This window comes from Carassius carassius, chromosome 16 (assembly GCF_963082965.1).
Source record: "Carassius carassius chromosome 16, fCarCar2.1, whole genome shotgun sequence".
In the NCBI taxonomy this organism is placed as follows: Eukaryota; Metazoa; Chordata; class Actinopteri; order Cypriniformes; family Cyprinidae; genus Carassius; species Carassius carassius.
In genome coordinates this window covers 15,168,001-15,312,179 of record NC_081770.1, presented here as the reverse complement: position 1 = coordinate 15,312,179, position 144,179 = coordinate 15,168,001, and the positions used below count along the sequence as shown (strand labels likewise).

At 36.6% G+C, this 144,179-nt stretch overlaps 5 protein-coding genes and 1 long non-coding RNA gene across 6 annotated transcripts in view; 2 read left to right on the top strand and 4 right to left on the bottom strand.

Moving 5' to 3' along the window:
• LOC132159685 (uncharacterized) overlaps positions 1-2,020 on the bottom strand; it is a 2,327-nt gene extending 307 nt beyond the window's left edge. The window contains exons 1-5 of the mRNA XM_059569262.1: positions 1,550-2,020; positions 1,139-1,471; positions 812-970; positions 543-637; positions 1-278 (exon numbers count right to left, since the gene is read on the bottom strand). The exon at positions 1-278 is cut by the window's left edge and continues 307 nt beyond it. Of these exons, the coding sequence (XP_059425245.1) occupies positions 150-278; positions 543-637; positions 812-970; positions 1,139-1,471; positions 1,550-1,577 (744 nt within the window). The 5' untranslated portion in view covers positions 1,578-2,020 and the 3' untranslated portion in view covers positions 1-149. The remainder of the gene's footprint in view (positions 279-542; positions 638-811; positions 971-1,138; positions 1,472-1,549) is intronic.
• Positions 2,021-10,478: 8,458 nt separating this feature from the next.
• Positions 10,479-11,470, bottom strand: LOC132159687 (uncharacterized). Its single transcript, XR_009437895.1, has 4 exons — positions 11,403-11,470; positions 11,091-11,213; positions 10,879-10,973; positions 10,479-10,788 (listed from the first exon to the last, which is right to left on the bottom strand). It is a non-coding gene; the product is annotated as an uncharacterized LOC132159687 (long non-coding RNA).
• Positions 11,471-26,329: 14,859 nt separating this feature from the next.
• On the bottom strand, positions 26,330-41,631 carry LOC132159096 (uncharacterized). Its single transcript, XM_059568679.1, has 5 exons — positions 41,588-41,631; positions 41,174-41,509; positions 27,245-27,364; positions 26,929-26,990; positions 26,330-26,745 (listed from the first exon to the last, which is right to left on the bottom strand). Exons 1-5 carry the CDS (start codon positions 41,613-41,615, stop codon positions 26,668-26,670), a joined length of 624 nt encoding a protein of 207 aa, XP_059424662.1. The 5' UTR covers positions 41,616-41,631; the 3' UTR covers positions 26,330-26,667.
• Positions 41,632-50,095: 8,464 nt separating this feature from the next.
• Positions 50,096-54,651, bottom strand: LOC132159098 (uncharacterized). Its single transcript, XM_059568680.1, has 5 exons — positions 54,496-54,651; positions 54,082-54,417; positions 50,898-51,017; positions 50,576-50,637; positions 50,096-50,386 (listed from the first exon to the last, which is right to left on the bottom strand). Exons 1-5 carry the CDS (start codon positions 54,521-54,523, stop codon positions 50,309-50,311), a joined length of 624 nt encoding a protein of 207 aa, XP_059424663.1. The 5' UTR covers positions 54,524-54,651; the 3' UTR covers positions 50,096-50,308.
• A 3,526-nt stretch (positions 54,652-58,177) lies between these two features.
• On the top strand, positions 58,178-61,526 carry LOC132159095 (vesicle transport protein USE1). Its single transcript, XM_059568678.1, has 8 exons — positions 58,178-58,309; positions 58,600-58,649; positions 58,866-58,944; positions 59,038-59,190; positions 59,389-59,404; positions 59,747-59,777; positions 59,864-60,026; positions 61,021-61,526. Exons 1-8 carry the CDS (start codon positions 58,208-58,210, stop codon positions 61,201-61,203), a joined length of 777 nt encoding a protein of 258 aa, XP_059424661.1. The 5' UTR covers positions 58,178-58,207; the 3' UTR covers positions 61,204-61,526.
• A 6,583-nt stretch (positions 61,527-68,109) lies between these two features.
• On the top strand, positions 68,110-143,613 carry LOC132159683 (insulin receptor-like). Its single transcript, XM_059569259.1, has 21 exons — positions 68,110-68,870; positions 96,219-96,767; positions 127,273-127,594; positions 131,703-131,842; positions 133,506-133,650; positions 133,723-133,931; positions 134,013-134,139; positions 134,651-134,901; positions 136,946-137,113; positions 137,199-137,397; positions 138,431-138,708; positions 138,790-138,938; positions 139,255-139,411; positions 139,486-139,579; positions 139,660-139,727; positions 139,945-140,174; positions 140,253-140,363; positions 140,623-140,782; positions 140,866-140,995; positions 141,339-141,473; positions 141,961-143,613. The coding sequence occupies exons 1-21, from the start codon at positions 68,792-68,794 to the stop codon at positions 142,313-142,315; spliced, it is 4,056 nt and encodes a 1,351-aa protein (XP_059425242.1). The 5' UTR covers positions 68,110-68,791; the 3' UTR covers positions 142,316-143,613.
• The last annotated feature ends 566 nt before the right edge of the window (positions 143,614-144,179 follow it).

Here is a 144,179-nt window from a genome sequence, read left to right as displayed (position 1 = left end):
CACATCCAAATTATGCATTTTATAAATAAGCAAATAACATGGTTTCATTCAAACAGTGACAGAAATACATTTACCTTTATAAAACTCAATCATACTGAAAATGATACACCCACAGAAGGTGTCAGACCTCATTATCAACTTTGCATGTTTCACGATGTGATGATTTCTGCATGTGTTGATCCAGAACGTGGCTTTGGGTTCTGAAGAAGTGCATAAGTGCCGTTTATCTGAATGGGATTTTCTCTTCGGGAACATGTGGGTAACTTGATTTCAGAATACTACGAGAACAATAACAATGAAATTAGCCACTTTATAAACCTCTTCGTCACACAAGTGAACACATTTGGATGATTTTGTAAAACATTTGTAAATTTGTAGAACATCTAGTAGAGTTATGTTAGCTAACTGTATGTGTTTCACAGTTGCTTTAGATGTTAACATTTCACACCTAATGAGTTTACTAGAGAAATAATAGAATAACCCGAGGAAACATGTTGTATTATGAACTTAATTGGCAATTGAATATTAAATAAAAGTCTTACCTGTGCATTGTTTAAGTCCTCGATCTGCTCTGGTTGCACATTCTGGGCTTGTTGTTGACTTTTTCTAGGCTTCTTAAGTTTGAGCATTAACAAACCTAAAGTAAAGCGCATTATATTTTATTTAAGCTATATTGCCATTAAACAATAGTATGTTTCAAAGAAACTTTTCATAAAGGAATGCACTAAACCTAATTTACCGGGCAAATGAATTTGAACATGCTATCATGTTTTTTTGTACTTTCAAAGTGATTATATCTCAGAAACCTCACCTATTGTTGCAATGATCAGCACAAAATTCAGCAGGATGGATGTAACAGACAAAATCATGTGCATCTCCAATGTTTCCTCACATGGCTGTTTCTGATATTTCTCTTCTGGTTCATTTTGATCTTGGGCAGATTCAGTTTGATTTTGATCTTGGGCAGATTCTGTTTAAGCAGAAGAACTCTCATCAGTTTTATGTTTTATGCCAAATATGATTAAACGCCTCTGATAGACTTCAGTGTATATAATAAATCATTTTAAGATAATTTATAGTTATAAATATACTCATACTTTATTTGTGTCAATTGTAAATGTGATTTAGAAATACTTACCATTGATGTAAAGTCTGGTGCCATTGCTGATCTGTAGTTTTGGTGTAGCAGGTTTTGCACAATAATATATTCCTAATTCATGAATAGTTATATTAATAATAAATAAACGGCTTTGAGTTAGTGATGAATATTTGTCTTTCAGTCTTTGGTCTTGTACATAAGATGATGCATATTCTGATGTGAAAGTTCGCAGTATCAGCAGCGGAGAGTCTGTCAGTTTCTGGAAAACCCAATAAATGTCTGTTACATCAATCTCACAGTCTAAAGTCACGTTTTCCCCTAAATTCACAAGTTTATCAGTTAAACTCGCTGTAGTTTGACACACCAGCAGACCTGGGAAGATAAAACACATGGTAAAACACACAACTCTCAACCTTGAAGATCACACAGAAGTTAAACTCAGTAACTTACAGAAGAGTAAAAGTTGCACCGTCCTCATTCTGTCTTTGTTTTGCTCATATGCGGTAAGATGGTAAACTTAACTACGAGTCAGAGAGGAAGTGCTACCACAGTCAGAAAAAAATGAGAAGGAAACCATCATACACCCTTGAAAAGAGGATGTAGACGCTGAACTTGAACTGACCAGATTGTTTACTGATATTAAAGCATTTGAGAAGGTCAGAGTGCATGAGATAAAGTGTTTGTTTTGGTTGAGTCATTTCAGCTGGCTATAGGTTTTATTTGTGATTTATGAAATTGCTATACTGGTACCTAAAATAAATTTAATTTTGAAGCTGATTTTTTTTTTCTGACCAAACTCATCAGCCATATGTCTGGGTGTTTTCTGACAGCACCAGCATGTGGTTTTTCTGACCTATTTTCACATTAGCAAGTGTGAGATTATATGCATCTACATGTATGTTCTGTACAAGTATAACATAGTCTTTGTAGCCACCATCACTTTTTCATCCTCTGAAACATTTATACTGAAAACAACCCAGATAGCAGAGAACCTTTTAGCAAAGTTATTTTACAGTTTTGAAGCATTCTTTCAGTAACAGTGTTCATTCATAGTTGTCTCAGTGAGAGGTCCATCTATGTTTTTTTTTTTAATTAAATTTCCAAAATGTTTGCAAAATCAAAAAATGAATTAATCCCTTAACATTGGTATAACCAATAATAATAATAATTATTATTTTTTAATTGTTTTACACTGGATATTTTGAATGTTCAGAGAACATGAAAGGGTTAGTTCACCCAAAAATGAAAATCCTGTTATTAATTATTCACCCTGGAGTCGTTCAAAACCTGTAAGACCTTTGTTCATCTTCAGTTGTTTACATGTAGCAGAAGTGTGCGCATGTGTCGTAATATCTCTAAAATGTTATTTTTGTTTTCTTTGCCAACAAAAAGTATTCTCCGTAGCTTCGTAAAATTACGGTTGAACTACTGATGTCACATGGACTATTTTACTGATGTCCTTACTATGTTTCTGGACCTTGATCGTGGTAGTACCCTTGCTGTCTATGGAGGGTCAGAGAGCTCTCAGATTTCATCAAAAATATCTTGATTTGTGTTCCGAAGATGAAAAAAGGTCTTACAGCTTTGGAACGACATGAGGCTGAGTAATTAATGAGGGAATTTACATTTTTTTGGCTGAAATATCCCTTTAAGAAATAAAGATTTCATAACGGTTGCAAAACATTGTGATATGTGATGGAGGATTGATTTCTCAGAATCCTATTCTTCTTGGACCTGTGATTCTTTTGACTGAACGAATCGTACAAAATGTTGGTAAAATGTAGGCCTAATTACAAAAATTAAATTATTGAAGATTTCTGTTATTAAGTTTGCAGGTTAAGCCTTCTGGACTTATAAGATGATCAAATATTTTAAGTAAACAGTTGACATCACGTCAATTTAGGCTACATTTAATTTCTAAAAACCATATCTTTACCAGATTTGACCAAACAAATAATACCAATGTATATATTGGCACAGAAATTGACAAAATAATAGCCTTGAAAGGACTCAGGAGCGAACTAGTGTAATTCGAAATAAAACTTGGTGTATTACATCTCAAAAACATGAGATGGTTTTTATCACGTTTGTAAAAAATATAATATAGTCTAAACTATGTTATTGATAAACCTCTGATTTGCCTCATCAAACTGTGCTACTGAAATCAGCTGATAGAGGGCGCTGTCACAATTTAAAGGCACTTTTCGATGCTGAACATTCAGAGATAAAACATTGCTCTGTTTGTATAACATATAAAGAAGATATCCGAGTCGATACAATTCACGGTTAAAGGAGTACAAACGCATCTCATCATGTCTAAACTGAAGCAGAAGACAGGTGCGTCTGTGAGTCTACAATTAAGAAAATAACTGTGCCTGTGTATAATAAATCATTTATTTCTTCTGTGGAATACAAGAACACATTGTGAGCAGAATGATAGTCTCAGTCAGCATCAGGTTTTACTGTAAATGAATCATGACGGAGACTGTCAGACAACATCGTGCTTAACTTTCCTTTTAATTGTGTTTAATGGAAGAAAGTCAAATGGGGTTGTATCAACACAAGGGTGAATGAATGATGACAATTATTTATTTTGGGGTGAAATAATCTTTTAATGTATACTCATTTATCGAGTATTACAATAATAATGATTAATATTATTCACACTACTAAAACAACTTTTTTTAACATTTAATTATTAAGAATTTAATTTTCAAGACAAGAACAAAGACAAGCCAAGCTGGAAAAAGCTTGAGAATTTTACATACAGATCTACAAACACATCAAGTTGCAACAAACAAGCAAAATTAAGCTAAATATATTTTTATTCGACTGTATAATTTACACTTCATTGTGTTTTTGTTGGTTTTTTTGTTTAGGGATTTTTGAAAAAGAATCAAAGTCGGGCAGGACAGACAAAACTCCACTGAAGCAAACTACAGAATGGTAAAGATAACAACACATCTGTGTATATATATATATATATATATATATATATATATATATATATATATATAATGTTAAGACCGCTTATATTATACTTGTAGAACTATTATTACCAAAATACATGACAATATTCTGCATGAAGTACAAAACTACTTATTCTTAGTTCTGCCTGATTGTGATCTCGAGCAGCTTCTGTTAAGAACCGAAAATACAAAGGTTTTGTGTTTTTAAATTTCAGACATACATAAATATTGCATAGAGCTCTGATAGAAATAAAGGATAAATACAAATATAATGCATTATAACTGCTTTAGGTCATTCATAGATATAAAAACAGATCAAACTGATTTGCCAAGATGATTATATACACACTTATCAATGATGTAAAGTCTGGTGCCATCGCTGAGCTGTAGAAGTGAGCCTGTTTTTACACAATAATATATTCCTAAAAGCATCCACAGTTATGTTATTAATAAATAAATGACTCCAAGTTAGCAATGAATAGTTGTCTTTTAATCTATCATCATAAAAAAAGATGCTGTAGAACATGAAAGTTTGCAGTATCAGCAGCGGAGTGTCTGTCCGTTTCTGGAAAACCAATAAATGTCTCTCACACCAATCTGACAGTTTAAAAACACGTTTGCCCCTAAATTCACCGGTTTATCAGTTAAAGTCTCTGTAGTTTGACACACCAGCAGACCTGTGAGGAAACACAGATCATTCTGTAAAATTTAACAATGTTAACCGATTCAGCTCGTAAAACTATATCCAATCATGACAAAATCATTAAAGTCATAAAAACTGAGTAACTTAACAAAGACTAAACGCTGCTCTGTCTTCATTCTGTGCTTGTTTAAATGATGGGCAGTAAAAGTAAAACTGGTTGCACTTTATTTTACAGTACGTGTACTAACATGTACTTATAGTGTACTTACAGTGTATTTATTTAAGAAAGTTCTGGTAATACAAGGTAACTACATGGGGTAGGGTTAGGTTTAGGGGTAGGTTCAGGGTTAGTACATAGTTATTACATAGTTATTGTAATTACTATAATAAGTACATAGTATGTACATGAGGAACAGGACTGTAAAATAAAGTGCTACCGTAAAACTAATCTGAGCAGAAAGCAGAATAAAAAAGGAAACCAGCAAAAACACTTTATAGTGCAATGAGTGACTTTCACAAAAACTTGAACCAGACTAGAGTTCAAGACAACAAACCCACAGTTGTGAGAAAACAGACCATAGCAAGAGAATGAAGACTTTAAATACAAATAACCAAAAGACTCACTACAGCACACAGCATTACATACGTTTATATGCTGTCAAATACAGTAGCCCTATTTATTGACATTGAAATATGTTAATAAACCCTTAAAACATTAACTTACAATTTGGATATTAACATCACACATAAACAAATCTAGAGCAAACAAATAAGCATTTATATTTATCTTACAATATAAACAAGCAACCAGTCCAGTCATATATATTCTCTTCTAAAACAGTTAATTGAAAAAAATGTAAATAAAAAAAATACTATATTACTATACTATAATACTATAAAAGCCCAAAGTCAAAGAAGGAAGCTACTCAATATAAACATACAGAATTTAGATTTATGGATTTTATTTACGATACTTAATTATCAAAACAAAAGCAAATAAAGTTGTGGTGAAAACATTTCTAGTATTGTATTATACTAATTATTTAGCACAATATTCATACCACTATTATAAAATGTGACATAATCTTGATTATATTTGTCTAGGTTTTGTCTTTGGCTTTTGAAAAGGAACAAAAGTGTTGTTGTTCGGGTGAAACAGATGAAACTCCACTTCAGAAAACTACAAAACAAAAGAGAAATTAGTTTCTAATGTTCATGTAGAAAGATCAGATTCACTAAATTTTAGCTGTTGCCTGAGCATTTTGGAAACATGTTGTATTATGAACTTAAATGGCAATTAATTATTGAATATAAGTCTTACCTGTGCATTGTTTAAGTCCTCGATCTGCTCTGGTTGCACGTTCTGGGCTTGTTGTCGTCTTTTTCTAGGCTTAAGTTTGAGCATTAACAAACCTAAAGTATAACATTACATTTTAGTTAAGCTATATTGAGATCAACGTGATCATTAAACAATAGTATGTTTCAAAGAAACTTTTCATAAAGGATTGCACTAAACCTAATTTACCGGGCAAATGAATTTGAACATGCTATCATGTTTTTTTGTTTTTTTTCAAAGTGATTATATCTCAGAAACCTCACCAATTATTGCAATGATCAGCACAACATTCAGCAGGATGGATGTAACAGACAAAATCATGTGCATCTCCAATGTTTCCTCACATGGCTGTTTCTGATATTTCTCTTCTGGTTCATTTTGATCTTGGGCAGATTCTGTTTGATTTTGATCTTGGGCAGATTCTGTTTAAGCAGAAGAACTCTCATCAGTTTTATGTTTTATGCCAAATATGATTAAACGCCTCTGATAGACTTCAGTGTATATAATAAATCATTTTAAGATAATTTATAGTTATAAATATACTCATACTTTATTTGTGTCAATTGTAAATGTGATTTAGAAATACTTACCATTGATGTAAAGTCTGGTGCCATTGCTGATCTGTAGTTTTGGTGTAGCAGGTTTTGCACAATAATATATTCCTAATTCATGAATAGTTATATTAATAATATATAAACGGCTTTGAGTTAGTGATGAATATTTGTCTTTCAGTCTTTGGTCTTGTACATAAGATGATGCATATTCTGATGTGAAAGTTCGCAGTATCAGCAGCGGAGAGTCTGTCAGTTTCTGGAAAACCCAATAAATGTCTGTTACATCAATCTCACAGTCTAAAGTCACGTTTTCCCCTAAATTCACAAGTTTATCAGTTAAACTCGCTGTAGTTTGACACACCAGCAGACCTGCACAAAGACACAGATCATTCAGATTATTCTGTAGAACATTGTAAAAGATTCACCTTGTTAAAATATCCAATCATGACAAAGTCGATAAAATCATAAAAACTGAGTAACTTACAGAAGACTAAAAGTTGCTCTGTCTTCATTCTGTGCTTGTTCAAGTGAAATGCAGTAAAAGAGTTCAGACTAATCGGAGCAAAAATGCCTGAATAAAAAAACAGGAAAGCAGCAAACACACTTAATAGTGATGAAGTGAAACAGATGTAAAGACTTAGATATCAGAGGCCCATGCGCTGATGTCTACCACGATGTGTGACTTTACACGAACTTGACATATGAACCAGGCCAGAGTTGAAGCCAACTAACCCACAACTGTAGAAAAAACTGCAGCAATAAAGATACATTGAACAAACACAGAAACAGTAGACAGACTGCAGCACTTGGTATTACACAAGTCAAGTTTTATTAATCAAATGTGCAAAACAGCCTATTGATTGACAATGAAATAAATTATTTACATAGTTCATAAACATACACCACACACTGACACACAGATGTTTTTTCTTAGCTATCCAAATGGGGACATTGCATAGAATTGTATTGTTTTTATATACAGAACAGAAAACCTTCAATATTTTTGCAGTTCTTAAAATACTTAATTTAAACCATTTTTACAAATGATGAAAAACATACACAAAAAAACATATTAAACCCTGCGGCAATTTGACAATACATCGATGTGTAAAGACACAAAACGATTGGTCTGTGCAAGAAACTGAACAGTGTTTATTGCATTTTTTGCCTCTGATTCACGCGATGTCCGAAGTGTTAGAACTCTCCTAAGCACATTCTCCTGAGCTCATTCTCAAGCAGGTGTGTGAGGCATCTTCTTGCTTTATGCCGGATTGCAGACGTATAAATGCATTACCACCACCTATATTGATTGTAGATAGAGTGTCAATTGTCCACTTGAGAGATAGGTGGTGGTAATTCACTTATAAGTCTGAGATCCGCCATAAAGCCAGAAAAAGAAGACACCTCATGCCCCTGCTTGAGAACGCACTTAGGAGAGTTCTAACAATTTGGACACTGCGTGAATCAGAGGTTAAAAAAACTATATACATGCTGTTCAGTGGTCTGCTATGGTTTATTTTCATAATAGGTAAACACAGGTCACAAGTTAACACGGTCACATTTCCTTGATTCAGCAGCTGCACGATGTGCTGCCGAGAGTCCTGTCTTCAATCGAGAGATCTGGAGCTGATTGGTGTAGATCGGTAGCTCGGTGGTTAGTGACTCTCGTCTCGTGGCGCATAATATCTGAATCATGCAATGAGCAAGTCTGCGTTTATTAAAAACTTAATATCGCGTCAGTTTGTGCTTTCAGAATTGCCGATTTCGGACTTGCATCCTCGGTAGTTCAGACTTTGTGCATTCGACTCGGGAGTGTGATGTCTGCGAGGACGCAGGTCCGGTAATTCTGCAAACAGCAGCGTACTTGATAACTTCAGTCAGCTCGCCTTGACTACTGCAATTTTCCTCACTGTATATTTACAATAAAACAAAAAAAGATATGAAATACCACTGCCTCCTTTCATTTTTCATTTAAACATAATAATAGCAGCAGAAATGTACTTAGTTCAGGGAAATGTGTATATATACAGTCATTACAAATGAAACTAAATATTATATCAATTGCCTCTTTTATTACCGTCGACTTTGAGTGACGTCACTTCCCAATGCAAACACGCCCAATAAAATGGCCCCACCCCTGTCACTTGATTGACAGGTTTCAGTGTAGACGTTGAAAATTCAAACAGGCTCACATCTCGTAAGATATGGGAAACACAATTGCAAACGGACTTTGCATTTCCATTTTAAATTTGGCAGACACTGTGCGTTCGCTTAAACGAAAATGCAAACGGTAATACACGATTTGCATTTGCGTTTGGATTATGTCACATTTTATGCGTCCACAAATTGAAAACGCAATTGCAAATACAATTTGCAATTCCTTTTGAAAAAAGTCGGGAATATAATTCCATACTTTTTCGCCAACTGCTGGCGTATTTGTGTAATATGAAGAAATGGTCACTGAACGAATCAGTGAACGAATCATTTTGGTGAATGAACTGAAAATCAAATAATCTCTTGAAAGAATCAAAATTTCCACCACTAAATTCCATGCAACATAAATGGATTTTTAAAATTTTTGTTTTTTGTGACCCACCCCAACCCGCACCGCAAAAAAGTGCCAATTTCTTAACCCGCCCCAACCCGACCCGCAGGTTACCCGCGGGTTATGAGACGACCCGCGCATCACTATTGTATGTTACATATAATGATGTTCAATTAATGTTTATTGTATATTTCAATTTAATGAGTCTCACCATGATGGTGTTTAGTGTTTGTGTGAATGACACAGTGCACTTTCTATATCTTATTATATAAAGCTGCTTGTGATGGGCTTTGTTTAATCACGTGACTTTCTCATCACTATCTGCTTTTGGTGGTTACCAGTGTATTACAAAGGTACAAAACAGATTTCAGTACTTCAATAAGTTGGTGTATTAATATTATATCATTTAAATTAAAGTATTAAACTGTACGTTTAAGGTAAAACTGTTAAACCTAATCCAAAAATGGTGTTACCGTATGTTTTACGGTAAAAAAAAAGTTAAACCTAAAACGGTGTTACCATATTTTTTACGGTCTAATTCTAGCAACCACAGCTGCCAGTTTTTTACTGTATATTTTACGGATTATTTTTTGGCATGTTATTCTCAGTTCAGTCTGATTGTGATCTCGAGCAGCTTCTGTAAAGAACAGAAAATACAAAGGTTTTGTGTTTTGAAATTTCAAACGTGCATAAATCTTGCATAGACCTCTGATAGAAACTATATCCAATCATTAAAAAATCATTAAAGTCATAAAAACTGAGTAACTTACCAAAGATTAAAAGCTGCTCCATCTTCATTCTGTGCTTGTTTAAATGGGCAGTAAAAGAATTAAAACTAATCTGAGCAGAAAGCAGAATAAAAAAGGAAACCAGCAAAAACACTTTATAGTGCAATGAGTGACTTTCACAAAAACTTGAACCAGACTAGAGTTCAAGACAACAAACCCACAGTTGTGAGAAAACAGACCATAGCAAGAGAATGAAGACTTTAAATACAAATAACCAAAAGACTCACTACAGCACACAGCATTACATACGTTTATATGCTGTCAAATACAGTAGCCCTATTTATTGACATTGAAATATGTTAATAAACCCTTAAAACATTAACTTACAATTTGGATATTAACATCACACATAAACAAATCTAGAGCAAACAAATAAGCATTTATATTTATCTTACAATATAAACAAGCAACCAGTCCAGTCATATATATTCTCTTCTAAAACAGTTAATTGAAATTATAGTAGTTCATAATATTTATTTTTCTGTTTTACAGCTTTCAAAAACATAAAAAAATCTTAATTTAACATTATTATAAAAGCCCCAAGTCAAAGAATGAAGCCATTCAAAATAAACAAACAGAATTAAGATTTACAGATTTTATCTACAAGACTTAATTATCAAAACAAAAGCAAATAAATTCATGCTGAAAACATTTCAGATTTTGTATTACATGTGTGTTTAGGTAACAAATATCAGCTAACAATATTATACTAATTATTTAGCACAATATTCATACCACTATTAGACAATGTGACATAATCTTGATTATATTTGTCTAGGTTTTGTCTTTGGCTTTTGAAAAGGAACAAAAGTGTTGTTGTTCGGGTGAAACAGATGAAACTCCACTTCAGAAAACTACAAAACAAAAAAGAAATTAGTTTCTAATGTTCATGTAGAAAGATCAGATTCACTAAACACATTCAGATCTGAATAAGAGTGTCGCACCTCCTCATCATTTGTGCTGTAAAGCTGCTCCAGTTCTTCATCTTGATATTGTTGGTGTCTTTTCTTACACACTTGGAGTTTGACCTGGAATAGACCTTAAACAGCACCAACATTCATGATTAAACATTGTACAATTGATCACTAAACAAATGTAGAAAGACGCATTTAAAAGAAAGATATTATATTACACTTGTAGAGACCTGAAATCTTACCTATTATTGCCAAAAACATCACAATGATTGGTACGAAGCACAAAACTATGAGAGATTGCTGTGTATTCTGATATTGAGAGTTATTTTTCAGTTCTGTTTGATTGTGATCTCGAGCAGCTTCTTCTGAACAGAAAATACAAGAGTTTAATGTTAGAAATACCAAACATGCATATATGATTCCTAGACCTTTGATAGAAATAAAGGTTAAAATACGAATTGAACGCAATATGTAGATGGTAATTACTTTTAGATCATTATTATGTACAACAACAGATCAAACTGATTGATCAAGATCATTTTAAACACACTTACCATTGATGTAAAGTCTGGTGCCATTGCTGATCTGTAGAGTTGTTGTAACAGGTTTTGCACAATAATATTGTAATGATATAAACCTTCATATTCATCCGGAAGAAGGAGGCGGGAACCGGCGGACAATCAAAAACATTTTAATAACAAAATAAACACAAAACAGCGCACCAGCCCCTCACGGACGACTGGTGCGCATAAAATAAAAACCAAAACACAACTAAAATCCGAGGCCTGGTCCTCTCTCGTCCTTCACTGTCGTCGATCCAGTTTTATATCCTTCCATCTCCTCCATGGGCCTCGAGACCGGTGGGTCGAACAGGTGTAGTTCATCTCCAATCACTCCCCCGGCCTCGCTCCCATGTCCCTCGGCCCCGCCCCACTCGTCACAAATATATTCCTAATTCATGAATAGTTATATTAATAATAAATAAACGACTCTTAGTTAGTGATGAATATTTATCTTTCAGTTTTTGGTCTTGTACATAAGATGATGTAGATTCTGATGTGTAAGTTCGCAGTATCAGCAGCGGAGAGTCCAGTAAATGTCTGTTACATCAATCTCACAGTCTAAAGTCACATTTTCCCCTAAATTCACAAGTTTATCAGTTAAACTTGCTGTAGTTTGACACACCAGCAGACCTGGGAAGATAAAACATATGGTAAAACACATAACTCTATTCATGTGACCTATTCATGTGAAGATCACACAGAAGTTAAACTCAGTAACTTACAGAAGAGTAAAAGTTGCACCGTCCTCATTCTGTCTTTGTTTTGCTCATATGCGGTAAGATGGTAAACTTAACTACGAGTCGGAGAGGAAGTGCTACCACAGTCAGAAAAAAATGAGAAGGAAACCATCATACACCCTTGAAAAGAGGATGTAGACGCTGAACTTGAACTGACCAGATTGTTTACTGATATTAAAGCATTTGAGAAGGTCAGAGTGCATGAGATAAAGAGTTTTTTTTTTTTTTTTGGTTAAGTCATTTCAGCTGCCAATAAGTTTTATTTGAAAAAATAATTCAATTGCTATATTGGTACCTAAAAAAAAAATGTAATTTTGAAGCTGATTTTTTTTTTTTTAAACAAAACTTCTGACCAAACTCATCAGCCATACTGTATGTCTAGGTGTTTTCTGACAGCAACAGCATGTGGTTTTTCTGACCTATTTTCACATTAGCAAGTGTGAGATTATATGCATCTACATGTATATTCTGTACAAGTATAACATAGTCTTTGTAGCCACCATCACTTTTTCATCCTCTGGAAAATTTATACTGAAAACAACCCAGATAGCAGAGAACATTTTAGCAAAGTTATTTTACAGTTTTGAAGCATTCTTTCAGTAACAGTGTTCATTCATTGTCTCAGTGAGAGGTTCATTTATGTTTTTTTTTAAATAAATAAATGAACATATAACAACTTTGTTCAATTCTTCTCCTCCTCATGCAGTCTGCTGTGGCTAGCCTCCATTTTGGAGAGTATCATGATGCATGCACACACTTCTGCTTCATGTAAACACATGTGCGTGCTGACGCATGTCCGTGTTGACGTAAGCACACTCTAAGCCCAAATAAGTTGACTTTATTAGATTTTGCGAGGAAACCCATTGCACGAAACTTTTTTACACAAAAAAATGCTTTGATATGCATTAAAAGCTGGGCATGCATTAAACTTTAACCTTGGCTGAAGAATTGTGTGAACACACATTAACTGAGCACTAACAGCACTAATATGCAGTGACAGAACACACTTTAATGTCTTATACAGCAAAACACAAGTGGCTGCTCATGGAAGCTTCTCGCATTTCCTTACATTGTAAGCTGTTTTTTCAGTGTTTGCAACCTGATTTTGGTCCAATATGAGAAGTACCTGCTGATGAACTGGAACGTGTTCTTCATAGATTTAAGGTAGTTGAGATGCAGTGTGTATGCAAGTCCATACAGAATGCACATAGCTTTTGGCAAGGCGTCAGTATTGTCCATGATCTTCATTGAGGCAGGACTGAGATGGAGAAAACATGAGAGCCTTCATGCTCAATGAGGAGGATTCCAATGTCATCAGAGTCCTAACTACATAAGAACACAATCATGAAATTTCTCATTACATAACCATCAATAATGTTAAGCAATTGTTACGACTGCTGGAGTTCTGTCTTCACAATAATTATTTACATTTTGGTACATTGATGTTTCATTAAAAACAGTTCACACAAAAGTGAAAATCTGCTGTTAATTTACACATCCTCAGGCCATCCAAGTTGAAGCTGAGTTTTTCTTCAGTAGAACCTTAAAATATTATTAACTGAAACAGTGGTCTTTGGTGATTGATATAAAACCATCAATGGAAGCAATTTTTGATAGTTGAGTTTAGAAAGTTGAGTTTATATTCACACATTCGGACTTCCGTGTTCAATAACTTCCTAGTTGAACGTATAATAAAGTAATTTTTTGCTAATTCTATTCAGCGACATGATTCTCAACCTACTACATTTTTCACAAGTACTCAGAAAGCATGACAGCAAACAGAATGTTTATTTTGGGTTAACAGTTAAAAAATTTGTGGCAAAATGTTTTTCAAGATGGTTACTTAAACATTTCCACCTCACATATATATTCAATTTATACCATCACTGTGTTTTATGTTTTCTTCAATGACACATTATCCAATTCAAAACCTTTCCAAAGGAGGGTCACACAGCTCCAAAACAAGTTGCTAAATATTTATTTGACCCTACAGAACACTCTACAAGTCTGTAATGTACAGTTATTTGTTCTATATGTTCAATTTCTACCATTACTGTAGTCTATGGGGTTGTTCAATGGTACACCATCCAGTTCAATAACTTTTGAAAAGAGGGTCACACCGCTACAAAAACAAGTTGCCAAATATTTATTAGACCCTAAAGAACACAATACTAGTCTGTAATGTACAGTTATGTGCTCTATTTTTTTTTATCGAGATGCCTTCCAGTTTAATAGCTTGTGAAGAAAGACACTGACTTAACCATTACACAAGTTTTCAGTGTATATGCTCAACTACTTCTTCCAATCTGTTGCATTGGTTTCTTGATTGTCACATTATATAGTTCAATATGTGTAGATTAAACATACTAATTATTCTGGGACAAAATGTAAAATGTTTATATAAATTTAAAATAAATTACAACTCTTTAATGTATGAGTTTTTATTTTCCCTGCAAATTTTCAGTGCTATGTTTAGGTAAAGAGTTATATATATATATATATATTATTATTATTTTTTTTTTTCCTTATTCTTTATTAATAATTGACTTTATTAAAAAAAACTTTTTCCCCTTATTAAAAACAAAAAGTACATTTTTCAGCATTACTCAGTTTGAATCTTTTTTTTTTATTTTGTGTAATTGCAGTTGGATGTAATTTGACATTTGGAAGAAAAAATACATCACCCAATGTGTAAAGTGTCAGGACCATTATGACACCATAATTTGTACAGGTTTTATTTTATTTTGTCAAAAAATAAGCCAGATGAAAGAATATTATTATTAGTAAAGAGAAAGGAAGACCGATGAGCAATTGTCTCACATTAATACAAACACATTTGCTAAAAAATGTGCTAAAATTATTCTGTGGCCCAAATCAATCAGCTGCGTATCCACATTCTCATGGCCTGCTTAAAACAGTGCAAATAATAATAGTAAAAAAATTATGTGATTGAATAAATGTGAATGAATTTTTATCCCCAAGCTTCCATTTAAAAATAATTTTGGGTTGAAAAGGTTCTGAAGGTCTTTAGAAACAATTTCTTCAGAAAATTCAGGCCCATTTAAAGGTCTTTGTCTTGTTAAAATCCCTTTTGAAACTTATGTTCAATGAAACTTTAACATTAAGTGTCACTGAAGAAACCAAAACAAAATGTCACTAGAAATTTCTGAGTAAAAAATTATTTTATCCCTGCTAGGCTTATTTTTTTGTAGAATTATGTTCTACACCCTAAAGATATCAAGATGTTTGTGATAGCTGCTATCCCTAGAATGTACTAGAGTTCAAGTGCTTGAACCTAATTACATTTGATTATGCTAATTTTATGAAAAACTATCTGTACTGTTTATGCTGTCTGTCTGCATGGTGCTGCTTTTACAAAGTGTCTCTAAATGATCTGATAAAATACCATTTAGGAATTTTTAGTGTAGCAACTTTTTACGGTGGCCCAGTAGTACACACCACTAAGAAATCACCACAACACAACACACAGGACTAATTTTGTTGTGTTATGGCTTCTTTTCATTGTGTTGTGTTGTGGCATGAAAGCTGAATGTCCATGGTCACCAGGCCTTATAATGAAAGTAAAAGGGGGGTTTGGGTGAAAAGGTGAATCTTTTGGACCAATGAAAATACCCTCTCCTGGGTGATGGGATTACCTATTTTGGCCAAGCAGGATGCTAGGAGGCTAAAACAACTACCAGACATCCTGCTTGGCCAAAATATATGGTAGCACTGGACTATTTGGTATTAGTTTATTGGCATCCAATTAAATTGTAGCAAACCGTCCTCCACTATTGTAGTTAGAAATGGCTCATTTCATAAACTGGACCTATTGAAAAGTCTCCTTGTTTGCTGGTGCACTACACAAATACTGTATATTCACATTTCAGCAAAGCATGCAGATTCGCATCTAAAAACTTGCTTCCATGTCATGTTGGTCAAAAATGCCAATCAGCTATATCATCACATTATCAAGGCTTGCTTAAAAACTGTGAAAATGTTAGTCTTTCCATAACAAAAAGGATCTGATGTCAGATCTTTGTGCTGTGGTAGGCAGGCTATACTGAGTTTTAGGGCTGGGATAAACGATTATTTTTTAAACGATTAATCTAGCGATTATTCTTTTCGATGCATCGATTAATCTAACGATGAATTTTTCCAGACCGATTCGATTTCGATTATCTCCCCATTAATTGACTACTAACAATTTATACATGTTGATTTACATATCTGAATAAAAAAAAACATGAATTCCTTAACATTGCAATATATGTTTATTGCTCTTAAAATTACAAAATAAAAGACTGACTAAGAATGCATTACTTTGCACTTGTATAGAGATAGCATTCAATAAAACCTTGAAACCTTAAAAAACACATAGCTTACTGAAACAAGCTTACTGAACACATAGGGCCTAGCTTACTGAAAAAAGTTCTTCTTTCAGATGAAAATAACAACAACTTGATGTCTAGCATTCAATAAAAAAGTTCACCCAAAATACTTGTTTAGAGCAATTGAAAGAATACAGTAACCAATGTAAACTTGAGGGCTTTAAGCTAATACAGAGTGCTTTTCCAAAAAAAAAAAAAAAATGAACAGTGGGAGCCAGCAGCCTGTCATGGAGAAAAAAAAAATCTCCGAATGCTCCACGTGAAACTTTGGTGTTCCGCCCTTTTTCTATCGTGTCTAATGATTTTGGTTAATATGCACGAGGGATGGAAGGAGGGAGAGAGAGAGAGAGAGAGAGAGAGAGCAAGACAGCGCTTGTGTAGTTTGAAGACTGTGAGTGCGCGAGCGCGTGAAACGTTGGAGTTTAGACAGAGAGAGAGCAAGACAGCGCTCGTGTAGTTTGAAGACTGTGAGTGCGCGAGCGCGTGAAACGTTGGAGTTTTTCTATCGTGTTTAATGATTTTGATTAATATGCATGAGGGAGAGAGAGAGAGCAAGAAGCGCTCGTGTTGTTTGAAGACTGTGAGTGGGCGCGCGCAGCCGGGGCTCTCTCTCGTACGCGCCTTGTCAGGCGCAGCACAGTCATTCTATTCTAAACCACTCACCGATCAAATAAGGCTTTGACAAGCCGCCAAAAAAAGATCAATGCAGAAAAACCCCTGGATTGGTTGTATAACGTTGGCCAGAATGTTGATCCGGCCATCGCGTATATTCAGCGCACATAAGGTAAACGTTTTGCAAACGTTTTTTAGAGAAATAAAAACAGGTCGACGAATCGATGCGCATATTTTGCGTCGACGTATTTTTTGCGTCGACGTCATCGATGACCTCCACGCGTTGTCCCAGCCCTACTGAGTTTGTTTTAGAGCAGCTATAAAAAGCAAGGCAATTTATGCATTTTATCAAATTACAAAATCTCTAAAACAAATTTTTCAATAACTTGACAAATTCAGAACCATGGACAGTGACAATTCTGCAAGACTGTAAAATAAATTGACCATATAAAGCAATAACTCGTACAGTAATGAGTAGTAGTATGTTCTTTCAATTTAGCTAAACATTTTACAGTTTGTCCCAGAAGAATTAGTCTGTTTATTTTAGACCTACTGAACGGTGTAATGTGCAAATGATGGAAACCATTGTAACATATAGTTGTAATAGAACATATAAAGCAAATAACTGTCAACTGAAGAGTTGTAGTTCTTCAGGTTAAAACAAACATAATCCACCTTGCTTTGTAACAGTCCACAGAGCCTTTAAAAGCCATTGAACTGAATAATTTATAATTTAGGAAACCAATGCAACAGGTTATGAGTAGTTATTGACCATATAAAGCAAATGATTGCAAAATAAAAACTTAAAGTATGTTAATTAGGGCCAAATTAAGGTTTTCCACCATGTTCTAGAACAGTCCATCGAGCCTTTTGAACCCCATAGACTACAGTAATGGTAGAAATTGAACATATAGAACATATATTGTGTTCTTCAGGGTCAAATAAATATTTGGCAACTTGTTTTGTAGTGGTGTGACCCTCTTTTCAAAAGTTATTGAACTGGAAGGTGTACCATTGAAGAACCCCTTAGAATACAGTAATGGTATTGAACATATAGAACAAATAACTGTACATTACAGACTTGTAGAGTGTTCTTTAGGATCAAATAAATATTTGGCAACTTATTTTGTAGCGGTGTGACCCTCTTTTCAAAAGCAATTGAACTGGATAGTGTGCCATTAAAGAAACCAATACAACACATTATGAAGTAGTAGACAATGACCATATAAAGACAATTACTGCATAATACAGTGCCGCAACCAATTGTTAAATGACAGGTCCAGTTCAGTTAACCATTTGTATTTGTATAATTTACAATATCAATATGGTAGTAATTTGTACTGGCATTTAAACGTTAAACTTTACTTATATTTACTAGAGTTATAACAAATGTTTAGTAACGTAAATAAAAACCGTTAACGCTCCGACTCTGCTAACGTTCGACATTTTAGAATTTTTGAACAAGATAGCAAAGCTGCGCGCATAGGATTGTGGGTGATTTGAGAGCGCGAAGGATACACATATGCATCCTTTCCTGTGTATGGGATATTTTTCTAACGAAGGACTCAGTCCTTGGTAGAAATTCCGAGGATCCTCGACATTGGAACACGGGTTTATTTGTAGCAATAACCAAAAATACATTGTATGAGTCAAAATTATACATTTTTATTTTATACAAAAAATCAATAGTATTTTAAATAAAGATCATGTTCTATGAGTATTTTATGTAAATTTCCTACCGTAAATATATTGAAACTTAATTTTTGATTAGTTATATGCATTAAGAACTTTATTTGGACAACTTTAAAGGTGATTTTCTCAACAACAAAAAAATTGTACCCTCTGACTCAAGTTTTTCAAATAGTTTTATCTCGGCCAAATATTGTGCTAACAAACCATACATTAATGGAAAGCTTATTTATTCAGATTTTAAAATGATTTTATATTATATATTATTATCCTTATGACTGGTTTTGTGGTCCAGGGTCACATTTATACAAATATAACTGCGATCTAATGTCAAGAAAAATGTTTAGTAAGACAAGCAATGAATGTGTCTTTATAAACGTGAATAAGCAGCTAATGTATATTTTTTCTATCATTTATTTAGAAGTCTGACATGAACTTCAGTGAGTATGACAGAGGAATAACATCCATTAAGACCAGCAGCACTGACAGATCCTGAATATCTACAAGTTCAGCCAAACTCTATATAAAAACACTTCTTACTGAGAAATTGTGTTGATTTATCGTTGTTTGCTTCAAATGATCAGAACTGAGAGATGCTTGAACATATAATGAAATTATGATTCCCAAAGACTTTTAAAAAAATGATTTGCTCTTGTCTGTTCATAATAAAACATTTGCTGAAACGTTTGCTTTTAACTTTTTTTTATTGATTAAACTCTTGAGAGTTTACCTCAGTGAGGCTCATCAAATGGTGGTTCTTGTATCAGCAGATAGATGTTACCCTTCCCTCGTAAAGCTGATGTTTGTTAAACTTATATTGAGAAGACTTTACGGTGTCATTAAATCACGTATAACTTGGTTTAATGAAACCCTATCAAAACTAGTTTAGTAGATTTATACTGCAGGTATACTCATAAGTTTTCTTTAAGTGAACTTTACATCATACTTTAAGTATACTATGTCCCTTTATAGGTTTAAATGTATTTTGTTTTATGAATATCTGAACATACAAAACATCAAAAGAAAGAACAGGGTTTCTGCTTGTAAACAAAAACATTTTATTCTAGCTTCATGCATTATTTTTTTTAAACACTTTAATGTGTTTCATCAAAATGTAGATGGAGTCGATCAACACCCCAAAGATTGATTCTAATTATTACCTCTTCATCAGTCGACATTTTATTCCATAACGTTACAGTTTTGATGCTGTTTCATGTCAGATGATCGTGTTACATGTGTTAGTATAGTTTTTTTTTTTTTTTTGGAAATTCTGTGCAGAAGATGTGTACTAGCGCCCTCCAACGTATAATAATGAAAACACAGATTCTAGGAGTATAGCTCAAATATATTTAGAATTTTTGTCAGTATAAGTCAAGTATACTTAAATGTCATTTTAAGTATATTTATGAGGAGCACATAAAGCCCAAGTAGGCCTACATAAAAAGTAAACTAAAAGCATAATTTCCTATTTTTAGTTCAAAAGAAGTATACAAAAAGTATGACATTTGTTAAATGTCAGAGTCGAGGGAGGGAGAATTTTTATGAATTTTTTTAATCACTTTCATCAAAGTCAGAAGTATACATACACTTCCTTAGTATTTGGTAGAATTGCCCTGAAACGGTTTCACTTGGGCCAAACATTTTGGGTATCATTCCACAAGATTTCTACAATGGTTTTCTGGAATTTTGGCATACTCCTCTTGACAGAACTGATGTAACTGGGTCAGGTTTGTAGGCCTTCTTGCTCGCATCCACCTTTTCAGTGCTGCCCACAAATTTTCTTTGGGACTGAGATCAAGGCTTTGTGATGACCACTCCAATACCTTGGAGTACTCCACTTTGTAACTAATTTGGAGGTATGCTTGGGGTCATTGTCCATTTGGAAGACCCATTTGCGCCCAAGCTTTAACCTTCTGGCTGATGTCTTCAGATGTTACTTCAATATATCCACAAAACTTTCTTTTCTCATGATGCCATCTATTTTGTGAAGTGCACCAGCCCCTTCTGCAGCAAAGCAGCCCCACAACATTACACTACCACCCCCCATACTTCACAGTTGGGATGGTGTTCTGAGTCTTCAAAGTTTCGCCTTTTTCCTCCAAATATACCGTTTATCATTATGGCGGAACAGTTCAATTTTTGTTTCGTCAGACCACAGGACATTTCTCCAGAAATTAAGATTTTTGTCCCCATGTGCAGTTGCAAACTGTAGTCGGTCTTTTTAATGGTGGTTTTGAAGTAATGGTTTTCTCCTCCCAGAGTAACCTTTTAGCTCATGGTACAGGATTCCACATTTTTACCGTGGATAATGACAAGGTCTTACCAGCTTCAGCTAGCATCTTCACAAGGTCTTTTGCTGTTGTACCGGGGTTGATTCACACAGTTCGCACCAAAAAAACTTTCCTCTCTGGGACTCATAATCTGTTTCCTTCCTGAGCATGTTTGTACAATCCCATGTGTTTTATACTTGCGTCTAGGTTGAGCCACACTTGTGGAGGTCCACAGTTCTTTTCCTGATGTCTTGGCTGATTTATCTTAATTTTCCCATGATGTCAAAGAAAGAGGCTCTGTGTTTGAGGTGTGCCTTTATATGCATCCACAGGTGTGCCACCAACTAACTCAAATTGAATCAATTAACCTATCAGCAGGTTCTTAAGATCAGAATGGATTCATCTGGAGTTATCTTTTTGTTTAAAGACACATTAAACTTAGTGTATGTATACTTCTGACTTTGATGAAAGTAGTAAAAAATGCATAAAAGTTCTCCCTCGCTTTAACAATTGCAAAAATATGTTAATATTTATTGATCTAAAACAGAAAAAGTTTACTTTGATATAATGTATGACAGTAAAGAAATAAAAGTTATTGTGTTTTTTTTTCTAAAGTGTATGTAAATATCTGGTTTCAACTATATATTGTGCGCCCCTAATTTTAACTCTTTTAAGTGACGTGACATTCAGCCAAGTATGGTGACCCATACTCAGAATTTCGTGCTCTGCATTTAACCCATTCAAAGTGCACACACACAGAGCAGTGAACAGAGTATTGCCTGCCCAGGATTGGAACCCACAACCCTAGGGTTAGGAGTCAAACTCTCTAACCACTAGGCCACAACTTCCTCAAAAGACCTCCTTCGAGCCGGAGTTGAACCAGTGACCTGAGGATTGCCAACACTCCAACCTACAGTCCTCAGCTCTACCAGCTGAGCTATCGAAGGTGCAAGAAGTGCCTGGTTATTGTTTTACTGATTTTGAAGCTGCTCTTGCCAGTCGCAGGGCTTCAGTAACCGAGAGCAAGGCAGTCTCAGTTGATGGACTGCTTTTGAAGCCAGATTGGTTGCTGTCCAGGAGGTTGTTCTGTACAAGGAACATAGAGAGCTGGTTGAACACAGCTCGCTCAAGTGTCTTTGCAATGAATGGAAGAAGGGAGTTTTCCCTGTAGTTTTCTAAAAGCGCTGGATTTAGAGATGGTTTCTTAAGCAGTGGGCTACATGGGATCTGAGCCTGCTCAAATGCTGAGGGAAATGTTCCAGAGTGAAGAGAGGAGTTGTTAATGTGAGTAAGTGAAGGTATGACTGAAGAAGAGATCGCTTGAAGGAGGTGAGTGGGGATCGGATCAAGTGGACAAGTTGTAACAGTTCCAGAGTGTGTTCACTATTACTGGCTGTCTATAGCTGTTTTGTCCCAACATGGCCCGAAGGACTACAAGTTTTGGCTGAGTGAGTTTTTTCCGGTGAGGAGACTGTGGTCGCAACTTTTGTGCAATCTTTTGTTCATTATCTGGCTCAGCTCGGTGTTCATCTTCAGTTCTCTCTTCACAGCAGTTCAGTCAGTGTACTGTTTGAGTACACAAATTACTCCGGGATATTGGTTTGTTTTAACTCAGAGGGAGTGTCAGCCACAGTAAAATAAGTTAACAGCTTAAGTCATTTGTGGATTAATGCGTATTAGAGATGCGAACCATTTAAAACAATTCAGTTCGATTTGGTGAACTGGTTCAAGAAGATCCGGTTACATCGAATTATTCGTTCGCGAACCGTACTTTGTCCAAAACTTTGTTTTGAACTCTCTCAAAACAGACCCGGAAGAGAAGACAATGCTGAATAAAGTCATAGTTTTTGCTATTTTTGGACCAAAATGTATTTTCGATGCTTCCGCAAATTCTAACTGACCCTCTGATGTCACATGGACTACTTTGATGATGTTTTTCTTACCTTTCTGGACATGGACATTTGCAGTGTCCTATATTTGCAGTGCATTACAAATATAGGACATAAATAAACTTATCACTGTATCTAAACCAACAACATGTTTATTAGATCCTGTACCCACTAAATTACTGAAAGAGTTGTTACCTGTAGCCAAAGAACCGCTTGTCAATATCATTAACTTGTCGTTATCTTCAGGTCACATCCCAAAACCATTCAAGCTGGCGGTTATTAAGCCTCTTATTAAGAAACCAAAACTAGACCCTAGTGTACTGGCAAATTATAGGCCTATTTCAAATCTTCCTTTTATGTCTAAAATTTTAGAAAAAGTTGTGTCTGCTCAATTGAGCACCTTCCTGCACAAAAATGATCTGTATGAAGTTTTAGGCACCACCATAGCACAGAAACTGCACTTGTTAAAATTACAAATGATGTGCTTCTTGAGTCAGATTAAGGCTGCATCTCATTTCTAGTCTTACTTGATCTTAGTGCTGCATTCGACACCATAGATCATGACATACTCATAGATAGATTACAAAACTTTACAGGTATTCAAGGGCAGGCTCTAAGATGGTTTAGATCCTACCTGTCCAATCACTACCATTTTGTTTACTTAAATGGGGAGTCATCTCATTTATCATCAGTAAAATATGGAGTGCCACAAGGATCCGTCCTAGGTCCCCTTCTATTTTCAATATACATGTTGCCCCTTGGTAATATTATTAGAAAATACGGAATGAGCTTCCACTGTTATGCTGATGACACTCAGCTATATATCTCAACGAGACCAGATGAAACTTCTAAATTATCTAAGCTAACAGAGTGTGTTAAAAAATGTAAATGATTGGATGACAAATAATTTTCTCCAATTAAATTCGGATAAGACAGAGATATTAATTATTGGACCAAAAAACACTACACAGAATCTTGTAGATTACTATCTGCAGCTAGACGGATGTACTTTTACTTCCTCTACAGTCTAAAATCTGGGTGTTATATTAGACAGCAATTTGTCTTTTGAAAATCATATTTCCCATGTTACAAAAACTGAATTCTTCCATCTTAGAAACACTGCCAAGCTACGAAACATGTAATCTGTTTCTGATGCAGAAAAGCTCATGCATTCATGACCTCTAAACTGGACTATTGTAATGCACTTCTAGGTGGTTGTCCTGCTTCTTCAATAAACAAGCTACAGGTAGTCCAAAATGCAGCAGCTAGAGTCCTTACAAGGTCAAGAAAATATGATCATAGTACCCCAATTTTACTCTCTGCACTCTCTGCACTGGCTACCTATTAAGTTCCGTATCAGTTACAAATTATCATTACTTACCTATAAGGCCCTAAATGGTTTAGCTCCTGCGTACCTAACTAGCCTTCTACCACGCTACAACCCATCACGCACCCTAAGGTCACAAAACGCTGGACTTTTGGTAGTTCCTAGGATAGCAAAGTCCACTAAAGGAGGTAGAGCTTTCTCACATTTGGCTCCCAAACTCTGGAATAGCCTTCCTGATAATGTTCGGGGTTTAGACACACTCTCTCTGTTTAAATCTAGATTAAAAACACATCTCTTTCGCCAAGCATTCGAATAATGTATCTCTTAAATTGTGAGTGTAGTTGCATCTGATCAAATGTGCACTCTTATTCTTTAGCTTGGGTTAAACTAATTAATTTTACTTTGTTGGATCAGCAGCTATGCTAATGATGTCTCTATTTTGATTCTATGTTTTGGATTTACAAAAGCTCCAGTCTGGATCCAGAACACCTGAGAAGAGATGATGCTGACCCTCAGAGGACCCCAGATGATACTAACCCTGAATCAACAACAGAACAAAAAAATATTGCTACAAGTGTGACTGCATCATATAATAATTATTAATTATTAATAATATTAATAATGTTGATCATCTGGATGACTACGTCTTGTATAATTTTTTTCTGAAAAATCCTGTCAGATGCACATTAACTGACAGTCACCACTTATAAGCTACTACTAAATATTGTAGAAACATAATCTTCTGTAAAGTTGCTTTGTAACGATATGTATTGTAAAAGGCGCTATACAAATAAACTTGAATTGAATTGAATTGAATTGAATTGAATTGAATTGAAAAAAATGGACTGTAGACCGTACACACAGTTTCAATGGAGGGACTGAAACCTCTCGGACTAAATCTAAAATATCTTAAACTATGTTCCGAAGATAAATGGAGGTCTTACTGGTTTGGAACGACATGAGGGTGAGTTATTAATTACATAATTATGATTTTTCGATGAACTAACCCTTTAATCCCAGCATCAAATCTTCTTCGATTGGATTTCGTTGGTGGATTTAATTTTTTTTCCCAACGTGATTGTAAGATATTATTGCTTTATGATGTTGTGATATATTATTTTGATATATATTCATTCAGAGCTGGTGGTTGGCAATTATATTTGGATGTGACCCCCCTCCCTAATTTCTTTTTGTCTTTTGATGTTAGATGAGTTCTTACAAAGTAGTAGGATGATTGGACAGGATAAGTTTGGAAACGTCAGTTTCTGAGAGTGGAGAGGAGGAGATGAGAGAGTGTGCATTGGTCGTTGTGAAGTTATCCTCAGTGTGGAGAAATGGTCACTTATGGTTCTTGTCTTATTTGTGAAGAAAACTGCAAATTCGTCAGCTCTAAGAATCGATGGAGGAGGAGGTGGAGGTGGAGGTGGATTAAGAAGAGAAAAGAAAGTTTTGAAGAGTGTCCGAGCCTCACAACAGTTGTTAATTTTTTTGTGGTAGTATGTTGTTTTAGCAGTGAGGACATTTGCAGAGAAGAAAGAGAGGAGAGACTGATACACACTCAGGTCGGTAGAGTTTCTTGATTTATGTAATTTCCTCCCTGCAGCCCTGAGTTTAGAGCGATGTTCACGGAGAACTCAGACAGTCAGGGGGCAGACGGGGTGGTGCATGCTGGTCTAGAAGACAGTGGGCAAAAGTTGTCCAAGCAAGAGGTTAGAGTGGAGCAAAGAGTGTCCGTAGCACGATTCCTGTCCAGAGCTGAAACTGAGAGTGTGCAGGAAACGAGGATGAAACCACAGAAGATAAGCGAGATGGAGAGAGTGAACGTAGGTTCCATTTTTATTTAGATCAATTTGTTTCTTACTGAGAACAGATTTGGAGAAATGTAGCATTACATCACTTGTTCACCAATAGATCCATTGAAGTGAATGGGTGCTGTCAGAATGAGTCCAAACAGCTGATAAAATTATCATAATAATCCACAAGTAATCCACAACGCTCCAGTTCATCAGTTAATGTCTTGTGAAATGAACAGCTATGTGTTTGTTACATTCACATATTACATTCACTGTCACATGATCAATCAGGAGAGCGAATGTTACTGCATCCCAATACAATCAGATTTTAGCAACCCAGAAAGACATAAAAAAATAATAATAAAAAACATTACAAAGTATATTATTCAAAAGCAAACGCTATTATAAATTTTGATGGGCATTTTCATATTTAAGTCATGTTTTATTATGAACAGACAAGCGCAAATAATTTCATTGCATGTTCAAGCAGCGCATAATTCTGCTCATTTGAAGCAATCAGCAACAAATCACTGTTTCACACAGAACCTCTAGATATTTGGCAGCACCTCTAGATATACAGGATCTGTTTTTCCTCTGTTACTCTCACCAAACTTCATTGTAGTAATCTAAACAAATGACAAAAAAAAATCCAACATTAGATGTTTATTTCCATTTATCAAGCCAGCTCTCCATGTTTACATTAATCTTTTAATTATACATTTTTTGTTTAGTTTTTTGTTTAAAAAGTTAGCAAAATCAGTCATAATAACCAACTTTTTTTACATAAACAGCAATAAGAAACATCTTACCTGATTAAAATTGGCGTATTTAGGAATTTCCTTAGACAGTTTATGGTTCATCATTAATAAACCTAGAATAACATTTAACATTTATAGAATAAGTTAATCTATAAATTAAATACAAACAAAACTGTACTTAAATATTATATTTATGTATAATTAATTATTAATTTATATATAATTTATAATACAATTATTATAAATATGTTTTAATTATTTTATATCATCTATAATATCTATAATAAATGTAAAAAATGTTTTCAAAGCTTAGAGATCTTTTCATCACATGGTATAAATATATTATGGTCTTGACTTTTTTACTCACCTATCACTGCAGCAAACAGAGCAACAGTCAACAGACTTAAAATAATGAAGGGAATCTGAAGTGTTGTCTGATCTTTTGGTGGATTTTTTTGCTCTGGTTCATCGTGACTTCGGGGAGATTCTGTGTTTTTGAGAAAAATATCAAGTTTATCTTCTACAGCCAGGTAAAGTAACTTCTATAATGCTTCTGTAATTATTAGAAAAACATTCCGGTAACTTCTATAATGTTTGAATAATTGTAAGAAAAATTAAATAAATGCCATGCATTCATGACATTTAGATATTTATTTTGAATATATTTATTTCCAGTACTTACCAGTGGTGTGCAGTGTGGTATGACTGCTGTCATCTTGAGACACTTCTTTTAGAAAAGCAGAGTATTAATTTATTGTTTGGATAGTTAGTAAACTTTTAAAATAAAGGGTATTCATTATTTACATTTAGATTGGAAACAAATCTGCATAAATACAATTTCATAAATTACAAAAATAATAGACAAATATAGCTGTAATCAGCTATCAAGGGGTGAAGCACAAAAGAGGCAAAATGAGGAGCTAAGTATGGCATGGAGCATCAGACCAACTGCAACAATGAGTAATTAAAGCCATTTCAGATTGATCAAAAATGGCTTTAAAAAATCATAAATACAACCTCTAGTAATGTGATTTTAAGGGCTTATCACTTTTGACCAATAGGTGGCACTGTTTTCAAATCGATGTGGTATTTTCTGGGTGAGGTGACAATGGCACAAACACAGTTTGGTGTCAATATATCAAAGCTTTGCAGAGATGCAACTTCAGAGTCATTATGGCATCATGCGTCAACTTTGTTGTTTCATCTATTGACACAAAATCCACAACTAGTTGTCAGCATACTCAAATTTGACCCAGATTTGGTGACAATCAGACAAATGGTCTAGGAGGAGTTTAAAAAGTGTGTTTTAAAGAAAAATGTAAATGGCGAACAGGAAGTTCGGTCAAAGTCCCTTTAAGACAAGTCATGTCACTCGGACGGCCATCTTTGAAACGATGCAATTACTTTACTGATTAGTGACTGGCTCCTTCATTCAGAAGGCAGGGCTTCGTTAGAGCGGCCATATTAAGTGTTTTTATTTTGTCACCTCCTGGGTATTTTATTGGCTTTGGTACAGTCGACTATGGCATAAGTGGTATCTCTGTTCTTGGCATGACCCAAGGAATTTTTTGAGACCCATTTTAAGAAATTTCATTATTATTGGTTAAGCAATGGCTTATCACTTTTGACCACAGGTGTACTCGGTGTGTTTCCATCGCAGGAACCAGGAACTAAATAAAGTTCAGAAAGAAACCAGAAAGAAAGTCCCACCTGGGGAGGTAGTACTTTTTCAAAGTTTCAGAATTTTTGGGGCAGGACTTGGGTGCTAAACATGCTGATTGATTGTGTTCACTCAGTATTGTGATTTCAACCAAAATAATTAATTTAAATATTACTGCTATTGTGACATGAAATGTACTTTTAAAAGTATTTCAGGCGAGAATGTTGTTGTTTAAAACTCAAATCTGCTGTTTATTTATAAAGACAGCGCCTATTTAAAATTGTGTTTCGCCGATTTCGGAGACGGTGAGCTCCACGCGACCAGCGGGAGCTCAGTCCTCATGTATCCACCGACAGCAGCCTCACCTCGGCTGGACCTTCTGATGTGTGCCGCTGGCTCTGATGTCTCTTCAGTGGTTAAACATAAAATATAATTAGTTTTGGGTAAATCTAACAGGTAATCTTTGGTCTGTATTCAATTTATCTATATGTTAAAATGAAAATAATAAGAGGCAATTTATATAATATTTAGTTTTCATTGTAATATCTGTATATATACACATGTTACAGGTCCCGGGCAGTCAGGAAGACTGAAAGTGAAAGTGAAGTGACATTCAGCCAAGTATGGTGACCCATACTCAGAATTTGTGCTCTGCATTTAACCCATCCGAAATGCACACACACAGAGCAGTGAACACACACACACACACTGTGAGCACACACCCGGAGCAGTGGGCAGCCATTTATGCTGCAGCGCCCGGGGAGCAGTTGGGGGTTCGATGCCTTGCTCAAGGGCACCTAAGTCGTGGTATTGAGGGTGGAGAGAGAACTGTACATGCACTCCCCCCACCCACAATTCCTGCCAGCCCAGGACTCGAACTCACAACCTTTCGATTGGGAGTCCGACTCTCTAACCATTAGGCCACGACTTCCCACACTGTAAGCAGTAATCAACTTGACATTAAATGAGAGAGAGAGACAAGAATTAGGCTACGTTCACACTGCAGGGCTTAATGCTCAATTCCGATTTTTTTTTTAAAAATCGTTTTTTTGCAAGGCCGTTCACATTTCTAATTAAATGCGACCTTTTGTGATCTCCTGTGTGAACGTGAAATGACCCAGAAGTGACCCGCATGCGCAGAAGAGTACTCAACGATCAACGACGTCACTAGAGCACATTCACTAAAACCAGAATGAATACTATATATATATATATATATATATATATATATATATATATATATATATATATATATATATATATATATTAGGGGTGTGCACGGATAGTCAAAGCTAAAGTTAAACATGGATGTCAACAACAGTGTAGTCAACAGCGGAGCTCTTTTTGCAATATTAAAGTCATATTTATCAAAGGGAAGAGACATGTCTGCGGCGGCCCATAACAGTGCAGAAACGCGTTGGAGTTGGAGTATATTGGCTAGCAACAGGTGCGTGCTATCGTACGATAGCTAACTTGTCCGCATCGTCCGCCATGGTTGTTGTTTATCTTCTTGTTCCCGCCTACTTCAATGCAGAATTATGACGTTTGTAGCGTATCAATGACGTACGAGTTGGATACATGTGGCCTGGCCGTTCAGACGGAGGTCGCATTTCAAAAGATTGGATACATATCGGATTTAGGACCACATACCCAAGTGGCCTGGGTCACATTTGAAAAGATCGGATCTGTGTCGTTCAGACTGTAATGAAAAGATCAGATACAGGTCGCATAGGGGCAAAAAAATTGGGAATTGGGTCGTTTCAACCTGCAGTGTGAACGTAGCCTTAGTTGTTTCCTTAACGGGCCTCTTTGTTGTCTTTTAATACACATACACATTTGTATTTCAGAGTCAGTAAGACACTTTGAATCACAAAATGATTTATAAACATGTTGGCAGAGGTGGGTAGTAACGAGTTACATTTACTTCGTTACATTTACTTGAGTAATTTTTTGGGGTAACGAATACATTTCTGAGTATATTTAAAGATGGGTACTTTATACTCTTACTTGAGTAAATTTTTGGGGAAAAATCTGTACTTTTACTTCGTTACTGTGGGCAAACGATTGGATCAAACCAATTGGCAAACGAGTGAATTGGTTCATGAATCAGTTTGAATGAGTCGTTCAGTTCCCTGCCGCACGCGCTGAGCGTCTGAAGTGGTTCACTCGGAGTTGTAACGTTTAAGAACAGAAAGAGCGCTGAAAACGTGGCTGAAACTGCACTGAATTGAAATCTGCAAAGGCTATTATTTGCTAGCGATGGAGATCCTTATTAGATGAACACCTCGTGTGCCGTCTACTGTTTAACAGGTAATAACTTGGGCTACATTCGATTACAGTACACGATACCACTGTGACATTAGTTTGTTGTACGTGTGTGGCTTAGAGGGGAGTCAAGTTGAATGCAGCTTCCAAAAGACAAAAAATAGCCGATTAAGATTTTATTAATTTTAATACAATCACACTGGTGCAAGTACGTTCAGCGAGTCATATTATCAGCTGCTAAATTCAGATCTGTGTTCGCTTGCTGGCGCTGAGCCAGAGATAGATGCGTTTATACAGCGCTGCGCATTATAACAAATCACACATGATTCTTTTGAGCTTATTAAAGCATTGGCCAATCAGAGGCGTTCAGATGAGTCATCAAATGCCGGTGCTTCCTTCACTCGCTCGCTGACTGGATACCTCTTTCTGGTGAATTCTTTCGCAGGAACAACAAAGTGCAGATGTGTGTACGAATCTTTAATTAAGATATTGATTTCACAGTGTTAACAGTTTCAGTTATTTTAATGGGAGTTTCTGAGAGTGATTGAAATGTAGACTGTCAGTGAAAATGATCTTTAATAATGTAAATGTTATTTGCTCTCTTTCTGAACAATGAAAGATTAGTAGCAATATTTATATCACATTAACTTTCAATGTTAAATTCACATTTAATATAAAGTCAGTCGTATTAAAAATATGTTATGGCATGACACCTATATCTGTTACTTAAGTAAACAGACAGGGTTTTATAATAAATTACATAAATTGGAGTAAAGGCTGATGAAATATATACATTTATACACGCACACATACATTACATACATTTTATCTATATATCTAAATAAAAATAGGCTCAGTACAGTATATATGACCCAAAGTAACTAGTAACTAACTATTTGAGTAGATTTTTTATCCGATACTCTTTTACTCTTACTCAAGTAACTATTCAAGACTAGTACTTTTACTTTTACTTGAGTAAATATTTCTAGAAGTACTTTTACATTTACTTGAGTACAGTTTTTGGGTACTCTACCCACCTCTGCATGTTGGTAAAAAATAATACACACTGTATAGATCAAATAAACAATAAATAAATGATAACAACCTCAACCGAATGTACAGAAATGCCCTTATTCTTACAACTGGCTATATTCAGGTAAATTCAGGTAAGTATCTTAAGAAAACAACTCAAGTAAGTATTTCAGGTAAGTGATACTTGAGTAAACTTTTCTATGACATACTGTAAGTGTCTTAAAATTATTAATAAAATAAATAATAACAAATTGTTTGAACATTAAAACGTAAATTACAGTTTGGTATGACAATTAATTAATTTAACTAACCTTGACATTAAATGAAAGAGAGAGACAAGAATTAGTTGTTTCCTTAACAGTCCTCTTTGTTGTCTGAGGATGCGCTGCAATCGTCATGGTAACTCTACTCTCTCAACTGTCACCCAAAGTTCAGAAAATGCAGCTGAACTACACAGTGCAAACTCATCATATATTTAAGTAATCAAAAATAAAACTTATATATATACATACATGTAAATAAAAAGTAATGTGTAAAAATAAAAATGAAATATATATAAATAATTTAATTTGTGACCCAAACTATATGTAGGGTGGTCACACACATTTCCCTGAACTAAGTACATTTCTGCTGCTACCATTATGTTTAAATGAAAAACGAAAGGAGGCAGTGGTATTTTATATCCTTTTTCATTTTATTGTAAATATACAGTGAGGAAAAATGCAGTCCCCAAGGTGAGCTGACTGATGTTATCAAGTACGCTGCTGTTGCAGAATTATTAAACTCCCGAGTCGAATGCGCAAAGTCCGAACTACAGAGGATACAAGTCCAAAATGTGCGTACTTTGTATTGAGAAACGTGCGCAGACCTACGTCACCAGTCTATTTGCCTTATCTTCCCGTTACTTTAGACAGCAGTGGAAACGCAGAAAGCAACAGGTCTGGGGGAAAGTAGTTCCTGGGAAAAAAAGTTCCTGGTACAATTGTTCCGGGTAATTTCAGTGGAAACGCGGCATATGTCAAAGCTTTGCAGAGATACAGCCTCAGACACAGTTTGAACACAGGTGGTGCTGCCCCCAATCAAAATGGATAATGCCCAAAATGGCTGACATGGGAAAATTGGTTATGGTTCGACTCAGCATGCTCCACTGAATCTAAAGAGACCCGTTTAGATTTTTGGCCAAATCATTCAAACATTATAAGCAACAATAGCAATTTTTCATATCTTCTGGCCACTAGGTGGTGCTGCCCTGAAATTTAATCTCAGGTCATGGTTTACTAAGTTTGGTCTGAATACATTAAACCATTGAGATACAGCCTTATGCCTATTTTCACAACCACTACTAAAAATTTGGTCATGCGTATTTTGAAAATGGTTAGACAAATCAAATTAACCCCATAACTTTTTTTCAGCATCGTCTGAAGATGATCTGGTTCAATTTTCGTGAAAATCAAAGCAACAGCCTAGGAGGAGTTAGAAAAAGTAAGTTCCTCATCAAATTCAAAATGGCGGGAAAATAAAAGAGACTTATATCATATAGTGTAATCGAATCAGCTTGAGCTAAGGAATCATAGGAAAAGAAATATGAGAATAATGATAACGCCAGCAGATACAATAGGTGCCTATGCACCTTTGGTGCTTGGCCCCTAATATTTCATGATAATCCACTACGACTTCTACTAACAAAAATAACATAGAAATCAGATCTATTCATTCATTGATAACCAGGGGTGCATTTCTCGAACAGAACAGTAACTTATAGTTCAATGCGTTAAAGAAACAGGTTTTTGACTGTTTCACGAAAACTTAGGAATTCTGTCGCACATCTGACCTTTGTTAAAAACTAACGTTAATGTCGTCAAGCATGTGGTGGAGTGATAACTTCTGCTAATTATCCAGTAATCTCAGGTTTTTGTTTGTAAATAACGAACATGGAATCTGATGACTATTTTACTGTAGCTATTTTTGTTCTCAATTATTTTAGCGGTGTTCCCCGCTGAGCAAGTACGTACCTTAACATGCCACTTGAATGAAAGATATAGATTTTACTACATGTTAATCTGCTTAATTTGCTCAAGCACTTGATTTTATTCACGTCATACTGTCACGGTGTCTGGTCTGTGTTTCCCTGGGTGTCCACTAGTGGTCTCACTTCCCCATAGTCACCCCACCGCAGGTACTACATTTCCCACATAGCTTTGTCCCATCATCACGGTTAATTGCACACCTGTTATTGCACTCAGCTGTCTCCACTTCCTTCGTTATCCTGTCTATATAAACCGGTTGTTTCTGTTTGTGTCATGGAGTCCTTTTTTTCCGTCACCCAGTTTTCTTACGTTCCCTTGTGGTTTCTTGTTCTTGTTTCTTGTTTTATGTTTTTGTTTCTGGACTGTTTTTCATGGTTATGACCTCTTGCCTGTTTGGATTTGAATTTTGGATTTCCCATTAAACACATTGCTTTTGGATCTCTCGTCTCCTGTGTCCTATCGTTACAGAAGGACTCCATCCAGATCAGATCCAGCGATGTGGGATTTTGTTTCCGTTCCCCAGCCAGCATGGTGGAGCGGATGAGGAGACTCCTAAAATTAGTGGTGTGGCACAAGAGTTCTGGACCTTGGCGGTAGGATTGAGATATAATGATGCGGCCTTGAAAGACTTTTTCAAGGTCTGTCTGGACAACCCTGTGCCAGAGAGGGAAATGAATGAGCTGGAGGTCTTTGATTTTTGGGGGTTCATACTGTACCTGCAACATCATTCTCAGTGGAATACCCCAGCCACACCTGTCTCTCCAGGTGGGATGGCCGACTCTAGACTGGAGTCTACAGACAGGAGGACCGCCAGCCCAGCGCCACTGCACAATATGGCCACCAGTCCAGCGCCACTGCACAATATGGCTGCCAGTCCAGCGCCACTGCACAAGGTGGCCGTCAGCCCAGCGCCACTGCGCAAGATGACAGCCACAGGTGACCCTCCAGAGTCGAGTCAGGTTCCAGTTGACCCTCCAGAGTCGAGTCAGGTTCCAGTTGACCCTACAGATTAGGGTCAGGTCCCTGTTGACCCTCCAGAGTCGAGTCAGGTCAAGTCATCATTAACACTCCAGAGTCAGGTCAAGTCTCCATTAACACTCCAGAATCAGGTCAAGTCACCATTAACACTCATGAGTTAAGCACTACCACAGTTAGACCTCAGGAGTCAAGTCAAGTCACCGTTGATCTTCATGGGCAAGGTCAAGTCACCAGTGTTCTTCATGAGCAAAGTCAAGTCACCAGTGTTCTTCATGAGCAAAGTCAAGTCACCAATGATCTTCATGAGCAGAGTCAAGTCACAGTTGGTCTTCATGAGCAGAGTCAAGTCACCGTTGATCTTCCTGAATCCAGTCAAAACACCACGGATCTACCAGAGCCTCTCCACGTCTCTGCTGAACTACCAGAGCCTCTCCACATCTCTGCTGAAGTACCAGAGCCTCTACACGTCTCAGCCGAACTCCCTGAGTGCTCGACTTATCCTGTCGTGGCCACGGAGGCCATCCAGGAACTCACCGCCTGTCCTGTCATGGCTATGGAGACCATCTACCATCTCCTCAGGGCCACGGAGGCCACCCTTAACCTGTTCATGTTCTCTATTTCAGACTTACCTAACCAGACTTGCTCTCCGGTGCCATCGATCCCACTTTGGTGGTCTTCGGCGCCGCCCTGGTGGGCTCCTGTCCCGACTGCACGGCTGTGGTGGTCTTCTGCACCGCCCTGGTGGGCTTATGTCTCGACCGCACGGCTGTGGTGGTCTTCTGCGCCACCCTGGTGGGCTTCTGTCTCGGCCGCACGGCTCCAGTTCCACCTGATCCACCCTGGATTCTTGCCCTGACGGCTCGGCCCTGGGCCCCTGAACTTTCTGTTCCCTCCTGGTCTTGTGTTTTTTTTTTTTTTTCTCTATGGACCTGGTCCTCTGTCCCTCCCCCTGGTCCTCCGCCGGTCCACCTCCCTCCTGGTCTCGTTGTTGTTTTTGTTTTTTGCACTTCCTGTCTCCGTTTCCCTCTATGGACCTGGCCCTCCGTCCCTCCCCCTGGTCCTCCGCCGGTCCCCTTGTGGTTGTTGTTTTGTTTTGTTCACTACCTGTCTCTGTTTCCCTCTATTACCTGGCCCTCCGTCCCTCCCCCTGGTCCTCCACCAGTCCACTTCCCTCCTGGTCTCTGTGTTTCTGTGTTTGTTTTTGTGTTCAGGTGGAACATCTGGTAGCTGCTCCATAGAGGAGGGGGTAATGTCACGGTGTATGGTCTGTGTTTCCCTGGGTGTCCACTAGTGGTCTCACTTCCCCATAGTCACCCCACCGCAGGCACTACATTTCCCACATAGCTTTGTCCGTTCATCACGGTTAATTGCACACCTGTTATTGCACTCAGCTGTCTCTACTTCCTTAGTTATCCCGCGTTCCCTTGTGGTTTCTAGTTCTTGTTTCTTGTTTTATGTTTGTTTTGTTTCTGGACTGTTTTTCATGGTTATGCCCTCTTGCTTGTTTGGATTTGAATTTTGGATTTCCCATGAAACACTGCTTTTGGATCTCTCGTGCCCTATCATTACACATACTAACAAGAAACTATGCTCCTAACCCCATGTTAATAACAAATACAAATATTTATTATTCTGTAGTAGTAGTATCTCAGAAGAATACATTTATTGCCAATGACTTTCCAATGTTGTGCAGTCTGATACGGTTGCTGAGACACATTTATTTTAGAAGAGCAAAGTATTAATTTTTTGGATAGTTAGTAAACTTCTAACCACAGGTCGAGAGTGCAGCTTTTTGTTAGAGAGAAACACATGAACCATATTGCTCTGTACACTTGGTTTTATTCAACTGCCTCGCTTCCCTTTCCGTGCTCTCTGTTACACATCACGAGGGGAGGCGCCAGCCTTAAAGGGAAATACCACATAACTCTACATCCCCCCTCTGTTAGAATAAGACCAGATGAAATTGCAAAAAATACTAAATTAAGTATAACCAATAACATAACATGAAATTGCAAATGGCAGAATAAAGAATAACCCATACATAACCTGGTTACAATTTATAAGGCAATTAAAGAATGCATAGCACTTTTCAATAAGGTCGTAACATAGTCCTTGAACCATTGGTTAGGACGGCTGTCTCTTCCAGAACGAGTCACCACTGAATGTTTGCCCTCTGTGTCAGTGTAACAGTCCATTTTAGGGGACAGTGGTTGCCGCACGGGTCCCTCAGTATTGGGTGGTGTTGCAACTGTCTCAGTATGAGTCACCACTGGGAGATCATCTTCAAAGTCAGCTGGAGGGGATTCAGAGACATGGAGGAGATGCCGTTTGTTCCTGATGTACTTGACACCTTGTGATGTCACAATTTAACTATTTGGTTGCTGGGTAGGGGAGACCACAGTTGCTAACCTGTCAAAACCATGTGCTGTCTGCATCCTGACAGTTTGCTCTGGGTTCAGTGCAGGGAGCTGATGGGCATTTCTGTCATAATAGTCCTTCCCCCTCAGTTGTTGTTTTGTGATGGTGTCTTTTACGTTTGTGTGAACAACAGGCCGAAGCATTGCCTTGGTCACTGGGAGGAAGGTTCTCGTTTGTATGGAAAGAAGGCGTTGTGCAGGGGGTGGTAAGCCATCTGGAACAGCCAACATGGAGAAGTGCAGCACGGATGTCAGTATGATCACGGTAGCATTTTTCCAGAAGATGTTTGGCAGATCTAACTGCACGCTCAGCCAGTCCATTGGATTGGGGATAGTGAGGGCTGCAGCGAATATGCTTAAAGTCCCAATTGTGTGCAGAATCTTCAAAATCCTTGCATACGGATTGAGAAGCATTATCATTTATTAAAGTGTGTGGGACACCATGTACTGCAAAATGTATTTTCAGTTTTGCGATAACTGTGATGCTTCTCATGTCAGGAAGGTAATCCAGCTCAAACCAGTCAGAGAATGAATCCACAAGGACTAGATGTGTCTTTCCATGCCAATCAAAAAGGTCAGCAGCCGTGAAGGACCAGGGAAGATCCGGGACTTCATGGAGCTGCAGTGGTTTTTTTGGCTGATGAGATTTGAGTGCATTACAGGTTGCGCAACAAGATATCTCAGTGTCAATATCAATGTACATCGATGGCCAATACATCAGTTCCTTAGCCCTGCGCTTTGTTGCTGTAATTCCAGGATGACCCTGATGTAACTGGCCTACATAACTTCTGCAGTGCAGGCGGGACAATCAATCTCTCCCCGCGAAGCAGCAAGTCATCCTGAATGGTCAGCTCGTCTCTCATTGAAAAGAAGGGTCGCCAAGAATATGGAACTTCTTTTGAGGTGGCTGGCCAGCCATTTCTAATCATGTCAGAAAGCTGTTGGCATGTGAAATCTTTTTGCACACCAGCCCTATATTCATCTACACAACGGGAAGATAGTACCTGAACAGTCATGACCTCCAGCAGGTCATCAGTGAGTTGTGGGCCTGTTGTGGAGAGGTGGGCCCAGGAAAAAGCGTCAGCCACAAACAGCTCTTTACCATGTTTGAAGACGACATCCAGGTGATATCGATGCAGTTTCATCATCATACCCTGTAGGCGGGGTGAGGCAGTGTGGAGTGGCTTCTTCAAAATGGTTTACAAGGGCTGATGTTCAGTTTCTACTGTGACAGGGCAACCATAGATGAAATCATGGAATTTTTTTGTTGCAAATACAAGTGCCAGCATTTCTTTTTCAATTTGGGCATAACAGGACTCAGTGGGCGTGAGGGCCCACGATGCAAATGCCACAGGCTGCCCTCGCTGTAAGCATACTGCACCAAGTCCATGTTGGGAGGCATCTGCAGATAGAACAACTGGCACAGACGTGTCAAAATATTGTAAAACTGGGGGGTTTGTCAAAGCCTGTTTAAGTCTAGCAAAAGCCTTGTCTCATGCCAGCACTACTCCGTGTCCTGATGAAGCAACTGTCTTAAAGGACCAGTGATGTCACTGTACTGAGGAATGAATTTGGATAAGTAATTTGTCATGCCCAACAAGCTGCAATGCTTGTTTTTCCTGAGGTGTTGGCATATCACACACTGCTTTAGTTTTTTCAGGGTCAGGTTTTACACCATCGGCAGTCAGAAGGTGACCCACATACTGGACAGAATTAACTCTGAATTTGCATTTGTCTGGGTTGAGTTTCATGTTAATGGCACGAATTTTGTTCAGTACCTGTCGCAAGCGGTCATCATGTTCCTCCTGTGTCCAGCCCCAGATAAGAATGTCATCAACTACAATTTCACAAGGCTCTGCCTGTTGAGATTCCATATGGCATCCTCAAGAACCTGTAACGGCCAAACGGGGACATAAATGTGGTTAATTTGGATGACGCTTCATCAAGGGGGAATAGCCAGAATCCACATTTAGCATCTAGAATGGTAAACACTTTAGCGCCAGGCATTTCTGCAATGATCTGTTCAATCATTTTTAGGGGGCTGCCGTGGTCTGAGGAGGGCTATGTTAAGATGAACTGGGTCTATGCAAATCCTCACCGACCCATCTTTTTTTTGGGCTGCAACCATGTCTGATACCCACTCTGTTGACTCAGTTACGGATGTTATCACACCCAGCTCAGTCGTGCGATTCATTTCTGCTTTTACGGTTTCTTTCATGGCAATTGGTATTTAACGGGGTGCACAGACTACAGGGGTCACTGTGTTATCCAGTCTCATGTGATAAACAACTGGCAAGCTGCCAATGACATCATAATCGAAAAGGTCTCTGTATTCACGTACCTCTGGTGCCTCATGATGCAGCATGTGTACATCCGGTCCCAGTTGGATGAGTCCCTTAGCAATGCTATCCTGTAGGCCAAGAAGAGGTTTTGCATCACAATCCACCACATGAAATTTAAATTCCCCACGGACGCACTGCAACACTGTTGTTCCCTCAGTGTCGATTGTCTCTCCTCCATATGCCACCAGATTGACTTTCTCTGCTATGTTGGTAGGGCTGGTGTGATTCAAACCTTTCAGCATCCATTTTGATATTACATTGCACTTGGCGCCTGTATCAACCTTGACTTTCAGTTAGCCATTTCCATTTTTTATTTCAGAGTTGTGAAAATTTCACCCTTCTGACTAGAGAGCTCAACAGGGTCACAGAAAAAAAGTGTCCTGCATATTTTCATCAGGTTGTGCATCCGGCTCATGTATTCTATCTTTTAGCTGGGTCCTGGGCTGATACATTGTTTTAGCACCTATTTGCTGTGTTGGTGCTGACCTGCAGCATCTCGCAAAGTGGTTTAGTTTACCACAGTTGTTACAGCGTTTGTTGTATGCATAGCATTTGTTCTTTTCTGAAGGATGTTGGCCATTACAGATTGAACAATGTGTTTTTTGCAGAGCACATACCTCTGTGTCTTTTTTCAGTTCTTTCAGACTTCTCTCAGACTGTTCATGCAGCAAACATACGTTAACAGCCAAAAAAATAGTTTTTTTTCACAGAGGAACTGTTTGCAAACAGTGTCATTTTCTATACCGCAAACTATGCGGTCTCTAATGAGTTAATCTTGCAGTGATCCGAATTCACATTTCCTTGCCAGAATTTTTAAAGTGGAAACGTATGCTTGCACAGATTCACCTGGTTTTTGAACAGCGGTATTAAACGCTTGTCTGTCCATGATGACGTTTTTTTGCGGGTAAACACAATTCAGCAAATTTAGTTAGAAGTACCTCTGGATCCTCATGATCTTCACCTTCATACACAAATGTTTCAGACTTGTCAACCGTTTCAGGACCGGCGAGGTTTAACAATGTGTAGGCTTGTACTTTCTTTGATTTATCTGACAGGCCAGCATAGCAGTATATGCGCCATTCCTTTTCAAACTTTCTCCAGTTATTGGCAATGTTGTCATCAAAGATCAGCGGATCGATATGGTGGAGTCCCTGGGCCATTTTATCTCACTTCTGACACCATGTAGCTTTTCGTTAGAGAGAAACACATTAACTGTATTGCTCTGTACACTTGGTTTTATTCAACTGCCTCGCTTCCCTTTCCGTGCTCTCTGTTACACATCATGAAAGGAGGTGCCGGCCTAAAAGGGATATACCACATAACTCTACAGAGAGCTGTAAACTCGACTACAAACAGAAACTCCGGACACCAGAAACACATTGAATGAATTTGAACCATATATGGTTAACAATGCTTTTGGGAAACACACCCCAGTGGTGCACAGTCTGGACCATAACTGTCATCACAGAAATAATCAGTCTGGATAATTGTGATCCAAAATCATAAATATAAAACATAAATAATGATAATAATTTCAATCTTAGTTGTGTAAATGTATTGCAGTTTATCACTTACCAGCGGTGTGCAGTCTGATACCATCACTGACACTGACCTGTAGATCATTCCCTGGTTTTATACAGTAATAAATTCCTAAATCATCAACACTAACTTTATTGATTATTAAGCGGCTCCTGCCACCCTCTGAATATTTGCTGCTGAATTTGTAGTGGTAATATTCTGCCCGTTTGGGGGATCCAAAGGTTCTCATTATCATCATTGGACGAGCTGGTAGTTTTGTCACAAACCAGATAACAGCTTTTAAATGAAACTCACAGGCTAAAGTCACACTCTGTCCTAAAACCACCTGCTGATCCGTTAAAGCTTCTGTGGATTGACTCCACACACACAGACCTGAAGAAACAGAAAACAGATCATTGAGATCATCTGATCATGACAGAATCACACTCAATCACACAGAAATAAACTTACAGAGCAGAGACAGCAGCAGCGTCTTCATTCTTCAGCTTGTTGAATGTGGGTTTAGGTTAAACTTGTGTTCAGGATTGTGGGTGATTTTTCTAACATTCCATAGAGGAAGTGCTACTGCTGAGCTGCAGAAATTACCAAATACTGTAAATTACACTTATACTGTTCAACTTAAACTGGCCCCACTGGCGCTTGTTGTCTATTTACTGCTACTGGTTGAAGACTAAATGACTCATTTTGAAAAGGTCAAGACCAAATATGCTAAAAAATTCCATGTAATTTTAGTTTTAATGAATCTGATATAGAACAAAAGGAAGTTGCCTTCTTGAGGAATGGGTGTATATCATGTGAGTTGGCATCATATTCTGAAGATTAAGTTCATGTTATAGATGTTAAAAATAACTTTCCAGTTATGGTTGCTTCCTTAACATATTTCAGACGAAATACAGAGATACTATGTTAAAAAATACAAAGTAAAAACAAAATACACGCTGCACACTCTTGTTAAAATGGCAGTTCTTTGAAAATGAATGTAAGATAAATCATGTCAGATATTTTTCTGTTTATAAGAAAAAACTTTTTAGTACACTTTAATGTAATTCATAAAAAATAAAGAAATAACATTTTGATTTAACACCCCAAAACTTTACAGTAATTATTACCTCTTCATCGGTCAACATTTTATTCCATAATGTTACAGTTTTGATGCTGTTTCATGTCAGATGATCGTGTTACATGTGTTAGTATCTGGTGTTTCCTTTTTTTTCTTCACTTGTGTTTTTTTCTGTGCAGAAGATGTGTACTAGCGCCCTCCAACGTATAATAATGAAAACACAGATTCTAGGAGTATAGCTCAAATATATATAGAATTTTTGTAAGTATAAGTCAAGTATACTTAAATGTTATTTTATGTATATTTATGAGGAGTACATAAAGCCCATTTCTGAGAAGTACATAAAAAGTTAACTTTTTTAGTTTAAAAAAAGTATACAAAAAGCACACATGAATAAACATATTTTTTGTAAGGGTATATATATATATATATATATATATATATATATATATATATATATATATATATATATATATATATATATATTTTACGTGCGCCCCTAATTTTAACTCTTCTAAGAATTGCCTGGTTATTGTTTTACTGATCATTATGGAGGAATCGCTACCCGGTCACATCATACACGAAACGTACTCAGTTATGAATGTAACCTCGGTTCCTTGAGATACGGAATGAGTACTGCATATTGGGAAAAGCTCATTTTTTCCTCGATACTGAAACCTTTTTTCAATAACGCAGTGCAACTGCACTGCCATTGGTTTAATCTGTAAACTTTTTTTAAACCAAAGACAGTGCTTGCATAGCTGCTCCTACGGTGATGCAGCGTGCCAAAGTCCGCCAAAATGGGCGGTGCAAATGGCTATATAAGCAGGCAAATCGCCATAGGAATTCAGTTCATATGACTGAAGTGACGACACTGAAGCTGCAGTGTCGAATTAAAACAAATTCAACCGTGCCGTGCCACGGTAGGGAACAACAAAAAACTTATCTTGAACACCTTGGGGTCCAGGGGATAAGTGAGAGAGCCGGAGCCATTACCCTTAACGCTACACTACTAAGAGGGAGCTAGCTCCCTAGAGGTGGCATGATTACGGCGTCTGATAGAGGCCGTCGTATCAAACCGAAAGAACCCAAGTGTGCAAGGTTGGGATGTCCAGGTTATAGAATCTGACAAAAGTGGACGGCGAGGACCAGCCGGCCACCTCACAGATGTCCTTGATAGAGACACCACTAGACCAAGCCCAAGAAGAGGTCATCCCTCTAGTGGAGTGGTCTCTTACTCCTATGGGGCACTCAAGGCCCATGGAGGAGTAACGTAAAGCAATAGCGTCGACTATCCAACACGAGAGGCATTGCTTTGAGACCGCAGACCCCTTGGTGCGGCCTCCAAAGCAGACAAAAAGCTAGTCAGATTGCCTGAATGGCTGTGACTGCTTAATGTATATTCTCAAAGCCCTCACTGAGTAAATCCAGCTCTCGCTCACCTGACAAAGGAGGCAGAGCCGAGAGGGAAATTACCTGTGCTCTGAACAGCGTCGAGAGCACTTTAGGGACGTAGCCATGCCTGGGTTTTAAAATTACCTTCAAGTTATTGGGCCCAAACTCAAGGCATGCAGGTCTCGCCTCAGGTGGATCGGCCATGGGGCTTTCGTCGAAAGCCTGAACAGCTCCGAGGACCATCTTGGCTCCTCCAGAGTGGGGCCACCAGGAGGACTCTGTGCCTGTCTTCCCTGACTCGTCTGATGACCTGAGGGATCAGAGCGATCTGGGGGAAAGTGTAAAGAAGGAGGCTGGGCCAGTTGTGGGCGCATCTATGTCCTTCGAAAAATAGGCTGGGCAATGAGAATTGCTTTCTGAGGCGAAGAGGTCGACCTCTGCCTTCCCGAAAATCTCCCTGATTTTGAGAACCGTCTGGGGATGGAGCATTCACACGTCTGAGGGGACATTACTCCGTGAAACATGTCTGCTCCCAGATTCGTCTTGCCAGGTATATGCATTGCCTTGAGCGACCGCAGCCTGGGTAATGCCAATTCCAAGAGGTGCTTTGCCAGTGCGCAGAGGTGGGTGGACGAAAGGCAGTTGATATGGAATGGCTCTCCTCGTGCGACCACGAGCCGAAGGCTGGTCTGCCCTCGCATACAGCGCCCCAACCCAGGTTGGACGCATCTGTTGAGAACACCGTCCTTCTGGAAACCGCCTGAAAGGGTACCCCACGGCTGAACCAAACAGGGTTCATCTAAGGCTCCAGGGCTGCTAGATAGGCCTGGTTGACCCTGATGCGAAAGCTGCCGTGCCGCCAAGCATGAGGTGGGACCCAGAGTTTCAGCCAGTATTGCAGTCATCGAGATGGGGAAAGCGTCTCGTTCATGCACTTCGTGAAAGTTTGGGGAGCTAGAGACAAACCGAAGGGAAGGACTGTATATTGGTAAGCCACACCCTCAAATGCGAATCTCATTAATCGTCTGTGATGGTGGGCTATCTGGATGTGAAAGTAAGCGTCTTTCAGGTCCACCAAGAAGAACTTCGGTGCGGAAGACCTCAGCATCGTCTTGCTCAATCACTTCGGTGCGGAAGACCTGAGCGTCGTCTTGCTCAATCTTCGAACTGCAGTGAGTAGCCATGTTTTATTATCCTCAAAACCCACTTGGACATTCCGGGGATCAGAGGTGAGCAGCCACGGCCTTGTCCAGGGGCAGAAGTTGCTCATGGCCCTTCTCCTGAGAGCTGTCTACTGAGGTGAGAGCTGCAGAGGAGGAAGTGCATAGGCGGGCTGAGTAGGGGGTGCGCCACGACTTGGTCAGCTCATCATGAACCTCAGGAAAGAATGGAGCTGCTGGCGGGGGGCCACTCATCCAGTTCCTCGATGGCCTTGGAGAGGATGCAGAGAAGCTCGGCGTCCATCCCAGCTCTGGCGTCGATGGGCTCCAGTGACGGCAGGTGGGCGGGGTCAGAATCACCGGCCAAATCCTCCTTTTCAGAAGCCATGAGTGACATGGAGTCATCAAGCAGCTCGTCCTCCGATCCGCCAAAAGAGACGAGGTCGCTCTCATCAGCCGAGGGACGCTGCTCTGGCCATGAGAAGAGGAGAGGGGATGGCTCTCTCATTGGAGAGGGTGAGGCATGCGGGTGCTGAGCCGGCATGAGCTCACCCAAATCTGGGTGCTGATGTGCCACAGATGTGGCGTGGCATGGCCCGCGCCGTTAAAAACGGTGTTAGAAATCGCTCTTTTGACGGCGAAAGCTCATTCCTACGAAGGCGTTCAGTCAGGATCCAGCGAAGTGAAGTCGTCACTGAAGGAGTGATAGCTGATTTCCTATGGCGATTTGCCTGCTTATATAGCCATTCGCTCCGACCATTTTGGTCAGACACAGACTCGCGCAGCTACGAAGCGATGTCATTGGTTTAAAAAAAGTTTACAGAATAAACTAATGGCAGTGCAGTTGCACTGAGCTTTTCCCTATACACAGTGTGAATGATGTATCGAAAGGGAACTCTACTGTTTACAAGAGATTTCCTTTGGCTCATAATCAAGTATTTCTGTCCTTTGAGAAACACAGAAGCAGATTTTCATCCCCAGTGACCAATCATTTCTCCTTTTGTGTTTAACAGAAGAAAGTAAAAGATACAAAAGATAAACCATATTGAATCTGCCAATCTAAATTCACATTTTGCCCTAAATTCAACCATTCATCAGTTAAACTCTCTGTAATTTGTCACATCAGCAGTAGTTCTGTACAGAAACACACAGATCATTCAGATAATTTTTTTCAGATTATTTCTGTTTGTGGGGCAGTCGTGGCCTAATGGTTAACGAGTCAAACTTGTAACCCGAAGGTCGTGGGTTCGAGTCTCAGGTGCAGCAGGAAGTGTAGGTGGGGCGAGTGAATGTTCAGCGCTCTCTTCCTCCCTCGATACCACAACTGAGCTGACCCTTGAGCAAGGCACTGAACCCTGGCTCCCCACTGCTCTGTGTGTGTTCACTTGGATAAATTAAATGCAGAGCATAAAATTCTGAGTATGGGTCACCTATTTGGCCAGACTTCACTTTAAACAATATTCAGTCTTATTCTGGGCATGAACTTAAAACTTACTGAAGAGTAAAAGCTGCACCGGTTGTTTTAATTCATATACAATAAGATGGTTAATTTGCAAATCTTAGAGGAAGTGCTGCAGGACTTAAGAAATAAAATAAAACCACTCCCTTCGTAAGAAGCTGTGGTTGAACTCAAAGGCCCTGTCCCAAATGGCGCACTTCATGTGAACTTTCGGTCTCATGGACTTAAATTGCATGTGCTCGCCAAGTCTACAAGTCCGTAGGCCATCCCATTCAGCATTTTAACAATCTGAAGTGTGCTCAGCAGCACCCCCTTTGTACCCTTGAAGCGGTCTTCCGCGAAGCCCGCATAGATGCAGGCTCCGCACACTTTAACTACTCAGAAATACTTGCGATATGCCAATCAGACAACGGATGGGAGGAGATTTCACTCAAGAGCAATTGATGACATGGCTGAGAAGGAAATATTTAAAGTGGGGGTAGAATGGTGTTTCAAAGTTTTGATGTATTTTGATGTATTCAAAGTTGTTCACAGTGTTAAAAGAGATGGATTATCATGCTAAACATTGCCAAAGTTTAAAAAAATAATTTAGAAGAATGACTGAAAATTTCTTTGCCGAAAATCTTACTTCAGGGTTGGTACAAGTTACAGCTGTTTTTTTTTTTAATCGTGGATCTAATGACATAGACGAGAGTGGAACTCCTTAAATGAGCATTTCTCTGGGAAGAGCACCCGTGCACACTTTGACCAGAGGAGAGCGAGACCGCGCACATCAACGCGCTTCAAAATCATTGGCAGCGCTGCATAGGATTTGTTTAAGAATGCCTCCAAATAAGTCAGTTTTTTGGATGTGAGGGAACGTTTACCATGTTCAGCTTCCCCAAAAACCCAGCGTTACATGAACAGTGGATGTAGTTTGTTTTTCCGGGACAGCAACGGAGTGTATCAAGTGCCTTTGTGTGTTCTGGTCATTTGAGTGACGAATGTTTTATAAACAAGGCCCAAATTGACACTGGATTTGTACATCGTTTGCTATTAAAACATGGAGCGGCCCCTGTGATAAAAGACCCCATTCATGTAAGTACAACTGCATCAGATTTCTGTCTTTTGTTGTTACCTACAGTTTATGAATGCACTGTAAGTCACTTTGGATAAAAGCGTCTGCTAAATGCATACATTTTTTATTTAATTTATAACAACATATGGTCATCAATCAGTGGTTGATATTAGAGCTGAAACAACGAATCGATTTAATCGATTAAAATCGATTATTAAAATAGTTGTCAACTAATTTAGTCATCGATTCGTTGCTAAATAACTTTTATTTGCCGTAAGCGGCTCATTTCGTGCATATTTCAAATCTGCGGTGACCAAAGTGTGGCAGTAATGAGCCACCGGAGGTTTTACTCAGCCAGTACAACAGGAGAAGTAGCGAATAGCCAATAGCTGGCCTTGTTTTATGTCACGTGCTTCCCGAGCAGCGTCTCTGCAGCCATAGACATCATATGATGTCTATGTCTGCAGCATTCAGCGTGATGTGGGAGACTACTTTACATTGAGCCTTTAAAAAAGAAGAGTAACCTGTAAACTCTGCACTACTGCACTGTTTAAGGGGACGTTCACATATCGCGTCTTTTGCGCGCTCAAGTTCGTTATTTCCAACACCGCACCGCATCGAGTTAAAAACATTTAAACTTTTCAGAATGCCGCAACCGCACCGCGGGTCATGTGACAAGAACTAACCAATCAGCTTCATCCTTTCCCGTAACAACGTTAAAAGCTCAGTCAAGATGAAAGGAACAGCTGATCATAGTTGTATATGGATTTCCATTTTGAAATAAATTTAGTAGCAGAGCTACTGCAAGCGATTTTTTTGAGCTACAAATCCATTTATCCTTTGCTGAAATTTCCGCGTCTTCAAGGAGAGAGCAAGGAGGTTGCTTAGCAAAGGCAGACGCCTCAGGGGCGCTTCTGCCCGAGCGCTTTGGAAAGAAGGAGAAAGCGGTGCGCCTAGCGTTTTCCACGCGTTTTAGGCGCGATATGTGAACGGCCCCTAAGACTTTCATTTGTGCAAATTCTCCAGTACAATGTTGTTTGCAAATGTTTAGTCGTAAAAGCTGATAACATTGCTTTTTAACAGTTAACATTTAAAGCTTTACAAACATGTTCTGTGATCAGTTTGTCGTTTAACAGTTCAAAATTCAGTCGTGCAGCCTAATTATGACTGAATGAGAGCGGTAAATGTGCACTTTTTTTTCTAAGTATTCACTGCTCTTTTTCACACAGCAGGTTTTTTGTGTGTGTCCTATTTTTTTTCTGGACAACCTTCTGATGGATTTTACTTTAAATTGTGAGTTCCATTCAGGTTTCATGCCATTGGCACTTTTTTTGAAGGATCGTTTACAATTTCACAGCAAAAGCTATAAAGCTGTTTCCCAGTAAAAAATAAAATACAATGCACTGCAATTTTATTCTGTTTTATCCTTATTCTTCGTGAAAATATGTTCTGAAAGATTCCTTAAGCTTTGTTCGGGATGTTAAACTACTTTAGGAGCTCTAAGGACTGACATGGTGAAAACATTATTTGAAATCTACTTGTGAAATTTGTGAGTATGGGTCAGTGTTCTGATTGCAGAAGAGTTCAACAAAAGAATTACTAACACAATAAAACAACTCCAGGTATATTTTTGATGAGGATATGACAGTGCAAAATGGTTAAAATCTCTTAAATCTATGCTGAATGATAAAGACCATTTATTAATAATTTACTTGGGGAAAAAAATGGAAAAAACTAAAATATAGGTACATAAACCGATTAATCGATTAATCGTAAAAATAATCGACAGATTAATCGATTATCAAAATAATCGTTAGTTGCAGCCCTAGTTGATATGTCAAAAATAATAATAGTGCATTGAATAAGACAATCGCATTATGATTAATTAAATAAATAGAACCGAATGTCAGGGCTTTACTGAGTCATATGTAAACCTAGTATTTATATTTAAACCTGTAAATTCATCTGAAGACCGTTATTTCCAGCGTGATGATTGAGTCGGTCTCAAAAATACCTCTCAATGCGCCTTCGTGGACTCGCGCCAAGGGTCCTATAGGTCTGCACTACATGAGGTCACCAAAGTGTGGACTCTGAGGAAGTCCACAAGTCCGGAGTGTGCCATTTGGGACAGGGTCAAAATTACTGGACAATTTGTAATCTTAAATTAAAGAGAGAGGGCACCCAAAACTAAAAATTGCTGAAAATTTCCTCACCCTCAGGACATGCCAGATTTAGAATAGTTTGTTTCTTCATGAATGTGATGGCCTTGATTTAAACCACACAATTATTATACATTCATCTTTGCAGTTGATGAAATAAAAGGACATTACTATATTGGTTTGGTTTACGATCTTTATTTGTCATTGTACTAAGTCAGTGCACGGGCTTAGTTATTTGGCTTAAAGTTAAAACATTAAAACCAGTTAAAACTCCTCTTTAGCTAAAATTTGATTATACAAACATGGTAAATTGCTAAAGTTCATTATTGTAACTAAAATGACTTGAAATGTTTAATACCTGTTGTGTTGTGGGATTGGACCAGCCTATAGTTGACAAAGAGATTCAAGCTGGAAGTTGTTCTGTTTTATGGGAATTCTAAAGGAAATGAGACTGTACCAACTTTGATGTATCAGAGGGGACATAGGAAAATGTGATGTCTTGATCAATGTGATTATTGTTTTAATAGAATCCTTTTTCATTAACAAAAATTTATCCATGGCTCTAAATGTAGTTAAATGTATTGTTCATTCCACGGTTGTTGTTGTTGTTGTTATTGTGAAAATGTGTATAGTTTTGTTTCCCCTTTTTTTGTTTCATGGTGCTCAGAAAGACATAAAATAAAAATCAAAAACATTACAAAGTATATTATTCAAAAGCAAACGCTATTATAAAACTAAATGGACATTTTAATTGCAGACAGATTTTAGTCATGTTTTACTATGAACAGACAAGAGCAAATAATTTCATTGCATGTTCAAGCAGCGCATAATTCTGCTCATTTGAAGCAATCAGCAACAAATCACTGTTTCACACAGAACCTCTAGATATTTGGCAGCACCTCTAGATATACAGGATCTGTTTTTCCTCTGTTACTCTCACCAAACTTCATTGTAGTAATCTAAACAAATGACAAAAAAAAAAATCTAACATTAGAAGTTTATGTCCATTTATCAATCCAGTTCTTTATGTTTACACATTAATTATTGAATTAAATTTTTTTTGTTTTGTTTTCTGGAATATAAAAAGTTTGTAAAATCAGTCATAATAACCAACTTTTTAACATAAACAGCAATAAGAAACATCTTACCTGATGAAAGTTGACATATTTAGGAATTTTCTTAGAGAGTTTATGGTTCATCATTAATAAACCTAGAATAACACAATATTTAATTAAATGCTGCTAAATTAATCTATAAATGAAATACAAACAAAACTGTACTTAAATATTAGATTTATGTATAATTAATTATTAATTTATATATAATTTATAATATAATTATTATAAATATGTTTTAATTATTTTATATCATCTATAATATCTATAATAAATGTAAAAAAATGTTTTCAAAGCTTAGAGATCTTTTCATCACATGGTATAAATATATTATGGTCTTGACTTTTTTACTCACCTATCACTGCAGCAAACAGAGCAACAGTCAACAGACTTAAAATAATGAAGGGAATCTGAAGTGTTGTCTGATCTTTTGGTGGATTTTTTTGCTCTGGTTCATCGTGACTTTGGGGAGATTCTGTGTTTTTGAGAAAAATATCAAGTTTATCTTCTACAGCCAGGTAAAGTAACTTCTATAATGCTTCTGTAATTATTAGAAAAACATTTCGGTAACTTCTATAATGTTTGAATAATTGTAAGAAAATTTAAATAAATGTCATGCATTCATGACATTTAGATATTTATTTTGAATATATTTATTTATTGGAAACAAATCTGCTTAAATATAATTTCATAAATGACAAAAGTAATAAACAAGCACAGCAACCAAGGAGACAAGCACAAATTAGGAAGCAGAATGAGGAGCTAAGTATGGCATGGAGCATCAAACCAGCTGCAACAATGAGTTGCCATTTTAGAGTGATCTGAGTCAAAATGGCTTTTAATAAATCATAAATACAACCTTTAGTAATGTGATTTCATTTCATTACAATGCCATGCTCCACTGAATCTAAAGACTAGTTAAAATTTTTGATCAAATCATTCAAACATTATAAACAAAAAATATCTTCTGGCCACTAGGTGGTGCTGTGCTGAAATGTAATCTCAGGTCATGGTTGTGATGACATGGACTAAGTTTGGTCTGAATTCATTAAACCACTGAGGAGATACAGCCTTACTTCTATTTTCACAACCACTACAAAAAAATATGGTCACGCGTTTTTTGAAAATGGTTAGACAAATCAACTTAATAACTCCATAACTTTGTTTCAGCTTGGTCTGAAGATGATCTCGTTAAATTCTCATGAAAATCAGAGCAACAGCCTAGGAAGTATAGAAGGAGTTAGAAAAAAAAAGTCAGTTCTTCATCAAATTCAAAATGGTGGGGAAATAACGGAAAATTATATCATATAGTGTAATCGAATCAACTTGAGCCAAGGAACCAGAGAAAAAGAAAAATGAGAATAATAATAATGCCAGCGGATACAATAGGTGCACCTTTGGTGCTTGACCCCTAATAATTACATGATAATCTACTACGACTTCCACTAGGGGTGTCCTCGACTAAGGTTTTCATAGTTGAATCGGAATTTTAGAATATTGCCGATATTTGACTGATAGTCTAATCATATGTTTGGGGGCGGGGCAAAATATGTTAACAAGAGTCAAGTCAGACATTCAACTAACTTAATTACTGATGTTAACACTCAGGGAAAATGTGTAACGAACACCTTGCAGATATAAACGGGATAAATAATGTTTAATGTTTTGATTAACAGACAGCTAACACTTAACGTTGGCGAAACCATAACAATTAACAATTTTATTATTCATTTATTTATTTATTTACAATAGTGCTCTCATTATAACGTTAGCCTAAACGTTGAATGAGAACTCCTTTTGTGGATGCATTCTTCACACAACAATGTGCAGAAACACGGCAGCTAAACTAAAAAAATTCATAGCATTTTAGTATAATGGTCTTCTCATTATAATAGTATGTATATAACAGTCCCAGTCATAGTTATTAATATTCTACTTTGTAGCTTGACCTGCTCGCGCTGTGCGCTGAAGAGATATCACCGTAGTACTACAATGAAGCGATTGACTCAAAACCAAATGCATCTTATATCAGGAAAATAATATATTCACGATGTATATACACCGGCTGAAATGTTTTGAAATCACTTCTACCCTACCTGTCCGAAAAAATGCAGTCTCTGCCTGTGTCAGTTTTAGTCTAGGTAAAGTTTTAAATCCCTGCCGCCAAGAAGATCCTCTGTCGGTCACGGATTATGGAAAGTGAAACATATATCTATAGAGGTGGTTGATTTATTCACACACTTAAAAATATTAATTTGAAGCTTCTTTCTTTTCAGATTCTTACAGCTTTTAAATAATAGGCTGTATATTAACTTATTGGGAGAAAACTGGTAGTTCTATGTGAAATCAAACATTTGAGCTCCCCCATAAAGTCAAAATGGCATAATCAATAACACCCCGCGAATATTCGACTTTGAGAGATTGGTAGTTGAATCAGGCTCCACGAATCAAAGCATCGATTCGTCGACTATTCGGGGTCACCCCTAGCTTCTACTAACAATAATAACATAAAAATCAAATCTATTCATTCATTGATAACCAGGGGTGCATTTCCCGAACAGCACAGTAACTTATAGTACAATGCGTTAAAGAAACAGGTTATAGACTGTTTCACAAATTCTGTCGCACATCTGTCCTTTGTTAAAAACTAACGTTAATGTCGTCAAGCATGCGGTGGAGTGATAACTTCTGCTAATTATCCAGTAATCTCAGGTTTTTGTTTGTAAATAACGAACATGAAATCTGATGACTATTTTACTGTAGCTATTTTTGTTCTCAATTATTTTAGTGGTGTTCCCCGCTGAGCAAGTACGTACCTTAACATGCCGCTTGAGTTAAGGGATTTAAAGGGAGTTAAATTAAATTTATGCATTTAGCAGACGCTTATCAGGCTAACATTTTTTACCTATCAAGTGCTCCCTGGGAATCGAATCTGCAAACTTGCGCTATTAACGAAATGCTCAACCAATTGACGTAGGAAAAATGTAATGAAAGATAAAGATTGTACTACATGTTAGTTTGCTTAATTTGCTCAAGCACTTGATTTTATTCACGTCATACTAACAAGAAACTATGCTCCTAACCCCACGTTGAGAGCTCTTAAAGCATTAATAATAATAAAAGAAACAAATATTTATTATTCTGTGGTAGTAGTAGTAATATCTCCGAAGAATACATTTATTGCCAATGACTTTTCAATGTTGTGCAGTCTGATACGGTTGCTGAGAGACATTTATTTTAGAAAAGCAAAGTATTAATTGTTTGGATAGTTAGTAAACTTCTAACCACAGGTCGAGAGCTGTAGACTCGACTACAAACAGAAACTCCGGACACCAGAAACACATTGAATGAATTTGAACCATATATGGTTAACAATGCTTTTGGGAAACACACCCCAGTGGTGCACAGTCTGGACCATAACTGTCATCACAGAAATAATCAGTCTGGATAATTGTGATCCAAAATCATAAATATACAACATAAATAATGATAATAATTTCGATCTTAGTTGTGTAAATGTATTGCAGTTTATCACTTACCAGCGGTGTGCAGTCTGATACCATCACTGACACTGACCTGTAGATCATTCCCTGGTTTTATACAGTAATAAATTCCTAAATCATCAACACTAACTTTATTGATTATTAAGCGGCTGCAGTCTCCCTCTGAATATTTGCTGCTGAATTTGTAGTGGTAATATTTTGCCTGTTCGGGGGATCCAAAGGTTCGCAGTATCATCTCTGGACGAGCTGGTAGTTTTGTCACAAACCAGATAACAGCTTTTAAATGAAACTCACAGGCTAAAGTCACACTCCGTCCTAAAACCACCTGCTGATCCGTTAAAGCTTCTGTGGATTGACTCCACACACACAGACCTGAAGAAACAGAAAACAGATCATTGAGATCATCTGATCATGACAGAATCACACTCAATCACACAGAAATAAACTTACAGAGCAGAGACAGCAGCAGCGTCTTCATTCTTCAGCTTGTTGAACTGTGTTCAGGTTAAACTTGTGTTCAGGTGGAAGTTTATAGTGTGTCTTAGAGGAAGTACTGCTGCTGAGCTGCAGAAATGACCAAATACTGCAAATCAGATGAAGTGACGCAAGTTCCAACTTAAACTGGCCCAACTGGCGCTTTATTTCTATTTACTGCTACTAGAGTAAATAATGACTCATTTTGAAAAAGTCAAAACCAAATATGCTAAATAAATAAAATATTATTTTTGTTTTCATGAATCTAGTATAGAACAGAAGGAAGTTGCCAAAATGTACGTTTTTCTTGAGGAATGGGTGTAGCCTATACCATGTGGGTTTGCATCATATTCTGAAGATTGAAGTTCTTGTTATAGATGTTAAAAATAACTTTCCAGTTATGGTTGCTGTCTTAACGTATTTCAGACGAAATAAAGAGATACTTTGTTGAATAATACAAAGTAAAAACAAAATAGATGCTACACACTCTTATTAAAATGGCAGGCTTTTGAAAATGAATGTAAGATAAATCATGTCAGATCTTATTCTGTGTTTATAAGGGGAAAATAATCCAGGACACTTTTTTCACTTTAGACCATTGTATCTGGACAAATATTATCGATAATAACACTAACTCCAGTAAGAAAGTCAGTCCACTGTCGTCCTCTCATCAAAATTCAAGATTCAAGATTTTTATTCGTCACAGTTATAAGGAGAATATATAACCAGCAGTGAAATCTGAGTCAGTTCCTGTGTGTTTATAACTTTTTTGGACTGTTTTCACTTGTAAATAATGTTTTATCTGTGCATATTTCTCTCCTGATTCAGACAAGACGTTTTAATTGAGAAAGTGTTATTATGGATTATGGACGTGAAACTGTTTGAAATTAAAAGCATTAAAAGCATTAAAAGATGAAGTCATGTGGATTCATTGTGGATTACTGTGATGTTTTTATCAGCTGTTTGGACTCTCATTCTGGCGGCACCCATTCACTGCAATGGATCCTTTGATGAGCAAGTGATGTAATGATACATTTCTCAGAATCTGTTTGAATTTAAGAAACAAACTCATCTACATATTGGAAGATCTGAGGGTGAGTCAGTTTTCAGCAGATTTTCATTTTTGTGTGAAGTACTCCTTTAAAATAACCTGATTTCCCAACTGGGCACGACTTTCAACTAATATTTAATTGAAGCACTTTTTGCTTTTAATGGTCCCATATTGTACACTTTTCTGGAGTTTATTTTAGTTTTTGATGTCCTTAAGAATATATATTTGGGGTATAATTAACAAAAACCATGTCATTATCCTTTCTCAGTAGGTCTGCTAAGAACAGGTCGATTTCATGAGCCTCTCTTCTGATTGAGCTGTTTTTTTTTCTGACTGATGCACGGCCAGGCCAACCACAGGTAACTAGGGTCAGATGACATCACAGCATTAGCTGGAGGCAGCAAAACAAAGGGGAAACTGGAGGTGGCCCACTCAAACCAGCACAGATATGGCTACGTAATGAGCTTAAAATATCATCTTGTTGTAATGTTGGTACCAGAATCGAAGTAATGCAGCCTCAAATTAGTAATGTGATCGCATATCTGCTGCCACTGCCAGACAAAGAAACCGATGACAGCTATGGTTAAATGCAATAAAACGAGTGGACTGGACAAAAACGATCGTCAAAAATGCTTTTCTTTGCAGCGCACACTTATAAAAAGTTTCAATAAAGGGTTGTCTTTTGTTGTTATGGACGAGTCTACAGACTTCTTGCCATTTGTTTCTTGCATCTCATGATGTCGTTTATGAAAAAATGTCTGTGCATGTGTGTAAAACAACAAACTGACAATTTTTATATAATCATTTGTAATTGTATGTACATTGTTGTGATGTATTGTGGCTGGAACCGCAATGTAGCTATAAAAATAGTTGCCTGCTGAAATTGAAATGTATATACATCTTCGACATGACTAGATAGACGCGGTGAGTTTGTCTTTACAATACATGTTGTGATCCACCTCATAGTAACAATCCTGTCAGATCGTCCATCCTTTGAGTGAGAGTGTAACGTTACAGGTTGGCCGATCTGGTGTTGTGATTAAAATTAACCTTTTCGACATGTTTCAGTGCTGTTGCTTCTCAATGCTCAGCAATGGCACGGAAGCAATGTTGTCTGGGGTTTGACTAAAAAGGAGAGTGGGACGGTGGGCGGTGCTCAGGGTGGTGACTGAAGGGGGTGACTGTGTAGTTATGATGTAAACTTTTTACGGAAGTCACAACGGTTCTTGTGACTTGACTGACACAACTTGACTGTTCTAAAACATTCTTCTTTCTCTAAAACCTAGTGTTTTTTTGCCTTTTTTAAATACATTTTCAGAACACCTGCTCCTGCGTGACCTAGACAGACTGATTTGTTGCTCTGTTCCACCTTGTCGAAACGTAATATTGGAGAATTTAGATCCAGAGATGACATCATTATCTTTATGACCAATCAGGAGAGCCTAATTGTAGCTAGAAGTTTGGAAAGAGACAAATAAAGACATTACATTTAAGACACTATTCATTATTCAAGCACAATTTCATTACTCATTTCTCAATTCTGATCATTTGAAGCAAACAGCGATAAATCAACACAATCTGTCAGTATGAAGAGACAGAGTTTGGCTGAACTTGTAGATATTCAGGATCTGTCAGTGGATCTGAGGAGGAACAACAGTGCTGCTGGTCTGAACGGATCTTACTCCTCTGTCACACATCTAAATAAAAACACAATACATACCTTAGCTATAATGTATCTTCACTGCAATCTTGGGAGACTTCTGAATAGATCTCACAATAATACATTTATTGTAGTCCTGTAAAGTCTGGTACCATTACTGTCTTTATAAAACATGTCTTTAGAAAAGCACAAAATAATGATCAACGTATTGTTTGGGTAATTTACATCTATTGAATTTTGCATAAATAATAATAATAGATCCCAAATATATAAATGTATTGTAATTTCTCATTTACCAGGGGTGTGCAGTCTGATGCCATGAATGATCTCTAGATTATGGCCTAGCTTTATATACAGTTATAAATTCCTAAATCATCATCACTGACATTATTGATTACTAATTGGCTCCTGCGTCCTCATGTAAAATTTATTTTAAATTTAATATTATTATTATTTTTTTTTTTTTTTTGGCATTTTGATTACCACTTATAACCACAGTTTTACCACAAATCCCATGGTTAAACTATTGTTAGCATATCAAAATCATGGTTAATTTGTGACTGCCAAGCATGGTTTAACTATTGAAACACACACATATATATATATATATATATATATATATATATATATATATATATATATATATATATATATATATATATATATATATAATTATGTTCTTTTTGTAAAAGGAAAGAGATAATGCATCATCACTGGGGACTTTTAATTTGCTTTCATCTCATATTGCATTAACTATTTCTAAGCTATGGATATGAACGTAAGTTACAAATACACGTGTTTTGTGTGTTTGTTTTTAAATGTATAATACATTCGCATAAGTTATTTCCTGTTTTTATACAGTCTATGGTTGGCTATTACCAACCGCTCGTGCGTAACCATCCGGGACTCTTCAGTTGTCGCTCTGCTCCGCCTTGTTGTGTGCAAAACTCGCGCGACTTCCCCTTTGAGCGTCAAACATGGCCACGTCCAGACTAGAGATTAATTTTATCCGTTTATTATCGCGCTGTGAATCTCTGGCTTCAGAGAAAAGAAATGAGACAGAATGGAGACTAGAGAAGGTAATGCACAACAGCTCTGCATTTGCGTGTAGTTCTGTGCTTTTCAAGTAAATGTTATAAATTCTGCATGATACAACAAAGCAATATTGCCAGCGTCATTTACATATGAATTACATGTCAAAAACAAGACACGCATTCATATTTACACCTAATGCGCTAGAATTAATTATTTAATGTCTTATTAGCTTTCTCTCTTCGCTGTGGATATTTGTCAATTTTTCAATGTAATATCATCTCTATCATTTTAAGCATAAAATCATATCCAATAGATTTACTTTTGTCTTTTCTAGTACGTTGGTGCCCTTGAGGAGATGCTTTTTGCCCTTAAAAAGCGTCCAAGGTACGTTTATTGAAGATTACAGACATTAATGATTCACATTTTTTAAGTGTAAACATAACCATTTCAACATTTATTGTATGAAAGAGAAATATATTAACGTCTAAGTGATGTTAAGATTTAAAAAAAGGGTCTAGTAGTGTTTCTCCTACAGCTGTGATATGAACAGATGTTGATGTAGATGATGAGTCATGATTTATATCGGATTTATTCTCTCAGTAAACCAACGCCAGAAATACTGACGGACTACAACCGCAAGGTGGAGTTCCTCAAGGGTCTCTTAGAGGCAGACAAACTGGTCAGTAATTATGCTGTTTGGTCACCACTTGCTCAGTGAGAGTAAAATGAGTCTTCTTTCTGTGATGGTAACTTGGAAACACTTTGTATCCAGCCGTCTCCAGCAGAGAAGTCTCTGGCCAATCAGTTTCTGGCTCCTGGACGGACGCCTACGATATCCAGCGAGAGGACGCCTGCCAGTAAGATGGTGCACATCCAGAGTAAAGCGCGATGTGTTGGAGAAATGAGGAAGGAGCTGATGAGCACTGTACGACACTTTCCTCTTTCAGCTGCTAATGTGCTTTTTTATATTTTCATGTATTTATGGAAACATGATGTGAAACATCTCAGAGTTGTACCTTCATAAATCCTAAATTTAGGATATATAAACTGGTTAAGAAAATAAACCTTTAAAAAAATTTACGTTGTAAAACGTTTAATCTTTTATTTGTGCTTTTTTTAACAGGCTGTGTCAAGTTCTGGTAAGATGTATATTCTATTGTAATTTAAATGCTACATTTTGAGAAATTAAATTACAGATATTATTAAGCATGCCTTTTCTGAAGTGCTGTCAAACGATTAATCGCGATTAATCGCATCCAAGTTAAATGTTTTTGTTTACATAATATATGTGTGTGTGCTGTTTATATTGATTATTCTGTATAAATACACACGCATGTATGTGCATATTTCAGAAAAAATGTATGTTTGTATACTACATATATTTAGATAGCACATTATGTAAACAAAATGTTTTATTTTGGATGCAATTAATTGCGATTATTCATTTGACAGCACTACTTTTCTTTGTTCTTCATGGCCAGGTTCATTGGATACGGATCTCAGACACAGAAAGTAGGTGGCGCTCTCTCATTGATTTTTTTAGATGCGAACGTGTCACTGGAATCTACAGTATTGAGTTATTTCTGCTGGTTTTTCAGGAGTATTCCTGTAGACGAGCGGCAGTCAGCGGGAGAGCTGGACGCTATTCTACAGCATCATCACAACCTCCAGGAGAAACTGGCTGATGACATGCTGAATCTCGCTCGCAACCTGAAGAACAACACGCTCGCAGCCCAGAACATCATCAAGCAGGACAACCAGGTCTGATGGTTTTCTGTTTACATTGCTGTAGTTAATAGTGCAGATTTATGATAATGCCCATCATCTGAGAGCAAAAAAACATTATCAATCTCATTCTTGAATGACATTCAATTCTTGTTAATGTAATATATTTTATCTATCAAAATAAAAAAAGGTCACCAATTATCTACTTCAAATTAATTATTGGGAGTACAAAAGAATATAACTAACATTGTTGGTAGTAATAGTTTTTAATTAAAAGACATTAATTTTTTTATATGTTCTAATAAGTATATAATAATAATAGTAATTATTATTATTATTATATTCTAATAATAAAATAAAATTATTATTATTATTATATTACAGTAATATAGCTCAAAAGAAAAAATATATATTTTGAAAAGATAATAAACAAAATAAATATTGTGACTTTATAATACCTGTATATATTCTATAAATGTATTTTTTATTCTTTACTTGCACCAGCTTCATGCCTTTCAATCTCTGATTTTAGGGATTATTTTTATATATATATATTGTTTTTATAATGACAATTTTATAAATATTTCACATATTTATCTTATATAATATATGAATATAATAATATTCTCTAATATTATGTTGTTATATTAATAATTATTACTATGAATTATTATTATTATTATTATTATATGATTACTTTTCCGAGTGAAAATCAACACAATAAAGTGCATTTAAAAGTGGAAAGTACCTGCCTAAAAAGAGTGGCTCATGATGCATCGTTGATGTATTTGTTGTGTGACCACTAGAGGGCAGCAATAAATTAGTGTTACACTCATAATTGAGCTTTAAACCCTACAGTAAGTGTGCTGTTACTACAGCGCAACATGGCGTTACAAATCAGTATATAAACTAGTATAAGCTTTTTTGAATGATTTTGCTACCAAACAGTGCCATTAAACTCAAAACTTTGACATGCTGTGTTAATCTGACTGAGCATGAACACAGTCTAAACGCTCTTCTTCCTCCTCAGACTCTCAATCAGTCTATGCGTCAGGCCGACATGAACTTCGAGAAGCTGAAGACCGAATCAGAGCGTCTGGAGCAGCACGCCAAGAAATCCGTCAACTGGTTCCTGTGGCTGATGCTAATCGTCGTCTCCTTCACGTTCATCAGCATGATCCTCTTCATAAGACTGTTCCCGAGACTCAGATGATGTTAATCACCACTAGAACCGCTAGACTTAATTTATCTATTATTTAATTTATCTAACAGGTTTACAGACACTAGCTAAGAGTTATACATTTGATTGACAGCCTCATCGTTCAGTCAGCTTCAGTCATTCCCGCGAAAACCATTGTTGATGTCATAACGAACTCGCGCCGAATCCCTGTGAAGAACGTTTTTAAATGATTCGGTTGTTATTAACGGTTAGTAATTGATAACTAGCCCACAAACTGTTCGTCAGTCATTTAAATACACAATCTGACGACAAACGTTCTCAATACTCTGAGACCAACGTTTTCATCTTTTAAAAGACGCATTCAACGGTTTCCCAGAATTGTTTTCATTTCCAACAGGCTCGTATAATATTGCTTAATACAGGCTAATGGGGTCTGACAATATATATGAGCGTTTTCAGAAGCTAGAAATGACTGACAGTTTAATCTACCTCTATCTGAGTTTCTGGACTGTCGCTATAAAAACGGACCGAGCTGTTTTAAGGTCCGGTGGACTTGTCCGGACTCGCCTCGTCGATCAGGAAATGTTCTGGCAAACAGAAGGAAGTATTTTTGCCCGTCGGAAGCACAGATGGATACTGTCTTCTCCACCCAGAGAGTAAATGGCCCATATTTAGCTGCTAACTATCTATTTGTGCTTGTTCCCTATATAGCACATGGACGGAGTAGCCTATTAAGTATTGCTCAGATATGGCTAACGTGTTTGTTTCTCTGCGCAGCTATATTGATGGATCTTATGTTCATCTGAAGCGGCCTGTCAATCATCGTTTATCTGTCCGTGTGTTTATTTTCGCTCCTGTAATTCATTCACATGAACAGATGGTCATAGGCTACTCTTCCTTTCTATCAGATGTGTTCGAAGTTATCTCTGAAGAAAAAACAGGAGGGTGTGTTATTTTAATAAAATAATTGGCAATCTGCCTAAAGTTACTTTTCTATTTTTTTTCGCAGGCGAAATTCAGGAAAAAAAAAAGGTTATTGCGACTTTTCATCTCACATTTAAAACTTTTCCTCGCAAGTCTAAGTTTCTCACAATTGGGACATTTTGAAACCATTTCAAGATGTGAATTCTGAGGGCTAAAAACTCTCTAATATTTTACGTCTCGCAATTGTGGATTTCCCCCCTCAGAAATCCTGAGATTATATCTTGCAATTGTTTTCTCTAAATATAATTTAGTAAATTAATTTTTTGGCCTTTCGTATGTCACCCTTAAATGTTTCCATACATTAAACTTTGCTGAATTGCATTGTCAACATGCACCACTGTAGTAAAGAGGGTTCCTACATGGGTTTGGAAAAGTTACTGTATTCTGTATTCTTGGGACTATATTACATGGGACTATATACATTACACTATATTACCTCTAGGACCTTTGCAAAAAAAAAAAAAAGATTACTGTCTTATGTACAAGAAACCATTAAACTTAGCATTGCACCATGCACACTGAGCTATCTGTTGTGCCATCGGTCCATTTCACAGTGTGTTTTCTTGGCCCTCCACAGACTATGCATTAAAGAGACCTAAGGCCTTGAAATATGACATACTTTTTTTTTAGAAACCAGTCTTTTTTTAATAGACCCTTGAACCTGACTAATTTTATGCCATCGGCCCATTTTGTGTCATTTTCTGTCGGTTTCTCCCCTGCCACAGGAGTTAAATTGGACATTAGACCTTGATATTAGAGGTACTACCATAAGAAAAGCAAAATTGAGTGGGTCGATCTCTGTCAATTCATGTGCATCCATGCTATTGTTTTATTTATAGTAAGATGGCAGTGATGCACAAAGGAAATAGGTTATATAAAACTAGAATTTGTAATGAGTGAGCATGCAAAACATTCCCACACACATGTGAATAGTTACTCAAGGGCACAAAAAAGTTTTTGTGTGCATGTTAAAAAGGGATTTTGTATGCTGTTACTTTGAGAAAATCAATTTAAAAAAACCCTGAGGAAATAAAAATATAAACAAATGACTGTACTATACACCAAATAGGTCTTTAAAGCTGAAAATAATGCTTTATGAAACATTTATGTTAAATATGGTCTGAAAGTCAGTTTGGAAATTTGAGTCTGGAAAAGTATGGAATTTTGAAATGGACAATATGTAGGAGCCTTGAGTGAATGAACTGTATATTTTAACATCCTGAGATGTATTCACTTGGTGGGAACGACCCAACTGCACTTCATGAAGCAACATTACGTCTTTCACCAAAAATGTTATGTTCGGAACAAAATGCTGATGTACATGGAAATTTATGCACTTTGGGATAATGTTCTTTATGACCCCTGTTGCTGTTAGCTTAGCAGTCCCCTAATGCATCATAAAGCATGGTTACTCTGACACAGGACTCCTGTGGACCCAAAGGCCTAATTTTCGAAAACCAGGTCAACCCACCTTTGAAGTAAAGCGAGCAGATAAAGCAGCTGTGAATTTTAATTTCGCGGTTCCTGACAGGGAAAGCTGTGATCTGGCTGGAAGGTGGCAGGTTAGCTGGGGTGAAGGGATTGAAGCGACACCTCCGCCCGGCCGCGGGCCTCCACTCAACCCCTGGGGAACCCAGCAGGTGCTGCAAAGCTCCTGGAAAACACTCAAATTCACCGAGATTAAGACACTGTGAACCCGCCTTCTCAGGCGTTCTTTAACCAATAACTGGAAAAGCTTTTACTTGATTAACACAAAAAAAAATGTATAAAATTTCTAGTCACGACTGAGAACCTGCCAAACCGATGTTTGAATTCAGAAAGCAGCTTGTATCTTCTCAAGGTCGATTCGAACGTCAGAGGTTTTGTTCCACTTGAAGAAATGAAGGTCAAATGTGTGCAACAAATGGAAAAAAGACAATTTTGTGTGCATATTTCACAACTCACTTATGAGTTATGTATGGAGTCAAGACATTTTTATGTGGTTTATGTAAAGTTTTGAAGTCTGTGAATAAGTAAAGACAGTACTGTGGTGTGCGGGGGGCAGAGGGCTTGTTTTAAACAGAGTTGTTGCAACATGCCCCAGCAGGAAGAGCAGTGTGGGAAACGCTCCTCTGCTTTGATCCTCGGCTGTTCCTCGCAGAAGGAGCCGGTATAATTACGCCGTTGGTCCTCCAGGATGGGTGGTATGGGGGATCTGCCCTTCTGTAAACACTAATGGTGAGCAACACTCAGGAAGTTGTTCAGGAAGCTGTTTGGTTACCTGGTTTCTCAGTCTTCCCTCCCTGGTGTTGTGGTAAATAACCTCATCATGTTTTGAGACTGAGGTGGCCAAGTGTAGTCATCTCATCAAGGTATATCTTGAGACCATTTTGTTTATGGTAATGTTTAGGTGAAGTTTAGATAGATAGACACCATGCAGACATAGAAAACTGAAATGAGTTGCTAAAACCCGCTGACATGTGCTGCCAACATGTTTATATTTATATACACAGCTCCTCATGAATCAAGCCGCAAAAAACCAGCAGCTGTGTTTCTATATTGGCAACAGCTGTTTACTAATCTTTTAAAATCATCATGACTTCTAAATGTGTGCAAACATCTTTGTTATTCCCACGTAGACCGCAAACTGATCAGAGGTTGTCTTATAGGAATGGTTCACCCCACTCCACCCCACCCCCAAAAAAAGAAAAAAAGAAATTGTTGAACATTTACTCACCCTCAGGCCTTAAGATGTAGATGAGTTTGTTACTTCTTCAGAACAGATCTGGAGAAATGTAGCATTACATCACTTGGTCACCAGTGGATCCTTTGCAGTGAATGGGTGCCGTCAAAATGAGAGTCCAAACAGCTGATAAAAACATCGCCATAATCCACACCACTCCAGCCCATTAATTAAGATCCTGAGAAGCGAAAAGCTGCATGTCTGTAAGAAACAAATCCATCATTAACATGCTATTAACTTCAAACATTGCTTCCAGCTAAAATGCATGTCTTTTATCCATAATATTGCTTTCTCCAAAGAAAAAGCCATTTAGTTTGAATCAATGGAGAAATATGCGCAGATTAAACGCCATTTACAAGTAAAAATTATCCAAAATACTTCTAAACACAAAAATCATCAGATTTTGATGTAAGATGACAACAGGAGGATGAATTTTACACTGGATGGTTTATGGACTTGTATTTTATCCAAAGGCAAGTTTGAAACATATTTATGTTTTTATAAATTTACTTTGTGGATTATTGTGATGTTTTTATCATCTGTTTGGACTCTCATTCTGATGGCACCCATTCACTGCAGAGGATCCACTGGTGAGAAAGTGATGCAATGCTACATTTTTCCAAATCGGTCCTGATTAAGAAAAAAAAAAAACCTTCTACATCTTAGATGGCCCGAGGACGAGTAGATTTTCAGCAAATTCTAATTTTTGGATGAAATATTCCTTTAAGGCACTTCAACTGAACAAAGAATCGAAAAAAAAAAAAAAAAAAGCTCACTTGATAACAAATAACTAATATCGCTCTTATATGCATGAGTGAAAGCACTTATATTTTAACGTGACAAGTATTCAAATATACTTTAGGAGTGTCTAATCAAACATTCCTGTATCAAGTGGACATCAGATCCATTCATTCTTCTAATACAATGTCAATATCCCACCGGCAAAAAACTCTCATTATTGACAAAGGCGTGTTACAGATGAAATGGCAAATCAATATTTGCTCCATCAATGTTTAATAATAGTCATTTGACATTTGCTTGTGTGTTTTGTTTGGTTAATTATGGTTTAAACGTCTCTGTGCAGGTGCGGTCATGTAAATCAATAGTAGTTTTCCTTCTCATCTGTACTTATCTATCCATACACACTCATTTATTTAAATGTATTTACATTTTGCACAGGAAATGACATGTGCGTTCAGCGTCTGACAGGTGTGTATGTGGCTGGGTTGATAAAGGGGGGCGGCAGTAATCTGATCACAGAAATCATTTTGGATTACTGATGCTGGAACTGTCAGTGTATGAGCTCTTGTATAACAGATAGATTAATCACAGCTTTAAAGCAAGCGAGATGTTCTGCTCTGGTGTGCTTTCACAGATTAAATTGTCCAATTACATTAAATAGACGCCTTTGTGCAACACTGACTTTAGGAGCGATCAATGGCAAATCATTGACTTCAATGCACACTTTTTAGTACATTAAAAGTCATCATGTACAAACAATTTACATTTCAGTTTCACATTTTGCAGTTCAAGCATCTCATCAAGCTTGGGCTATATATTAAGAAATTTAATATAACATAACACAATATAATAAATATACTTTTTATACTTAAACAATCAAACATCTGAAAATGTCATTGTCAATGTTATCGTTTTGTAAACAATAAATGCATATTTAAATTTTAATTACATATAATTAAAAGAGCTAAAATTTAAAATTTTAAATGTGAAATATAGCATGGATTCAATTTCCAAATTCTAATTTTTAATGTTAAGCCTTAAATACAATGGAAAGGTAGAAAGGTATAATATAATATAATATAATATAATATAATATAATATAATATAATATAATATAATATAATATAATATAATATAATATACATTTTAAACCCAAACATCTTTAAAAAGTTTTCCAAATTATTTGTCGACTAATATTAAATGCATAATGTAAATCAAATTGCATATAATTACAAATACTAAATTACTAATTTATCATTTTTACATGTAAAATATTGCATGAATTCAGATTGTAAGCATCAAAATGAATAGTCTTAATGTAAAGTCTTAAATGCAATGCAAAAACAATAATATAATAAATATACTTTTTTAAACCAAAATAACATTAAAAAGTTGCCCATGTAATTTGTCAACTAATAATAAATACCATATATTTTTATTCATGAATCAATTAATATAATGAAATAATGCATGGATTTAGATTCCAACCAACAAAGTTCTGTTTTAATTGTTAAGACCTAAGTACAATGTATATAATAATATAATATAATATAATATAATATAATATAATATAATATAATATAATATAATATAATATAATATAATATAATATAATATAATAGAATAGAATAGAATTAAACAACAACAAAAAATATTTAAAATGTTGTCCATACTTTTGATTAACTAAAAATAAATACATTTACATTTAGTCATTTAGCAGACGCTTTTATCCAAAGCGACTTACAAATTAGGACAACAGAAAAAAAATCAAAAATATATATATTTATTTAATTTTGTAATAATTAAATTCACATAATATAAAATGCTAAATAAATACAAATACAGTTGAAAATTGTACGTGTAAATTATTGCACGGTGCTTTGTATTCCAACCACCAAAATTCTCCGTTTTAACTTCAGTCTATGGTTTTAACGTTAACCCTTGAGTCCAATGGACAGGCGTCGTTATATTTACTTCACGTCTCCTGCGTTCTCTTTATGTGCGCGTCACAGTCTCCGCTCCGCTCGGCTCCGCTCCGTGTTTTGCGCGTGGCCGCAGCTCTGCCCCAGCTGACTAGCAGTACTTGTTTACTGGTGGAGGTACACAGGGAGAGACGAGAGGGGGAAAACCATACCGCCGACAACACCAGAGAAGTTTTTCCCACTTTCAGCCTATTCCCACGCCAGTGAGTTCATCGAAACCGCACACCGGGGTCTCGTGCACGGAATTGAGTGGGTTTATGGGCAAACGCGTTGGACGCTGCTCTTTTGATTAACGTGGAAGATTAAAACGCAACGCGGCCGTGACGTGCGTATGCTCGCTCACACACTTCTGGAGCATTGTGCTGGAAGCAAAGGCTTAAGGGGGATATCCAGATTCTTTTTTAATTTTTTATCGGGGGTCTAAACGCTTTGAATATACACAGACGTGTGTGGATGTTTAATATATCGGGGGACGGTGGCTTCTTTTGTCAGAAGAGGAGCAAAAATATATTTTTGTGTGTGTGTGTGTAAACATGTGTATCTGGAGATGAGGAGATGCCCATTTTTAAAAATAGAAACATTTGGCAGTGCATGAGACGACCTGTGGAATAACGCCTGTTTCCTGCTTCTTTCCTCAGAGATGTTCAAATCCAGGATTTTTTGACATCGGGACGCTTTTTGGAATATTTTTGTTTTTAAAGCAACCTGGGGTACCTTATTATTGCTGTTATTATTATTAAAATAACATACATTTTCAAGCTAAAACGGGGTATGAAAAAGTTGCAATGCACTGCACCCTTAAGGGTACCTCATTCCTAGAAGTGTGGGACTGATTCCACGGAAGAGATGCATGGACGTGTTTCATGCTTGATCTACTGAAAGCAAATATGAACCCGAGGAATCGTTCAAAATGATTTTTATCCATTTATTTTTTACTAAGGCGTAAGATCGTGTTGTGTAATGCCCACGCTGTGTATGCAACAACTTTAATTGAACATTATTTTCAACTGAAGCCCGCTGGACCTCTGGGTCCCCTTCTTGGGGGGTCTCATTTAAGTTGTCCCCGACATTTTTTGACCTGGATATAAGCTAATTAAGGTTTTATTTTAATTTTATTGCTCCACAACCATTTTTGGACACACCAGAGGTGGATTTAATTTTCCAAGAAAACTAAAACGTGTCGCGAGGCATAATGCGGCTGGACACATCTGCGGTTGTTTTGGTCACTTTCGCCTACATCGTGTGCCTCTGCGGACCTCTACATGGAGAAAGTAAGTCGTGACACACTCTCTAACGTTTTAATTCGCAAAATATTGGTGTGCTATGTGTGTAATATTATAGTTTACAACTGATAGGACTTGTGGAATTTACTCCCTGTAGACTTCGGGACGCTCCGACATGAGTTGGCGAGGGATGTCGCACTTATTTGGCTGTTTTAAAATGGCTTGCGTGTTGAAATTTTATCATTCGGAAACATTTTTTTGTGTCACATATTTCATAAAGGTGCCATTCAGGTCATTTGTGGAATGAAAACGTATTGTTTTGTAGCTAAACGTGTCTTTTTATATGTCTTCCCGCCCCCCGCTTCCTCTGAAAATGGGACGTTCCTCGGGCCTGGCGTTCTAGACCAGATTAGCGCTCAGCGCTCGTGACTGGACTCGGCGGGATTCGCGAGCGCACCACGCACGCCTGGATTCCAGTCCGCGGAGCCGCGCACACGCACGTTCTTCACGTTCGATTTGGAAGCGTGTAAACAGGCCCTAAGAAGATTCCCAGATCCCATAAGTGTTGGATTAGCCTACACAGGGTCTCCTCCCAGGTCGACTTCTGTTTGATATCAATAGTGGAATTCCCAATGGGAAGGAAAAGAATGTTGGATTATATATTTGGAGCTCGGTGTCTGTCGATAATTTTTTTTTATTAACGTTTAATTATCTCTTACGAAAATTTACCGTGGTTTTACTACAAATTCAAAGAAATAAATAAATAAACGGTTTACTATAGTTAAACCACGGTAACCAAAAATTAACCATGGTTTTGCTACACTAACCATAGTTTAACCATGGTATTTGTAGTAAAACAGATTTGTAATAGAATAATCAATACGCCAAAAAAAAAAACATTGTTAATTTTCATAAGAGATGTATAGCAATGATAATTTAAATCACTCCTCCTTAATAATTATTTCAGCAAATATAATATTATTATTAACAGAACCGTGGTTTGTGTATATTATATCAGTATGCTTTTTAAAAATAAATATTATTCATGTTAGTTATTAACATGTCTTGCTCTAACTGGAGGTATCTGTAAAGTCATATCCCTATCTTTTATTTTTTAAATGTGCGTGTATATATTACATGTTTTTAAGTGTGTGTGTGTGTGTATATATATATATATATATATATATATATATATATATATATATATATATATATATATATTCATTGAATCGATTGTAAAATCGATTTTCCATGTCAAAAAAAAAAGACGTTTCCTTTTTCAACGTCATATAACGGCGAACGTAAAGAGAGCGCTGGAAACGCACAAGTCGGCATTATTTCTTATTTATTGGCATGAAGTTTCGTGCAGAATAACAAACCGTAACAGCAGTGCAACATTCTCGAAAAAATATATATGCAGAGGGGACGGCTGCCATAACAACCCGGCTTCAACCCGGCTGCATTTATGATTTAGGCAATTCAAAAAAATAATGATTCAATGATTCAATCCATTTCAAACAACTGTTAAAAAAATTAAACTTTAAATGGACTTGAGAACAGGCCATGGGTGTTTTTTTATTGAACGTAACCGACACTTAGGCTACGTTCACACTGCAGGCTGAAACGACCCAATTTTTTTGCCCCTATGTGACCTGTATCTGATCTTTTCATGACAGTCTGAATGGCACAGATCCGATCTTTTCAAATGCGACCCAGGCCACTTGGGTATGTGGTCCTAAAACCGATACGTATCCGATCTTTTGAAATGCGACCTCCGTCTGAACGGACAGGTCACATGTATCCGACCCGTACGTCATTGATATGCTACAAACGTCATAATTCTGCGTTGAAGTAGGCGGGAATGAGAAGATAAACAACAACCATGGCGGACGATGCTGCTTAAATAACTTTAATATTGCTAAACGAGCTCCGCTGTTGACTATACTGTTATTGACATCCATGTTTAGCTACTTCTGCAAACAACGAGTGACGTCATTGGCCATTGAGTACTCTTCTGCGCATTGCGGATCACTTCTGGGTCATTTCACGTTCACACAGGAGATCACAAAAGGTCGCATTTAATTGGAAATGTGAACGGCCTTGCAAAAAAATTTAATAAAAAAAAAAAATCGGAATTTAGCATTAAGCCCTGCAGTGTGAACATAGCCTTAGGCTAGGCGGCACAAGGCAGGCATAAGGAAATGCGCAAAAAGGCTAGGGCCATTACAAATTTATTGGACTGGAAAACAAGTCGATCAACATTTTCGGGGTCCAGAGCTAGGGCTGGGTACAGAACTTCGATGACTTTATGGTATCGAACGAAAAACTTCGATACTATGAGTATCGAAAAATTATTTATCTTTCGGTGCCAAATTTCAGTTCTAAAAGCAAGCGGCGGTTTTTTTTTTGTTTTTTTTGCCAAGTGGCTGTCTGTGTGAGCTTGTAGCATACGTGTATGTAAGGACCTAAATTCACCGTGATTGGCTGTCCACCACTACGTGATGTGATGGGGGGGATTTCTGAAAATACACGCAGTCACACAACACAACTGTAGTTTTTAAAAAAAAAAAACCGTTTACGTTTTTACAATGCCAAAGAGGTCTAAAGTGTGGCTACACTTTATAAAAGTGGATGCCGAGTCAGCAAAGTGCAACATATGTGATGAGAGTATTGCAACCAAAGCCGGTGTTAATGAAGCATTTGTTTGGATGAGTGTTTTGCCCTCCCCCCTGTTTAGTTTGGTCTACTCCATTGCGTATCTTGAAACACGCCCCCTTTCACGTCGTATATAAAACAGAGAGGGAGAGACAGAGGCTACGTTCACACTGCAGGCTGAAACGACCCAATTCTGATTTTTTTTGCCCCTATGCGACCTATATCCGATCTTTTCAAATGTGACCCAGGCCACTTGGGTATGTGACCTACGTCTGAACGCCCAGGCCACATGTATCCGACCCGTACATCATTGATACGCTACAAACGTCATACGTCTGCGTTGAAGTAGGCGGGAACGAGAAGATAAACTGATGAAATATGTATTAGTGAAGCCACTCACATCAGTATCCCACCACTCCTGGCTGCGACTCCGCACCCACACGTTTCTCCGTACCGACGTTGCTAACACTGCTCCACAAAACGCCATGGCCAAAAACCTTGCTCTCCTCCTTCTTTTTGATTTTCTTCTTAAAACGAGAAGGTTGTAATTGTGCTGGCTCCATTGGGAAAATAACTTTAATATTGCAAAAAGAGCTCCACTGTTGACTACACTGTTGTTGACATTCATGTTTAACGTTAGCTACTTCCACAAACAACGAGTGACGTCGTTGAGCATTGAGTACTCTTCTGCGCATGCGGGTCACTTCTGGGTCATTTCACGTTCACACAGGAGATCTCAAAAGATCGCATTTAATTGGAAATGTGAACGGCCTTGCAAAAAAATCGAATTTTTTAAAAAAAATCGGAATTGAGCATTTATCCGGTACAGCGAATTTTTCTAAGCAGCAGGCCACTGTATACATTCACTTAAAACATAACAGAGTGTGTTTACTAGGGCTGGGTATCGATTCTGATGTTCCAGATCGATTCGATTTCGATTCACAAGCTCTCAAATCGATTCGATTTCGATTCTTGATTCGATTTCGATTAGATTTTCAATTAGAGCTGTAATCGGTTTCGGCACGAGCCCGACAAGCACATTTTGATTGACAGCTTTTTAAAAGCCCGAACCTGTTTACAGCCTGACATTATTCAAATGTACGCACGCACGCAGCTCTTTTGCCTTTTGTCAAGAATGAGTCATTTATACATGTTTTAACATGTATAATATAATGTATAGTATTTAATATATACATGACTAACGTAATAGGCCACTTGGAAGTTTGAACAAAGAAATAAAATAAGTCCTCTGTAACATTGTAATATCTCAGCACTCTATAAATAGCCCTAGGTATAAGCTCATTTAGCATATAAATAGGCCAACTCACCAATAAAAACAAGTCTTTCTTAAAAAATTTAATTAAGATAAATTCTAAATTAAGATGGGTGTTTGGCAATAACAAAATTAATTAAGATAAAGGCTCTGCCGGATTTTCTTCGCCACAGCAGCTGACATAATTAAAGAAAAATGCCAACATTAGCTTATATAGCCTACTCTGTCTACATTATGCATTTAAGACTCAATTAATATTTAGTTATTATTTGAAAAACATTTACTCACCAAGATTATGTAAGGACTACGTTTTTTTGTGGAGGAAAATGATTGAAGTACAAGTCTCGCGGGCCGTACGCACATTACGTCACCAATACAAACCAACCTGATTTATAATATTATAGCCTAAATATTATTATATCTTATCGATTAGATTCATTGAAATAAATAAATAATTCTACTACACCTGATTCTGTCGGGAGCTGAACAATTTTGTGAAATTCGGCTCGATGTAGTAACAGCACAATGAAGTTGCGATTGTAAAGCCTGTGTTATACTTTCTGTATGAGCAATCCGGACGCAGACACGGTCAGTGCGGACGCAGACTTCTTCCATTTGTACTTCCCGAAAGCGCACGCTGATGGTCCGCTCTGCAACAAACATGTGAACAAATAATTGCCCAGAATCATTGCACATCACTGTCTTTATATTCTTTATTAAAGGATTGCACAGGTTTTATTGGCAATGGGCTTCTTCACACAGCCTGAACATGTGCAATTGTTCTTTTGAAGACTACTGACCATACGCACCTGTCCGCGCGGTCGTCTGCTCAGAGCCTCGGCTCTCGGATGGCGATTTTTCCGTCACGCCTACCTAGCGGTCCATAGCGGACTCGCGGACGCAGAAAGTATAAGAGGATTTAAGATGCAGTCTGTAAGACATGCACGGGAGTAAGACTTGACGCGTGACATTGCAGAAAATGTGCGTTCACAAATGTAGCCTGTGTTGATCCAAATATGGAAAGCACTTTCGAATTTAATAATATGAGGTTCTCTCCAGAGATGTTTTGCCACATTTCTTCAATTAAGGATTATTGCTGCGTAGTATATGGTGTTTCTATTTGCTTGAACTTCTTCAAGTGAGTTGCATAAGTTTTGTGTGTGTGTGTGTCTGTGTGTTCAGCATATGGTGGGCCGCATTTGAATTCGTGACTGGCCGCGGGTTGAGAACCACTGCTTTAAGCACTGAATGAATGAATGACAAATTTGTTGGTAACATCCCACAAAGCACATTAGAGGGTGACATCTAGTGGAGAAGATTTGTAATTAGATTAACGCTAATCTTGCGTTCAATGTCTTCGGAAATAAATATGGGAAAAAATCGATTCATGGCCTTTGAGAATCGATTTTGAATCGACCACATTTTAAAAAACGATTAATCGAAAAATCGATTTTTTTTACCCAGCCCCAGTGTTTACGAGAATACTTGCAGAGACAATTATTTTTATATAATTGTGTGTGTATGTGTTCATTCAGAAGTTACGATACGCGAAAGATGAATTCATTCTCTGTACGCGCATTGTTTGAAATGCTGCTCACAGCGCGTGCTTTGAATGAGTGAGCACAAGCTCAGAACGTGCGTGAATTGTTTAAAACGCTTGAATCAGCAAGATTTAGAAACAAGTGCTAACGATCAGCTACGATCCATTTCACCCCTTCAAGCGAGTGGATAATGCGAATAAAGTTAGGAATTTTACATCACAATAGCCCAACGGACTGGAAAACACAATAGCTCCTGGACGTGGGGCTAACGATTTTGCGAGCCTTGCAGCTCAGATCTATCCAGTTTGTGAAACACTGGTTTCCACACTGGTTTCGTTAAACAAAATAAATTATTATTTTAAAAGATTGACTCAAAAGAATCATCGGTTCACTAATCGGATCATGAACTTGTATTACCGAGCCAAAGATTATCTATTCTTGAACATCTCGAATGAATAAAGACTACAAGTTCATCTGTAAAGCACATAAAGCTATCGTTTAAGTTTATAAACTCATATTTCATGCATGATTCGTATGGATCTGCTAACTGAATGCAAAGTGTGAGTTCTAGAAGAATGTTCGTGTAAGGGCTGTGCAAAAAATCGAATGTGATTTTCATGCACATCTCATCAGAAAAGACGCCTCTGTAATTAGAAGTATATCTCCAGCCTGTGCGTTCAGATCAGGGTTGCCAGGTATTCACAACAAATCCTGCCCAGTTGCTTCTCAAAACTAGTCCAAAACTAGCCCAATCGCGCTTCCAGAAAGTTCCCCGATAAAAAATGGCTTCCCGGGGTGTACGTTTTTTGCAGGGTTGCCTTAGTAAAATTCGCATTTTAGTGGCTAAATATCATGTTATTTGTATTGGGGTCGCTTTGACCCGCGGACATGAAAAACAACCACAGACTTGTGGTTGAGTCTGTGGGGAGGGCAAAACACTCATCCAAACAGGCTACCTGACCCGTATGCCATACGGCCATATGAATTACTTTTGGGTGGTATGGGGAATTTTGTCAAGGCTTATTTTCTAATGTAACCTATCGCTGGGCTGAACATTTAGACTGATAACTTCCCTGCGCAGATGCGGATGTGTGATATCACAGTTGCGTCCGACTATGTATGAACTAGCTGTTTTAAATACAGTATTTTTATATTTAACGTTAGTTAAATCAGTCAGTATGTTTGAAAGTAATTTTTTTTTGATTATTGGTGACTCCATAGGCTCTCTCTCGCGCACCTGCACGGTTTAAAACCCCAAATAGTTATGCTATGACAAGAACAAAGAGTGTCTCTTGCTCCACCCATGCTCGATAATATTGTGTATCGTCGATCTTACGGGCTGACGATATGACGATTTGAAAAATGACTATATCGCCCAACACTAATTTGCATTTTTACTGTGTAAATGCATTTATGGAACCTCTTATCATCATTAAACAATCTGTGTAAATATGTCTAAATGGCGCTTTCTATGCAGCTTCAGTTGTTCCTGAGACAATTTTGGAGTTTGTTGATAGTGATTTCATTTGAATGGTAACTTCCATACATAGTCTAATTATTCTAACTGGATTTAAGAATTTGACGTAAATGATGACACGGGTAAATTTTTGAGTGTACGTGTACATACACGTGTGTGTATGTGTTTGTGTATATAATTAAGTGTTTACATGTTTGTGCTAAATTGCTTTATTTTTTATTAAACAAAGTATTAATCATTAACTACATGTTAAATAAAGTGGCTGTAGCACACGTTTAGATACTTTATTACTTTGAAATTTATCACTGTATCTAAACCCCTTCGGCTTTTCCATTTTTGAATATCATTTTAAATTTAGGACAGGCACTTTTATGGGCACACTTACAATAGCAGGCTGTTAATGTTTAGTAGAGCTGCTTTTCTCAAGAAAGTGCTGGACTGATGCCTGCAATAGTAACACTGTGTTATAAATAATACTCAAGATAATTAGATCTTCCTTATTATAGGTAACCGTTGCATCCCAGTGAGCCATTTGTATTGTAGATTTGGAAAACATGAGGTGTTTGCAGGTGGTGAGATTTCTCGATCAGAAACTTGATAAATGTTCATGCAATCTGTTTGTTTTTCATGTAAAGACACTTGGCAAAAAGAGCAATTTTTTTATGTTTTGCTCTATTTGAAACAGTTTGTCCAAGATTGGTTCCAAATATGAGTTCATCTTTTTTCACTGTTGCACTTTTGGAAAACTTCCCTGGTTGCACTCTCAAATATTAGGATGTCAAAATACGCTGGAATAGTTTTAACATTACCGTTTGCCTCCCTGACTCCATGGACCTGTTTGGGATCCTCTGACACTCTGTAGTTTGCCTTGGTATGTCTCCCAGAATTCCAAGCGTGTGGAATGTCTTTGAAGTGGCCCACCCTGTAGGTGCTCTTGCCGTTGAGGGTTTCGGGACTCATTTTGGTGTCTGCTGCCTGCTGACCTCTTGTCTTCCAGGTCATGTATCTGAACATTTGCCATGTAGCATGTGAGCTCTATGTTCAGCTCTCCGAATTTCCAGGGTGGGCTTTTCCCAGGAAACTGGAGCATTTTCGCAGGTTTCTGTTCATTGGTGTGTGGCCATTTTCTCGGAGGTTCCTACTTCGAAAATGATTTGTCCTACAGTTACATACAAGAAAAAAAATATTTGAATGCATGCATAAAAGGTGTCCGTTAAAAAAAATAAAAAATTGTAAAATGTATTTATTAAAAATGTTAAAAGTAATTTTACAATATCTTTGAATGTGGCTCACCCAATCAGATTTTAGTGTTTGACCTATTTTTTTCATTGTTTGCCAGTGGAAATGTAAATTCGTATGCAGAAAGTTATGTTTTGATGACTTAATATGAAAGTAAACATTGTTTAATATAATAAAGTGATGGTTATCCACAGTGAGACCAGAGATGTTTAAGAAACTAAAGAAGTTCGTACTACAAAACTTATATTTATAAGTTTGTTCACATATAAGAACTATGAAACTTTAAATACATGCATAAAATGGATGCATTATTTTTTACATTATATTAATAAAATGCTTGAATGTATTAAAATACTTCAGAAGTATTTTAAATGTATAATGGAAATTTCATGAATCAAATGAATATAAAAAGAATACACAGATGTTGCATTTTTCATTTAAATAAAGTAGTGCTTCACCCAGTAGTTTAATGAAAGATAAACCGCAATTGCAGTTTTGCGAAAGAAACGATGCAAACTAACAATCGCTGTTTCATGTTTTGGAAAGCACAATTGTTGAAACTGAACTGAAATGACAGAAAAACGACATAATTGGAATTGCTCTCAGAAGACATTTTCTAACTAATGACCAATGCAAACTCTTACAGCCAATCAGAATCCATCCTGCTTTAAAGAGCTTGAGAATTTAAAGTGACAGATGACAAAACTGCAGTGCGTGATTATAATAAAAAGAACGTTATTTTGCATTGGTGTGGAAGTCTATATAGTTAGCGTTTTTTGGTGTGAACGTGTCTTTAATCATGGTTTCTATTGTTTAATCACTTTTTCATGCACATCGGTATCTTGTTATATAAAGATAAGCTAACACTTATTTAATGAACAACAAGCGACTTTTTTTTGACTTTGATATTGATTATATAACTTCATATTGAGTTTTAAGTTGGTGGGAAATCAAGGAAAATTTTTATTATTATTATCTTATATTATTATTATTATTATTATTTTTATTTTTCTAAAATCCTGTCAAACGTGCACAAACTACTAGCTACTACTAAATATTGTAGAAACATAATTTTCTGTAAAGTTGCTTTGTAACGATTTGTATTGTAAAAAGCGCTATACAAATAAACTTGAATTGAATTGAATTATGCAGATTAGACCATTTTAAACCACTCTGTCAGTTTGTGATCTTATTACGAACACATCAGTTTTAACATTCTTTTACATCCTCACTTTACCGTGTCAAGATGTTCCAGGACATGACCCGTGTAACCTGCCCTTATTCCAGCTCTCAGAGGCCATCATTTCCATCGAAGTATTCGACTGACTCGTTCAGTCTTAACATAGTCCCGCCTCTGCTCAATATTCATTGACTAAAGATTCATGGCAGCTTGTTTCTTGTATTGACACCGTTCTCCATGTTGGGTCGTGGGTCACGAATGAGGTCAGTGCCTCTTACAACATGCCTGAAAAATCTGACCTGATGAGCCGGTTGCTGTTTGTATCCGTCCGGCTTTATCTGTCAATGATCTCATGCCATAATGTCTCTGTCAAACCATGCTAGTAATGCGGGGATCAGCAAGCGTTGAGTTGAGTTGGGGCCCTTTCAGCACATACGAGAGGGTGGAAACTAAGACAGCTTGTCTCCAGCATTCGTGGGCTTTAGAGAATTTTGGCAGCTCTGTTACGCTACCTGATGGCTTACATGTATTTTGAGAGCTGTCATATTGCTGAAATTCTTTTGACCTTAATTTTTAATCGGATCCCAAGGGAGAAATCAAAATTGAAGTTCTGTGGTTTGTTTTGAAGCCTTTTGCTTTTTTTTTGCGGCAACATTCCGTTGTTGCATTTAATAGAAACTGGAATAAACCATTTGGTAACACTTTACAATAAAGCTCCATTTGTTGGCATTAGTCATCTATCAATAATACTTACCAAAAACGCTTTAATGTTCACTGACGTACAGCACCCAATCACTGCAGAGGATCAATTGGTGAGCAAGTGATGTTATGCTAAATATCTCTAAATCTGTTGAAGATACAAACTCATCTACGTGAGAAAATTTTCAGAAAAATGTCATTTTGAGTGAACTGTTCCCTTAAGAAATGAAAGTCAATGTTAATTTAATGTCCGCCTTTTAAACAGTCATAAATAAGTTGAAATACAGGCGCTGACTGAAATATAAATGGCTTAAATATCAAAGCTAAATGATGTATTTTGAAAGCTGAGCTACAGGAGCCTTTGTTTTTCTTCAGAGGTTAGTGCTGTTTTTAGAGGAAGTATTATATAAAATAATTTAATAGGTGAAGACAGGCTCCTTTTTCTGCACTGAACGGCATATCTCGATGTGTGTGGTGAAACACGCGGCTGTTCCCTCAATTACACAGCCGTAAATGTGAGCGATACTCATCTTTATTCTGCCAATAAACCTTTCAACAAGGTTAAGGGGTGACATTCATTTGTTTTACTTTGCGTGTAAATGAAATTAGGATTTTCTCGCCTTGCTCACTGCAAGTAAATACTATCAGTTAGCTCAGGAGGAAAACACTCTGAAGTAATGAATGAAAACGAGCTTTTAGGGGAATAGTTCACCAAAATAAACATTTGCCTAAAATTTAATCACCCTCAGGCTATTCAAGCTGTAGATGAGTTTGTTTCTTCATGGGAACAGCTTTGGGGAAATGTAGCGTTACATCACTTGCTCACCAATAGATCCACTGAAGTGAATGGGTGCCGTCAGATTGAGAGTCCAGACAGCTGATAAAAACATCATAATAATCCACAAGTAAACCATATGACTCCAGTCCATCAATTACAATCCTGTCATGTTAAAAAGTTCTCTTGTCTGAATCAGGAGAGAAATATGCTCAGCTCAAACACTGTTTACAAAGTGTTCCAATTATGTTGGTAGATTTTGATGTGTGAAGGACAGCAGAGGATGGACTTTTTCACTGGAATAAGTGTTATTCTGGATTATGGACTGTCAGAAGCAGTTGTTTATTACAGACACAAAGCTTTTTTTTTTCTTTTTTTTTTGCCAACCAGTCTTGAGAAAACCCTCAGTTTTATGTTATTTTTAAAAGTGTGAGAAAAAAAAGGTGTCTAAATGTTGAAATTTCTAAATTTAGAATTAGAAGTTGCTAAAATTGTAACTTAATTGCATCAATTGTACGTGCAGCATGTTAGCAGTCATTAGGAGTAAGTACTATAGTTTAAGACACACTTAAGAAGTGTGTGCTTGATAAATACAGGCTTTATGAAATGATAGGCATAATTGCATTTAAGTCTACATGAATTCAGAATTTACTGCATTTGCTTTCTTAATGTTTTGGACTTGTATATTATTCATTGGATGCACATTTTTATCTTCGCTAGTTTTTCCTCCTATCTTTTGAGTCTTGACACAGAAATATTGCATGTTATGGAAAAGTTTGCAGCCGTTTAATTTAGCCTTCAATAACAGCTTTGGGTTTTGTAGGCATTTAGCAAGTAGTTTACGAGTGAAAACAGTCGAGAGTGTTTGGTTTGATTTAGACTTTGAACGTCTAAAGTCTTCAGAAGAGTCCCACTCCAATCCCGTCAAGTAATTTGACCTGAAATGAACTGTCGTATTATGCTCTGCTCTGTTCTCAGCTTGAAATCTCATTGCCTTGAGCCTAACCGCATTAGGAGACATCGCTGCAGATGAAGAATTAGATCACGCTCTAGCGGGACGCCGTCCAAGTTTGAGTTACTCTCGTAATCTCATGTGGAAGCGTAGGTCTTTGCTCTCTAACTGGATTGAGTTTAGAGTCTTTATACTGGATCGCTCCACCTGTTTAATTCTTCTGGTAGAGGCGTGAAATGAGAAATCAGAGGTTATTTGCTTTATATTTAGTTCTGTTCTGCCTCTAATTCCATAGACCACATTATAGAAGTGAACATTCCCGTCACTGGGCCGCCTTCCCCAGCCGAGGCCATCTTTGTGAGTTTATGGCCTGGTGCCCGAGCGCTGCTGTCAGGCAGCACGTCGTCCCAGAGTTTTTCTCATTTAAAGGGAGGTGAGAGAGTTCACTGTCATTCACCGTTTTGTTTTTCCCCTCATACAACACGTATTTGCAGCCGTCCTGACTGGATAACACGTACAAACAATGAGCGGCTACAATAATCCGGCCCTGGACGCTTTGTAAGTGTGAACACAAACTCATTCACCTACAACGCCTGCTTGTTTTCCACCAGTCCAGTTGTGCATAAATAATGTTTGGTCGGTAAACTTGGTTTCTCTTCATGTAGCTTTTTGATTGTACTGAGACTACAGTTTCAAAGTCAACACAAAATGAGAAACTAACAGTTAAAATCTGAAACAATTAAAATTAAAAACAAGTTTCTGAAAGATGTCCCAAGGCTTGATTTGATCAAAAATACATTTTGAAATATGATTACAATTGAAAATAACTTTTCTGTTTGAATGCATTTTAAAATGTAATTTTATTTCTGTGATGCAAAGCTGAATTTTCAGCATCATAAATCTAGCCTTCAGTGTCACATGATCCTTCAAAAATCATTCTAATATGATAATTCGCTGCTTCAGAAACATTTATTATTATCAATTTTGAAAACACTTAATTTGAAAACTTACATTTTTCTGTGGAAACCATGATACAGTACAATTCAAATGAATCAAATTCTCACTTAAAAGTAATCTTTACAAGCGCTAGTAATTAATTCAATTATAATATTTAGCGAATTAAAAAAGTACACTTTACGAACTTTTTGAATTGATAGATTAAAAAATTATTGCTGCAATTAAACTTAAAATTGCACGTAAAATTAACTAATGAATTACAATGAAACAGCATGTACTTTAAATGAAACTTTAAATTTTGCCGTAGAAAAACTGAAATCATACTCTAATAATCATTTTAATCCAACTTCAAAAACTTTTTATTTATATATATATATATATATATATATATATATATATATATATATACATTGCACCGGTTTGGACAGAAATATGATCTCATTAAAATTTTTTTTTTTTAGACATCTCAAATACAACTTAATTTGTTGATCCAGCCAGACGCGACGAACGAGATATTCGGTTGCCATGGCTTAACTGTTTTGCTAGTTAATTCTCGTAATGTTTATATCTTTATATTCAGTATATTATTTCATCACCCGTTCGCGGCCTTAATGCATCATTTTAGACAGAGCCGTTTCGTGACGCAATCTTTCTCCCAATGTTTTAGGCTTTCATTGTGTCAGAAGCTTCACCGTGAGAGGAAAACTTCAGAAATGTGTCCAAACCCTACAGCGAGCCAAGCGCCGAGGCGACGGCTCATACTGCACTTGGCAGCCAACCAGGGCGAGAAATCAACCGTGGTTTACTAGAGTGGCGAAGGAAACAGAGTATCTATTGTTAATAAAGTAAAGCACAGTCGGCACAGCTTTATTTATTTGCTTTGCTTAGTCTCTTGCTCCCTTTTCGTTTGCCATGTTACACGTTTAAAAGCACCAAACTTTGAGCTGTCCGTCAAGTGCCTAACTGCCCATGAGAGACCGTGTAGATGGCGGGACGCTTAGAAGGTGGCGTCACATACAAATCTGCCATCCATTGCAGAGATGTTCTATAAATTGGGCGTTTATTGTGAAGCAAATGCTTCTTTGTTGGTAAATAAATCCAAATATGCACCATTTGGTCCATTCAGACTTGGGTTTGGGATCTGTTCGGTCCATTGAGGTTTGTAGGTTCTGTACGTGTCTCACCTTGCTTGGGTTAAGGATCCAGAATGGAAAAACCAACATGCTCACGTGTGTTTGAAAATCGAAAACTGTTTAGTGTCCAGGGCAGTCTAACGGAAAAACAAATAGTGGAAATATTAGTTGAGCTGCTAGATGCAGTGTAATGAATTGATATTTCATTGCCGTGTAATGCTGCAGGTACATGCTCTAATATTCATAAATGCATGAATGTTGAATGTTGTTTATGAAGGGGCTCCTTCATTCTATGAAATAGTCTGCAGTGGAGAGGTTTGTGCTGAAGGATAATGCCGCAAAATAAATCATATTTGAAATGTACACTTTGAGATGAGCTTCTGTTTTATTTTTTTTGAAGGTGATTTTTTTTTTAATTCATTTTAATTTTATAAAATATTATTTATTTGTTTATTTTAATTTTGTAGTTCTTTTTTTGGTTGGCTCTATTAGTTTCAGATACATTCTGTTCTGTTCAATCTATTTGGTTCCTTCAGTTTTGACGGTTTGATTCCATTCAATTAAATTCTGTTTGTTTCTAATTGATTCGGTTTCTTTTGGATTCTTTTCTGTCCGGTTCTGTTTCCATGAAGATAATTCCAAATACTTTGCAGTTCTGTTTGGCTGTTCTTGATTCTATTCATTTGGTTCTCTTTTTTTTTTTTTTTTTTTTTTTTTGATCTGATTTCCATTTGGTGCGAGGCAAGTCTTTAGGTGTTTGTTGGATATTGTTCTGTTTGGTGTAGTTCTATTTGGGTAATTCCAGTTCTGTTTGTGTCTTTTGAATTCTGTTCTTTCATTTCTTTTTTTATTTTGATTTCTTTTGATTAGTTAGATTTTATTTTTGTTTCTATATCTTTTCAGTTTCTTCTTTTCTGTTCTTTTTTTATCCAGTTGGTTCTTTTTTATTTATTTATTTATTTTTTTGCTCAAGACATTTCTGTTAGTTTCTTTTTAAAATAATCCAAGTATTTTGATATTTGGTTCTATTAAATTCTTCCTTATTCTATTCATTTAGTTCATTTGATTTCTATCTGGTTCTTTCCAGTTCTGTTTGTGCCTGTTGGATTCTATTTGTTTCTGTTTGATTCAGTTTCTTTTTGATTCACTTCTGTTTGATTCTAAATCAGTTTTATATATATATATATATATATATATATATATATATATATATATATATATATATATATATATATATATATATATATATATATATATATATATATATATATATATATATAAAATCCAGATATGATTTGCTTCTGCCTGATTCTATTCAGTTGGATTTATTTATTTATTTGTGTTTTTGATTTCTATTTGGTTTATTCCAGTTCTGTTTGTCTGTTTGATTCTGTTCTTTTTGGTTCTCCTCTGATTATTTTTTTTTTCATTCCTTTCATTTTTATTCTGTTTGTTTCCTTTTGGCTTTGTTTCTTTATGTCTCATGTTCTTTGATTCTCTTGGGGTTGGTTCTGCTTTTTTCCCCCCATTTGATTCTTTTCTGTTCTGTTTGGCTTTGCTGTACTTGTCTATTCTGTCCAGATTGGTTTTATTGAATTCTTTACTCTTTAAACACTGAAGTCAGTTTTGTTCGAATTTGTTCGACTCCGGGTTCACTGGAGTCGTTGCTCACCCCTGATAAACACACGGCTGCCGAAGCTGCTCGGCGATGAGCCATGGAGTCTGACGGAGCGTGTGGGTTCATGGGTAGACGTGGTCTTACCCAGCAGCAGTCAGTCTGAGCCGGTGGTCTCCAGAACAGACAAACAGCCCATTAAAGTGACCTGTGCTTCCCTGCAGCCGGCGGGCCGCTCCTCTCCCTGCGGTGACTGTGTGGACTGATTCCAGCGCCGGCTGCGAGGGAGGGGCGCCACTGCAATGGCCATATTCATCTGGCACGCTCTCACCCAAACACACTGCGCCCGGCAGGAACTCATCAATATTGGCTTTTGTCTCTCCGGCTCTTCGCAGCTGCTTTTAAGATGCTGTGTTGCAACCACGTTTGCAGCAAATGCTGATAGGATTGCGTGTTTCGCACAGGAGCTTAGTTCTAGACGTAGCAAAACATCGTAATAATCCTTTATTCTCTCTTGCCCCACTACACACACTACGCTGTGTAGCATAAGTTGCATTTGTCCTCGTAAGTGGTTCATGTGCAGCGCTACAAAATGTGCTGCAGCTTGTAGAAATGTTACTTATGAAGCGTCGACGCAAAGCACGTTTGTGTGTTCAAACACAGCAGAACATGTTTAATCAATACAATACGCATGGTTTGATGTGATGCAATGAGCGAAGTCATTACTGCTGATGAATCGCTGAAATATTTCAAAAGTCTGACAGTAATTGCCTTGAAAATTTGTTGAAAGCGATGGATCTGCTACCAAAGATTTGAATTAAGAGACGCTTAACGTTTAGCGTGCTAACAACAACATTCCCCAGACATATTTTAGGATGTTATGCAGTTACCCAGGCTCTATAAAATGTGTTTACTATTTACCAAACTCCTTTATTTTTTTTGGATCCCGTCTTAATGCTTGAATAACATTTTAGTAACCAAAAAGCATGTCTGAGTAATTAAAACCACTAGGACACCTTATGATTTAAGGACCATTTATTAAAAGTTGAAAACAAAAATTTAATTTTTAGGGCCCTGTGAGATCATTTTTATTTTGTTCTACCAAAATTCTGGATTGGTTTAATTAAATGGTATAGTTCAATATTTATAATCCCAAAGAATGTATGATCAGTTAAATTAATAGAACTTTGAATAGTTTAATAACTTAATAATTTTGTACAATACTTTTCTAAAAAAAAAAAAAAAAATTGGGGTTTGCCTTTTCATTTTTCGGTAATTTATTTTAATGGTTAAAATTTTTGTAACAAAAAGCATGTCTTATTAATAAAAAACCATGAGACCTACACAATTTAACAATTATTTGTTAAAAGTTGACCAAAAAATTTGCCCAAGTTTAATTTATTTCTCAATAAAATTAAAAAAATTCTGGATTTTTATTTAATGGTATCATTATGTTTTAATAATCAACAATATCTAAACAATTTAATACAATATATATTTTTTTACTATTATATGTAGTATTATTTTTGTTGTTGTTGTTATTATTATTATCTGCTTTAATTGTTCTGGAGTTACGTTTTAATACAAATATATTATACAGTGGTTAGTATACAGTCAAATTCTGGAACATTTCATGTTCTACAGTAAATTCCAGTTTTATGAATGGATTTTGTGATTCCATCCAGATTTTCTGCATCGCTTCAATCATAAGGCCATATGTTAGCTAAACAATTACAATTTTTTTACTACACCATCTTAACTTTACAGATCGGTCTAAATCTTTGGCATCTGACTGTAACTTTAATAAAATGTATTGCTAGAGGCGAAAACGTTTTGGAGTGATTTTAGCACTTCGGCAGCATGTAATGTAAAAATACACAAATATGTATATTTTTAGATCAATTTCAAGCAATGACGTTCTGAAATGAGTCCGAGCACAATTCATAATGTGGCACGTTTGTTTCAGATTCTTAAATTTTGTTTCACAGAGTTTGAATATTAGTTTTGTGTGTCAAATTTTTGTCCCAACTGTCAATTTTTCAGCTAAAAGTACAAAAATCGCGATCTAGAGCTCGCTAATGAACTGTGAGACCTTGTTGGTGGTTATTAGAGAAAGCATAGCTCTTCCAAGCGTGTGAGAAACGTGGCTGCCTGCTCTGGCTAGGCTGTGGCTTTGAAAGAAATAGCCAAATAATCAGGATGCCAGCTCCCATCTAGTTTTGGAGCGACGTGCTATGAGGAACGTACCTCATACCGTCCCCGATGACCCGCGGGCCTCGCCGCTGCTTTTAGAAGCACCAGGAAATGTGTTCTAGAGTCTCTTCAGTGTTAATGGGGGCAGAAGCCTTTCAGAGAGAGCGTAACTACCCCACAGCTATCCAGATTTGATTCGCTCGTTGTTTCGCCATGCATTTGTTTGCTCAAAAAGCAACGTGTTTTGGACCGAATTCATGTCTTGTTTGTAGCGACTCGGCCTTCTGACGGATGAATCCTTCAGCCTTTTTAGACCTAGACTGTTTTTTTCCTGTGTTTAGGCTAAAAGCATTTTCTGCTGGTCAAAAGCTAGCCTAAATAAAAAGCTGTTCATTCCATGGCTCCTGCTGACGACACGTTTGCATGATGCAGAAAATGAGGATGTTCTCGAGCTAATGCTTGAGGACATCTTTTTGCAGTTCTGAGTTTTCTGCATCTTTTGTTGGGAGCAGTGATTGGTTTTTGTATCGTTTAGAATGATATTTCAGTGATTCTACTAAAGGATGACTTGACAGCATTTCAGTCTGTCAGAGTTTTGCACAAAACAAACAGACCGTTCTCTGTAATAGCTTATGTAAACTAAAGGAGATGTTTGGAAATAGACTCATTGCATTGTGGGAGGCAGAACCTCAGCATGTCTATTTTATGTATACATTTTGTGAAGACTGTCAGTCGGTCTAATACATCTAATACAAATAATACATCATATTTAGCAATAAATAAGGCTACCATTTAACAAGTAACATTAAGATGTTTTACATTTTACTTCCAATTTATCATTTTTATCCTACATTTTCTTTACTACAAGATTATACTGTGGGTAAAGTTTAGATAAACCTTTAGTATAAACTTAAAATAAAATTAAGAAGAACATTTTTCTTGTCAACAGTTAGTATACATCATATTGGTATTTGTTATACTTTTTTTCTGCCAATATTAATTACAAAAATGTATCTTATTCAGATTGCATTATTGAGTATATATATATATATATATATATATATATATATATATATATTATCCACTTTTTGGGATTTTAAAAACTAATCAGTTCTATTTAGCAAGAATATAAGGCCTATTCTAGGACCATTATACATTTTTATATATGTGATATTTTGTGACGATATAGCATGATTTATCTTTTTTTTTTTACATTAAAAAATAAATAGGTTTTATTTTGTAAGACTGTTTTAGAACTGTTACGATATTTTTTGTTTGTACGTTTATATTTTCATGACAACTTAGCACATTTTATCCCCATTTCTCACTCTTTTTTTTTCCTTAAAGTTAGACTAGTTTATAGTTCAACTTGCTGAAAAATCTAAAATATATATAAATATATAAAATATACATAAAAATAATACAGATTTTCTTTTCTTTTTTTTTTTAGTTGTCAACTGAAATTAGTATACGTCATAGTAGTATTTGTTATATAAGATTTGTTGTCGCATTAAATTTATGCATTTATTTTTTGTGTTCCTTGTCCAGACAGGGTAAATTTGATTACTCTATTACAGTACTGAGAATTAAACTATTGTTTGTTTTTTAAACATAGTTGACATTTTCTTCGTAAGACTCAATTTAACAGTAAAATCTGCAGTGGTAGACTTCATTACATCATAAGCTTGAATTTTGTGAAAACCAAGGCAAGTGAAGTTAAGCCGCATCCGCGAAGGCTTCTCCGAGTGGCCATGATCTTCCTGACATCTGGCGTAAGAACCATCATTCTTTCATTTCCAAGCGCTAGTTACTATTGCTAGCGGCGTATTAAATTCTCCATTGGGAATGTGAGGCTAAAAATAAGGAAGCATCTCATCATGTAAACAGTAGGATATCGTAGCCTCGATAGCCGTTCCTGACGTCTTGTTTATTGTGCTCGTCACACAGCTAATGCATTTTCTTGTGGAATAAGTCCGAAGCGCGAAGGTTTGAGTGTGAAACCGAATCCTGCAGTGGCTGTTGAAGGCTGAGGATTTTTCCCTCGAGCTTCATTTCCAGCCCTGTTATGGAAGTCACATTTCCAGCGGCATTGTCCGCGTGTGTTTGTGTTCACAGAAGAGGCTATTGGCACATCCATTCATGCGTGTGATCGCTAACCGTCCCGCTCGCCTTACGTCATGGATAGCAGGGCTCATGTTACAGCTTAAGTGTCCCTCTTTTATCCGGCCGATGTGTGCCGATGGGGAAGAGAAATGGTTTTAATCTGCAGCACACCTTCGGCGGGCCCCTCGTCTCTCTGGTGTGGCCCTGGGCTCTTATGTAAACTCACTAACGGCCCTGCTCTGGTGTCTCACAAGCTGCTGGCCCAGATCTTTTGAGAGCTTTTGGAAAGATGACCTTTTGGGTTTTACCCAAAGAAGCTTCGCAGAATGAATCCACCGTCCTGGATGCCGATTGGCCAGTGTTGTTTTAGGACAGTTTTAATTTGTGTTTTCTGTTTACATTTAGTAATTTAGTTGTGTTTTTTTTATTTTTTTATTTTTAATGTCTATGTAGATTTAATTTATCTTGAGTTTAAGTTTTAGCGCTAGTTATTTTAGTACATATCAAATTAAGCTAAATGAAAACAAGAAATGCTTGCTTGGCAACTAGATGAAAATATTATTTCAAGAAACATTCTAGAATCTGTATCTTCTATCAGAACAGTGTTAATGTTATTGTTATACATGTTTATTAAGGCTTTTCTAATGTTTTTTTGTTTAGATTATATCTAATTTGTGTTAGATTTTTTTCTTTATTTTAAGAAAAAAATAAATGCATTAAATGTTTCAATAAAAAATATTCTGGAATTCGAGAAATGTTCAGAAAAATCTAAATCTAAATAAATAAATACATAGAAATAATACTGATTAAAGTAGTTTAGTGGCACAGATTTTTTTAACTAAATATAGTATATATGTAAAACTAAAATAATTTGTCGTCATTTATATTTTAGTTTTATTTTGTATTCTAGTGTAGATTCAGCAGTTTGTTTGTTTTTTTTACCCGTTTTTATTATTTCATTTTATTTTGTTTAAAAAAATTTTGTAGTTTTTTTTAGCACACGGACTAGTGGACATTTTTTATGACAGTCTATGTCCTTAATATTTATTTAATGCAGTCACAATTTTATAAGAATAATAAGGCGTTTGTTTCTGCTGTTTTGTGAATATATTCCACCTCACCAGCACACAGCCTCTCAGATTTTATTTAAAAATGTGCCGTGGTCTATTTTCCGCAGTTGGTAGCGTCGTTGACCCTCTCGGCTGCGGCCAGGTGCTGTTTCGTTGTTTTGCACGACAGTCGGTATGTGTTTGAATGCAGAGCTGTTACTTTGACACTCGTCTGCGCTCTGGTTGATGGTTTGCATGATAAGCGCATCGTTGAGTTTCAGACACGCTGTCAGTTGTTTATCTCTAGATCTTTCTAGATCTTCATGCACTAGTTCTTGCTTGTTTTCCTCGACTCTGCAGCTGTTGGTGTAATATTGAACTTGTAGGATCTGTACATACTGATATTTCTGATATTTCTCGTACAGTTTCAGTACTCTCCGTCTTTTTCAGCACTTATGAGGAGTTCATCTTTATTTCGTCAGCATCTATCGACCAGCTGCTGCTGCTTTTTTTCAGCAGCTCTAAAGCCCCCCGTGTTCATTCCCAGAGCGCGGTGTAAACAGGCAGCAACCTAAAACCTGACGTCACCACAGAGACACCCTATAAATCAGGCTCCTAAATGACGGCTGGGTGTCTGCTTTCAGTCGGGCCGAGGCAGGACGCGCCCCGAACGGCGTACGGGGGAAGAGCAGGTTTGCTTGGAGAGGAAAAGAGGAAGTTTGTGGAGCGTGTGAACAGACGGGCGCGTGAGGTCTCATACGATCACACAAACAAGTGCTGTATCTGTTTACAGCCGACCTTGGGAATGTTGACCAACACAATAAAATGTAACCTTGTCCTCATTCAGATCTGAGTGCTGCGCCACAATAGAGATTAATAGAGCATAATGGCAATTAATTCATAAACGGGGGATAGAATTCATTAATTTTTTTTACAATTTGGCTATAATTTAAATTTTTATTTCAATGTACCACAGTTTTGAGTACATTTTGTAAAACTTTTGTAAAAATGCTGTAAACGCCATGATTTAGATGTTTTTGTGTGTTTGTGAGAAAAATATTCCTTTCGTTCCCGTTTAAAAAAAAAGGTAAACAATAATTTAAATGTAAATTATTAAATTGCGAGCATTTTGTAAAAATTTAACAAAAATACTGTAAAAACACCACAATTAAATGTTTTTTCTTGTGTGTGTAAAAATATTCCTTTTGTTTCAATACAAAAAAAAAGTAAAGTAAAAAAAAAAGTAAAAAATGTAATTATTCTTAACATTTTGACAGGTACTTTAAGTGATAACGATATAATTTTGTCATTTTTTTGTTATTTGTGCAAAATAATCACGTAAGCTTAAAAAAAACGGATTCAATTCAAGTTTATTTGTATAGCGCTTTTTACGATACAAATCATTACAAAGCAACTTTACAGAAAATTATGTTTCTACAATATTTAGTAATAGCTTATAAGTGGTGACTGTCAGTTTGTGCACTTATGACAGGACGTCAGGACAAGACGTAGTCAGCCAGACGATGAACATTATTAATAGCAATTATTATATGATGCAGTCACACTTGTAGCAATATTTTTTTGTTCTGTTGTTGATTCAAGGTTAGCATCATCTGGGGTCCTCTGAGGGTCAGCATCATCTCTTCTCAGGTGTTCTGGATCCAGACTGGAGCTTGTGTAAATCCTAGTTACATCCCGTGGCAAAACATAGAAACAAAAATGATTACATTTTATTTTAATGTCCGACAGTTTTGGCATGCGTTTTGTGGCAGATATAAAAAAGTAAAATGGCACTTTCTATGAATAGACTACAATATGTCTACTGTTTTGTTACTTTTTATTAGAGATGCAATGATGATCGAGAGCTGGTTGAAAATCAATTCAGATATGTGAAGATTCTGGTTGAGATGCCAAACAAATCGCGATACAATGGAGTTGGAGTTAAAGTATTTTATTTATCTCTGAGGGGAACTGACTGAAAGAAGTCTTTAGAAAGAAGTATGTGGTATTTTTTTTTTTCATCTTGCCTCTGAACGATGCTTATTATTAATAATGAAAAGTTGGTTTAAATATTAAAGTTATTTTTATGTGACATTTTGCATGCAGCCCTGTTACTGCGTGAATTTTTTTCTCAAAAGAATTACAAAGAAAATTCTTCAAATTTTGACTCCTTAGTAAAATTTTGTATAGCATGACAAGATAAAACATTTAAGTCACTAGATGGTATTTTCATGTATTTTTTTTCTTCATGTATTTTACTTTTTAAATTAAATTCTGTTAAAGGTTCACTGCTCGAAAATAACATCAGTGGTTTAAATTTTTAATGGGTAACAGGTTGCATTAATGTGATTCTCACATAAAATAAAGACTTTTTAGAACTAATATGATTATTTGTAATGACCTTTTTTCGAATTCAAACTAGTAGGCCTACATAGTGTTGTCAAAAGACCCGGTACTTCGGTACCAAGTCGGTACTAAAATTTTTTAAATGTGACGGTACCAGGTTTCTTTAAGTACCGGTAGTACCGAGGTCCCGTTCAAACCCGGTTCAGCGCTATGATTTCCGCGAAGCAGAAAACAAGGATGGAATCTCAAAATCCAGTCATGAAAATGAAACTTAAATTTTAATATGGACAGTCATGGAATTTGTCAAAGTTAGCATAAATTAATCAAATCAAATCTCCATATGGACCAGTATCTGTAAATGTTAAGCCGCAAATGTTGTTTGAAATATGAATCCGTGTTCTGCGCGTCTCTATGAATTAATGAATGGCAGAGACGTGCGGGTTTGTTTACTACATAGACTGAAGCGCATGATGCTTGCGTTAATTTCAGCATCTGAGCTTCAGAGTTCTCTCTCCATCAAGCGATCTTTTCAGTTTCTCACACATGCAAAAGAGAGAGAGAGCGAGAGTCTTACCACGCTGAATTGACACGCTACATGTAAACTATTCTTTGTTGTCTTCTCCTGTCAAAATAATGGAGTTCATTTAGAATTATTCATATTTTCGAACAAGCAGAAGACATACCGGTTTCTCCAGGAGTGGGCGGAGCTTATGTGCAAATGGCAATTTCATTGGCTGGCGCTGATTTAGTAACGTCCCTGTTTTGATTTCAGCAAATCAGTTTGACCAAACGCAGACAACGTGATTAATATTCATGAACCCAGCAGCTCATCAATTCATAGTGCATTGGATATACATTAGTATGATAGTAGAATTAGTAGTAGTATTATCTTTTAATAATAATTAATATGATCTATTACTATTTTTTTTTACAGAAACCATCAATGACCAAAAATATCTTAAGCATCACCACCAGTCTTAAGTCCAGTTAAAATGACAAATATGCATTCATTAGGCCTAAAAGTTAATTTTTACATAAAGGCATAGTGCTATAAATATTACTAATATTAGTTTTTTAAGAAATAAATCACAATATTTCTTCCATGTTTTAATTTTAATAGAAAATCCCTTTACCAGAAATAAAATGTTTAAATTTCATAAATTAAAAGACAAATTAAATTTGGGTGAAACTTGTTTACTGTTTTTCACAATTATATAACTTGTAGAAAAACTTTAAACACAATTGTAAATAAGTATAAAGAATGGTATCGGTTTTATTTTTAGTGCTAAAAAGTTTTTTTTTTAATTGGCATATTTTTGTGTTTTGCTTTGGTGTTTTGCTTTGAATCCAATGATGAACTGCCTTTAACAATAATTTTTGAATTATTGACACTGTTTTCCTAATGAATGTTGTTCAGTTGCTTTGACGCAATGTATTTTGTTTAAAGCGCTATATAAATAAAGGTGACTTTGACTTTGGTACCGAAATTGGTACCGAGAACCGTGGATTTTCACTTGTATCGGTACCGAATACTGAAATATTGGTACCGTGACAACACTAGGCCTACACATTAAAAGGATGTAGGCCTAGATCTATTATGTCAAAAAAAAAAGGTAATAATATTTGTATCCCAGATTGGGAAACAGGCTTGAAAAAGCTTTAAATCTCAGAAAATAAAACCACCTCCTATTGTTGACTATTTCGTAAAATAGAAAACACATTTTGAAGAGTTTCAGGCTTTAATTACCCTATTTGTGTAATATTTCATCGGATTTGTGTGTGAATATTTTCTGGCAGTCCTGGATTTTGGCACCAGATTGTTATAAAGATATTATTTGTGATTTCTGGTTATATTTTGATTCTCCCCGCCAGACTTTTCCTCAGAGGTAAACGGGCTGAAGTGTGTTTGTGTCTGGCAAACGTTTGCTGCATGCTGCGTGTTGCTATGGAGAGATGTTGCCGTTTTATGATGTTTGCTCAATTATCTTTAGTGAGCTGATGTAACAGATTCTCGTGTGTGTGTGTGTGTGTGTGTGTGTGTGTGCAGGTCATGAGGGTGAAGGGTCTCCAGCTTGTCTCGATAGTGCTGCTTTTCTGACCTTTATGAGATCAATGGTCTCTGTGTCAGTCAGGTTTCTCTGTAGTCTGCGTCAGCCGGTTATTTTAGGGAAATCAAGTTTGCACAGTTAGTTAAGTGGTGATCTCACAGAACCTGAAGGACATATCTTGTTAATATTATACCTCATAATTAAAAGAAAAGAATAAGGAAGTAGATTTGAAAGAATTAAAGGACTGGTTTTAGGATTTTTGAGTCCTGTAAGAGTTCTGTTAGATACTGTTATGCAAAACAAATGGTAATATGTTAAATAATTTTGTTTTGTTTTTGTTTTGTTGTGGTTTTCTGTTTTGTTGTGTTTAGTTTTTTGTTGTTGTTGTTTTTTTGTTGTTGTTGTTTTTGTTTTGTGTAGTATGTCTTTGTAAAATTCACCCAAAAAGTAATTGTTCACATGAAGGAAGCACCTGAATCTCAATGAGCTTGAGTTTTGTTCTGTGAATTTCTCATATGTGCGTCCTCAACAGCAACTTTGTGGTTTTATCCACACACCGTGATAAGATGAGGTAAAACTGCCATTTCAGCCTGCGGTGTGAAAACCATTAACCCTGATAACTGCTGTCTGCACAAACGAGGAAGAAAAAGCGAGTCTGTTGAGATCAGCCGAGCCTCAAAGACTTTGACACCTGCTCACACCACAAATCACATGCTCCCTTTGTCTCCTCCAGAAACACAGTCGACAGAAAAGCTCTTTGTTTTCCGGCGATGTCCTTTGAGTTGAGATTTCGCCTCTGAGAACTCGTCGTAATCTCTAAATTGCACGTTCCAGCGTTGTTTTGAATGATTTAGTCTAAAAATGTCTTAGAATGGATGTTTCTGTACACTTCAGCGTTCCGGATGAATAGGCCGCGGTGAATAATATTTCGTAATGATTTCCAGCGCCAAACCAGAGGAAACCCCCCACCCCTTGAAAAAGGCCTGAGAGATTTCTTTTGATGGTGAATCAATGGAGCAGCTCTGAAAGGATTTCTTGATGTTATCCATTAGCAGATGCTCTCTTGTCGCAAAGCGCTTTGCTAATGAATTCTCTCGGCCTCGTCTCAGCGTGTGCGGGTTTGGATTATGAATGAACTCAGAAAAGCTGCTGCTTGGAGACACGCTTTATGCATTATTCAGTGTTGATAATCTTTCATGCTCCTGTTAGGACGCCCTTCACGTGCGCCTTTACGCGCTCTTGGTTTACACTAGGGCTGTCACCGTCATCAAATTGTGGCGGGAGGTCAGCTGTCGTGCAAATAATTGAGGCTTTTGCATTTTTTTGTTTTTTTTTATCAAGTGCAGCTGAATAAACATTTGTTTCATCACCAAGTCTTTTTTTCCGTAATTAATGTCATGCAGAAATTTTAGAAAAATTATTAAGATGCAGTTAACAACTATTGATTGATAAGTTAGATGAGGTATATTATTTCAATTTTTTTATTGTAGAATTTTAAATGGCATTTTTATTATAATTGTTTTTATTATAAATGTTTACATTTTATTATATTTTTTTTTGTGAATGCATCATTTTTATTATTATAAACCACAAACATTGCTTTGATAATGAAGATTATATCAAGTTGTTAATAAATATTTATCTTTTTTTTTCAATTTCAGTGAATATTAATAGAATAGTGATGTTTTTCTTTTGTTATGGCAGCCGTCCCCTCTGCATATATATTTTTTCGAGAATGTTGCACTGCTGTTGCGGTTTGTTATTCTGCACGAAACTTCATGCCAATAAATAAGAAATATTGCAAAAGGAAACGTCTTTTTTATTTTTTTTAGACATGGACAATCGATTTTACAATCGATTCAATGAACACTTATGTCTTAAAAATCGAAAATGATTTTTTCACAAAAGTGACAGCTCTATTGGTAACCAAATAGTAGATGGTAACCAATGGCTTCCATGGTGTTTTTTTTCATACACATTCTTCTAAATATCTTATTTTTTGTTGTTCAACAGAAGAAAGAATCTCATAGAGGTTTGGAACAATGATTGTGTGTGTGATGACCGACCTAGTTTTCATTTTTGGTTGATTCCCCCAAATGTAATCCAGTGTAAAAGTAACAGTTCCTTTCCTAATAGCATTCCTCTCTGTCTGTCATTGCAGTTTGCCCCAGTACGGATATCCGCAACAATGCGACCCACCTGCGCATTCTGGAGAACTGCACGGTGATCGAGGGCCACCTGAAGATCCTGCTCATGTTCAAGCCCAGACTGGAGGACTTCCGGGGCTTGAGCTTCCCGAAGCTGGTGGTGATCACGGATTACCTGCTCCTCTTCCGTGTCTACGGCGTGGAGAGTCTGGGTCAGCTCTTCCCGAACCTCACCGTCATCCGCGGCAACAACCTCTTCTTCAACTACGCCTTGGTCATGTTCGAAATGATCCAGCTGAAGGAAATCGGCCTCCACAGCCTGACCAACATCACGCGAGGAGCCGTACGCATCGAGAAGAACCCCAACCTCTGCTATTTGTCCACTCTGGACTGGTCCAAGATCTCCGACTCTGTGGAGGACAACTACATTGTGTTTAACAAAGATGAGCGGGAGTGCGGAGACATCTGCCCGGGAACCATCAGGGGCACGATCACCTGCAAACAGACCACCATCAACGGGAACTTCGGCGAGCGTTGCTGGAACCAGAACCATTGCCAAAGAAGTAAGTTGTGGTTGTTCTTCTTTCAGCGCTGCTTTTGAAGTTTCTAGAGTAATGGTCATCCTCAGTTTTTATTTATTTACTACATCTTTTCAACTTTCTTGGGAGACGGTAGTAGGCCTATGTTTTTGATTAAAAGGAACCAAAAGTCTGTGCTGAATGCCGTTGAACACAAAAGGAGATCCTCACAGTTGACGGTAGCCGTTGACTTCTATAGTATGGAAGAAAATGCAATGGAAGTCGATGGCTACCGTCAACTGTTGATACCAACATTCTTCAAAATATCTTCTGTTGTGTTCAGCAGAAAATAAGAAACACATACAGGTTTGAAACAACTTGAGGGTGAGTAAATGACGAAGAATTTATTTTTGGGTGAACTGTCACTTTAAATCGTCTGTATCTATTTGGCTACAATGCCTTTTTTGGTAGAAATTAAGGTTCCATAGATTAAAAATCACCAATTTTTTCAGATTTAGAGCAGATATATATTGATCATACATTGTCTGAAAAATACACAGGAGAAGGTTTCTGTAGTAAACATAGGTCTGATTGATTTGCAAGTCAAAGCTGCTGGTGTTTGGCTGAAGGAAGCCTCTCTGGTACATTACAGGACAGTCTGCCAATACAAATCTCATCTGGCGGTTCAACGTGTACAGCGCCTGCTCGCTATTCACCTCACACCCCGTTCAACCTGATTCAGCTCAAGTGCCTTGTTTACTTCCACCTTTTTTGGAGGGGAATGACATGGACGGGCTCGGTGCGTCTGTTCAGCCTAAAATGCATCCAGGAATCAGTCGATAATAAGTTAAAAGATGTAATTTCATGCAGCTAAAATCTAAACCTAGTGTATTTGCTGGTTTCCTTTTAGGAATATTTCACCCAAAAATTTTTATCCGATGATAATTTACTCACCAAAAATGTAGGTGAACTTGTTTCTTTGTTAGGTTTGGAGAACTTTATCATTGCATGACTTGCTCACCAATGGATCCTTTGCAGTGAATGGGTGCCGTCAGAATGAGAGTCCAAACAGCTGATAAAAACATCACAATAATCCACAAGTAATCCACATGACTCCAGCCAATCAATGAATGTCTTGTGAAGCAAAACGCTGTGCATTTGTGAGAAACAAATCCATCATTAAGAAGTTTTAACTTTATAACCATCGCTTTTTGCAAAAACATGACTCCGTAATCCATAAAATTGTTTTCAGCAGTGAAAAATCTCCTGTTGTTGTCCTCTCACATCAAAATCCACAAACGTATTTGTTTAGGACTGTTTTCTCTCGTAAACGCTGCTCGATCTGTGCAGATTTCTCCCCTGATTCAGACGAGATTACTTTTTTCACTGGAGAAAGCAGCATTATGGATCGAGAAGCAACGGTTTGAAATGAAAAACATCAACTAATGAATTTGACTAATTTTTGTTTCTTACAAAAAAATCATTACACATTACACAATTAAAATATATATATTACATAATTTTTTTATAACAAATCATTTCTTTTCACTTCACAAGGCATTAAATGATGGACTGGAGTTGTGTGGATTATTGCTATGTTTTTATCATCTGTTTGGACTCTCATTTTGACGGCACCCATTCACTTCAATGGTGAGCAAGTGCTAATAATGCTACATTTCTCCAAATCTTCTCCCATGAAGAAACTTATCTAGCTACATCTCAGGTATGATTTCTGGGTGATCTATACCTTTAAGAATTATGTTCAGATTACCTAGTGACCATTTGGTTTTGCAAGTATGTAGTTTGTACAAACCTTACGAGTGAAATCACAACTGCATTCGTACGGATGAGGTCAGCCTCTGCAATAAGACCAGCAGTGTCCGGCCCAAATAAAGTTCCACGTTGGTAAGCATGCACGCATGACTCAACCCACTTTTTTGTCATGTGAGAGGTGAACGTTTAGTCTGCTGTAATGTCAAAGCGAGACCCCATTTCTGGAGTGTGATGCAATGCTGCTGTATTTGGGCAGACGCTGGGTGAGCGTGTGTATAACCCTACAGCAATATTCCAGATCCCGAGAGAAACAGGCGCTCTCCGCCCGTGCCAAATCAACACAACCTGTGCATGTTTGTTTGTTTGTTTGTTTAGCCTGGCGTTCATGTTTTCTCGCTCCTCCGCAGCTAATAATAAGGCGAAATGGTTTGTGTTCCAGATGGAAGGTTTTTGACTTTCCTTTGCATTTAATTCCAGAAGGAAGTTTCCTACATAGGTGTGTTCTTCCATTTTTATTTTATTTCAAGCCAACGTAAAAGCAAATGTAACCCTGTTTTAGGTGTGGCATGATTGCATCTCCTGATAACAGTTAGCTACTCATGATATGGTGGAGATAAACAACAACACCAACCATAATAGTAATGCAAGTAATATTAATAATAATGTTGTGGACTACATTTAAATATTTTTGTTATTGCTATTAATAGCAAAAAATATTATCATAATATTTTATCATAATAGCATCTCTATTTGTATACGTAAGTAGTAGAAATGCTGTTGAAAACAAAAGAAGATCCGCCAAGTTGATGGTAGCCATTGACTTTTATAGTATGGAAGAATATACAATGGAAGTCAATGGTTACCGTCAACATTTTGATGCCATCCATCCATCCATCCATCTTCTTCCGCTTATCTGGGGCCGGGTCGCGGGGGCAGCAGTCTAAGCAGAGAACCCCAGACTTCCCTCTCCCTAGACACTTCCTCCAGCTCTTTTGGGGGGACACCGAGGCGTTCCCAGGCCAGCCGGGAGACATAGTCTCTCCAGCGTGTCCTAGGTCTTCCCCGTGGTCTCCTCCCAGTGGGACGCGCCCGGAACACCTTCCCGGGAAGGCGTCCAGGAGGCATCCGGAACAGATGCCCGAGCCACCTCAGCTGACCCCTCTCGATGTGGAGGAGCAGCGGCTCTACTCTGAGCTCCTCCCGGGTGACTGAGTTTCTCACCCTATCTCTAAGGGAGCGCCCAGCCACCCTGCGGAGAAAGCTCATTTCGGCCGCCTGTATCCGGGATCTTGTCCTTTCGGTCATGACCCAAAGCTCATGACCACAGGTGAGTGTAGGAACGTAGATTGACCGGTAAATCGAGAGCTTCGCCTTGCGGCTCAGCTCTTTCTTCACCACGACAGACCGGTACATCGACCGCATTACTGCAGAAGCTGCACCGATCCGTCTGTCAATCTCCCGTTCCATCCTTCCCTCACTCGTGAACAAGACCCCAAGATACTTAAACTCCTCCACTTGAGGCAGGAACTCTCCACCAACCTGAAGTTGGCAAGCCACCCTTTTCCGACTTGATGCCATCATTCTTCAAAATATCTTATCTTGTGAAGATGTTGTGGTGATAACAACATCAACCATAATAGTAGTAGTAAAAATAATAATGTAAGTAATATTAATAATAATGTTGTGGACCTTTTTTTGTTGTTGTTGTTGTTGTTGTTATTAATTTAAATAAATCATAATATTTTATAATAAATGACACAAATATTACACACTTAAATTATAAATATTACATAATTTTTATAACAAATCATTTATTTATTTATTCATTCATTACTTTGTTTTTATAATTTTAAGGAGTATGTTTTTTTATTATATTTTGCACGTCATTCTACATTTATTCCTTTTTTATTTAATTAATAAAAATGATGATGATTAATTATTACAGGGACTACCAATATTGTGGACTATATTTAAATGTTTTTAGTAATAGTAGTAAACGTATTAAAAAAATATTTATGCCTCATTTTTGGTAAATCTAGTAATGTATTTGTGTATTTTATTTATGTTTATAGATCGTAATTCTAACTTGTGATATACATTTTTGTTTATTAATCTATTTATTTATTGTTATTGTTATTAATATTAAAAGTTTTTATTGGTTATTTATTACAAGGATTAATAATATAGTGGACTATATTTAAATGTTTTAGTAATGCATTATTATAAAATATTTATTTATGCTGTGCAATGTATTTATAATATTGATAAAATTCATATTTTTTATAATTTTATTAATGCAATTATACCTTTTGTTTATTTATTTTACTTTTTCATCTTTTGTTTTTGTTGATGTTATTCAGTCAGCGAAGTATATTAAGTAATAGCTAAATAAAAAAAATAGCTAAGTAATTCCATATTATAATTTAATAATTTTTGCAAACTCTTATTCAGGTCTTGTCCCACTCTTCACAATTTAATCAATTCCTTATATATATAACCAATGAAATACAATTGCAAATTCTGTTTTGCATTGCCTCATAAATGCATAAAACATTTTGTGTTGACAATCAGTAAAAATGAATCAGTAAAAATGTCCAGCAAATGAATTACGGTGGCGAAAGCGCGAGCCCTTGATTCATTCATGAATGCAGTGAGTGTTTTGAGTGTAAGCAGGCGTTCAGTGTCAGGAAGTGTTTTAAGTCGAGCCGGTGGATGTAGACGTGAGCTTGAGTGCAAAGATAAAATCTGTGCAGGTGCTTCTGTAAGCGCCGCTTTCCATTCTTAGCTTGATGAAAAAAAACTCCACATGCTTCAAGTATAAAGCAAATATTTAGTGTTTGCTCCATTTGTTACCCAGGGAACGTTTATTTTTCTTTCAACAAAAGAAATCTGTCATTCATTTTAATACTTTCAGATAAATAGCTTGGTTCTTGTGTAGCATAGCATTAAAATCCGTCCTCCTTTTTCTCCATAAAAACGTCACGAACACAAAGCGTGAGGCGAAGGCTTCTACAGAAGACAGTACAAACAGATGAGCTGTTCAGATAAGTCCTATCTGCTCCTCTGGCACAGCGTGTTCTGTTATTGTGAGCGTTGTTCTGTTGCGCCGACAGCGGCTCTTGCGCAACCGGGACGTTTTCAGGTCAAAGTTCAGCAGCCGCGGATTTGCGCTTTTTTGTTTTTCATAGCCATTTTGTTCTTCTGTGCTCAGAGCTTTGTGGACTTGATGTCAGTTTTCATCTGGATCAGTCGCTTTGAATTAACTTGACAAGAATGACACTTCTTTTAGGTTTACTAGTTTTTCATCTAAACTTACTAATGTTATTATGAAGAATAATCGTAATATAATAAATACTATTATTAATAATAAATGCAACATTTAATAATGAATAATTTAAATAAAAAATAATGTTAACTTATTATTTAAATGTTTTACTAGAAGTATATTTTATGCAATAATACTTTTATTTTAAAATAATAACTGAGATCATTATTGTTATTGATATTATTACCGTAAAAGTAGTAAATAATAATAATGCATTAGCAGTAATATTAAAATTGCATATGTTAAATAAACTTAATTGTAAATTATAAAGTATAATAAAAAAATAATGCATATTATTAAATATATAAAGAATTATATAAATCATTATTTTTTTAGTAGTGTAGTAGGGTCAGTATATTTTATATATGAAAAATTTTACGTAAAATGTAAGCTTTGTTGTTTTATTATATTTAAAATAATAATAGTAAAAAAATAATAATTTCTTATTTTATTGTTATAATTTTTTTATATTACATAATAATATAAATGATGATGGTGATGATTATTAATTTTATCAACATGTTATTAGTTTTAATAAATAATAACAACAATAATAATAATAATTATTATTATTATAACATAAATGTATATGTGTGTGTGTGTTGTATAAAGGATGAAGAACAATCACTGGTATGTTCCTGAGTTTTAGCTGTGTTTTGGTTTCTTAGAAAAGCAGGCGGAAAAAACTAGCCATAAAAACAGAAGGAAAAATGTGGCGCTCAACAAGTGCTGACGTCCAGTCATAAATCTCCGACACATTCACTTCGGCAAAGATAACAGGGTTGAGTGAGTTCAAGGAAGCTGATGTTCTTCAGTTTTCATGGTCCAGGTAAAAGATTCTGGAAGGCCCTTGATATCGAATCTCCTGATCTTCAGTCTGACCTTGACTGAGAAACCCTTAACAGTTGCTTGTATACTTATTTTGTTTCTCCAGGCGTTTCAAGCCAGATAGGCGACCCTGAAATCAGATTGAATTCAATTTAAAATGATTTTCAAGGACACTTTGCGGTCAAACTCCTTTGAATTCCTAACTATGGTGTATAAATCCGTGAAGTGTCGGGTGATGCCTGCGGACAGGTGGACGCTATAGCTCCCGTCTGCTGTTAGGCGAAACAGTTTTCCAAGTATCAGCACTTCGGAAGTGCCGGAGGGTAAGTGTGCATTTCCTAACCGTCTAAGTGTGGGTCATTTACTTCCCACCTCGGAGTAAAGAGGCCCTTAGCGAGACAGATAAGGAGCCGTGAGGATTCTCTGCTCTTTTTCCCCACTGTATGCGACACTCGTTTCACAGTGGAATAGATGGGGATCTTCTGCACAGCTTGAGCAAGCCACGGCTTTATAGTTTGTAAGCTTTATTGTGGTGCTTCTCAGAGTTTTGAAGAAAAAATCTCCAGGCTCCTCTTCTGACAGAATAGAAGTCGCTTGTAGCACTTGATTTGATTTTCTTTAGCAGGCGACCTCATTGGTTGCTGTCAGTCAGAAAACCTTATATTAAGGCCCAGATGAAATCTTGTTTTTTGGGTTTAAACGCAGCGAAACTGAGCTGAAAGTATAGCTTTCTTATTGGAATAAAATTAGCTTAGTCAAATTAGCTTAAATATTTGGCAAACAAAGGGCAGAGGCAGAGAATTTGCAGACTTTTTATAATTTAACCTGTCTCGAATTCTCCATCTCTTTGTTTTCTAATTAAATGTAAAATTTCTTTTGAAGTTTTGAAAGAATATGGTTAAAGTTGAAAGTACCGTGTTTTTTGTTAAGGTCATCAAATTAGCATAAATTAGCCTAGAACAAACGAATGACATAATGAGTGGAATTTTTACGATTACTCTTCTGATTGTTTGTATTCCAATTCAGTGTAACATTTCTTTTCGAATTTTAAAAGAAAGTGGTAGCTTCCCATCGTCGTTGTCATAGGCCTGTTTGATTTTTCTTTTGTCACCATTTTTTTTTTTTTGGTTTATTACAATGCATTGCAATGTTGTTTTACTCAAAATTCGAAATTTTACGAAAGTAGTGAACGTTGAAATATGACTCTTTCTGTCCAGTGGTTTTGTCCAATGAGTTTAAACTCGGTAAAAGTTCTTAACCAGATCTGAAAGTATTGCGGGTTTTTTTTTACAACTTTTTTTCAACATTCCGAAGTAGGGCTGCACGATATTGGGAAAAAATGACATTGCAATATTTTATTTTTCTGCGATTATATATTGCGATATGAACTCTAATCTAATTTTTTCTTACAAACAAGAATGGGGTGAGCAGATTTACATTCTCATTTTAAATGATTTAAACATCGACACCATCGTGTCAATTTTTTTTAATATGCGCGAGGGAGAGAGAGCAAGACAGTGTTGTTTGAAGCGCTCTCTCCCTCTGTCTCTCTCTCTCGCGCGCGTGCGCACGCACTCTCTCACGCTCTCTCTCTCGCACGCGCTCTCTCTCGTGCGTATTTATCAGCTTTCCTTATATCTGAAATGACTTTACTTTCAGGTGACATCATCAGGCCCTAATTTCTTTGCTCCGCCCCCTAACTGCCTATCGTATACACACTTGTAATGAGTAACATCAAGTCCCGTTTTTTTTTTCACGTTTTGTCATTGCTGCATTTTGTTGAGTATTGTTTATTGTAATGAAATACACTGACAATTTCTATTTCCATTTCTCATTTTTTGTCTATTGAATTGTTTAGCGTTAAATTATACATATAAAAACGTGTTTATCTATTCAAAATGAATAACTTTAGCTTTGTAAGTGGCAATAACCCACACTGAAATCGCATTCTTTGGATTTCGTGATCCAGCAGTGAATTTCCTCCCACTTTTTACCTTTAATCTTACAGTTATGAAGGCTAAATCTGTGGTTTTTGCACAAAGCCCCCTTGATCGAGGAGCCAAGGAGGCGAAGCATGATCCCCTCGCTCGGAGATCGGCTTGCACGTGAACACGGGGGTTTTAGTTACCCGTGTGTTTGAACTTTGACACAGATACTTTCTCATCGTATAGGCTCCTGAAGTCGTCCAACCCATCAGCACCACTGAAACACTGGCTTGTGCAACACCCGAGCATTTGTGACCGTTTGTGTATGTAAAGGGGAAGTCAATGTGTGAACTGTTTTGGTTTTGCAGTTTGTGTATTCGTGTGCCTATAGGTAAAGAGTGTATGTTGTATCAGGACAGGAAGTATGAGGCCCTCTGGCAGCTGCCAGCCAGTGATCCTCACAGACAGTGAAGCAACAAACTGCTGCACGAGGCATAAATGCATTCTGCTATGCATGCATAGGTCAAAAGTGAACTTGCAGCAATCATCAAATGCGAGAAAAAAGTGTTACATTTTATTTAAATGTTTAAATGTGTATAATAATAGTTATACACAATATAAATATTGCATTATATATATATATATATATATATATATATATATATATATATATGTGTGTGTGTGTGTGTGTGTTAGATTGAGCCTACATATATTTAGTATATATATATGTGTGTGTGTGTGTGTGTGTGTGTGTGTTAGATTGAGCCTACATATATTTAGTATATATATATGTGTGTGTGTGTGTGTGTGTGTGTGTGTGTGTGTTAGATTGAGCCTACATATATTTAGTATATATATATGTGTGTGTGTGTGTGTTAGATTGAGCCTACATATATTTAGTATATTCCTCATTAAAATCGTTAACACCAACCTATTATTTTCTTATTTAAAACTAACAACTTTTGTAAACTCTCAAGCATCAGATGTGATTTACACATTGTTTCAGCTCATGTAGTGTCTCATAGTGAATGAGAACCGATTCCGCATCTGAAATGCTTCACGACATCATGACAGAGCGACTAGCATGTTTCATTTTTTCCATCGTCCACAACGAGTTCCGTCACATTGGTGACGTTGACCAATAGCAGCACAAAAGCTCTTTCTTGCACAGTTTTCAAACAGTGAAACGAAAGAGAGATGATTGTGTGGCTAGGTAAAATCATGAGATGGAGGAATGGTTCGTGGAGCTGTGTACAACAGTACTGGCGAATGATAGCGGAAGAGCTTCTGCAATGTTTACACACCTTTCTTTTCCCGGAAGTCAGTCGCTAGTTCCGCCTTCTCGATGACATCACGCGCTTCATTAAAGACGGCACACGATGAATGGTCAGGAAGCAACAGTGTACAGTAGTCTGACACGTTTCTTGCCCATGACACGACAAGAGTCAAAATTGTGTAATCTGACACGACAACTATCGTGACCGACAAAAATATTGTGTAGTCTGAACCCAGCATTAAAGTCTACAATCATTGCATTACAACAATAATGTAAATAACATAAATAGAAACATTTATGCATTGTATTTTTGTGTGTATATTTTTTTGTATTAATATTTTGATTAGATACAAACTAGTGGTTTGTGTTTGGATTATGCTGAGTTCACACTGCATTATTTTAGCCATGATTTTCACTCGCCGACAGGTTTTGTGAAATCGCCAACAAATGCCTGAAATCGGAGGCAAATCGTTGCTCGTTCACGATCTATCAGCAACTGAATGCTACCCCAGATAGACGTGCAGTGTGAAAACAATGATGATCCGATGATTTTGAAAATCATGCAGTGTGAACTCGGCATTAAGAAGTGCAGACTGTGTTGGATTAGCTGTTTCCGAAGAATCACATTAGCAGCTGCACTTCCTCCGTGATTGTGCAGTCGACTGCGATTACGCCAACTTCCATTCATGAGCTGAACAGGAAGCCCTGAGGGAGATGGAGGAGCTCGTGTCCTATTCCGTTATCAATGGCAGCGTTTCAACGCCCCACATTTGCATCGCGCCACTGACACGCTGTTCTCACAGGCAGCTCGCCCTCTCTCATCTAGCACTCGCACACTCCCGCTGCTTCATGCCCTTCTGAGAAAGGAAAGGAAGAACTGCAGGGACAGTTTAAGAAACTAGATCCTTCTGACACGCATGTAAACATGGGAAATATCCGAGGGAACGTATTTGCATGTGGCTAATGACAGTTAAATGCAAACAAATCTCAGCTCATTATTGGGTTGGGTGGTATGATTAAAATCTTATACAGTTTTTATAGATTTTTTTATTTCATGTGCATTTTGATAATACAGTTGGGATGGAAATATTTTATTTACTTTATTCTCACGAAGGCGGAATTTTTTATTTAAAATTAAAATCTTTTGTAGCATTATAATTCTGTTTTATTTTACCGTATTATCTTTAATTATTACTGATATAAGACTTACCATTATAAATGTCACTTTAATGCATCCTTGCTGAATAGAAGCATTAAATTATTTCAGAAGAACTCTGCTTTGCATATTATCAGTTTAAATGCAACATTTGATTTATTATTGTACAATGCATTTCTATCATGAAATGTATTTATTTATTTTTGTGGGTACAAAAAGTTGTTTAATATCTAAGAACCTGATTTTTTACAATAAATATAACTCGGCCCCTTGAGTACATTATAGGTAAAAAATATTTATAGCACTATTTTTGGCCTTTTGCGTACTAATTATATAAATTGATATGTAATATGTAAAGTTCAAATTATTTACAATTTATATGTAAAATGATATACTATTTATATTCTAGCTATTAATATGTCAGTAATATTTAATAATAGTAGTCATAAAATTTTTTATTTGGTTTTAGCATATTAACTAAATAGATTTAGATAACACCGTTTTAATGCAATATTAATGCCATTTTATTTTATTTATTTTGTATTTATATACTAATGTATAATATACAATATATATTTGAGCAAATATTTATATCTTTGTCAATTATATTTAATAATAGTAAGGGAAATCATGTAATATCATGATGTTGTATTAGTGTTAGTGGAGGAAACGCGGTTGCTCCTGTTTTTAGTGTTTCCAGGCAGCAGTGAAGCGGCTGTGATTTAAAGCGAGTGTCTAAAGGCATGTGTGTTCATGTAAAGAGAAACCGTTCCAAATCTACACTGACAGGGAATCCGGCATCTTTGTGAAGTGTACAGAAGATTCTTGGAATTGTTTCCTGTCTTTGTGAGGCGTCGCGCACTTCCACAGCTATCAGAGTCTCAGGGGAGCCGTGGAAGTGACATGGATGGACAGGATTGGAGATGGTTATTAGGTACAGTACATAATTAGCTGGTTTACCAGAATCTGTGCCAAACTGGGACTGCTGTCATCCACAAATTGTATTATATTTTGGCAAATTTTACTATTTTGAGCGACCAAAACAAAATAATGTACATTTTACCGTTTAAAGTCTTTTCCAAATAATTCCTCACAGTTTTGTCCATTATGGATTTAAATCTGCATTTCAGCATTTTTTACTTAGACTTAGTCTAAGTCATTTTCGATTTAAGTCTGGATTTCAGCATTTTCCAGACATTTTTGCCCTTTCTGGGCGATTTCTTGTCCAAGACTTCCTATATTTGGCCTTTGTAATTTAAAAAAATAAAAGTTTCTTATTCGCTGATATCTGAGCAATGTTTTCGTAATATTTTTATACATTTTTATTAATGGTAAATTATAACATTTTTATACAAATCAAATTAATGCCAATTAAATGCAGAGGATAAACATCTCCAATACTGGCAGAAAAGAGGCCAAAAATATTTTTCACAATTTTTGGTCCTTTGCATTCTAAATATATAAATTTGTCAAATATTTGAGCAGTGTTTTTTTTTTGTATGTTAAATATTGGATAAAATAAGAATGCATTTTGTTTCACCAATTTTGTCCCTAATTATTGCCACTGTCATCAGCTATTAAAAAGACAAAATAGGCTTGATGGCTTTCCAAAAATAAGATTTGAAAGCCCAAAAAAAGTTTTAACGAGCGTATTGGGGCGCCTGTAATAGTTAATGAGTGTCAGCACTTGTGGACCAGAGAGCAAAATAAGTAGCCTAAAGCTGCCCGAAGGGAAGAGTTTAATGATTTGAGGAGAGGAGGAGGCATTGCATAACTTGTTTATGAGCAAAACAAGCCCTCCCTCCTCGCGGGTGACGGAGAGGATTGTTTTCAACCCTCGAAAGTGTCACATAACCGCCATTGCCCGTGTAGAAAGCATCTTCCCACCCCATCAGACTAGTAGTCATTGGTGGACCAAACAAATGCGGTGTCCCGGTCTAGCAGGAGCATCTTGTTTGCTTGACAAACAATGTGAGATTGCTCTCGAACCGTTTGACTAATGAGTCAGCCGCTCCTCTTTCAAACCAATGACTCAAACAGTTACGAATTGTGTTGAAGTCATGACCTAAGTTTGATCGACACTCTGACACAAACGCAAAAGCATCAAACCATTTATACAGGTCAATTTGATCCGTCATAACTTACCTATTGTTTAACCCTGAGATCATTTACAAGGGCGTTTCCGTATTAGCCCAGGCCGTGGCTCTTGGGTTACCGGCGGTTGTTGCGCCACATGAACCGACGTGTTTGTACTGTAACCCAGAAACATGTTGACACAATCATTACTGGGAATATATCGCTTGTCCATTTGTTATTAGGCAATGTTAAATGAATGCAACATGTTGCTGTCAGAGATTCCCCTCTAATTTGTTTTTCCCAGGCTGTTGTTATTGTTGTTGTTGTCGTTTCCACTTTGCTGTACATCTGGACGCCTGGTGCCTCCATCATAAAACCCCACAGCTGGAGAGTGACGAATGGAAGAACCCAGAGATCCGGCTTCGCCCGAACGCTCGTCCCCCCAAATGTTGGACAAAAAACAGTGGGTAGTTTTTGATTACGGGCATTTGATCAAAGCGTGAGGCTTCCCCGAGAGTACCAACCAGCTGTGGCCGCTCCCACACCGAGCACTGACTCAGCTCAGAAGGTTTCAGGTCGAAGGATCTGAGCTAAGCAGTCACCGCAAACTTTCCAGCGTACTGCTCCCCGAAACATGATAGACTCTTGTGATTTCTAGCTGTACCCGTAGCTGTGTCTGCAGCATTTAAGTGACGCCTAAAAAAACGAGGCCAAACTGAATAAGAACTTAAACAGCCTCGTAAGAGTTTGTTTGTCGCGTTCACATTTAAACCGAATTGCAAACCGCTTTTAAGAAAGTGAAGTGACATTCAGCCAAGTATGGTGACCCATACTCAGAATTTGTGCTCTGCATTTAACCCATCCGAAATGCACACACACAGAGCAGTGAACACACACACACACACTGTGAGCACACACCCGGAGCAGTGGGCAGCCATTTATGCTGCGGCGCCCGGGGAGCAGTTGGGGGTTCAGTGCCTTGCTCAAGGGCACCTAAGTCATGGTATTGCAGGTGGAGAGAGAACTGTACATGCACTCCCCCCACCCACAATTCCTGCCAGCCTGAGACTCGAACTCACAACCTTTCGATTGGAAGTCCGACTCTTTAACCATTAGGCCACGACTTCCCTAAAAAAAGAAAGCTCAAACTCTTTATTCTGTTTGGACCTAAAATTGTGCTTACAAAGGACGTAATATGTGGACCCCACCCAAAAATCTAAATACTGTCAATATTTATGTAATTTCGGTATCATATATTTGTCATATTTCAAAGTGGTTTTATTATGAAAATGAATCTAACAGCCAAAGCACAGCAAGATAATTAAACAATTAGCAATAAGTATAGATAATAGTGTATAATAAAACACATATGTAAACAAAGTTAATATCAATTAATGGTCTGTCTGTCTGTCTATATATATATATATATATAATTACATTTATTTGCTGTTATCTGAGTGATATTTGAATATTATTTTGGTCAATAATATGTATAAACTTCAGATATTGGCAAAAAATTTAATCATATATATATATATATATATATATATATTTGGGCTGCAACTAACGATTATTTTGATCATCGATTAATCTGTCGATTATTTTTTCGATTAATCTGTTTATGTACTTATATTTTAGTTTTTTCCATTTTTTCCCCAAGTAAATTATTAATAAATGGTCTTTATCCTTCGGCATAGATTTTTAAAAGATTTTAACCATTTTGCATTGTCATATCCTCATCAAAAATATACCTGGAGTTGTTTTATTGTGTTAGTAATCCTTTGTCGAACTCTTCTGCAATCAGAACACTGACCCATACTCACAAATTTCACAAGGAGATTTCAAATAATGTTTTCACCATGGCAGTCCTTAGAGCTCCTAAAGTAGTTTAACATCCCGAACACAGCTTATTAAGGAATCTTTCAGAACATATTTTCACGAAGAATAAGGATAAAACAGAATAAAATTGCAGTGCATTGTATTTTATTATTTACTGTGAAACAGCTTTAGAGCTTATGCTGTGAAATTGTAAACAATCCTTCGAAAAAAGTGCCAATGGCATGAAACCTGAATGGAACTCACAATTTAAAGTAAAATCCATCAGAAGGTTGTCCAGGACACACAAAAAACCTGCTGTGTGAAAAAGAGCAGTGAATACTTAGAAAAAAAGTGCATTTCAAATATCTTTAAACATTTACCTCTCTCGTTCAGTCATAATTAGGCTGCACGACTGAATTTTGAACTGTTAAACGACAAACTGATCACAGAACATGTTTGTAAAGCTTTAAATGTTAACTGTTAAAAAGCAATGTTATCAGCTTTTACGACTAAACATTTGCAAACAACATTGTACTGGAGAATCTGCACAAATGAAAATCTTAGGGGCCGTTCACAAATCGCGCCTAAAAACGCGTAGAAAACGCTAGGCGCGCCGCTTTCTCCTCCTTTCCAAAGCGCTCGTGCAGAAGCGCCCCTGAGGCGTCTGCCTTTGCTAAGCAACCATGACGCACTCTCTCCTTGAAGACGCGGAAATTTCAGCAAAGGATAAATGGATTTGCAGCTCAAAAAATCGCTTGCAGTAGCTCTGCTACTAAATTTATTTCAAAATGGAAATCCATATACAACTATGATCAGCTGTTCCTTTCATCTTGACTGAGCTTTTAACGTTGTTACGGGAAAGGATGATATATATATAAAACTTTTCGTAAAAGTTGTTCCAAATTGGCCGCAAAAAGCTTAAAGACTCCTTTGGGAATTCAAACTCTTAATTTGTAGCTTTATTTTCTGTAAGAAACACCTAACATTTTGCGTTCATGAGTAAAATAAGCTAACGCGCGCCGTGGGTAAGAAACGCATCAAAAAAAGCAGTTAAGTGTCACTTGTTTTGATCAAAGATTTTTTCCATGCTAAACCCTTTGTTTGATATAGAATTATTTATTTATTTATTTTGTGTGAACTATCCCTTTAAGTTCATTCTGCTTTAGAGGGGACTGAGTTCGTTTCGAGCATTAATCTAAAATCCCAAATTCCTGCATTCTGAGACTCGTCTGGGACTCGTCGAACTCTCGATTTTTTGCGTATCAGGATGTGCCTTTGTTTACTCTGTTTGGCTATTGCCTAAACGACGGCTAGTTTTATAGCTCCCTCACTCCATTTAAGAACGCGCCGGCTCGTTTAAACTGTAATTATGGAGCCAGCCGGCCCCGAACACCTGGCCCGCGTGAGGCTCGCGAGTTTGGCCGCGACTCGCACAGCTGTGGAGAGTCACCTTGCAGCGAGTCTGGGGGAATTCCCTCCTAAATCAGCCAAGTTTGGGAAGGGAAAGCTAAGTGAAGCTCTGAATTCTGTCACCGTGCCATACTCAACTCTGTACTGTGAGTCGGACCCCAAAAAACGCTCTTCTGATCCAATTTGAGCCTCAAGATGCTTGCCAGTTCACAGTTGTTACAAGAAAACATGTAAACATCCCAATCGCTAGCACTTTAGGCGGGATGAGCGCACAAACACTCGCCGGAGCTCTTAGGATGATAAATATTTTTAGCTCTCTCAAAGCGGGGGACATGTGGTTCACAGCAGAGTATTTTTGGGTTATCATATCATGATAAAAAAAATTTGCACTTGCGCAATCATTAACGCTGCTGCGTGTAGCATCTGCATGCGAGGATTCCCTTACCTTGGGTGTAAATGAAGTTTATGTAAATGAGACCGACACATTTTGTGCATCATGTGCGATTCATTTGAACAGGTCTTTGTGTTTATTTGATGGTCTTGTTCTAATGCATTTTCCCTTTGTGATCTTATACTCAACTATTGTGTTTGAATATCTTTTCAGCCTTGTTAATTTATTTCCGTTATTTAATAAGCATGCTGTTCTTTGTCTGTTTGACACTTTCTCATGTAAAAGTGTAATAATAACGAATAATTTCATAAAAATATTTTTAATAAAAATAATTTACAGTTTTATTATTCACAGTGTGGATATTCGCTGCACTTCATGAATATATGACCCAAATGAGAATTTTCAGCAGATATTATCATCTGAACAAGTAATAAGTCTGCCATGTTTGTTCTGACCAACTGAGGAAAAAAGCATTACAGTAGATCGTCACAGTATATCGTCACGTGTGATAGCCTAGTAGCCGGGACAATTTCTTTATGTTTACAGACGTGATGTAATGACACAACAACATGCTCGAATTTCCCGCGAAAACCTGCCCACCACTCAAATTAGAAAACAATATTATAAGCTAACCATTGTGAGTCGGGCTAAAGTAAGGCAATAGTTTCCAACACTGGCTGGTTATGCACTGGCTCAGATATTGGTGTCGGATTATTTTAAACCAAAAAAAGTTACGGACTGCAACTTTAAATGTTAAATAAATAAAATTATATATTAAATTATATAATTTAAATATATAATTTAATAATTTAAAAAAATAAAATTATAATTATAATTAAACTATACAATGGAGAGTTTTATCATAAAATTGGGAATGAAGAGAAAAAAATTCTACATATATTTATACACACCCACACACATGGCTATAAATTATGTATGATTTATTAAATTTGTACATTTTATATATATATATATATATATATATATATATATATATATATATTACAAAATACTTTTATACTTATTTTTTTTATTATTAGTAATTATTTAATAATAGTAAACATTGAAAAACTTGTATTCACTCACTCTCACCTTGCACGCATTTTCATAGTAACTTTCCCAGAAAAGTTTAATATTAATACATTTCATAGATTCATTGACATTCATTTTTTCCCCTTACATTTTCACGATAAAACTTTACCAGAAAAGTTTAGTAATAATGCTTATTTATTTAATATGCAATTTGGTTTTATTTTGCGTATTTTTCTTCTCCAGCTGTAACTCATAAAAGAATGTCTGAAATCCATTTTGCTTTTTTTTTTTTTTTTTTTTGATAATCTTCTCAATATGCGAATTATGTTCATTTCGACTTTGACAGTCTGCCGAACTCTCATCTGCATCGCATTTTCCCGTATTTAATCTATTCCACATAATTCTGCAGATTTCTCCTCATAATCAGCGCAGGAGAAGCAGAAAGTGCTTCGTGTGGGTCCCGTCATTAGGCTGAAAGCGTCTTTAGTCATATCACATGGAGGTCTGCGAGATCAACAGCACATGGTGTTTTGAAGGGGCACAAAAGAGAGCGTGCAGGAAATAAGCCAGATCTCGCTAATGGGGCCGATCTGATGTGCTGCGCTTCTCCGGTGTATCTTTGCTTGTTTTCATGTTTGAACGAGAACACGCAGTCCTAATTGCATCCAGTTCATATACAGCACCATAAAAACACGAAATCTCAATGCAGTGTAGAATAGTCTTAACATTCACAATGCATTCGACTTCTACAGTATGACTTCTTTCTGATTGCTCAGCTGGAAATTTCTTTGATCAGTACATGAAGTTGTCTGTTTCGAATCACCTCAAGCCTTTGCAATCTCCCGCCAAAATAAAATCCCACGTTTTGTAGTGTGTTTTTCTGTTTTTGCCCATGTGGGACCGGTTTCCTCTGGCCCCAGGAATAAAACAGACCTTCTCTAATTAGGAATGAGCGTGTTTTCATTAATGGCCTGCCAGCGTGACACAATGAGCCATCCTGCCAGTAGACTAATTGGTGTAAGTAGAGAGCACACAATGCCAGGCATGGCAGGATCCTCACGGCTGTTATCGGCCAGCACTGAACGGACAGTCATTATAACAGGGAGATTGACCGGTTATTAGCCAAGTGTATGACAAACATCACTATTACTATTGCACTATTGCTATTGTGTGTGTGTGTGTGTATATATAATTCCTTGCTACGTGTACTAACGTGTTTTTGCTAGCAGAGACTTGTTATTTGCACTTGCATATTGTTGCTCTTTTGTTAGTTTTGATTGCTTCTATTGTTCTCCTCATTTGTAAGTCGCTTTGGAGAAGAGCATCTGCTAAATGTAAAAGTATTCTATTCTGGAAAGTATAGCGGAAATAATTACATAAAAATAATAAATTGGGTATGTATGTTTACGTGTGTAAAATTATTGGAACTATTTAAATATTACAACAAAAAAGTAATAATCTTATATGGAAACTTGTATAAGTATAGTTGAAATGGTTATGTAAAAATAATAAATAAATAATAAAATACTAATATTGCTACAAATATATGATTGGTAAAATTATACAGCAGTTATATATTTATACAACTATCAGATCATTTTATTCTTAAAGCATGGATGAAATGGTTATATGAGAATAATTTATACTTAGTGCATAAAATTAATTGCAACAAAAAAATTAAGCAAAAACTTATATACTATGTAATATTACCTTAAATAATTTTTATTAGTGCATAAAATTAATTGCAACAAAAAAAGAGTAGATGAAATTGTTTTATAAAAATAATAAATGTATAAAAGAATTAGAAAAAATAGTTTAAAAAAATATTAAAATATGAAAATATTACATTTGGATATTTTATGTAAATTGTATTTTATTATGAACGGTACAGATAAGTTGTTTTATGAAAATTAAGTCATTCTCAGTGTATAAAAATTATTTCTTTAATACGGTGGAATATGATGGTTCAAGTTATATGGCATAAACAATAAATACATGTAATTATGCATATTAGTGTATACAAATTCAAATATAAAAATAATTAAAATTATTAACTTGTAGCTCCATAACTTTTATTCTAAACCATGTAGATGATGTTATATTAAAACTGATAAATTATTCAAATCTAAAATATTGCAGCAAAACAAGTGATGGCTCAAATTATTAACTTGTATAACTTGTGTTTTATTCTGAAGTATAGATGAATATAGAATAGTTAGATAAAAATAATGATTTGTGCAGATTAGTTTAACATGGTTTGAAACACAGCTCAGTCCAGATCAGTCACACGTGATGTTTTGTTTGAGTTAGGATGCTGTCTGTGTAGGCATTAGGGAGCAAGGAGCTCACTGCAGGGCGTCAGCATTAGCTGTGTTGGACTAGAATGCTTCTCTTCTCTGTTGATGAAATTGGTTTTGATATCGACGTGCGAGTTGTTCGTAGGTTAGTCACTGCTGTTTATTTGATAATCGGCTACTATGCAGGTTGTTTTGCTAATTGTTTTGGCTGGTGAGGCCATGTGCTCGTCTCACGCCCTGACTGTTTACAGCTTTATCACGGCTGCCTTGCTGTGGCCTCTTCTTCTGCGCAGCCCCCTCCTCCTCCTCTTCCTCCTCCTCATCCGTTGGTCTGTGTGTTTGTGTGAAGGGCCGGGCCGGGCTGGTCAGGTGACCGTGTGCAGCTCTTGTTATCACTTTGCTGTGGGTTGGCGGGGCGGCGGTTAATCTTTAACATTGAATTCTGCCCACTGGTCTCCATCTGAACAAACCGCACGGCATGCTGGGCACTGACCGCCATCCTCGCTTCACATCTAACAGTTTATTCAGGCAGACAATTAGCCGTTTGTGCTCTTACAAGCCTACTGATTTGGTGGAATTATTAGCTGATGAATTACAGGTCCTGGTTTTATCCCTGCAGAAAATACTAATAAAAGAAAATTATTAATTTCGAATCAGTTAAGAAAAAAAAAGTCTTTGCATAAAATATACATTTTTAGATTTTTGTTTTGTTCAGAAATCTTATAAAAAGAAAGGAAATAATTAGTTTGAAATCTGTTTAGAAGAAATTGTTTTGAAAAGCATAAAGAATATTAGTTGTTATATGTAAGGTCATAACTATATTTTGCACAATTCTAGTACTTTGTTTTAGTGTTCATAATTAAGCCAATTTTATTTAAATGGTTTTGAACATTGAACGCTTAAAAAAGGAAGCAGTTATTAATTAGGAAAACATTGCATAAAAATATAAGTTTTTATAGTTTGTGTAGTATATTTGTTCTGTAATAAATGTTTTTGAACTGATTTGTTTTATTTATAAATGCATTTTTTGCATTTTTTTATAAATTATTTTTGTTTGTCTATCATAATACTTTTTTTTAACAAAACAAATAATCATTTTAAACTTAAATAAAATTGCTTTAACAAATACCACTATTATGTGTGAAATTATGCTTAATCAGCTTCTTAATTATAGAAATAAAAATAATGTATTTTAGAATATTATGGAAATTATGTCTTGCATAAAGAAAATGAAGCCTATTTTCTAATGCATGGGTCTGCAAAAAAATTAATTTGCCCTAAAATAGCTATTGTCTTTAAGCAAGAAAATATATATAAGAAAATGTGTGAAATATGAACATTTAAAAACCTTGCATTAGATGGCCATTATACCCCACCACATCATTTTGGGTTCTGGAATCATTTCAAGTCATAAGCCAGAAACTGTATTGACAGCCATTCTCGGGGTAGTTGCAATCTTTAGTTGCACTGTAAGCAGCACTATCGACACTGAAACATTTTCATATGTTGCACATTATAGACTTCCCCATTTCCTCAATGGTAGATGTGTTTCATATCCCAGTATTCCATATATAGAGGGCATATACAGGCCATTTCCTGTTTGAATTATTTTGGATTCAGCACCTCTTTTATTAGGTGCGCTCCAAGTACACTACACAGTGCATAAAACTTTCCTCATCTTAAGTTGCAGTATATTTAGACTCTGTGATCCAAAAACAAGGTCACAGATGCTGAAGGTGAGAGACAAATATACAGTATCACGGCTTTACAAGGACGTGTTTTTTCCAGTTTCCTGACATAAAAAACAAAAACTGTTTCCTGTTTGTCCTTGGCTCTATGCGTTTGCTGTCCTATTGTCTTTACTAAGTGAGTCATAGTCTCCGTTGGCATTGCTCACCAACTGAGCTGTACTTTCATTATTTGACAGTCTCAAAGCAGCTCTTATTAATACATATTCCAGGAAATTGACTCAGTTAAACTATAGAGCATGGCACTAACAACAGAATAATAATGGGTTCGATACATCGTTCAAATTTTACAGGGTTTTTTGTTGTTTGATTTAGTCAGTCTTTTGATGAAAATCTTTTTCAATTTAGTCCGTATTTTTGTTATGTCATTCATATACTTAAATCAGAGTGAACTTGGCTAGAAAATTATCATTATTGACTTTATTGGATTATTTGAAACAATCATATTCTCTGGATATTTCTTTTCCCAAAAACATGTTCATTTTTGTTGTTTATCAACACGACATTTGAATTAAAATCATTTGTCATTGTGATGCGTGTTAATTGTTGATGACAAAAAATGTAAGCGCTGCCGAGAAAAAATACGACAAGATATTAGGAATGTGCTATGTTTTAACTAAGATGCATAATTGTGAAGCTTATTTTTATTATCAATGACAGTTTAGTGCACTGATCATATTTTGTCATTTTCGCCAACGCTACGTTCAAATTAAAATCATTTGTTTATCGTTGTAATGCGCATTTCATTAGTAATGACAGTGTTGATGAAATTGACTACAAAAACATTGCATAATATTAGATATGCACTGTTTTGATTTAAAATGATTTAACGTTTTAATACGTTTTTTTTAATTTAAGTGACAATAAAAGAAACACCTAATTGATCAAATGTATTGTTTATTATTCTAATATTAGCAATGTGTTGATGTTTTGACGAATCTCTTTCCATCACCGAAATGTGTTTTTATTAGGGATGTCCAGATCCGATCACGTGATCGGAAATCAGGCCCGATCGCGTGGTTTCAGACTCGATCGGAATCGGACGTTACCTCCCGATCAGGACTCGGATATATATATATATATATATATATATATATATATATATTCTCATTAGTTTTTAACACATCTTTTGTTATGCGGTGGCACAGAGTTAGACCCTTTTGACTCCACACAGAAACAGCAACGCGTGCGGCATGACATCACTTTGATTTCAAGAGCTGGTGTGAATAAATATAGATTCAAACTCAAAGAGACATGATAGTTTGCGCATGACCTGATATTTCATTCGGACCCAGGATACAGTGAGATGAACATCACAGAGCGCTAAACTCTCAAGCTGTATATGTCTCATTCATACTCGAAGCCGGAGCGCGCTCTCGCGCTGATATCAGGATATTCCTAATATGGACAAAAGCGTCCAGCTATGCTGTGGTGCTCACAGGAAAACAGAAACTTATGCAAACACAAAGATATTAATATACGATCACGACAATAAATTGTTCTTCAAGTCATCTCCAGCAGGTGATAAATAAAGTATGAACAATGCAGTGCTGATTGACATAGTATTTATTACAGTATAGAAACTATTCTGCATTATCATGTGATAAACAGTGTTTGTAGTATATAAACAAATCATTATTATTTGTTATTGTCCAGCATTTATAGATTTCTAAGCCAAATAAAAGCTAGAAATTAGAGAAAAAATAAAGTTGCCTATACTACCAATCAGAAGTTTTTGAACAGTAAGCTTCTTAAGGTTTTTTTTTTTTTTTTTTTTAAAGAAGTCTCGTCTGTTCACCAAGCCTGCATTTATTTGATCCAAAGTACAGCAAAACAGTAAGATTTTGAAATATTTTTACTAGCCTATTTAAAATAGCTGCTTTATATTTGAATATATTTCAAAATGTAATTTATTGAAGATCCTGGATCTGTTTTTTTCGCTCTTCTTTATTCTTTTTTTTATGTATTATAGAAGTATCGGATCGGGACTCGGTATCGGCAGATACTCAAAATCAAATGACTCGGACTCGAACTCGAGGACAAAAAAACCTGATCGGGACATCCCTAGTTTTTATCATTATCAATGACAGTTAAATAATAATAAATTACAAAAAACTCGCATTGTTAATATTTTGTGGTGTTTAATGTTGTCATATATCCCCCAACACTTCATTACATTTCTATATTCATCATTGTCATCTGTATTTTCTTGTCAATTCCAAAACCGAACATTTTCATCAGTAATTTGTTACGTTACAATAAAATACTCTGAGTTGTATTGGATTAATGTAATGTTGGAAATAAATGTTTTTTTTTTCCCTGAGTTCGTACGAGCAGCTGGGCTGAGATTTGTAAACGTCACACGGAAAAAATGTACAGAAACATCCTCAAGGGGAAAAGTTCACGCTCTCCACTTCGTCTGGAAATGGCAGCACCTGTGCAATCAAATGCGTAACCCTTTCCCCCGCTTACCTGGAGGTCATTGACAAGGAAACCAGATTATTCAGATATCACGGTAACCCTGGAAACAGTCGCGCTCTCTTTGCCGGGGACGAGCGCTCGTGCGAGAGAAAGCCAGGTGATCCCAGACCGAGGGCCGCGTCTGGCTCGGTGTGCTGCGTTGTGAATATGAAGCAGCTCTCTATCTGCAATGCAGCCGCTGCAGTGCCGCAGGTTTCTAGAGCAGGGTCAGCCCAACCCATCCCGTCCCATCAGCCCTGTCCGCACATGTACAACCTCTCTGGAGTCTCCTTTACTGCACTGGCTCCAATCCAATCGGATGCAATCTTTGGATTTATCTCCGTTTTCTGTTAACCTTCCCACCCTGGAAAGCACTACAGCAGTCTGGCCAAAAACAAGGCTAAGACGAGGCTCAAGATCTGTTTTCCCCACTGTCCTCATTTGGCACGGCGACTTGGAACGGCGCAATTCCACCTGCATAAAGGCCACCCTGAATCCCAGACATTTCCTGAGTTTGGATACTCTTCATTTATTCACTCGAGAAGATAATGGCGTATTCAGTTTGCTTTGAGGCTGATAAATATGCCCTGCTCATGACTAGCTCTTTTAAACTGAGGAGATCTAGTTACATGGATTAAGCTAATATATATATATATTTTCCACCAAAGTCTAATTCCTACAGTATTATGATGGTGGGTTAAGAGGCTAAGCTATTTCTAGTGAGTGCATTGGCTTCTTTAACAAAAGGTTGGCAACCAAAAGCAATGGATGGACTGTACGTTTCTTGGATTTCACATTTCGCTTGCTTTTTTTCCAGCTGTTGTAATGCTCATGTCTCTTTCCAGGTTGAATTGTAATCATTTCCCCTTCCCCCCGATGATATTCACTGGCCGGTTGTGTCTGTCATCCGAGTGTCCAGTCTGGCCTGCCCCATTCTGGACCTAAAGGAGAAGCTGGAAACCAGTTTGTATCAATTGAGGGAGCGAATAACCATTAGTCCTGATGGATGTTTGTTTTTGTCATCATCATTGCGTTTCATGTGTAGCCTAATAGTTTTATTAGAACAAGAAAGTTAGTCAAATTGGGGAAAAAAATTGAGGGATTCGAACGGTAACTTGTTAGTTTTTTGGGACTTTTTCGAATGATTCATAAAGAGAGCTGGTTCACAAACTAATGAACACTTCCTTTTAGATAATCAAAAAAATTCAGCACAACCAGTAAAGTCTGATTCACATCCAAATGACTCTTATGAACTGATTCTTTTTTTAGTGACTCCGTTCGTATTGGATTCACTGAAAAGAATCGGCTCGTGACGGTCATATGTTCATGAAGCATTGACATCTTTGGATGTTATTGCGTGCAGTGCCATGATGCACAAACATTTGATCTTATCACTCTTTGTTTAGACTGCAAACATGATAAAATATGACTTAACTGTCAATAATTTGGCTACTGCTTGTGGGCACAATATGCAAACTACCTGAAAGAGACACAAATAGAAGGGCAAGCAGAGACAGAGAGACACTGTGAGTCACTGTAAGAGCAGCTGCTGTAAGTCCTTCCAGACAGATGCCCTCACGGAGGAACCGTCTAGATAACAGGTGACTCACTGTTCTTCTGCAGGAACCTCTAATTGAATCACTGTCTCAGCCACAGAACATCCTGCATGGCCTTGATGGTCTGTTTGGCCCCTTCCAACGCTGCCATAATCACATTTGTGTCATTGACTGGAAGCATAGGACCGAGAATGACCCTTGAATGTGTATAGCAGGAGCCAATACTGATGTTTTCTTTTAATTGGCCTAATCAAATGTTGTAACTTTTTGTGTGTAGAGATGCTAATCTTCTCATTTATATCAACTTCTCTTAAAAAATTGAGTCCATTTTGAAACGGTCATGCATTTGGTTAGTGTGTTAGAGTCTACGTTGGTGAGTTAATTGTTCAGCAGTTTGTGCGTGAAGGTTAGTTAGACAATTAAATCAGTTAGTGTTTGTTTATACCAAATATGGAGGGAAAACCCCAACTGTAATTTCAAGAAATTTATCTCAAAACACTTCCTTGTGTATTATATGCGGGATGTAATCTTTGAGGGAATAACAAACGTCAAGATTAATATATTTTTTAAGGCGCTTAAATATATTTTCTATTAAATTGTAATATATATTTTTTTGTAATAATACTGTTTAAATCATAATTTGTATAGTTGTTTTGGACTTTATGGTGTAATTGATAAAAAATATATACTTATTTATATTTAATTTAATTGATGTTATTAAACTAATATTAAATATTATTGACCAAAAATATGATTTTTTTTATACTACATTCATGAAATAAAACAATTGCCACAGAGACCTCCTTGTTTACAAATTTTATTTTTTTATTACATTTTCAAATTTTAGCATAATGATTCTGAATATTCATTTGGGCCAACAAAACAACTACTATGTACAAGCGTGGTTCTGTATACAATACAAATATACAAGCTATATTTTGGTACCATTTACTTTCATTGTTAATATCTCATCGTAACCTCCATATGTGCTGTTTTAGTTTTTTTAATGAAAAATAAAGTTAACTAATTGGTTCTATCTTAGCTACATTTGCTTCATTGTTAATTTCTCATCGTAACCTCCACACTCCACAAAAAATAAAAATAAAAACAATTGAGTGACGAGAGGAACTGTATTACCAAAATTTTTAGGTTTTACCTTAAAAGTACAAATTTTTGAAGACTGAACACTGCAAACGTGAAAATTGCTCATCCTGTATTGTTTTAGACTACTTTACGCGACATTTGCCACCCAACGTGGGGATTTCAAAATAAACACAAACCACTCAAGACTCCAAAAGAACAAAATAATCAATGTGAATCTTTTTGTTCCAAAAGAGCAATGTTATGGCATTTGATTATCGACTAAGTGACGGACTTTCTGCCGGTGCTCGTGTTGTTTGCCAGTCAGGTGTTGTGGGACGTGTGTTCATAACAGACACTCCCACAACTTTTCCAAGCAGGTCCACGGCTCACTCCTGAGATGAAGTGTGCGCACTTGCACCCTTAAAACACAAAACAACATTATCTGACCGATTAAACAAATTATTTTAAGTGTCCTCTCAGAGGCTGATTCTTCCCTATGAAATTAGCAACCGGCAAACTCCTTGGAATTTATGGCGGCCTGATAGCGCATAACCTTTGCACTTCCTGTTCACCTGCCTTGCGTAATCTGGTGATATCAGCGGCTTGGATGACACTTCTGAAGCTTGTTTTTGTTTGTCGAGTTCTTGGACCGATGAACCTTGAATGAGGGGTCACCCGGCCAGTGTGTTTGTCACATTTCTGTGTGTTTTCCAGGGCAAGGTTGCATAAACTAGTCTTCGACCACGTTCCAGTGCTTTCTTTCCTTTTCTCCTAAGCGAGCGCCTGGAGGCTTTCGTCCCTCCCCTATTTACGGGTTTGTTTTGTTTACATTTCTAGCCTCCCCTCCCCCGCCTTCCTCGCTCTGCCTCGGCTCTTGTAAGCCGCACGCCTCTGAACAAATGATCAGTAGCGTTTACAGTAAATCTTTTGAGGCCTGAGACATGCGAGCGCCGCCAAATATAGTAAAACGGCGTCCAAGCGCTCCAGCGCGCACGTGTGAATGCATTAGCATGTTTTTATGGGGAATCCGCATGAGTTTTCTGTGATTGCTGCTGACCCTTGACCTCAGAGTGAATATAGGAAAGCATGTTTATGGGCCGTGTCATGCTCACGTCAATAGGGCTCTGCGATATGGCAAAAACAATTGTGTCTTGATGTTTTTCAACCTTTTGGTTCGTGATATGTTTGTATTTGCACTGCCTTTCAAGGGGTTTTTGACCAAATAGTCTTTTTTTTCCCTCTGTTTATTTGTTATTAGCCAAGCAATTTATTTATACTAGTAATTATAAAACATATAATTCTGTAAATATGTATTTTTTTCTACTAATATTGCATATTGTTAACAGCAATATTATAATATTTTTTTTACATTATATTAGTATACTTTTATTTTATAATATAATTATATATTATATTAAAACCACTTATTTATTCATCATTCTTTTTAAAATGTGATTGAAATTTTATATCTTTACTAAAATTATTGGGGATATTCACAGCATAACCCCTGCTATTCTAAGCTTTTTATTCATGTTTTATTTATTTATTTGCATTTTAATTTATAGGCAGTTATACACAATTCCTAATAATACTCAGAAATTAATGTTTTATGTTTTTATGTATTGAATATCATATATAAATGTATAAAATAGATCAAATTAATCAGACAAGGTATAGTAATCGATTATTCATACACATCCCAAGTTTGTTGACATCAAGTTTACTGACAAATATTTTCAGGAAGGACAAGGTTCTGGTTGCAGAATTAAATTATAATGCTAAATGGAATAAATACATTAATAGTGTAATACGTTTAAATAATGTAAATGTTTTTGAAATCAATAAAAATAAGGACTACAAATCAGACATCAAAACCCTTACAATGCTTTTGAATGAGAGCAGGAGTGACTACAAAGGCCGCAGAGAGAAGATGTGTGTGTTTACACAGGGATCATCCTTGGGGAGACGCCTCGGAGGCGTCGGTGGAGGGGTGGGGTGTTTTGTGCAGGGTTACACCGTCCTGCAATCGCTGGCGTATGTAAGGAATGCTGCGAGAGTGGAGGCTGCGCCCATCTGCATGCTCGCTCCTGCCTGTCCTCGTGTCGTTACCGCTGCATCCGTCTGCCGCCTGTCTGCCGGCGCGTCGGGGGTTAATGCTGGGCGGATATCTCTCTCTGTTGGAAGAGGCCGTTGAATGGCTGCCTTCCACGGACAGCAAAAACATTGGTTAAGGGTGAGGGCGGATCTGAGGCTGCTGCGGAAACCTGGACTGGAGTTTTGAGTGGATTGGGATTGGAAACATTGTGGCATGTATAAACGTGGTTGGGCCTTGCAACTGAGGCAGACTGTGTTAAAATATATGCTTGTTTAGAAGTGCTAAAATGCTTTAAATTGATACCTTTTGCACAATTTTAGGATTGCATTTTTCTGATTCTTGTCTGTTGTGAATGCATTCGGGATCTTCTCCCTCATACTCGCCATCACATATCGGCCCCATTTGCCCTTTTTATTTCAGTCAGGCAGTGGTATGGTCCGCCCCGTCGCTGTCAGGCAGAAGGGTCCATGTTGTTTGGCTCTTATGAGGCGGCCCGGTGTCACATGATGGAGGGTTTTATGGCACTAATGAAGTCCAACAGATTTGCTTCTCCACTGTAACCTGGAAGGCCGGCCCCGTCCGACATCTATGAAATAGTCTCAGTAGGCGGCATTTCTGCTCAGGCTGAATTTAATGCTTGGTTGCATTGACATGCTGCGCGTTAACATGCTTAGATGTGTGCTCCTTTGTACTGTGGAGTTGCTACTTGAAATGAAATAAAACAAAAGTGTATTAACAATTTTTATTAATAACCTATTTATTTGTACATCTTTGATTGTATTGTGTGTACTATGTATGTATAGGGTGCTGTTCTTTACGTGTTTCTGGAACACATTTGTCCCGGAGCGTCTTTGTTGTGGTCTATCAGGCAGCTAGTGCGAGACGACGAAGATGACTTACAGACCACTGTATTCATTAATTCTCACACCCTGCCATGCACAAGCTTCACTTCCAGATGGCCCTGCGGACAAACACGACTGAATCACTTCCTTTCTGCCTGACGAAGGGAGTAGAACGATGCCACTGACCTCGGATCGCCTTTTCGTGCATTTTATGCGTGATTTTGCGATGTTTCGCGATGTTTGTTTCAACTGAAAAACAAGAAATAATGTTGACACCTCAGGTGAACAGGGTAAAATATTTAACTAATAGACATCACCACACTTAAAAAAAAGCTATTTTCCCTATTTTTAGGCATCTATATAATGATTCTTGGTTATATTTAGAAATTGATGTTGAATTACATAACAATTTCATTTATATTATGAGCTAATTATGTACTAATTTTGTCTACCAATGTTAAATATTATTGCCCAAATATAAAATGTCTTTAATAAACTATTAATTAAAAGTGTAATTTTTATATTAAAATAAAATGGACTAAGACTTTTCACTCTTTTTTTTTCAGATTAAGTTTTTTCGTACATTTGGCACAGCATAGCACCTGCTATAAGTTAACTATATATAAAGTTATAAATAATTTTTTTTTTTTACAAGAAAATGCTTTCTTTCTACTTGAAAATGTCATGTTTAATTCAATGTGTTACTTGTCATTTCTGTGTACAGTAATTGTGACATTTTCTCACAATTTCTCATAAAACAATGTTTCTACACCTATTTTCTTTTTTTGTGCTTCTCCAGTTGATTGAATGCATTAAGAATTAGATTTTTTTTTTGTTTTATAAGTTTTTGTGTTATGTTTAAATATACAAGCACAGCATTCTCAGAGTTCTCAGAGTTTCTGAACGTTCTCTTACAGAATGTTCCAGAACATCGGATAAAGCTGGTTTAAAATTCTTGTTTAATTCTGTTCACATATTAGAGTCGAAGGTTTTTACAGAGGGGATTTTGGATATCTCTTTTTATCTCTCCATAAATCAGAAAATACTTTCAACAGCCAAATAAATTTGCATTTTAACCTTGTTTTAGGAATAAAATGTTCTGAAAAACCAGGCGAATGCTATATGAAAAAAAAACCCTCAGTAAAATCCTTCAGAATATAAACAAGAATAAAACTCTAAGTCTTGGTGTATGTGAGTGCTGCTGAAGTGGAGAAAAAACTTTTGTATTGTGAAAAAAACCCCACAAAAGTTGAATCGAAATCCACAGATAAACTGTAAAAAGAAGACCATTTTAGATGTTTTCCTTCCACTGGACTGAAACATGTTATGAATAAAGATCTCAAAATTGACCAGTGTATGAAAAACAAAACCAAAAAAAACATTGTTTTTAAATGTAGTTTGCTGCATTAAAGAAACTGAATCTAACAAGTTCTTTTCTCACTCTTTTTTCCCCTCACAGTTTGCCCTTCTGAATGTGTCCACGGAGCTTGTACCCCCCATAAGGAGTGCTGTCACGACCAGTGTCTGGGCGGCTGCTCTGTGCCAGGAAACTCGACCAAATGCGTGGCTTGTCGCAACTTCCTGTTCGGGGACACCTGCGTGGAGCGCTGCCCGCCGGGCTACTACACCTTCAAGGGATGGCGCTGCGTGTCCTTTAAATTCTGCCAGGACCTCCACAACCAGTGCAAAGGCAAGAGCGGTGACTGCCACGCATACGTCATCCACAACGGAGCCTGTATCCCAGAATGCCCGTCTGGATACACCACCATGAACTCCACCTCGTACGTACCACATTTAGTTTTTTAAACAAATGCAACTACAGCAGCCAGACTGCTGCCATTAAACAGTATTACACTTTCCAGTCAACTCTAATCAGACTTCGCTCCACGTTTAACATGAGTTGACTAAAAACAGCGGCAGAATGAGTTAGGTGATAAATCACTAAGTTGAATTAAAGGGCCAAGACAGTAAGTTTGTTTTTTCATGCCAGAAAATAAACTGTATCACTGGATGTTCATGAAAATCAGTTGATGAAAATCAACAACTGGAAGGGAGTCTCAAAAGGTCGCAGGCCACATTTCACCATGAAATCACAAGAAAAAATGTATTTAAGAAATAAAGAAATATTTTAGTTTATTTGCATTGACATTTTCATAATCTCTCAAGTCTTATTTGCATAATACATTTTACTTTATAGGGTTATTTTTATTATTTATATTATTTTTTAATTTCTAGAAGTTTTTATTTCAGTCACCACAATAACATTTTAAATGAAATTTTTTAATTATATTTTAATTCAAATAGGTTTTACAGTATTAAAGGATAGTATAAATGAGGGGGAAAATAGGAATGACTAGCCAGCGATTGTGACACAGATCATGTAATTTTCATGAAAATTTCACAATACAAAACTAATATTAACGAAAAGTTCAAGTTTAAGCAATGTTTTTGTTTTTTGTGCTAATTTGAATTATTTGAATAAATTAAACGCATTTTCCCTCTAAATTGTTCTAGCATTATACATTAAAATGAAATATATCTAAATATATAATAATGTTTTTAAATACTTCAAAAAAGATGACGTTTAATTGTTGTATAAAATAATCTTAAAGAAAATCAAGACTTTGAATTTTTTTTGCATTTCTATATTACATTAACAAATATATATTAAAATTAATAAATTATAAATCCCAAATAAAAAAAACTAAGTTAAATTGTTATAAAAGTATAATTTAATTATTTTAAAATAATTATTAAAATAAAATTTATCCTTTATTAAAAATATAATTTCTCTTTTGACACTGTTCTTGACAGGTTTCGTGAGACTCTTTCCCCTTCTATATAAATGACTGTTTAAAGAGTGAATCATGTGCTGCAGGCATGAAGTACCATTTTCTGGTTAACACTGTGATTTGTTTTGATCGTTTAGAAAATTAACGAACCGGTTGTCACGCTCAACTTGACCGGGGAGAAGAGAAAACTCTTCTGGAAGTATCATAACATCGTTTAGTCTTTTCGTCAGTCACGGTAAATTGAAAATGAGCAGATTATAATGGCCGGTGTCAAGTGTTAAGAGCGTGATAAAATGCCACCCTGATTATTCCAACCGAGTCATTTGCAGTCGGGCTGAATTTGTCAAGCTAAGCGGAAGTATAATGAGCCAAACCAAAACAACATTGCGTGACGGAAAGCGACACTAGTGGCCCTTTTTCTGAGCCCGAGTCTGTTTGGCTGCCCAGGAATGTCCGGAAGCTTGCTCGCATGCTGGTTTGCACATCCAGCTTCATGTGTGGGAATTATTAACGCACAAATAAACAGAGAATTAACACTGCGAACGGGAGTAAAACACAACCTCGTGGGAACAATGGCAGCCTTTGTTTGAGTCCGCTAGGGTCTTGGGGGCTTTAAAAAGGTGGCTGTTTCACTGGCCTTTTGATTCCTTTGTCTCCAGCGTTGCAGTTGTGGAAGCTTGATGGGATCTCGGTTTTCCAGGAATTTGGTTTTGAAGTGACGTCATTGGCTTGTTTTTCTCGTTTTCTCGGCCACCTTTCGCCTTTGTGAGAGGCGGTCATGCGGCAGTAAGTCCAGTTTCGTAACTGGGCACCCCATCCTTACATCCCTGTTATTTTCCGAAGGAGAAGACAAAGCAGTGTGAACGAAATTTCAGCGGCACGTGAATGGTGCTCAGAGGGCTTAAAATATAAAAACCGTGGGTTCACGGCGTCGGTGTGCATTTAAAACAAATCTGCGTGACTTGGATCTCCAAAACTGGAAAGGGAGTTAAAGAGTGGGTTTATGAGCTTAAAAACCTAAGAGAGAAAACGCTAATTTGTGAATGAACTGCTGAGCATTTCTGTGGGTTGTTTGGGGGTTTTCAGTTCAATTAATTCCTGAAATGCGTGATGCTTTGAAGTGTTTTTTTTTGTAGTGGCAGTTGAAAAGAGTTCAGTCAAACTCTAAACCCCCAACACCCCCCACCATATACTCTTGAATAGGGTTTGAGACGTTAACCGTTGCTCTTTAACTAACACCAGAACCGGGTGATGTTTGGTTCAGTTAAAAGTTTGTGCATGTTCATTCTTCTGACAAACCTCTGTACTAAAATACTCTTGATGGCACTGCAAAACTGAACTACTGAATCTAAAGTAGATTTACATAATGTGCAATACGTGAGGGACATATCCCAAGCAAATGACTCTTGTGAGCCTTTTTAGTGAAACAAAAACATACAGCATGACCAGTGTAATACAAGTCCCACACAAATGACTCTTTGAGCGCATTATTTAGTGAATTTGTAACGTACAGCACAACCAGTGTAATTGATTCCCAATCAAATGATTCTTACATGAAAAAGCAAATGATCGTGAACAACTGAATCTTAAGTCAATAGATATGTTTCCATCCACCTAATTTTATCCGCATTTTGGAATATTGCATTAAAAAACGCTGGATGGAAATGCCATAAATTCAAAAAATACGCACATTTGAGTATGATAAACATTTTATCCAATAAGAAAAACTACGATGTGCACAAACTATGATGGAAACACATTTACCGAATAAATTTCCTCCATGCACATCGAAAAAGTCTGACTTTGCGCTATGAGATGGGATAACTTGACTAACAACAGGCCGATCTCGTTCACAGCATCTGTATGTTTTTATGGTCATTCTGAAAAGCCTGAGCAAAGTCCGTCGTCAAAGTATTTCTCGTCTTACACAACTGCGTTCCCAAACAGCTGGCATCCACCGCCGAAGCAATGACTGCATTTATTGTGTTTCGTTTGCTCGCTCTGAGGCGCAAGTAATTTGATTATAGTCAGTGGCTTCTCCAAGTTTTTTTTAGTGATATTTAGTGCCAGGTTACTAGGAAGTGACGTTTTTGTTATCTATGACTCGTTGGATGGAAACGCTTCATTCGCAAATGTTTTTATGCAATATTCAGTTTTGCGCATAAGTTTAATTTGAATCTTTGAATGTAAACCTAGCTAATGAAAAGCATTCAGCACAACCAGTTTAATATGATTCAAACAAGTGATTCAACTGCCGATTCATTGTAGTCAATCAAAATCATACAGCGCGACCACTGAATCAGATTCCCGAACAAACGACTCTTATGAATGTGAGTGAATCAAACGCATACAGTTAACAACTTACGAATCAAATGACAATGTGTAGATTAATATGTTTATTTACATTCTTTCCTTACAGTTTTTGACTTGTTTTCTAGTGGAATCAGAAAAGAAAGCAAGCTGAAGTCTCAATGTTGAAACTCTAAATGAATTTAGAAAGATAGCTATGTATTCCCCTCCCACCCACTCCTGCAACATTTCAGCAAGATTCGAGCGCGATTATGCAACGCTACTCTCTTGTTTTGATCAAATTAAGCAACAGAATTATACAAATGCTCTGCGGCGCGGGGATTCATTATGTTCCCGTTCCACGATTAGATCTTTCCACAGCATCTTTCAGCGCAATTACCGATTCTTGCATCAAAAGGCCTCGTCTCTAGAGTCATGTCTTCATACGGGATGCATGCGGAGGGCGCGTACTTCAAAGCCAACGCAACTATTTGTGGTATTTAGTTGAGTCTCAGTGGGATTGTGCCCTCATTGACCCTTTTCATTCAGATGCACTGCTGCATTGCAGCACACAGTCTATTCTAGCGCGTTTGGGCTCGCTCCAAACTCTACATTGACAACCGTGCAGGTGACATGAGACTTCAGCAGGCAGGGAACACAATATGTTTGTCCCCGAGGCAATCGCAATCTTAAAAAGTGCTGCCAGCTGCTGACATCATGGCAAATGCATGTGTAAAGCTATGGTCATTGGCTTTGAGCATCTTCAGGCTTCGGTCTTGATTCAAACCCGTCACTGTCGTTCATTCAGGTTGAACTGCACACCGTGCACCGGTCGGTGTCCCAAACTGTGTACGGGGGTTAAGACGGTGGACTCTGTCACCGCCGCTCAAGCTCTGCGTGGCTGTACGGTGCTCAACGGCAGTCTGACCATCAAGATCAGCAAAGGAAGTGAGTATTGTGCATTCAAAATGCGAGCGTAAAGATCGTATTTACGTGCAGGTTGTCTTTTTTGTTGCAGTATTATTTTAAATTAATATTTTTAAGTAATATTCTTTTCATTTTTTATTTGTACATATTAAATATACAAATAAAATGGTTATTGTGCAAGTTTTTTATCTGATTGTCTTTTTTGTTGCAGTATTATTTTAAATTAATATTTTTAAGTAATATTCTTTTCATTTTTTATTTGTACATATAAAATATACAAATAAAATGGTTATTGTGCAAGTTTTTTTCCTTTCTGTAAGATTTACTTAATTAAATACAAAATGACACATATTATAATATATTTTAAATAAATTACATTTTATTATAAATAGAAAAAAATGTATACTTTTATGTTTATAAAAATAAAAAAGTATACTATATTTTTAATATTTTTTTTATTAGTTGAACATCATTAAAAATGCATTTATATTAATAACATAATAGCATTTTAAATAAATAGTATTAATTAGACAAACGCAAATATAAATATTAAATGTGTCCAACTATTAAACGCACAATATATTTTTAAGTAGCATAAAAATGTTTAAAACATCTCTTAAAAATATTTAAATTAAAGAAATATGTTGAAATGTTAATTACAGATTATAAATGATAGATACTGTACATATTGTATTATTTCATTGTAATATTTAAAACAATTCAATGCAATATTTATTTTGCCTTACATTTTTGTTAGTTTTCTAAATACTAAGAATGGTAATGTTTTATTTAACAAACAAGAAAAAAAGTTTGTGCAAACTTTTTGAACCTTAAGTGTTGCTTATTAAAATAATATTTTTTAGTCCTGTCAAACGATTCATCTTGATTAATAACATTCAAAATAAATGTTTTTGTTTACATAACGTGTGTGTGTACTGTTTATATTTATTATGTATGCATGTATATATTTAAGAAAAATATTTTGTATTTGTATATTAAATATATTTATATATAATAAATTATATAAACATATACATATTATAAATATTTATAAAAATATTTTTATGTGTGTATTTGTATATACATAATCAATATACACAGTACATACATGTATATTACATGATATTAGTCATTTCATACATTTAATATAATATGAGACAGAATATGAACCCAAATACATAGAATTCATGTAATGAGAAGCGTGACATTTAAAAAAAATGTTTTTATCTGATTGTTATTAATTGTTCATTTAAAAATTATGTAAATATAAGTTTTCATAAATGTATATACAAGTAAAAATGCTATTTTCTTTATATTTATAAAGATAAAATATAGTAAACAATATCGTAAATATTTGCACATTTACATTAATAACATAAAACATTTTAAATGAATTAAATATAAAAAATTATTCAAAATAAATGCCAAACGACCCCAAATATATAAAATAGGTATAAAATAAAGTATTTATTATGATATATTTTTTAAATAAAAAAAGTATTAAATAATAAATCAGTTATTCCATTGAGCATCATTATATAAAACCATTTGTATGCTCTGCTTGACCAATGCTTGAGTATTTCAAATAGTCATGTGATATATTTTTAGCACATCCAATAATATGCCTCTAAGTGTCAGTATGTGTATGTGTGGAGCATATGGAGACACGTCTTGTGTTCTTCAGACAATATCGCGGCCGAGCTGGAGTCGAGTCTGGGTCAGCTGGAGGAGATCACGGGCTATCTGAGCATCCGCAGAGCCTACGCTCTCGTCTCGCTCTCCTTCCTCCGCAAGCTGCGCGTCATCCGCGGAGAAACGCTGGAGAACGAGTAAGTAACCCGCCGCCGAGCTCTAGCGCCAAGCTTACAGCTCGCTTACTTCCCCGTTTTTGAACTTCGCAGGAACTTTTCTTTCAACGCCTTTGACAACCAGAACCTGCGACAGCTGTGGGACTGGCACAAGCACAACCTCACCATCGTCCGCGGCAGGATGTACTTCGGCTACAACTCCAAGCTCTGTAAGTCTGAGATCCTCCGGATGGAAGAAGTGACCGGGACCAAGGACCGGAAGAACGACATCAACATCCCGGCGTATGCGGACCTGGCCTTCTGTAAGACACGCCGCGCTTTTGGTTTCAGCGCAGCTTGAGTTTTACGTCAAACCAGATCTGATTATCAGTCCTCTCTTTCAGGTGAAAACCAAGTTCTTAATTTTACGCTAATCCGTACGATGTCCGACAAAATCCTGATTAAGTGGCAAGCGTTCTGGCCCTCGGACTTCAGAGACCTGCTGGGATTCATGGTCTTTTACAAGGAAGCGTGAGTGTTACGATTGCGTTAATATTTTCATGCTATTAACAGTAACATTTTATTTGTTTATTTATTTATTTTCATGTTTTTATTTTTAATTGATATTTGGTTGTATTTTGATTTATTAATGTTATTTTGTGCGCGATGATTCGTTTTATTTGTTTTCATTTGTATTTTAATACTAATATTGAAAAATAATTTCTGTTATTTAACTGTACTTAATATAAATGTTCTGTGTTATTTTGTGTGCATGCTTGGATTACAGCTACTTAAAATACTAACTTGAAATAATTAAAACACTGTGTTTTGATCATAATTACGATTGTATATGATTACATATATGTGTGTGTGTGCGTGTGTATATATCTCTGTATAGTATATAATTTTATACATTTGTTTATGTATTGCTAAACTGCTGCAACTTTCAAATATGTTAAAACGGTTAAACACCTACTTGTGTAAATGAGATCATCTAAGAGAGCATTGAAGCACTGTGTAAGATTTGTCTCTTTCTGTTCAGTCCTTATAAGAACGTGACTGAATACGACGGGCAGGATGCCTGTGGCTCTAACAGCTGGGCGATCGCAGACGTGGAGCCTCCTGAGCGCGGCTCCGAGGGCAAAGGCCAGGGCGAGCCGGGTCTCCTCATCATGCCTCTGAAGCCCTGGACCCAGTACGCCATCATGGTCAAAACCCAGCTCGCTGCCTCTGACGACCACCTCGTCCGCGGGGCCAAGAGCAAGATCATCTACGTCCGCACCAACGCCACCCGTAAGAAACGAACAGCAGCAGCTTCTTTCTAATATTTGATTCTTAAAGGGACAGTTCACCTAAAAAAAATCATCATTTACTCTTCATATTGATCCATACCGGTATGTTGAGCACAAAAGAAGACGTTTTGAAGAATGTTGGTCACCAAATAGATGGTCCCTATTGGCTTCCCTAGTATAAAAAAAACTAATTTTAGAATCATTATAAATAAGCACCATATTTTTAGTTTAAACAGCTCGCCATTCTCGCCTAAAAATCTCTAAATGTATATTTGGTGGTGGTATATTATACCATCATACATATAATAAAGGTTGGGTGAAAAAGCGTGTAAATTTTTAATACGTATATTTTTACAATAAAATATAATGGCTGTAATTGAATAGAATTTATTGTACATTTTTAAATAGTATAGATATACATGAATAAAATGTATATATTTATATGCATAAAAACACGTATTACTTTTCAATGTATGATTGTATTATATTTTCATGTACATTTATTTATAAAATAGTAAATTATGCAATTATAATAAAACTAAATATGTAATATATACATAACACAATAATATATATAAAATATAATTTTGTGTTTTGTTATCGTAATGTACATTATCATTTTGTTTGTTAAAGTGAATTATACATAGTAAAAAAAAAATTAATTTTATATAAGTAATATATATATTTATAGAATAAATGTATAAGTAAAAACGTATTTTGGATGCGATTAACTGTTTCACAGCACTAATTAGAATTATAAAATAATTATATGTATACAATTAATATATGATGTTATAATATCATACAATTTCACGTATAATGTTATATATATATATTATATATATATATATATATATATATATATATATATATATATATATATATATATATATATATATATATATATATATATGTGTGTGTGTGTGTGTGTGTGTGTGTGTGTGTGTGTGTGTGTGGGTTAAATATGAAATATGTTTATGTTAGGGATGTCAATCAATTACAGTTTTTAATTGCGATTAATCGCACACTTCGTGTAATTAAGCATAGACCATTTATTTTTTTTCAGATGTTTATTTTGTCATCATCCAGCAAAGTAAAACAAAAGATTGAAGGGTGATTCTCAAAATCTGTATTTTCTGCAGGCTTTTTCAAGATAAATTTAGATGTCTTTTCAAAAAAGGACACTTAACAAACTCCAAAAGGACACCAAAGGAGCGCATATAAGCAGATGTGAAAGAAAAACTAATCTGAATTTTATAGTACGTGTGCATGCAACAGCAAAGAGCCTTTTTAGATTTTAGAGAAGTCAAGTTGCGATACCGAACAGGACCACAAGGAGATGCCAAAATTAAAAAAAATAACCTAAAACAACCACCCACTGACTTCATATGTCTACTGTAGACAGATCCATTTATTATCATGTCAATGTACATCAATGTACGGACATGTCTGTTCTGTGCTGAAATGCAATGTGCGATCAGTCCGTCAAGAGACGCGCATAAAAAAAAATATATATATATATATATATATATAATATACATAAATGACATGTATAACTAATATTAATATATATATATATATATATATATATATATATATATATATATATATATATATATATATATATTAATATATATATATATATATATATATTAATATTAGTTATACATGTCATTTATGTGGTGCTTTGAAACACCCAGCGCAAACTTGAGAAAGACATATTGTGCTTTCGGTTTTAATTCATCGGTCAGATATACTGCCAAAGCAATGTCGCAAAACAGTGTTAAAGAGCTTTTCTGTTACAATGAGAAGTTTAAATATATTTTGGGTTCAACATGAAACTCTGGCGGGACAGATCAGACCGAGGCAGGCCGCCACAGTCCAGTTAATGAATGGGAAACAGTGTGTGTGTGTGTGTTAAGCAACAGTTTCTTCTCAGTTGTTGTGAATCCATCAGCCCCGTAGCGTGCTGTGAATGAAATGACTCGTGAAAGCTTGTTATCTGAGTACAGAAAGCTGATTCGTCTGTTTCTGACGTGTAACAGGACCCTCGGTACCACTGGACCCCATTTCCTGGTCCAACTCCTCCTCCGAGATCATTCTCAAGTGGAAACCGCCCTCCGACCCCAACGGAAACATCACCCACTACATCGTCTACTGCCAGAAGCAGGATGAGGACATCACGCACTACAAGTTCGACTACTGCCAGCAAGGTCCTGATCCATCAAAGCATCCGTAGGTCCAGACGTCCACAGCACAACTGCTTATTACGGTTATGTCCTCTTTCTCTTCAAACAGGGATGAAAGTGCCGTCCCATACGCCGACGCACCACGACATCGAGGAAGACCAGAAGTGGAACCAAACAGAGGTGTCCGACCCGAAGGGCCGCTGCTGCGCCTGTCCCAAAACAGAGACGCAGCTGAAGAAGGAGGCCGAAGAGACCGAGTTCCGCAAGACCTTCGAGAACTACCTTCATAACGAAGTGTTTGAGCCCAGGTACACAAGGCTTGTGAATAATGATATACCATAGATGGTAAATAATGGCATAAATATTTAAGGATTAATTTTAGATTTTAACATGATTTGTTTTAAAGGTATTTGTTTTATATTTTAATTTCAGTTTATTTTAGCTACATTTTTAATAATTGTCATTTTTTGTTATTTTATGAATATTACTATTTATGTTTAATTTATTTCAGGTTCGTTTTTATTTCTATTGGATTGGTTATTGATTATCGCTCTAATATTGAAGCTTGGAACATCAAGGGTCTATAGCGCCATCTTCTGGTTGATCAGTTAATTGCTTTGCATCGGCCACAATGCAGCTTATTCAGTTCAAGATTTTTTATTTGGTTTGGTAATAGTTTTTATTTATATTGTATTTTATACACATGTATTGAAAGTAATGAAATCAACGTAATTTAAGTAAAGATCTGGAAAGAAAATACGGCCTATTAATCCAATTAATCGGATGACAATTTTCAAAACACTAGAATCAAAGTTTTTTTTTTTTATTAATGATTTATAGTCTCAAAATTTACCTTAAAATATAAAAATATAATCTGGGAAATAACATAAAATAGAAGTAATATATTTACATGAGACAGAAGAATTTATACATGCTTGGGTTTAAATCAAAATATAAAAACAAAACAAAAAAACGTAATATCTCAGACTCATGTAATTTATTTAATTATTAAAATGTGTGTATATATATATATATACACACACACAATCTTGGAAATGATATTTGGCATCTTTATGCAGTTAATCATAAATAAAAATATTAAACTTGAATGCAAATATAACATGTTTGCCTCAAGTCTTGTAATGGAATTAATATTAATGCATATATTTCTTACTACTTCTTATCAGATCCTAAACATTTCCCATTATTCTCTGTGGCAGAAGTTATAAATAAAGCACATTACTCTGCTCTTCATTATTTGGCATTAGAACTAAAATCATTGGGTGTTTATTTTGGTCCAATGGCTCCGACTGAATCTCTGTCTTCACTGTTAACCCACAGACCCCACCGGCGGCGGCGCTCAGTTGGCGTGGCCAATGCTACTTTGCCTAATTTTGCAAGCACATCATCAAGCCTGCCCAAGTTTTTCACCACGTCCAGCCCAGAGAAGGAAGAGAGTCAGAAGATGGAATTCAGAGCTTACTCCAAAGAGTTCCTGGTAATCTCCAACCTGGTCCACTTCACCAGCTACCAGATCGAGATCCTGGCCTGCAACCATCCCTCGGATCTGAACCGCTGCAGCATGCCGACATACGTCAACGCCCGCACCCTGCCTGAACGTAAGACCGACGGACCACTCTTTTCTGTTCTTTTGGTTTGGATTCACCTTCTAATGTGTCATCTTCCATTTGTGTTCTTAGTAAAAGCTGACAACATCATTGGGAAAGTGACTCATGAATTTGTCCCCGATGAACCGGAATTTGTCTACATCAAATGGCAGGAGCCGAAAGCACCCAATGGCATGATCATACTGTACGAAGTCAAATACATGCGGATGTCAGAAAACTATGTAGGTGTTCAATTCATTCTAAGAAATTCATTTTAGCATTTTGTCTATATATTGTTGAATAAACATTTATTTAAACATTTATATTTTTAGATATAAAAAATAGACCTAAATGTATACAATAATTATTAGTCATTTATATTTTTGGGAAATAAATGTTTTTAGGTATTTTAAAACGTCAAATATATTTAATTCTTAATGTATTTAAATAAGTATGCATATATATGTATTTTAAAATATTGTACTATTATTATTATTATTATTTTAAAATTCATTTGTTCAAGAAGGTGTTTATATTTTTTTTTTATTTTTTCCTCAGGAGGATCAAATCTGTGTGTCCAGAATCGCTTATGAAAAAATGAATGGCTATCGATTACGGGTAGGGCATCCTGGGAATTACAGCGTGAGAATACGTGCCACTTCGCTGGCCAGCAACGGCTCCTGGACAGAGCCTGCATACTACTTTGTTCAAGACAGTAAGCTTCACTCATTTATTACTTTTTTTACTGTTGTTTTTGCCACTGTGGTCTCTAATATGCATGTTTTGCAGGGGACGTGAACATGAAAGTCATTATCGGCCCGCTTATCTGCTTCATTGTACTGCTGTTTGTGGCCAGTTCAGTCTTCGTTGTCCTTAAGAAGAAGTATGTGTTAGACACTCTCAAATAAATTCCTTATCTATCATCTAGACAATGCTCTCATTTATAAATACCTTTTCCCTCAGACAAACTGAAGGACCGACTGGTCCACTGATTGCTTCCTCGAACCCAGAATACTTAAGTGCAAATGATGGTAAGATATTATAGATGTAATCCACTTCATTAAAATGATAATGAAAGATTGTGAACTCATGTTATTGTCAATACGCTTGTGCTTATTTTAGCTAATATTTACCCCTTTAGTTTTATTTTGTAGCTTTCGATTAGAATTTTTGTTGTTGTTGTTGAAAGGCAAAAAAATAAATTCAAATATTCTTAAATTTCGAAAATGTGAATTTGCGTGTTTGTAGTGTACATCCCAGATGAATGGGAGGTGCTTCGGGAGAAGATCAACGTTATGAGAGAGCTCGGTCAGGGATCGTTTGGAATGGTGTATGAAGGCATTGCTAAAGACATCGTGAAGGGTGAACCGGAGACACGAGTGGCCGTTAAAACCGTAAACGAGTCGGCGAGCCTGCGCGAGAGGATTGAGTTCCTCAACGAGGCTTCGGTCATGAAAGCCTTCAACTGCCATCACGTGGTGAGTTAGGATACCCTGGAGAACTATAATAATCAAGGGAAAAACCACCTTGTCTAAATGTTCAATGTGTTCGCCTAGGTCCGCTTGCTCGGTGTGGTATCTAAGGGGCAACCGTCATTGGTCGTCATGGAACTGATGACGCACGGAGATCTGAAAAGCTACCTGCGAAGCCTGAGACCTGATTCAGAGGCAAGTCTTCATATTCCTAATGTAGAATGAGCCCAATCCCCAATCGTTGTATCCCGGACGAGCCCCCAATTTCATTGCACCTCACTTGAGGGTGTTATAGCAGTAAAATAGACCAAATGCTGTCATTTCATGATAAATAATACAGTTTTCCTTTATCTTAAAGGGCTGTATGAGTCTTAGAAACATCATAATCAATCGTTCACAGTAGCCTGTAGCTGTGACCATTGATTTCAATTGTTGTTGTTGTTGTTTTTAACAGAATAACCCAGGTCGCCCACCGCCAACCCTGAAGGAGATGATCCAAATGTCAGCTGAGATCGCAGACGGCATGGCGTACCTCAACGCTAAAAAGTTCGTCCACAGAGACCTCGCTGCCAGAAACTGCATGGTGGCTGAAGATTACACTGTGAAAATTGGAGGTAAGAAGCCCAGAATCATATTTCGTGTGAAACTCAGGTTTTGAAGGATGAAAAATCTTGATTTTGTTTTTTTGTTGTTGCAGATTTTGGTATGACGCGAGACATCTACGAGACTGATTACTATCGCAAGGGTGGAAAGGGCTTATTGCCTGTCAGATGGATGGCGCCAGAGTCCCTGAAAGATGGCGTCTTCACCGCTCACTCAGACTGCTGGTGGGTATATCTTGGTTTCTTTGTCATTTTTTTTCTAACCAGGTGTCTAGGATAACATTCAGATCCCCTCTAAGATGCTAGTCAAGAAGTGCTTTGCTAGTCCTTTTGGGTGTCCAGTCCTGTTCTTGGAGGGCCATTATCTTGCAGAGTTAAACAACCCTGAACCAGCTAATCAAGTTCTTCAGGATTACTATAAACTTCCAAGCAAGTGTGTTGAAGCTGGTTAAAACTGGCCCTCTAAGAGCAAGATTCTTGGGTTACAAGACAGAGGGTCCACCAAAATGAATACGCACCCCGCCTAATGAGCTGGCAGTGCTGTAATAAAAATTCTGTTGACTCTTAGGTCTTTCGGAGTGGTATTATGGGAGATCAGCACGCTTGCAGAGCAGCCTTACCAGGGACTGTCCAACGAGCAAGTGCTCAAGTTTGTCATGGATGGAGGCTACCTGGACAGACCGGAGAACTGTCCAGAGAGAATGTAAGTACAGCTGTAGAGATAAAACTTGCTAAGATCATATTAGACCATCATTTGTAGCTGGTTGACTGAGTATGTTTAGATGGCTTCGCAAGTTAAGAAACCGTTTGATGTACCTTTTTGGCTTCCAGTATCCAAATTTAGTTTTTTTTAGGTACCATATTTTCCGGACTATGTCACACTTTTTTTCATAGTTTTGCTTGTCCTGCGACTTATAGTCAGGTGCGACTTATTTATAAAAATTAATTTGACATGAACCAAGAGAAATGAACCAATAGAAAACATTACCGTCTCCAGCCGCGAGAGGACTCAAGATGCAGCTTCTTATAACAGTATCTTATTATTCGAATTGAATTTATTGATTAAATGTGAAAATGTGACAAGTGGAAAAAAAAACACATTCTTGTTTCTACATCCATCATGAAGACCCGTGGAGAATGAGGTTTATGTGGTTTAAGATGGTCTTCTCTCGCTCTAACTCTTCTCTCAGGCACAGCCTCATGCAGATGTGTTGGCAGTACAACCCGAAGATGCGGCCCACCTTCCTGGAGATCATCGAGATGATCAAGGAGGACCTGCATCCTACTTTCCAAGAGGTCTCCTTCTTCTACAGCGAGGAGAACAAAGCTCCTGAGAGCGAGGAGTTCGACATGGACTTCGAGAACATGGAGAGCATACCACTGGACCCCTCATCCTATTCCCAACGCGAGGAGAGCCTCAGTAGAGACAACGGCCCCTCGGTGGGCCTACGGGGCAATTACGAGGAGCACGTGCCCTATACGCATATGAACGGTGGAAAGAAAAACGGCCGAATTCTGTCTTTACCTAGATCTAGTCCGTCCTAACATTTGCTTCAGCTTTTTCTCTTCATTTTTTTTTTTTTTTTAAAGAAAAGTTTTTAAATGGCTTATTTTTGCAGAGGCCCTTAAAGATACAGATCTCAGGTCTTTTTTGTTGTCGTCGTTGTCGTTGTCGTTGTTGTTTCCGTCTAGACTTTGTCACTAGTATGGTTACAATGAAAACGGACGTTATTTCGCCCATCAACCGACACACACCAATCGCTTTCTGACACTTTTACACTTTTGCCAAGTTTCCAAGACAGTTTGGTTGGGCGGTGGGGAAAAGCAAACTGTGAACATGACTAAATCAACCAGAAAAGCTGCTTCGGCTACATCACCTCAAAGTCCACTTCCTTCTCCCTTGGATGCTTATTTCCTGTCTCTCTAATTTTTATTTTTTAAGTGGAAATCTTTTAAGATAGTGGCCTTTTATTAAGTGGCCTATAAAAAGAGAAGTGTCTATCAATGCTTGTGTTAATTTCTTTAGAACAATGACTTTACAGTGTGGAACTATGGGATGGCTTATATTCTTTTAGAACAAACCTTTGTTTTGTAGAGGAATGACTTTTATTTTGTCCTGGAGAATTCCTGAATTCACATAGATGATATTCACACGGTGTTCTTGTGAATGAGGTTTAATTTATTCGCTTTATTTTTTTTCTCTGAGCTTTTTACTCCTGTGTCCTTTTTACCGGCTGAAGGATATTTAACAGTTATGAATTGGACAAAAGAGTTCCTCAGACTGACCAATAGCTGCTGCTCTGATATATAGTGGGTATTTGATTTTATATATATATATATATATATATTTAAATATTGATTGGTATCAGTATTTTAAATATACTATTCACAACATCTGAACTTTTGTACATAATTCTAATGTCTTTTTCTAATGTCTTCGTCAGCTTTGCTTATACAATATTTTTTGCAACTGTCTCTTTTTATGAGCCGTTTATTTGTTTGTTTTGTTTTTTATAGCAAAAAGAAAATCTCATTAATTAACGTGCGAGTTGACTCACAGTGATGTTCCAGCGAACAGTGGGGAGCGTTTTTGGTTTGGCCTATATTCAACTGATTTCATTTCGTAATAATAATAATTAAATATTATTGTTATTATTATTTAAAAATACAAATAGTTGATTGCTCAATTCAAGGGAATAAACGTTAAAATTTTCTGTCCTAAATTGGATTTTGTAGGATGTTCCTCAGTTACATTTTTTGGGATTCCAAAAGCTGTAGTGGAGAATGTTTTGGGAATGTTATGGATTGTTTTTTTTGTTTTTTTTCCAGCAGGAAAATTTTCAGGTTTATTTAGTTAGTTACTTTACTGAGGGATTCTATGTTGTTCGTTTTTCGACAGCAGAAATATTAGACCTGGTAATATTTAAATTGGATAATTAAAACATTCCTGTAATTTATCCCCGATCAGGCTGTGGTATCTGTTAAAGTATCAAAGTGAGTGTAGTTCTCGCATGGCTTCACATAATAACGACGTTTACGCTCTAGTTCTGAGAAAGGGAAGTCTTAGAAGACCACAGGGAAAGTAAACTTCCTTATCTGTCAGAATAATGCCGCCTTTCCCCAAATAATCCTTTAAAGATAAAAAGCAGACAGTTTTCGTAGGCAGATGCTCAATTCCTCAACTTCGTGCCTTCTCCAATCGCCAGAGGCAAGAGAAATGGCGCTTTTACTGGATCTTGCTTGTCATCATCAAAAATGTGCACATTTCCTTTGTGTGCATGTATATTTGTGTGTATTTATATTTATTTGTGGGTAGTTTGGGAGGAAAACGACAGAACGAGGCTGAAATTCACACATAAGCTTTAGTTAGCGTGTTTGCCTAGTATTTTTTTTTTTTTTTACCGTAGCC

Coding starts and splice junctions, on each gene's coding strand:
- LOC132159683 (XM_059569259.1), top strand. CDS start 68,792: ATGCGGCTGGACACATCTGCGGTTGTTTTGGTCACTTTCGCCTACATC. Junction 134,140..134,650: donor ATGGTCTTTTACAAGGAAGC/GTGAGTGTTACG, acceptor CTTTCTGTTCAG/TCCTTATAAGAACGTGACTG. Junction 139,580..139,659: donor TTCGTTGTCCTTAAGAAGAA/GTATGTGTTAGA, acceptor CTTTTCCCTCAG/ACAAACTGAAGGACCGACTG.
- LOC132159098 (XM_059568680.1), bottom strand. CDS start 54,523: ATGAAGACGCTGCTGCTGTCTCTGCTCT. Junction 54,418..54,495: donor GCTGCTGCTGTCTCTGCTCT/GTAAGTTTATTT, acceptor CTGTTTCTTCAG/GTCTGTGTGTGTGGAGTCAA. Junction 50,638..50,897: donor TCTGTTTGCTGCAGTGATAG/GTGAGTAAAAAA, acceptor GTGTTATTCTAG/GTTTATTAATGATGAACCAT.
- LOC132159095 (XM_059568678.1), top strand. CDS start 58,208: ATGGCCACGTCCAGACTAGAGATTAATTTTATCCGTTTATTATCGCGC. Junction 58,310..58,599: donor CAGAATGGAGACTAGAGAAG/GTAATGCACAAC, acceptor TGTCTTTTCTAG/TACGTTGGTGCCCTTGAGGA. Junction 58,650..58,865: donor GCCCTTAAAAAGCGTCCAAG/GTACGTTTATTG, acceptor TTATTCTCTCAG/TAAACCAACGCCAGAAATAC.
- LOC132159096 (XM_059568679.1), bottom strand. CDS start 41,615: ATGAAGACGCTGCTGCTGTCTCTGCTCT. Junction 41,510..41,587: donor GCTGCTGCTGTCTCTGCTCT/GTAAGTTTATTT, acceptor CTGTTTCTTCAG/GTCTGTGTGTGTGGAGTCAA. Junction 26,746..26,928: donor AATACGCCAATTTTAATCAG/GTAAGATGTTTC, acceptor TCATTTGTTTAG/ATTACTACAATGAAGTTTGG.